This window comes from Sebastes umbrosus, chromosome 3, assembly GCF_015220745.1.
Source record: "Sebastes umbrosus isolate fSebUmb1 chromosome 3, fSebUmb1.pri, whole genome shotgun sequence".
Classification (NCBI taxonomy): Eukaryota; Metazoa; Chordata; class Actinopteri; order Perciformes; family Sebastidae; genus Sebastes; species Sebastes umbrosus.
The window spans coordinates 38,620,253-38,763,140 of NC_051271.1; the positions used below are offsets into that span (position 1 = coordinate 38,620,253).

Below are 142,888 nucleotides of genomic sequence, written 5' to 3' on the forward strand. Positions count from 1 at the left end.
GATCAAATATGAATCAATATTCTGTTACTGTAATGTCTATTTCACTTCTCAAATGTTTTCAGAGACATCTTATAGTGTACTGTTTAGCTGTAAAATGAGAAAGTTTGTGACCTGGCTGCCATGTTGAGATCTGCTGAGGAAATACCAAACACCGCCCACCAGCTGGAGCACAGCCAATAAGAACGCTCTCTCTCTCTCTGAAATGACCTGTGATTGGTCAAAGTCTCCCACCACGGGCTAGATGTTCTAAAGCCTTAAAACAGAGCCATGAGGAGCAGAAGTCTAGTTTTCTCTCAGAACACTTGAATTACAATATGCTGAAAGGTTATTATGGGATTTTAGCCCGATGATGCCAGAAACATCCTGCCTACTGCAGGTTTAAACCTTACACCAAGAGGGAATGAATCCGAATAAAGTCAAATGAAATGTTGAGGCAGTAATATAAACAGGTGTATCATTCACACTGGATGTTTTCCATCTCAGGACACTGGATGGTGAAATAGCTTGTAACTGCTGTTCTGCAGACATCCTGAAGATGGCGCTGTTGAAACAGAATTGCTAGACAGAGAGCAGCCAGCGGTTTTTACAGATTGATCCACATGTTTTTACTAAATCTCATTAATAAAACTGTTCCACAGACCAGCAGCCTTTAGGTGCACTAACCTCACATCGATAAGAATGATAACATGAATGTGAGAGAGTGAGAACAGGCGGTGTAGACGGGCTCCGTGTTCACACTGATAACAATAACTTGCTACCTTTGCTGTGACTTCTTGTGAACCACAGGAGCAGGTCTGAGCATGCGCACTGCATCGCTTCTATGGGGACGGGGAGGACATCACGGAAAAACCGGAGAGGAGGCAGCAGCAGCACGAACACACCACCACGCCGAGATTTCTCTCTACGCGGCGCCAAAAGTGCGCCACGAAAGCGGCCCACGACTATGCCCGGTGCGGCGGTGAAGTGCGGGACGACCACTTGACAGGCCTGGGCGAGGTCTGAGCCGTTACCGGGAGGGCAAACACATTTCTTCGTATGGGAGCAGCATGCGGGAAATGGTTGGAGGTTGCTGCGTGTGTTCAGACGAGCGAGGCTGGGCTGAGAACCCCCTGGTTTACTGTGATGGACACGGCTGCAGCGTCGCCGTCCACCAAGGTAACATTAGCCGCCGCTAGCGCGTCATTACCGGGCTGCTGTGACGGCGAGAGCCGGCGGCTGGAGGCAGCCAGAGGCAGCCAGAGGTGCTGCTGTAGGTCGGTAGGTTTCTAGGTCTACTAGGTCTGCCGCTGTCTACGTGCGAGTGTGTGTGTGGGAGGGGTAGGTAGGCGTGCTGTTTGTTGTTTCCTCTCCGCACACATGATTAAACACACAGGGCCGAGCGGAGTGTGACACCGAGCCTGGATGGCGCCTTGATGCCACTTCAGGTCCGTGTGTGTGTGGTTGTGTGTGTGGTTGTGTGTGTATGTGTGTGTGTGTCTGGCCCGGTTGGATCCACGACACACTGCAAGAGGCGTGTTTTTGCGACAAAACAGCCCCTGCGAGGCCCGCCGGTTTGGACATTATGTTACCTTGTGTCCACTCGCGTTGTTGCTGTAATGAGACAACACGGACAGAGGAGAACTTCTAGGATCATTATATCTCTGATCTGATGATCAGCCCTGTTACTGATTGTTGGAGCAACTCTGGGAGGCTGCTGGAGGTTTCTGCCTGGCTGACTTCATCTGCTCTCCTCTGATCCTGACTTTGTTCCTTAAAGTCAGCGAAAGTGCTCTAAAATGTAATAAAGAAAGATTAGTGAGAAGCTGACACAGCAGGTTGAGCTGAGAGGTGTCAATCTTTAAAGTTCCAAGTGGATTAAAAATGTCTTCTTTTGTTTTTCTCAAATATTATCTGACCAAGATGACAGCAGCACTTAAAGCTTCAGTAGGCAGAATGTTTTGGGCATCATTGGGCAGAGATCCCGTAATAACCTTTCAGCATATTGTAATTCAAGTATTCTGAGAGAAAACTAGACTTCTGCTCCTCCTCATGGCTCTGTTTTCAGACTTTAGAAAATCTAGCCTGAGATGAGAGACTTTGACCAATCACAGGTCATTTCAGAGAGAGAGAGAGAGAGCGTTTCCATTGGCTGTTCATTCAACGGAGGCAGCTGTCAATCACTCGCGAATTCCGATCAAACGGTCAAATTAAATAGAAATAGTCATTACAGTAACAGAATATTGATTCGTATTTGATCAGCGCTGCCTAGTTTGACCGTTTGATCAGTGATTGACAGCTGCTCAGAGACGGCAGACTCCAGATCAGCTCTGATTGGTTGTTTTCCAACCAGACACCAGAGGAACATGATTTTTTTTCAGATTACCTGTCTCATGTACTACTGTCAGCATATAGTATAAAAATAACTTTTTTTTAATCATATTTGCTCCATTTCTACCCACCGCAGCTTTAACATTACTGACACCACTATAAGAGATCAGGGTAAAATATGTTGCGTAGAAAATGGTGAAGATAAGAATGTGAAAGAGACTAGATGACAGCAGCACATAATACAGTATGTAACATGTATATGCATTATAATCATTTATTACACAGCTGTGTTGAATACTTGATTCTGATTGGTCAATCACAGCGTTCTGCGGTTTGTAATTTCTTTATAGCAGACTGTTGCTATGTATAACAGACCGTTGCTATGGGTGCAGCTCTGATGTCGGACTCTGGCGGTCCGTTTTTGTGTCAAAATATTGATTTTGTAAGTAGCTGTGTAATAAGCGGGATAATGTACAGCTAGCGGGTCGTTGTTGTGAAAGAATTGTGTCTTTGTTGTCTTCCACAACAATGACCGTCTCGCTGTACATTATCCCTTACATGTGTAGGAAAATCGCTGAGGACCATGTATCAAAAAATAGTAGCCTATCCTTAACCTGTTCTCTCTGTGTGTGTGTGTGTGTGTGTGTGTGTGTGTGTGTGTGTGTCTGTGTGTGTCCGTCCATCCCAGCATGTTATGGCATCGTCCAGGTTCCCACCGGTCCGTGGTTCTGTCGGAAGTGTGAATCACAGGAGAGGGCGGCACGCGTGGTGAGTATGGCCAACACACAGCGTGACACAACACACTCATCCACCCATCCGGATTAATGCCACGCTCACAACAAGCTCTGCTCTCCCCCGTCCTCCCTCAGAGGTGTGAGCTGTGTCCCCACAAAGATGGTGCCCTCAAGAGGACAGACAGTGGAGGTAAATCTCACCCTCTGTCCATCTCACTCTCCTGCTGTTTCTCTCAGTTACAAAATAGTTAAATCCATTTCATTCATAATGAACCTCATCATGTCACTGATCCACTGCCAATCTGTCCGTCAGGTTGGGCCCACGTTGTGTGCGCACTCTACATCCCCGAGGTGCAATTTGCCAACGTCCTCACTATGGAGCCCATCATCCTGCAGTACGTCCCGCATGACAGATACATCAAGGTACTGACACACCACCTGTAACACATTGTGAAGTGAACAACTGTTAAGCCCGGGACACACAGGGAACGTCAGGAGCGTGTGGCGGCTGCGTTACCTGTTGTTTTTTATTTCGGCGTCCGTGTTAACAGGTTAGAGCAGCCCGTCTCACGCGGGCAGTGCTCAGCTGCGTCTCTTCTAGAGAATAGAGGTCTCGCCTATTTTTGACGCGTGACGCGCGCAGTTCACAGCAACAACAGACAGTGAAAGTGATCTATTGACTGTATATTGACATCATACCAGCAAGATTGGTACAGTTTTGATGTCTATCTGTAGAATACTGTATGTTACGGACATGAAAAAAAGTAAAGACTTATTTTTAAATCAACACTTCCTGCTTTCATTTCAAAATAAAAGCCCTCAAGCGTTTTCTCTGTGGACAGAATTCCTTCATTTGTTAACACGGGGCTTTTATTCTGAAATATGTGCAGGACATTGATGTGGAACATGCAGTGACTTGGAGAGCTCCATGAATTAATAGAGTGCAGGGTTTAAATCAACACTTCCTGCTTTCATTTCAAAATAAAGGCCCTCAAACCTTTTTTTCTGTAGACAGAATTCCTTCATTTGTTCACACGAGGCTTTTATTCTGAAATACTGTATGTGCTGGACAGTGTTGTAGAACATGCAGTGATTTGGAGAGCTCCATGATAGTACCGGGTTGTAATTGTGGATTATTACTATCATTTACAAATACACACACACACACATGTTTCTTAACCCTTCTCTGTTGAAGATAAATATAAATGACATTTATAATGATATGAAATTGCCATTATGAAAGACAAACTCTATGTAGAAAGAAAGAGCTTACAATAGCAGCTGCAGCAGCAGAAACATAGCAGAGACGCAGCTGAAATGCAGCTGGCGTGAACATCCGACAAGTGAATCACGCATCCGCCACACGCTCCTGACGTTCCCAGTGTGGATCAGGCGTTGGTCTGCTGCACTTCATCAGGTTGCAGAGCTCTGTCTCAAAACTTAAATTAAAGGGGCTGGATGTAAGAATCAGAAATAGCTTGTTAACAGCGACACCTGTGGCCGTTAAGTCAACGACAGTCAGCGTCCTGTTGCTCGCGCTTGTGCTCGCACTACGTAGACGCGAGCGAGCATCGCTGACTGAACGTGATTGACAGGCATCATGTTGATTAACGTTAGCAACATTAGCAGCTAAAAGCACAATATCACTCTATATTTCACATGCTGAGCAGTAATGTTAGCTGACCAAATGAAGGGCGCTCCATGAATTGAAGGTCCGGCTGATGTTGATCGTTTAAAAAACGTTTATACGTGTAACGTTGATATCAACATGACGTGCTGATATGAAGAGCATCATTCTTTTCATCCTGGAGTGGCTGAAACACACATAAAAACATTCTTTATCAGAGATGATAAGGCACCAAGGGTCAGGTATCAAATATCAATATTTTCCAACCGAGTGTATGTCTGTAGCATAAGTTTTGAAAAGCGTCACATATTAAAAATTGCGTCAAATGATTGGTCAGATTCATATTACCTACCTACCCGTACCTGTTGTCTCTTTCATTATTTTTATGCAATGTTCTTGTAAGGTTGTTTGTGTTTGGACAACTTGGAAATCTTATGCATTGTAATTTTGTACCTTGTGACTTTTCTTTAGCATATGTTTAGAAGTAAGGTATTGGGGGAAAGTATAGTTTTGGTATCTGTACTCAAGCTCATGTATTACATGGGCTCTTGTATTTCAAACAGTGAGGTGCCCAGCCCCATTGGTTTCACACAACTAATTCAAGAGCATTACAACAAACCTTTGTAGCTGTAAATTCTTCACTTAAAGTTCAATTGGAACTATAATTGAAAACATCAGCTTTGGTGTCAGCCACTAAATAAAAACCCCGAGCAGGGCCTTTGTTTTAGGAAAACACTTTTTTCATCAGCGTCAACAATCCCACAGAGAGAAATCCATCATAAAAGAAAAAAGCATTTGCAATTTCTCTGCCAGCGACAGTAGTTTCAACAAACCATGATGCAACGCAGCTTTAAGACATCTGGGAAACAGCACAACTCTTGTTTCTCCCTTAAAGGGAAAAACTGTTTAGCTCCACCACATCACCATCGCTCTCTCCACCTACACATCCCGTACAAGCCCAGAGCTGAATGTGGCAAGGTCGCGCCTGCTCTCTGGAGGCTGTTACAAGTCATTCTGGGAAACGTGGGAGATTTCCAGCTTAAGTAGAAAATGGATGAATCAGGTCGAGGGAACAACAAAAAAAAGTACATTTACCACAGTTCATCACAAAATACACTAGGGCTGCACCGAATGACATTTTTTTACATTCAAAGCTTCTATTGAGGTTCTCAAATGAAACTTTGAATGTCTGTTGTCATATTTTATGACGTCAACACCCTAAAAAAACAGAAATGATTTAATTTTTCGTAGGACTGTTAAACGAATTAAAATATTTAATCGTGATTAATGGATGATTGTCCTTAATTAATTGTGATTAATCGTAAATTAATTGAACCTTTTTTATCTGTTATAAAATGTACCTTAAAGGATGACTTGTCAAGTATTTAATACTCTTATCAACATGGGAGTGGGAAAATATGCTGCTTTATGCAAATGTTTATATATATATATATATATATATATATATATTTATTATTGTAAATCAATCAACAACACAAAACAATGACAGATATCGTCCAGAAACCCTCACAGATACTGCATTTAGTATAAAACAATATGCTCAAATCATAACATGGCAAACTGCAGCCCAACAGGCAACAACAGCTGTCAGTGTGCTGACTTGACTATGACTTGCCCCCAAACTGTATGTGATTATCATAAAGTGGGCATGTCTGTAAAGGGGAGACTCGTGGGTACCCATAGAACCCGTTTACATTCACATATCTGGAGGTCAGAGGTCAAGGGACCCCTTTGAAAATGGCCATGCCAGCTTTTCCTAGCGAAAATTTAGTGTAAGTTTGGAGCGTTATTTAACCTCCTTCATGATAAGCTAGTATGACATGGTTGGTACCGATGGATTCTTTAGGTTTTCTAGTTTCGTATAATGTCAGTATCTTCACTGTAGTTTTAAAAACGTTGAGCCCGCTACAACCTCAAAAAGATTGATTGCGTTAATGCGTTAAAGAAATTAGTGGGGTTAAAACAAATTTGCATTAACACGTAATTATCGCGTTAACTTTGACAGCACTCATTTTGTGTTATTGTGGTTAAATAAATTGTAAGTTATGCTGCTAGACCGCCCCGTTAATACAGACTGTGCCTCCCTTTGTGTGTGGCGTGCAGGAGAGCAAACAGCTTTTTGACTGATAAAAACATGTTGTGAATTTTTGAAATGATTACATCTGTCATTTTTCAATAACTGTTGATTTTTGAACTTTAAAATGCTCCGAAATAATTGGAAATGTTTGGATCACACGAGTCAGAAACAACCCCGCACAGTCGCCACTGGAATCTAATTCTACAAGTAGTATAGTACTGATGATATTAGTGGAGCCTGATCTGTATCTGCAACTGTGCAGAAATACCGAGTTTAAACCGAATGAATAGACATGCAAAAAATGCGCAGCATTCGACTGTTGATTTAGAATCTGAATGTTAAAGGCAGGGTTGACGATGTTCTCCAGTATTCACTATTTGTTCTATTGGTTGAAATGGTCTTTACCCCCCGACAGCGATCCATTACTGATGAGCTCTGAAAAAGGACCGGAAAAGAGCCGTCATCTGTAGCTGCTGTAATCCTGTAAAAACGTCTACCAATCAACTGCCTCTCGGTCCGCTCGGAAAGAACCAATCAGATGCCTCCCTGCCTCCCTGCTCGTACTCTAACCTTGGCGTGCACCAGCCTGAACTCAAAGCGCGTCGCCGCCGCAAGTTTCCTGGAGAATGGAAGAGAAAAGTCAGCACTGCAGTAGCACTGCCGCGGTTACTTGTCATGAGGTAGCGTTGTTGAGTTGAGGTCCTCTCTCCGCTCTGTGTCTGTGAAGTAGTTACAATGCGGCGGTGCTCGTGCATGTGTGTGTGTGGTGTGGGGGGGGCGTTGCCTTGGAAGGAGCCCAGAGGGGAGGGGGGGGGTTTAGACGGAGCTCCTGAGGCGATGCTACTTTCAAATTATGCTAGCTTTCCAACATCGTCAACCCTATCTTTAACGTTATGAATGAAGCTTCGGACTATTTGGTACAGCCATAAAATACACATCGTGTGCTGAAGTGATTAGTTTAAAGTCAATTATCATGCAAAATGCCAAACTGTCACTGGTAGCAGCTTCTTCAGTTAAAACTTCCTGAATTTGTTCAAGTTAATATCATCAAGAACTGAATGGGTTTGGGTTCTGGTCTGCAGAAGATGTCACCTTGGGCTCTGGGATTTTTTTACATTTTATAGATAAAATGTTTAATTAACTGATAAAAAAAAAAATCCGATAATGAAAATAATCATTAGTTTAGTAGTACAAAGCATCATGAATTGATAATATCCAACAGGGAAGTATCTTCAAGTCTGTTCCTGTATAATAGATGGAACACTGGCTAATGACTAGTTGACATAATGAAAGAGTTCCATGCTGCATACTGACTGACAGAACACAACGACAGCGGGACCTCACACAGAGTCCTGACATGCAAAGTAAGGCCACTTATGGAAAACAGACCGAACATATCCTTCATCACATAAACAGTCGTGCTTACACGTTCAGAGGGGCTTCTGAAGTATTCCGCTAACGTCTATTTATTTCACTTTTTAAAGCAAACCATTTAACCACAAACTAGTTTTCAGGCCATTCAAGCTTTATCACACGTCTGCTGCTGTAACTTTATCCATTTGTACCTTTTTTTCTTGTCTGTGTAGTCTTTGATAGTTGGCAGACTGTGTATAGCAGAAGTAGTGCGTGCCAGTGTGTCCAGCATGCACCAGAGCACGCCTTTTCAGAGCAATGAATGCACATTACAAAGAAATCAATATTTGACGCATGGACTCATTAGATTGAGCAGCCAGTGGCTGACGTGCAGTGTGTGTGTGTGTGTGTGTGTGTGTGCGTGTGTGCGTGTGCGTGTGCGTGTGTGCGTGTCTCTGTGTGCATGCCTGCATATAAATGTACACATGTGAGTGTTTGAGTGCCTGGTTTCATATTACTGTGTCAGCTACAGTAAATTGCATGCAGCTTTCCCCGTCGGAGCCATTCATCCAGATTATGCCGCCTGCATTCCTAGACAGCGTTACAATGGACAGTGAAAACTTGAGAAGCCACTCTTCCTTTTTACACGCTTTGGTGTGTAGTTATGTCTCCGGCCTTTCATTACATAGCCGACATCCTCTGAGGGGAACAGGGAGCAGAGTGAGGATGTGGGGAGCAGAGGAAAGACAGAGGAAAAGGGGAGAGAAAAGGCAGAACAGGGGAGGGCCGAAGCGAAAAGGTAAAGAGTCCGCTGTTCCTTTGTCCTGCACCTGTTGCTAGGCCTCTTCTGCCCCCCCACCAGCAGTCTGCCCCGCTCGCTGGGGAGAAGCTAAGGACGAAGTACAAAAGCTCCGTGCGTGCGTTTGTCTGCGATCACATGTGAATGCTTACATGTATTTTGCGTGCACATTTTCAAGTCGGTGAAGACTGATGCCGCCATGGCGTAGGAGGCCAGGATTCCAGCCTTGAGCTCTAAAATCAATTATTTCCAAAATCTGGGCTACACATGATGAATTTTTCAATGCGAGTGCCCCACAGTTTATCATGAAACCATTCTTCACCTATTCTATAAGGAAACAGAAGGAAATGATGAGGAATATTTATGAAAAAAGATGGGAAATGCATTTTAGGTGTTAGTAGCATCCGGATACAAAAAACTCAAAGCTCTCTTTTGAAAACAAATACCAGCCACAAGCTCTTGAGTGATTTTTTTTCCACAACATTCCCAAACATCTGGTCAACAGTTTTGCTGTGCAAAGCGGCGAGCACGGAGCAAACGGTCTCCTGTTTGAAAGCTGCATCTGTTGTCTTGATATGCAAAACATCCTAATCTTTTACAGTATGGCTGTGGCTGGACTCAAACTAAGGAGCGTTTAACTTCCCAATCACAATGGTTCTCTTCTCTAATGTTTGAGTTTGCCCTGTCAACACTTAAAGTGCTTCAAAACGTTACTCAGCTTTCCACATTAATCAGCATTTTTTTTGAACCAGCAAGGGCTTAGTTTCTGTTTATCTACAGGGCAACGTAGCACCTGTTAATAATACTAATAACTTGATGTGTCTCTCTCCCTTCATCTCCTATTCTCTCCATCTCTGCTGCTTCACCAGACCTGCTATATCTGTGAGGACCACGGGAGGGAGAGCAAGGCTGCCTGCGGAGCCTGCATGACCTGCAACAGACAGGGCTGCAGACAAGCTTTCCATGTCACCTGGTGAGTCCTAAAGCTGTGTGTGTGTGTGTGTGTGTGTGTGTGTGTGTGTGTGTGTGTGTGTGTGTGTATTGTTGAATGGAAATGTGTTGTCCACATGTATGGTGATTATTTATTCAAAGACTTCCAGCGAGAAATAACTAAGATGTTGATGGTGATGAAAGAGCTGCAGCAAAGATCTAGCAGAAATACTTTCTGAAATGAATAGTTAACATTGTTAAATCTGGCGCCCCATGTACCAAGGCTCAGTCCTTACCGCAGCGGCCCGGGGTTCGACTCTGACCTGCGGCCCTTTGCTGCCTGTCATCCCCTCTCTCTCCCCCTTTAATAACTATCTCTGTGACTATCTAATAAAGGCAGAAAAAAACAAAAATAATCTTTAAAATAAAAAAGCTAAAGACCACTTAAAGCTACGACGAGAAACTTTAATTTTGTGTTGATTTCGGCGGGCACTATGGACAAAAGTGATAGTGTTTCCGAGCACCAGAGTCCCTTTAGAAAACCTCTCATTTCAGTGCAGTGGGGTCTGACAGTCTGCCCTGCGCAGTCCTGGTTCTGGTTCTCCTGTGCCTCCCCTCCCTCAAGCGGGCCCAGCAATACGGCCTGGGCCTCCAGCAGCCTGGTGTCGGTGTTGGCAGCGAGGCGAAGCCCTGCTCCTGGCCGGAGGAAGACCTGTCAGTTGCGGAGCCCTCCACCCCCCACGCTGGAGCTCCAACTGCAGGTCGAAGGCGGCAACGAAGCCGGATCTGGGTCTGTCCGCGCTGGGCCGGTTGCTACCGGAGGCCCCGCTGGAGTCTAACGAAATTATGCAGATTCACCAGAAACTCTAGCTCAGATTCTGCGCCGAATCCGGCCCAATTGCACTGGTGACAAGCATTAAGAATGACAATATAGAAATAGCCAATCTTCTTGCTGATGATCTCGTTTTACCGGTATGGAGGTCATATAGAGGCATCAGTATTAAACTGAGACTGTTCATAACCCGTTAAAAGTTCCTCACAGTAACTTTAAGAATCACATTGACTTATGAACGTATCGACAAATGATCTGTTTTTTGTGCATGTAAAAGGTCTGCAAAGTTACAAAGTCTACGCCAAAGGGAGTTACTTCTCCCCCACAGAAACACTGCTCCTGAAACGCCTCACTTGAAGTCCTGCCTTTTCTTCCGTAACGTGGTGATGTCACCAAGTAACACATTTGCATAACGGCTAGTTTGGCACGCCCTAAAACAAAAGCTAGTTAGAGTGGAGCTGGAGCGGAGTCCGAAGAGTTTGGCCAACTGACCAATCAGAGCAGACTACTTTTTGGCAAGGGGAATTGGGGGGGTCAGGAGCTCAGACAGAGCGAGAAAAGAGGTGCTGCACAGCTGGTATGAGAAAACTAAAGTGTTTTTTGAGCATTAAAGCATGTAAACATGTTCTAGTAGAAGTATGCACCTGAAAGTTAGCATAATAAGTCCTCTTTATAAGTTGTTAAAACAAATACCCAAGCAGGACGATGTGCCATAACCAAGGTATGACATTTTTTTGGAACAATTGTCGAGCTGTAATCCGATTTTAGATACACATGATTGATTTTACTTGTTGACTGATGCAATTAGTCAATTAGTCACCCATCTTCAGAGTGAAAGGTGTGTTACAGTCCACAGTTGGCCTCAAAATGCTGATATGCATTTCCCATAGCTGTATTTGTTTCACTGTCTACACTACATTTCCCAGAGTACCTCCCTATCTATTTACAGTTTTAGTCCTTTGCTTTGTGCCTGTGAAAGCTGCAACTGATTCCTATCACAATGCAGAAGTTGACAACTCAAGCCTAAAATCAAGCCTGGAAGATTGTAGGGCACAGATTTCTGTGCGTGTGCGCGTGTGCGCGTGTGCGCGTGTGCGCGTGTGCGCGTGTGCGCGTGTGTGTGTGTGTGTGTGTGTGTGTGTGTGTGTGTGTGTGTGTGTGTGTGTGTGTGTGTGTGTGTGTGTGTGTGTGTGTGTGTGTGTGTGTCTGTCTGACCCTATGACACCCTGTGTTCAGTGCTCAGATGGCAGGTCTGCTGTGTGAGGAGGAAGGCCCCGAAGCTGACAACGTGAAATATTGTGGCTACTGCAAGCACCACTACAACAAGTTGGTAAGATGGACAACAGTCTAGAGGATGCAAACCAATATTCCTGACATTTAAGTATTAAAATGTCATCTTAAACTCCACATTGATGAAACTGGTAGCAGCTACAAGCATCAGAGATGAATGTTCTTACCCAGAATCCTCCCTTAAATGCACTGTGTGAAGTGTTAACAGTAAACATAATGTTAAACTTATTACCACCTCCTCAAACGTGTAGTTTATTCGTACCTTTGATTCTCGGTATCCTCAGTTGCACATTTTTTATCTGTTCAAAATGTACCTTAAAGGGAGATTTGTCAAGTATTTAATACTCTTATCAACATGGGAGTGGACAAATATGCTGCTTTATGGAAATGTACGTATATATTTATGATTGGAAATCAATTAACGACACAAAACAATGACAAATATTGTCCAGAAACCCTCACAGGTACTGCATTTAGCATAAATAATATGCTCAAATAGTAACATGACAAACAAATTAGTGTTGATGCGTTATTACGGTGTTAACTTTGACAGCCATAACTGATCAAACTGAGTTGGCATCTTGTGTTTTATTATTCAGTCTGGCTTGTGACTGACGTATCCGCCCGTCATTTTTATTTGACACAGAAGTTAAGGTAGTTGTTGCTAGGATCATTCAACCAGAGAGCGTTCAGAAAGGAGACGGTGCGCTTTACAGTCATTTCCTGTATCTGTGTCACGTGGGCTTCACCACTGCCTCTCCCCTTTAGGATATTAGCGGCAGGTCCAGAGTCTGTTCACTCTATAGAACTCTATTCACATATTATCACTGATTCTTTCGCACCATAGTCACCAAATGCACATCGATATCATGACGGGGAAAGGAAAGTCATTTCTGTGAATGAAAAACCGACAGCGCACGGGGAAGCACCTGTGGGTGGAATCTGCCCTCGTCAACCGGATTTCTAGGGCCTGAAACTCTCCTCTTCACCGCAGCGCCGTAGCTCAGACCGGTGCCCATCTCCCTCCATGCCGTCACCGGGTGAGAGAGAGGAGAGAGGAGTCCAGTGCGGCGTTCGTCTGCATGCAGGCCATGGATGCGTGCTCACGCTGCAGAGGGCAGAGCTTGCGCATGTCTGGAGAGTGAACCGGAGGAACGTTTAACATTTCTTTACCAATAAAAGTGCTAAAAAACACTTTCATATAACGTTTGTCGTCCTTAAATACAAGGTGCAAATCCTTAGTATCCATACAATCGTTTTTTTGCGTTTCAAAACGATTTTATATCGATATACGTCTCCCGTGAAGGACAACTTGCAGAGTACCTATCGATGTACTTGGATCGTAGGAATATAAATCGATACATCGATGTAGTAGATGAATTGTTACACCCCTACTACACAGACACCTCTTCTCTCTGTTGGTGCAGAGGGGGGGGATGACATGCAGCAAAGGGCCACAGGTACGGATTCGAACCCCGGGCCGATGTGGTAAGGACTCAGCCTTTTCGCTGTGTGAATATCTAATGTTAGCAAAAGAAGATCTAACTACATTAGACAACCCCATTCAGGAGACCGGAGGTGTATATATATGTATATGTTTAGTCCATTTCATTCATGCTTTACCACATTTTTCTGGCTCTGGCACAAGAAGACGACAACCCCGCAACTTAAGTCCTGGTTGTCGGTAGAGATGTTCTGATACGATTTATACAGATTGTGATACCTGAACTTACCGATCCGATACCAGCGTGATATAAAACAATATATAGTTATTATTATTATTATAATAATAATTATTATTATTATTATTGTTTAACAGCTGTTTACTACTGACCATGTATGGATGTGATATGATTACTATCTGTTGTATGGCCTGTCTCAGGTTAAACCCTCTATAAAACATGAACAAATACAGAGAATGAATGTAATAGAACTTTCTTTTGTTATTCAGTTTGTCAGTTACAAAGAACATAAATAATGAAGCTAGGAATAAATAAACAATTCCGTATTATCTTAGCTGTCCTCGTCAGTGGAACATCCTGGGTGCTAATTTGTCCTGCAGGGTGCAACATTCAGCCCCCCCCCCCCACTAGGGTGCTGCCACCCTCCAAACAGAAGCCTTACATACTGGACATATCGCCGTATTACTTGTTGGATTTTCCACTGTGGAATATTGCCACATGGCTGACATTTTCCTCGCTCTGGACCACCGTTACACTCTCCACTAGCACCGGCTCTGCCTGTTGTTTGCTGTCGTTTTTTGTCACAAACTAGATGCAATCAGTTCTTCTTCGCTGCTCTAAAACAGTAGTTTCAGCCATGATCCCTCCAGGGCAACAGCACAGTGAAGGCTACTGTTTTGGAGCGATGAAGAAGAACTGATTTACAGTTCAACAAGTTGATTAGGTATTGGTATCTGAACAACTGTAGTTGTCGGTTGGGGAAACAGAAATCAATGAGATAACCCCAGACCTGTTTTACTTACTGAGATGTAGCGCTGAGGGCTGTCTTAGTCTAGCACCGACACTAGAAGCTTGACTGCTCCTGCCTATCTAAAGGCGCACATCATGAAATGAGCTTTGGTTTTCCATTTTGATTGCACCTTTAAGGCATTATTTGAAAATCAAACCCCCCCCCCCTCACAGCTTTTAAGGTTTTATTTAACACTCACTTTTTCCTTTGGTTTTCTACAGCAAAAGAAGTTGCGCTCCAGTGAAAATACAAGTACCTCCTTCACTCATCCCAGGGGACGCTCAAGCTCTCCACCACTAGACAAACATCACCACCACAGACAGAGGAAGGTAAGCACTGCTGTTCACGGGTGTAACTGTCAGTGCTGGGTAATGTACCAAAAGGTTGCCATTGAATACCTGCTCAGATTTGTAGTCGTGTTTACATATTCCTTGATCAGAAAGCTTCTGACTAAATGAGACATTTGCCAATTTTCAACAGCTCTACTGAGGCAGTTTCTTGTCTGTGGCTTGTGTTTAAACAACATTTACCATTTGAGGACTTTGGCTTCGTCTGTTAAAGCAGTCTTTCCCAAAGACTGGGTTGGGACAAAAGCCCCTGAGGAAGATCGCCGGGCTTTGAAGCAAATTTGACAGTAGTGGCCAAACAGTGGAATTACAAGTTCCGTGTCCGTCACGTGATGCCATTGTGAGGCCAAAAATACTTTTTCCCATAGACTTACATTGAGAAAGAGACGTCTGTAACTCAGCGGATAATTTTTTTTTATTTAGGTGAATCAACTAGCCCAGTTTTAAACACTCTAATAGTTCTTATTTAAATCACAAGGTCCTAAAAGTTGTAAAAACGCATTAATAGCTGAAACCAGAGTTATTTCTCTTCCTCCGTTCATGTGAATGAGACCCAGACCGAGGGCTGGGAGGAGGAGTTAAAGGAAACGAAGATCCAGGTCATTTTAAACTCGGAAGTCAAGCTTTATTTGTTTCATGCACCACTGAACAACTTTCATAAGAATGAACCGGGCCCCGCCCCCAACGCTGGATCCAGTTCTCTTCATACAGCCATGCGGTCCACAGACCCATTTATTTGGTCTCATTTATAAACTATTTAACATGTGTATGTGTTTTCAATAAGTCATGCGTAAAACAAAGTTGTGATTTATCAAACATATATCTCTACGACATGGCTGGTTTACCTATTCAAGAGAATATAAGGTGATGCAGAAATGGCAGTATAAATGGTCACAAATGTTCATTTATGCACAAATTCTGCTCTTCTCACAATTTCTAAATAATTTATTGATAAGACCTATTGTGAATTTGGTCGCAGTGGTTTGTCATTTTTACAAAGTGGGTCCCCGGAAAAAAACTTTGAGAAACACTGTGTTAAAGGAACAGTGTGTAGCATTTTGAGTGATCTACTGTATTAGCAGAAATTGAATATAATATTCATTTCTATGTTTTCATCAGTGTATAATCAGCTGAAACTGAGAATCGTTGTGTTTTCGTTAGCTTGGAGTCCTCCATGTTGCTCCGCCATGTTTTCTACAGTAGCCCAGAATGGACAAACCAAACTCTGGCTCTTGAAGAGAGACTTTCACGTTTTACATTGAAGTGGGCAGCTTGAATTTGGAAGGCCGCATAGGTTCTACACGCTTGGAAAGGGGAAGGGGGTATTCAGTTGGTTGCAATCTGCAACCTCACCACTAGATACTGCTATATCCTACACACTGGTCCTTTAAAGGGGAAAAAACAGGTTTTGTGGTTTTAAATTTCAAGGTATTTAAAATAGAGATTTGGTAATGGTACTAGGGCTGTCAATTGATTCAAATATTTAACCAAATTAATCGCATGATTGTCCACAGTTAATTGCAATTAATCTCAAATTAATCACTAGGGATGCAACCGATACCGATACCAGTATCGGGTCCGATACTGTGCTCATGTACTCGTACTCGCAAAACACCTCCGATACAACGGTACCAATACCATTTTACGGCAGCGTGACATTAACCTCTCGTCACCATCTTTCGGGTCCTCATGCTCCACCCTGCCCGACGGTGCGGGGCCGAGACGGGCCGGTGGATCCTTACCCCGCTGTGCCGGGATCCCACCTCAGTCGGCGCGCTCCGGCCCTCACTTTCATTGCGCCACGGGGTTTTTCTCGCACCCTCTGACTCACGTGTTAGACTCCTTGGTCCGTATTTTCAAGACGGGTCGGGTGTGGGTCGCCACAGACCCCTGGCACCTTTACGCGGGTCGCAGAACGACGCGGTTGACAGTCGCACCGGGAACAGGTGAGGTCCGGGCGGGGAGCGCTGTAAAGCTGCGGCCGCGAGCCACCTTCACTCCGAGCCTTTCCAAGCCGACCTAGAGCCGGTTGCGGCGCAAAGCCTCGTATGCGGGACTCCCCAGCCTGCCATGTGTCGCTCACACCCTCCAGCTGGCTGTTTAACGAGGGTCTTTTGGCACAGAGAAGTACTCGTATCGGTACTCGGTACCCCAAATGTAAGTCTACTCGGTCTGAAAAAAGTGGTATCGGTGCATCCATATTAATCACTTAGTACTCAGTGGACAAATATGCTGCGTTTATGCAAATGTATGTATATATTTATTATTGTAAATCAATTAACAACACAAAACAATGATGGATATTGTCCAGAAACCCTCACAGGTACTGCATTTAGCATAAAGAACATGCTTCAATCATGCAGCCCAACAGGCAACAACAGCTGTCAGTGTGTCAGTGTGCTGACTTGACTATGACACTCCCCCAAACTGCATGTCATTATCATAAAGTGGGCATGTCTGTAAAGGGGAGACTCGTGGGTACCCATAGAACCCATTTACATTCACTGATCTGGAGGTTCAGAGGTCAAGGGACCCCTTTGAAAATGGCCATGACAGTTTTTCCTCACCAAAATTTAACGCAAGTTTGGAGCGTTATTTAGCCTCCTTCCCGACAAGCTAGTATGACACGGTTGGTACCGATGGATTCCTTGTGTTTTTTAGTTTCATATGATGCCAGTCAGGGTTGGAAATTAGCACAACCACCAGTCAAATGCTGGTAAAATATGCAAGTGGCTGATAGATTTGCTTCACTCACCAGCCAAAAAAAAACAATGGTAATCTATTGAGTGGCTGCTAGATTTTGGAATCCACCGGCCACAGTGGCAGGGACACAGCAACACCTGTGGCCGTGAAATCAACGAAAATCAGCGTCGGGCTCGCGCTTGCTCGCTCTCAATATACTGAACGAGCATCACTCAAAACAGTGAGGCGACACAAGTCAGCTAAAACCACAATATCACTCTATATTTCAGCTGCTTGGCAGTAATGTTAGCTGACAGACGAAGGTCTCTCCATGAATCAATGCTGATCCTAGTGTTGGCTTTTCCTGCCTCAGTGCAGGCTGAGGCAGCAGGGCTCTGCAGCATGTCTCCTCTGCGGAAACGAGGAAGACAACGTAAATCTCTGTAGAGCTCCGTCACTTCACAAGACACGGGAAACCTCTGTTGGTCTGGAGGAGCTGCAGCAGTTATTTCTGCACAAACGTCCCCTGTACATTCACTAGATATTCTCAGAGCTAAACTAACTCTTCTGCAGTGTGGAGTGAGCGCGCGTTCACGTCTAGAGGTGGAGCGAGCTGAGCTGTCTGAGTGAAGGCGAGCAGGCAGAGGAGGAGGGTACAGCAGCTACACGCGAACGCGCATATGCGAGCGCGCATGTGGGACGACCCGCTACATTTATGCGCGTAACAAAGTTACAAATAGTCCCTTTAAAGGGACTATTTGTAACTTTCAGAAATTGCTTGTTAACAGCAACACCTGTGGGCCGTTAAGTCAATGAAAGTCAGCGTCGGGCTCACGCTTGCTTGCTCTACATAGACATGAAACGAGCATCGCTCAAAACAGGGAGGTGACACACGTCAAGCTAAAAGCACAATATCACTCTATATTTCAGCTGCTTGGCAGTATGTTAGCTACCAGATGAAGGTCACTCCATGAAATCACTGCTGATTCCTAGTTGTTGGCTTTTTCCTGCCTCAGCGTCGGGGCTCTGAGGCAGGAAAAGCGGGGTCGGTGCCCAGGGCTGAAGCAGGTAGAGAAACGTTATCGTCTCCCGACTGCGCCTGCAGGGAGACAAAGGAGTTTTTGTGGTCGGAGACGATAACATTACTCGCTGCGGAGCCCCGTCACTTCACAAGACACGTGAAACCTCTGTTGGTCTGGAGGAGCTGCAGCAGTTTATTTCTGCACAAACGTCCACTGAACGTCCACATTCACTAGATATTCTCAGAGCTACTAACTCTTCTACAGTGTTTAGTGAGCGCGCATGCACGTCTGGAGGTGGAGCGAGACAGCGAGAACGCGCGCGGTGTCAGTGAAGGCAGGCAGAGGAGTGGGGACTTCAGACGAGCACGCATGTTGTCCCGACCCGGTACATTTATACGCTTACAAAGTTACAAAACAGTCCCCTTTAACACATCATTATCGCTTTAACTTTGACAGCCCTGGTTGGTGCCAAAATGGCATCATATTGGCACAAGTATAAAAACATTTCATCCCTTGTAATTGTGTGTGTGCATGCTTGTTTGTGTCTTTGTGTGTGTGGTTAGTGCATGCTTCGTAGGACCTGGTTTGACTCTTAACATACCTGAGCCCTGTGTATTCCTGTCTGTTCAGAGTCATAAGGACAAGATGCGGCAAAAAGAGCGCCACAAGAAGTCCTCTGACAGCCTGGGCTCTTCAGTGACGACCAGCAGTATAGAAAAAGGTATGAAGAGCCAACCCGCAGGATGACTTGTGGCACGCTGGAGACACTTTGACAAGCAGTCAGACTAATGTTTATTATGACACCTGTGTGTTTTGGGCACAGATATTCCACTCGCAGTCACCACAGCAGCAGCAAGGACAGCGAGGGAAAGCCCAAGAAGCTGAGCTCACACAGTCACGGCATCGCAGCAAGAAGACGGGAAGCACCGGCAAGAGCTGCTGCCTCGTCCTCCTGTTCCTCCAGTCCATTCAACAACAGGTACCATGAGAAGAGGGAAACAGGAGCCAGGGTGAAATGTTGACAGGTGACATAAAGACTGTTAATAACAGTGAGTTTAATTGAGTTTCGACTTTGTGTTTCTCTTGGAGGGTGCTCCCTGTCTTCCGCTCAGGATTTCCATCAGTTCTCATCATCCTCCCGCCTGGAGCGGGACCACGACCAGGGGGGTGACGACCACAGCGGCGAGGAGCGTAAGGAGCGCCACAGGAGGCCAGCGGTCCAGGAGGAGGAGCACAAAGAGGACGATGAAAAGGAGGAGGACAAAGACGAGGAGGAGGAGGAGGAGGAGGAGGAGGAGGACAATAAATACCACAAGCCACCAGCTTTGACCCCTGCTGATGGCCCACTGGCAGGGTCACAGGGTCAACGACAGGTCGGAGGGCAACTCCAGCCCTTTCGAGAACAAGGTCACTATCTCCACCTTTGGGTCCATCATGCGCATCACCTCTTCGACGGGGCTGGGCAGCAGTAGCAAGACTCCGGAAGATCTCCTCCTCCGGGGACTACAAGCACTCCAAGTCTCTTTGTAAGCCGTCTCAACTGAGCACGCCGCCCATCCTGGAGGAGGCGGCCCTGGAGGACAAAGCCACGCCTCCGCCGCTGCCCAGGGAGAGGAGGCACCGGGGCAACAAGAAGAGCAGCCACGGTCCGGGGCGGCCACGGGGCAGCAGAACCGAGAGAGGAGGGAGGAGGAGCACACCACCACCATCACCACACAGCGCCTCCTCCTCCTCCTCCTCTTCCTCCTCCTCCTCCTCCTCCTCTTCCTCCTCCAGCCTTAACCTCCTCGCTCTACCCGAGCACGTCCTCCATCCCCCACCCGCCTTCCCCTCCACGCTGCCTCCACAGCCGTCTCCTCTTCCTCTTCTTCCTCTTCTTTCATCCTCCTCCTCTGCCTGCAGTTTTTCCACAAGCCGCGGCAACTCTCTACTCAGCTCCGGTGAGTCTCAGTGAGTGGGTGTGTGTGTGGTAGCCCTCGAGCTTTCCTGTGTGTGTGTGTGTTAGTGCGTGTGTGTGAGAGTAACACTTTGGTGTGTTCATTTTGCAGCTCGATTCTAAAAGTGTTGAAATGTTTCCATTACACATGTGTCATGTCAGCACCACAGCAGCAGCTTATCTGTATCTCACGACCTCAGACTGTTTCATGATAAGCCATTGGATACTGATACTGTCACTGTTCTTCATACACGGCTTTTAAAATCCAGAATATTGTCCTAGATAGTGGTTTGTGTGTGTGTGCTGCACACGAGTGCTAGATTTCCTGCCCTACTTACAGATTGATCCTCTCGTGAACACCAACGCCCGGGCGCCATGTGTTGTTGTGTTTTGGGGCCTTACAACTTCTGAGATGAAAAATAGTAATAATATCTTTATCTCTCCGATCCCCTCAGGTATCTATTCCAGTCTCAAGGACCCGCTAACACTGGGCGGGGTATCTGCAGTAACCCCTCTCTCCCTGGGCGGGGGCAATGTGTAGCATCCCCTCTCTCCTCAGGACTCCTCACATCCCACGTCTCTCGCTCTCACTTCCATCAGTCAACGTTGTACTCAAACACACAGGTATGTCAGAGGAGAGAGAGGTTTAAGGTCACTGTAGATCAGTCAGCATGAAGGGTCTCAGGTTGAATTAGAGTGCTGCAGGGATGATGTATTTTTGTAGGCCAAACAGGAAGTTAGCATCGCCCTGGGTTCCCTCAACAAAAAGCCAACGGGATTTTTCCATTGGATTCTGGATTACTGCAGAAAATCAGCTCTGTGGCCAAACACACAATTTATGATACTTACACGTTTTGTTCAGCAAGATAATCCCCACAAATGAACACCACTTTATGGTTTTTGAAGCGTGAATGCAATCACCAGAAGTGACAAGCTAACGCTAGGCTATAAACCAACTACACCACGGTCACATGACTTCTCGTCACCACCACTAAGTTAAAGTTGGAATAGTGTCAAGTGTGATGACGTTTAGTAGTCTCATTTAGCCACTTGTTAGCAACCAGCTTTTTACCTCCGCCAAGGCCGAAGGTCATGTTTTCACCGGCGTTGGTTTTATGGTTTGTCTGTTAGCAGGATTACTCCAAAAGTCTGCAATGTATTTAAATTAAATTTTGTGGAGGGGTGGGGTGTGGGACAATGAACAATCCAATAGATTTTGGTGGCAATTCGGATCATTATCTGGATTCAGGAATTCTTTTAAGAGTTCCGATCAGCCTGAGCATTAAGACCACAGGGTATAACACATGTGCAGTGTAACTGATGACGCGTTGATGACGCGTTGATGACGCGTGACCTCGCCTCCTTCTGAGAGCAGAGAGATACGTGTGTGGATGTGTGTGCGGGAGCTGCTGGCCGTCCGCGGTGAAAAAGAAAAAAGAGGTAGATGACGGGATGAGAGACAACGTAGTGTAACCGCCGATACGTTACACGGAAACACACCGTGGTAATAACAAGCCGACCACCTCAACGTACCACCAGCTGTGAGCTGTGATCTGTTTTTAAAGTCAGGCACCTTGGCGGAGGTCTGCGCTCTCCGAGTGCCATTCTAGTATTTCACATGCAGTTCTCTTGTGCATTCAAGGCTCATTTTCAAGGTTTTTACAATTGTGCATGTGTCATTAGAAAATAAAATAAAATAAAAGGCACAAAGGTTCAGCTGCCTTTTTTAAGACATGTAAAAGCTTCAAAATCCACAACTGGGGTATTTACTGATGTATTTTTATGTCATAGGATCGAACTAAAAACCCACTGACTTCCAGACGAGTGAACCGGAAGTGCTAAAATGCTAACTCATTTCCGGGTTTTAGGACTCATTCCTGCAGCACTCTATGCTGTGCACCCCATATCTTCATTTGAGCTGCTCCTGTGAAATCAAGAAAACGTCACCCGTTCTTGTCTCCGCCCTTCTCTCCTGCAGCCTGAAAACACAATCACACGCACCACGTTTAAAACTGTGACCTGATAGAATCATAATGTGAAATCCTGCAACAGTACTACTCACCCCGGGCTTGTGAAGTGCATTGTCCTGCAGGCCAAAGAGGCTGCCTCCTTGGCCGCCCTGCAGGGGTGAGGCTGTGGCGGAGGACAGCAGGTTGGGTGACTGGGCGATCAGGGGGGAGTTCGGGGTGGAGGCGAGGGCTCCCGTCAGCGTGAGGCGCTGCAGTTCCCTCTGCCTCTGCTGCTGCAGCATCTGGCACACCATCACCTGCTGCTCCTGGTGGATGGAGGGGGGGGACAAATCAGTTTATGGGAACATTCAGGAAACCTGGGAACTGGGAAAGGTTTCACATTAACATGAATACATCTGGATGCTTAAAGCTGCAGTAGGCAGAATGTTTTGGGCATCATTGGGCAAAAATCCCATAATAACCTTTCAGCATATTGTAGTTCAAGTGTTCTGAGAGAAAACTAGACTTCTGCTCCTCCTCATGGCTCTGTTTTCAGGCTTTAGAACATCTAGCCCCTGACGGGAGACTTTGACCAATCACAGGTCATTTCAGAGAGAGAGAGAGCGTTCCTATTGGCTGTGCTCCGGTCATGTTCCTTTGTTCCTTCACCAGATTTCACAATGGCAGTGGCGTCACAAACTTTCTCACTGTACAGCTAAACAGTACACTACAAGATGATTCTGAAAACATCTGAGGAGAGAAATAGACATTAACGTAATAGAATAGTGATTCATATTTGATCAGCGCTGCCTAGTTTGACCGCTTGATCGGAATTCGCAAGTGATTGACAGCCGGCTCTCGTAGACAGCAGCTGGACAGCAGACCTCAGATCAGCTCTTACTGCTTGTTTTCCTCCAGTCTGTGAAATCTTGCAGATGCCGTTAGGAGCACCGGAGGACACAGAGGAACATGATTTTTTTCAGGTTACCTGTTTCATGTACTACTGTCACGATATAGTGACCATTATATAAATATCCATATTCATCATAATCATATTCATATTTGCTCTAATCTTGCATACTTCAGCTTTAAAGGTCTGAGTGTCTGTATTTTTGGCTACACTGTTTATTATAGATTTACTATAGGCGCTGAGGTTGAACTGAAAAAAACTCACACCATTGCCAAAACGTATTCCATATGCGTTACCACAGCCAATATGATCTCAAAATTCAAAAGCCCCAAATCTAAAGGTGATGAAGGGATCCGTCCTAGACCCTGTCAACATTAAACTACTTGAAAAGAGTAGGTGGGCTAGTCATGCTTTATGATGATGCCGATCCCCCCCACAGAAGTCTCTGAGGGCCAAGCTAGGCGGCAGGGCCCACTCATGCAAGGCATTTTTTTTACTAGCATCTTTTCCAGATTTCAGTGTCATCCAGATGTTGATGTTGACTGTCTCGTAGGTCCATCCATGTTCCAGCACCTCCTATAGCCTGACCTCAACTCAGCCGTTCGCCAGCTGTCTCTCCACAGCCCCGACACTGCCGCCACTACTGACCCAAGCCCAGACCTCACTGCCAGGTGAGAGTTCAGACATCAATCATCAGGATGTATTTGCATTTGTTGAGAAGCTGAAGCTAGTTTCAGATAAGCTTCTACATGAAATGCTCTTCTGACGCAGATCTTCTTCCCTCCTACGTTAAATCTCTTCATATTGCACCACCTTTTATTAAAAAGAAGTACCAGTAACGTTGATGACTCTTTGTCCCCGTTCTCAGAGTCCGACCTCGATGACTGTCGCTTCCCGTGTCAGGGGAACTCACCGAGAGAGAGTCTTTCTTCACAGTACGTCTCATTTCGTCTTTATTGGTATTTTTTATGTTAAATCTTGGACACTAGATGATTTTACGCTCCTCCAGGGCTGCTGAAAATGAGTGAGCATGTAGTAAAACACAAACGTCTCTTTCATCCATCAAATGAAACATCATGTGGATAAAGTTTCCCTGTACTGCAGCTGTAGTCAGATCATCTATTTCCGTAACCATCAACAGGAAGCAAGAGGGAAATAGCAGCAGCTTAACTATCAAAGTGACTGCGTGGAGTAGAAAATACATGCTAACCACAGCCACAGGGTCGGGTTGGTAGTTTCACAGCTCGGCTGCAGCGATGACTTCTTACTTCTTCCTGACTCCTTTTCTTCTCCTCCACACCCAGGTCTCCTATGAGCTGTCTTCCTCTTCTGTTTGACCAGAGGGACGGGTTGGGTGGAGGAGTCCGAGCCCGTCCTGAGAACGTCCCTCCGGCCAGCGCCCACATTGAGCTCCTGCTGGAGAAGCATGGCAACGGAGAGATGGGAGTTAACAGTGAGTGAAAACATACACCAGTGGTTCCCACGTGGTTTTAAGAAACAACAGAAGGTCATAAGATGATTGATTTTTTGGTCAAACACCGGATCCTTTCACTTTCTCAGGTCTTCTAAGAATCCTTTAAATTTAAACAACCTGAAAAGGAGAAATCACCTCACAGCCAGAGGTCACACTAAGCTTGGATGAGGCCTCACAAGAACCTTCATTTAAAGGGATAGTTTCGGGTGTTTTGAAGTGGGGTTGTATGTAGGTGTATTACTTAGAGTGGATGATGGTTGGTGCGCCCCCAGCATGGAGAAACCGACAGGAGCACCGGCACCGGAGCAAAGCAATACAGTGCTGTGGACGGGGACAGGGACGGCAGAAAAACGTATTTTAGCCACTTGAAAGAAAGGCTCACCTAAAAAAATATAAATTGATATCCGTTTAAGTGTTCGCTATATTTAGAATATTTTCACAGCTTTATCTTGCCATCAGACAGCCCGTTCCTTCTCCTTTCCAACGGGGAACTGAACTGAGCATGGATAAGTACTCCTGTCTGTTTCTCCATGTTCGGGGCGTGCTGACCGTCATCTACTGTAGGTAGGTAATACAGCTACTATGGATAAGTACCTCATACAACCCCACTTCAAAACACCCCAAACTATCCCTTGTACTATCATTTGTAATCTGTACATGATTATGTTCTCTCTGTGAGAACATGACTATTTAGCAGGGCTGTACTGAATAGTTTGAAGCTTCATTCACAATGTTAACATTCAAATGCTGCAGAGCTTCTTTTTTATTTTTTTGCATGTCTATCCATTGTCTTTGAACCCGGTATAGTATTATACTGTTTGTAGTGTGGTGGCTGTGCAGTAGTGATGGGCAGGTCGGACGGGTTCGGGTAAGCCTACTAGAAAATATCCCAGGTTCAGGATGGCGGTGACAAAGTAGCATTCCAAGTAAGTTATTAATAACATACACGTGGTTCCCATGGGTCCTTGAAATCCTTGGAAGTTTGAGGGGAAAAAATCAAGGCCGTGAAAGTAATTGACATGGGTCATTGAAAGTGATTGAATTAATATATTTTGTGCAAGAATATAAATTGAAGTTCTTTTGGTGTTTTTTTTACTTCAAGGGACTGTTTGTAACTTTCAGAAATGCTTGTTAACAGAAACACCTGTGGCCGTTAAGTCAATGAAAGTCAGCGTCGGGCTCGCGCTTGCTCGTTCTACATAGTAATGAACGAGCATCGCTCAAAACAGTGAGGAGATACACGTCAGCTAAAATCACAATATCACTCTATATTTCAGCTGCTTGGCAGTAATGTTAGCTGACCAGACCAAGGTCTCTCCATGAATCACTGCTGATCCTAGTGTTGGCTTTTCCTCCCTCAGCCTCCCGACCGCGGTCGGAGGGAACAGGGGAGACACCGAAGTTTTAGTCGGAGACGATAACGTTTCTCTCTGCGGAGCCCCGTCACTTCACAAGACACGGGAAACCTCTGTTGGTCTGGAGGAGCTGCAGCAGTTATTTCTGCACAAACATCCACTGTACATTCACTAGATATCCTCAGAGCTAAACTAACTCTTCTGCAGTGTGGAGTGTGCGCGCATGCACGTGAGAGTAGAGCGAAAGAGTGAGAACGAGCGTGGTGTGTGAGAGAAGGCAGGCAGGCAGTGGAGCAGAGTACAGCAGAGGCTCCGGCCCTGGAGACCCAAAGCTACGGTCTCCCCCGCGTCCTCGGACCGCGGCCAACACTGTTTAACAGACGGGCTTCACTAGATACAACCAAGAGGTTTTGGTGCTTCCGTGTAGTTTGTGTTGGAGTCTAAGTCTGATCAGCGTAGCCACACGCGAGCACGCATGGGACACCGACCTGGATTGATTTATACGTGTAAGAAGTTACAAACAGTCCCTTTTAAAAAAAAAAAAAAAAAAAGTAATTTAATCTGATGAATCACTTTACTCAAATTTAGAATAAAAAAAAAATGTTTAGGGTGATGACATCATAAAGTATGACAACAGGACATTCGAAGCTTCATTCGAAAACCTCAATAGAAGCTTTGAATGTAAAGAAAAAGGCATTTAGTACAGCCCTACTATTAGAGATGATGAATGTGCGCTTAGGGACAGAAAAAATAGCACAGCAAGAGATAGCATGCTGCTGCGACGATGTTAAAAGCAGCTTCCTCCAGCTTTGTTTCTCATGTTTCTTCTCTACATTGAGTTTCTGCCGTGCTCTCTCCTGAACCAGGTTTCTCACTGCCTCTTTCTCTGACTCACTTTAACTCTGGGGACATCATCAGCTGACTCGCTTTCTAACCTATTCTTTGTTCCTTTTTCTTTCTCCACCCAAGGCTGTCACACTCCTTTTATTTTGCCTCATACTTCTTTCACTCTTTTTATTTTTTCTACCATTACCATTGTCTTTCTGTCTACCTTTATTGCCTCTCCTAAACTCTGACTTGGACCCTTCTTTCTTCCCCAGCCCCCTAATATCTCTTCACTATGTATACGTGTAGGCTCCCATCCTCTGTAAACAGAAAAGCCCCGCAGTCTCCACCTTAAATATATCTCTCTGTGCCCCAGGGAGAGCTCACTTCAGACTAATGAGCGTTAACTGCTGTTCCACTCTGCAGACATGAGAGAGAAACGTGTTTGTTCTCCCGGTCTGTGATGCAGGGCACGCTGCGCCTCGACCACTCCATAGAAAATCAATTAGAAAGCATTTAGAGGATGGTCTTGAATTCCTAGTTGAGAGCTGATGGCGCTGCTGTAAAATAAAGTCCAGGACTCACCACACTAATGCCAGCACTTTATTCCAGATTAAAGTGTAATTTGTCAATTGTACATCTTTGACAGTCTTTTATAGAAGAATGTGATGTTTGTTTCAGAACTATTTTATTTAGGGTAGTTATAACAGTATTTTTAAAATGAACTCCAGAAGCAGCGACCGTAAAACCTCGTCCACACTGGGAACGTCAAGAGCGTGTGGCGGCTGCGTTACCTGTTGTTTTTTATTTAACAGGTAACGCAGCAGCAGGCAGTGAAAGTGATCTATTGACTGTATATTAACATCATACCAGCAACATTACTACAGTTTACATGTCTATATCTGTAAAAAATGTTACGGAGATGAAAAAAAGTAAAGACTAATTTTAAAATCAACACTTCCTGCTTTCATTTCAAAATAAAAGCCCTCAAGTATTTTTTTTTCTGTGGACAGAATTCCTTCATTTGTTAACACGAGGCTTTTATTCTGAAATATGTGCTGGACAGTGTTCTAGAACATGCAGTGACTTGGAGGGCTCCATGAATGAATATAGTACGGAGTTTTAATTGTGGATTATTACTATTATTTACAAATGACCACAGGTTTCTTAACCTTTCTCTGTCTAAAATAAATATAAATGAGATTTATAATGAAATGAAATGGCCATTATGAAAGGCAAACTATGTAGAAAGAAAGGGCTGACAGCAGCAGACATGCAGCTGAAACACAGCTGGTGTGAACACCCGACGCGTGAATCACGCAGCCGCCACGCAGCCGCCACGCACCCCTGACATTCCCACAAAGCGTCAGTGGGTAATAATGTTGTTGTATTGAACCTGCCAACCTTTAACGCAGCGTTCATTTTTATATATATTTATATATTTGGCTAGTATAGATTGACAAACCACCTACAGTAGATCTCGTCACGCCCCCACTTTGGAGAAGCAGACAGGAGTACCAGCACGGGAGCAAAGCAATGTACTGCAATGTACAGAAAAACAGATCTTAGACACCGAAAAGATAGGCCCACCTAAAAATATCTACATCAGTGTACACTATATTTAGAATATTTTCACCACTCTTGCCATCAGACAGCCCTTTCCTATGGGATACTGAACCGAAACTGAAACTTATCTATGCTCTCTTCAAAGCCACCAGACTCTGTTGACAAAAACAGTATAGATACGTTTCACTTTCAGGTCAGTTCCCCAATAAGAAAATGTTGTAAATATAGCGTACACTTAAACTGATATAGATCTTTTTTTAGGTTGGCCAGTTCCTTTAGTTTGTACATTAAAAAGAGTTGGTGAATCTGAACGAACCCTCTAAAACACAGAAGTTGCACAAAAACACAAACAAACTAACCGATGGAGGCAGCGGTAGACCAGCAAACTTCTGTGTTCTGCGAGGTAAAATGACTGCTTTTGTCAAAGGAGTCTGGTGGCTTTAAAGAGAGCATTGAAAACGGCTTCAGTTCCCCGTCAGAAAGGGCTGTCTGACAGCAAGATAAAGGGGGGAAAATGTTCTAAATACAGCGTGCACTTAAACTGATGTAGATTTTTGTTTAGGTGGCTAAATCTGTTTTCCTGCTGCCCCCGCCCACAGCAGTACATTGCTTTGGTTCTGTTTGGTCTGTTTCTCCAAACTGGGGGGTGTGCCGACCGCCATCTACTGTAGGTAATACACTGACTATGGAGAAGTACCTCATACAACCCCACTTCAAAAAATCCAAACTATCCCTTAAAGTGGATATTTCATAATGTGCCAGTGTGGTAACAGAATTATTCCAGTCATCACTACTGGTTAAAATCTGCTATACAATACATTTTAAAATACATTTGTGTCAATATGATTCATAGATGCATCATGTATAGACGAGTAAGTATAGTAGAGTTTAAATCCTGATGGCTGTATCTATTTATTTGTTGTTTTTTAAACTGTGACAGCATCTCACACTGCTACATGTAGTAGTCGTAGTCCAACTCATTTCTTCTCTGCATCACATCCCACCCCAAAATCCAGTGAAATAATGGAAGCTGAGATGCCGTTTCTGTGTGATGACCCATCTATCCTCCCTGCCTCTTGTAGTTGTGGAGATGCTCCAGTCGCTCCACTCCCTGCAGCAGGAGAACCAGCGCCTCCAGGATCAGATCCTCAGCCTGACGGCCAAGAAGGAGCGGCCTGCAGCTGCTCAACACGGAGCTGGCCATTTCTTTCCCTCCACACATGCATTCTGCCCACGGCTCCATGCACACCTCTGCCCAGATTCACTTCCTGTCATCCAGCCAAGGTCAGACTCTTCATCTCGTCTACGCACTTTCATATCGACACCTTCAGACTCGCAACAGTCCACCTGCATGAAGCATTTTAAACCGATCAGTGCATTACCGTCAGGTGACAGTAAACTCATTAGACCATAGGTGAGATGATCGATAGCACCTGTCTCACACCGTGTACTGTTAGTTTTATCTTTCTTTCCACTGACAAAACAACTTCCTGTAAACTCAAAGTGGTAGTTCCTGCTTGTCCTTTCTGCACCTGGGAATCAGCAACTCTCTCCTGGTTTTGTTAAGTAAAGCACCATCCCTCAGTGCCATAAATCAATGCTGCAGATTTCACATGAAATCATGCCTGGCAGCACAAAATGTATTAAAGCTGAAGTAGGCGATGTTGGAGCAAATATGATTTAAAAAAGTTATTTTTATAAAACGGTCGCTATATTGTGACAGTAGTTCATGAAACAGGTAACATGAAAAAAATCATGTTGCTCTGTGTCCTCCGGTGCTCTTAACGGCATCTACAAGATTTCACAGACCGGAGGAAAACAAGCAGTCAGAGCTGATCTGAGGTCCGCTGTCCATCTGCTGCTGTTTTCAGAATCATCTTGTAGTGTACTGTTTAGCTGTAAAATGAGAAAGTTTGTGACGCCGCCGCCATTGTTGAATCTGTTGAAGGAACACCAAGTTCCAGTCACATGACCGGAGCACAGCCAATAGGAACGCTCTCTCTCTGAAATGACCTGTGATTGGTCAAAGTCTCCCGTCACAGGGCTAGATTTTCTAAAGCCTGAAAACAGCCATGAGGAGGAGAAGTCTAGTTTTCTTTCAGAACACTTGAATTACAATATGCTGAAAGGTTATTATGGGATTTTTGTCCAATGATGCCAAAAATATACTGCCTACTGCAGCTTTAATACATGCTCAAAGTGCAGTGTAGAGGCTGCAGGTTATTATGACAATTGCTACGTAGTACATAAGCAGATATGATACGAACAGAAAATACAATGATTTGTTGATGTGTAAATGCTATATGTAGGGCATTTTAACATCAGTGATAACCACGGTGGTTAGTGTAAACCTTTGATTTTGTAGTTTTCATCCTATCTTTGTGCCTCTCTTCTCCTTAGACCCCCTGAGCACCAATAAGAGTCCCCTGTCCAAAAGCTGCTTCCTGAATGACACCTCTTTTGTTACCTCGTCTGAGGTGAGAACGTGTAGACCTTCTCCTACCTTTAACACACCGTACAAAACAGAACCGGGTCAAACAATTACATTTCTGCCTTTTATACCTCTTTGTAACAGAGATGTTCCGATGCCATTTTTTCCTTCCCGATTCCGATACCTGAACTTGCGGTATCAACCGATACCGAGTACTGATCCGACACCATGATTTAAAAATATACACCGATCAGCCATAACATTAGGACCACTGACAGGTGAGGTGAATAACATGGATTATCTCGTTACCATGGTACCTGGCAGTGGGGGGGATATATTAGACAGCAAGTGAACATTTTGAACTTTGAACTTTGTGTTGGAAGCAGAATAAATGGGCCAGCATAAGGATGTGAGCGACTTTGACGAGGGCTAAATAGTGCTGGCTACACAACTGGGTCAGAGCATCTCCAGAACTGCAGCTCTTGTGGGATGTTCCCGGTCTACAGTAGTCAGGACCTACCAAAAGTGATCGAGGAAGGAAAACCGGTAAACTGGCGACAGGGTCAGACCCGAAGCTCATAGATGCACGTGGGGAGCGAAGGCTGGCCCGTGTTGTCTGATCCAATAGAAGAGCTACTGGAGCTCAAACTGCTGGAAAAGTTAATGCTGGTTCTGATAGAAAGGTGTCAGAACACACAGTGAGGAGCAGTTTGTTGCGTATGGGGACCGGTCAGTGTGCCCATGCTGACCTAATGTTATGGCTGATTGGGGTATATTGGAGGAGATATTGTATATTGGAGCGGTGAAGAAGAATTGATTTCCGTTTTAAACAAGCTGAGGTTAATAAATCATGGTATCGGATCGGTGCATAGACTTATACACATTTACCCTGACTGCGTGCTTGAGTAGGGCTGGGTATCCTTCATTCGATCCCATCGTGTGAATGGAAGCTGTGTGTGTGCTCCACTGGCCAGTTAGACGCTGCCGCTTTGCACTGCACATTTAATCAAAGAACCACCTGCAGTGATTCATTGGCTGCAAGCAAAACCACACAGAATGCAGGTATCGTCTGACTGGAGAAGTTTTGATACTACTTGGTACTGAGTTATTTCACAGCGTACAGATACCCAGCCCTAAAACTACAGTGCACTGAATACACATCAAAGGCAAGCTGAGAGCCAAATAGCTCCAATGATTTTCCGTGTGTTCGTTCCAGGAGCTCCACTCTGGTAGTCCGTCCCGCAGTAGCTCCTCCCTCTCCTTCCAGAGCACTCCTCCTCCTCAACAGAGCCCCGCCTCCTTCGGCCAGCCCCTGCTGAACGGCCTGGCTCGAGGTCTGAGCGACGGCGGCTTGGGGACCATCGGTCAGCCCGTGGTGGGCGGGCTCATGTCGTCCCTGGCAGGAAGTCCTCAGCTGAATATGAACGGCATGCTGGGCAGTCTGAACGGCGTGATCCAGTCTCCCGCGCAGAACGCCCCTCAGCCCACACTCCCCGCTTTGCGCCCCCAGCCTCCACCGCTCAACCCCCAGGCACTGGCACAGGGCTTCCAGCTTCCCAAGAGTGTGAGCCCGTATGTACCCAGAATGTCTTCATCATCAGCTGAACAATAAATCCACTTTAAAATGAAATGTCAGGGATGAGTCTGAAAGAGCTCGGACTGATCAGCCTGAGTGTTGCGTAGTCTGGTGTGTAACGTGGCTGTGTGTGTCGTTGCTTGTGTTCCAGGTCTTCTCTCCTGTCGGAGCAGCAGAAGCAGCTTCTTCTCGAGCAGCAGCAGCAACAGCAGCAGCTCCAGCAGTTCCTCACCTCACAGAACTTCACTCCCGTAATGACTCACACTTTATCCTACCCTCATCTGTATGTTCACAATGTACATTTTCTCATAGGATCTCCAAGATTTCTTTCTTTTGATCACAAACACGATACATTGGTGATTTAGAGCAGTGTTTCCCAAACCTCTTTTTTTCTGGGGACACACTTTTTAAAAATGACAAACCATCCCAACCCAATTCACAACCAGGGATGCACCGATACCACTTTATTTCAGACCGAGTACAAGTACAAGTACTTAAATTTGGGTACTCGCCGATACCGAGTACCGATACGAGTACTTCTCTATGCCCAAAGACCCTCGTTAACAGCCAGCTGGAGGGTGTGAGCGACACACGGCAGGCTGGGGAGTCCCGCATACGAGGCGGTGCGCCGCAAAAATTCTCCGAGGAAAGGCTCGGAGCGAAGGTGGCGCACCGGGGTGAATCTCGCCGCACCGTGACGGGGCTCCCTGCTCCCGGTGCGACTGTCAACCGTGTCGTGCCGCGGCCCACATAAAAGCGCCAGGGGTCTGTGGTGTTGTCAGAGGGTGCAAGCAAAACCCCGTGGCGCATTGAAAGTGAGGGCCGGCGCGCGCTGACTGAGGTGGGATCCCGGCTCAGCGGGGCCGGCGCGCGCTGACTGAAGTGGGATCCCGGCTCAGCGGAGTCGGCGCACCACCGGCCCGTCTCGCCCGCACAGTCGGGGAGGTGGAGCATGAAGACCCGAAAGATGGTGACGAGAGGTAAACGTCGCACTGCTGTAAAGTGGTATCGGTGGCATTGTATCGGAGCCGTTTTGCGAGTACGAGTACATGAGCACAGTATCGGAACCGATACCCGATACTGGTATCGGTATTGGTGCATCCCTATTCACAACAGGCCGTTTCCACATCTGCTTATATTATCTTGAATAGGTTAACCAGCCATGTCGAAGAGATATACGTTTGATAAATCAAAACTTTGTTTTATGCATCTTAATGAAAACACATACACATACACACACACACACACATACACATACTTTATAAATAAGCCCAAATGAATACATTCAGGCAGAGTTAACAGGCTCTCATTTTTGTCCTCTCATCAGTAAAACAAACAGAATGTAAACCAGCCTTTCATAGATTCAGTGTTCAGTGCTCCCTCATGTGGCTCAAAGGTGAACTGCACATATAAATCTTAAATAAATGACGATGGAAGAAATTCAGCAAATATATTTGGCGACCCTAATATAATCTCCTGCGACCCACCCGTGGGTCCCGAGCCAGTCTATGGGAATGACGGATTTATAATATTTTGGCCATATGGAGTGCTGCAGAGATGACATTTTTTGTAGGCCAACCCGACAAACAAACGTTCATCATACTTAAACCATTTGTTCAGCAAGATCATCTCCACAAATAAACACCACTTTTATGATTTTTGAAGCGTAAATGCAATCGGCAGAAGTAAAACGCTAACGTTAGGCTATAAACCAACTACACCACGGACACATGACTTCACCACCACTAAGCTAACGGTGGACTGGTGTTCAGCGTGATGACGTTTAGTAGTCTCATTTAGATACTTGTTAGCAACCAGCTTTATTAAGACACATAGAAGACAAAACTCACAAGTGGGATATTTACTGACATATTTTATATCGTAGAACAAAACGTTAAAATCTCATCAGCTTGTGTTACCTTAGTTCAGGCATCTAACTAAAAACCGACTTCCAGATGAAGGAACCAGAAGTGCTAAAATGCTAACTCATTTCTGGGTTTTAGGACTCACTCCTGCAGCACTCTATTGTGGCCATATTTGATTACATACTACACGGGAAGAAAAAATGGCGGTAGGCGGATTTTGTTACCTTTGGACAGAGCCAGGCTAGCTGTTTTCCCTTCTTTCCATATGCTAAGCTAACTGTATACCGGCTCTAGCTTCAAATTTAACATAGAGAGTTGTATTGATCTTCTCATCTAATGATCAGCAAGAGAGCGATTCAGTGTATTTCCCAAAATGTCAAACAGTCCCTTTAAAGGGACTCTATGTAAGAATCAGAAATGCTTGTTAACAGAAACACCTGTGGCTGTTAAGTCAACGAAAGTCAGCGTCGGGCTCATGCTTGTGCTCGCTCTACATAGACATGAACAAGCATCGCTCAAAACAGTGAGGAGATACACGTCAGCTAAAAGCACAATATCACTCTATATTTCAGCTGCTTGGCAGTAATGTTAGCTGACCAGACGAAGGTCTCTCCATGAATCAATGCTGATCCTAGTGTTGGCTTTTGACGTTTGTGCAGAAATAACTGCTGCAGCTCCTCCAGACCAACAGAGGTTTTCCGTGTCTTGTGGAGTGACAGACCTCCGCAGCGAGTAACTTGTCATCTCCACCCGCAGCTGGAGGGAGACACCGGCACCCGGTCGGTAACGAGACGACAACGTGCGGAGCCCCGTCACTTCACAAGACACGGGAAACCTCTGTTGGTCTGGAGGAGCTGCAGCAGTTATTTCTGCACAAACGTCCACAGCTAAACTAACTCTTCTGCAGTGTGGAGTGAGCGCGTGTTCACGTCTAGAGGTGGAGGGAGAACGCGCGCTCTGTCTGAGTGAAGGCAAGCAGGCAGAAGATGAGAGTACAGCGGCCACACGCGAGCGCGCATATGTGAGCGCGCATGTGTTCTGACCCAGTACATTTATACACTAAAAAAGTTACAAACAGTCCCTTTAAAGGGACTCTATGTAAGAATCAGAAATTGCTTGTTAACAGCGACACCTGTGGCCGTTAAGTCAACGAAAGTCAGCGTCCTGGTGCTCGCTCTACATAGACAGGAACAAGAATCAGTCAAAGCAGTGAGGCGACACACGTCAGCTAAAAACACAATACCACTCTATATTTCAGCTGCTTGGCAGTAATGTTGACCAAAGCTACGGTCTCCTCTGTGTCTTCTGTCCACGGTCGGGGGGGCGAAGAAGGAAGAGTTGACACTGTTTAACAGACAGGCTTCACTAGATATAACTTTGCAGTTTTGGTGCTTCCGTGTAGTTTGTGTTGGAGTCTTGTCTGAACAGCGTAGACACACGCGCATGGGACACCGACCCGCAATGATTTATAACTGTAAGAAGTTACAAACAATCCCTTTAAGAATCATAATGCTTGAATATTAACTACACAAAAGAGTAAGATGTGAAATATTGTCCATTCATAGCAGTTCCACTTTAAATATTACTAATGGGGCAACAATCTACAGCAGCTTGTTGTTAACTAGTCAGTTATGAGTCACTGTGTGTCTCCTTTTCAACAACAGGAAACCAGCCACACCATGAGAGTTCCTATTTGACTTGCAAACTGGTGGAAGTGTGGTGCAGCTCGGAGTCAATCACTGTGGACATCTGGTGGATGTAGAACGACGTAGGGTTTATTTATGATTGTGTTCTGGTACATTTAAGACTAGGGACGGGTATCGATAGGATTTTATCAATACTACTACTCTAATAGATACTCCTTATTGGTTCGGTTCTTTATTGATACTCTTATCAGTTCTTTTTCATAACTAAACAATAGCTTTTTAATACACTATTTTAAAAAAGAATAAATTCAGTACTTATTTATATTTTGAATATAACTAAATGAGCAGCAACAGTAATGTTTACAAAAGCAAAGTCACTACATAAACTCATTCATATCTCACTGGAAACAAATCTAAAATAAATGTAATAATATTCCTGAGTGAAGATTATAAAGAATGAAGAACACAGACATCAGTCAGTATCAGTCCTTCCTCTTGTCCTCTGTCCTCTGTCCTCTGTCCTCTGTCCTGTGTCCTGTGTCCTCTGTCCTCCTTCCTCTGCTGATGTGAATCCCTGCCTGCAGGTACCCCTGGTAGAGGGAGGGGGGGCTGCTTTGTCTCAGCCACCATCTAAGTTTCCTAGAATTTGAAGAAACGTGGCCAACTGAGCTAAACACTTTGACTACATACAGACTGCTTTTGTTCTAGCTTGTTTGTAACAATGTGTTATCAGCTGAGCTAGCGCGCTGTGCCTGTGTAAACACAGCAGCAGTGGGTGAGAGACAGCGGACAGAGCAGATTGAAATATCTCTTATCTAGACGTTTACATCATGTTCATGCTCCTTGAACGGGTGTATTGATAAAGTTTTGGCTTTTTATTTGCTCCGCGTGTGCGTGTGCGTGTGCGTGTGTGGAGGAGCTCAGCCCCGACACAGATAACAGAGGAGATGCGTGTTGCAGAATGATAATAAATTACACCAAAATGTTAAAGAGTGCTGATAAAAGAACCGCTAACATCAGAGCTTATCAATACTCCGGTCTTTAATCATTTAGCACCGGTGCCCGTTTAATACCGGGTTTTGGTAGACATCCCTTTTCAAGACACCAGCGCCAATACCAACTTAACATTTCCACTTTCAGTGTAGAAATAATTGAGCAGGGAAAAACACAGTTGACCCAAGGAAAGTTGACCCTGTTCAGCTGCTCTCAGAGCAGAGCTGTGGGCCAGTTAGAGTTGGTCTCCCATCAACATGAAACACGTCGGGAAGAAGAAACACCTGAAAGGCTGATTTTTAGTAGTTAACATTACTTAAAGCTGAAGTGGGCGAGATTAGAGCAAATATGATTAAGAAAAGTTCTTTTTACAAAACAGTCGCTATATCCTGACAATAGTACATGAAACAGGTAACCTGAAAAAAATCATGTCCCTCTGTGTCCTCCCATGTCCTCCGGTGCTCCTAACGGCATCTACAAGATTTCACAGACTGGAGGAAAACAAGCAGTCAGAGCTGATCTTAGGTCTGCTGTCCAGCTGCCTTCTATGAGAGCCGGCTGTCAATCACTCGCGAATCCTGATCAAATGGTCAAACTAGGCAGCGCTGATCAAATATGAATCAATATTCTGTTACTGTAATGTCTATTTCTCTCCTCACATGTTTTCAGAATCATCTTGTAGTGCACGGTTTAGCTGTAAAATGAGAACGTTTGTGACGCCGCCGCCATTGTTGAATCTGTTGAAGGAACGCCACGTTCCGGTCACATGACCGGAGCACAGCCAATAGGAACGCTCTCTCTCTCTCTGAAATGACCTGTGATTGGTCAAAGTCTCCCGTCAGGGGCTAGATGTTCTAAAGCCTGAAAACAGAGCCATGAGGAGGAGCAGAAGTCTAGTTTTCTCTCAGAACACTTGAACTACAATATGCTGAAAGGTTATTATGGGATTTTTGCCCAATGATGCCCAAAACATTCTGCCTACTGCAGCTTTAAGCATCCAGATGTATTCATGTTAATGTGAAACCTTTCCCAGTTCCCAGGTTTCCTGAATGTTCCCATAAACTGATTTGTCCCCCCCCTCCATCCACCAGGAGCAGCAGGTGATGGTGTGCCAGATGCTGCAGCAGCAGAGGCAGAGGGAACTGCAGCGCCTCACGCTGACGGGAGCCCTCGCCTCCACCCCGAACTCCCCCCTGATCGCCCAGTCACCCAACCTGCTGTCCTCCGCCACAGCCTCACCCCTGCAGGGCGGCCAAGGAGGCAGCCTCTTTGGCCTGCAGGACAATGCACTTCACAAGCCCGGGGTGAGTAGTACTGTTGCAGGATTTCACATTATGATTCTATCAGGTCACAGTTTTAAACATGGTGCGTGTGATTGTGTTTTCAGGCTGCAGGAGAGAAGGGCGGAGACAAGAACGGGTGACGTTTTCTTGATTTCACAGGAGCAGCTCAAATGAAGATATGGGGCGCCGCAGCCCGCTTGAAGAACTGAGGTCAACTTACGAGACCTCCGAACGTCTTTCCTTCTCTGTCATCTTTATCCTACACCCTCTTTTATGAATGTATAACAGGATGGACTTTTTTCGTGTTTTTGAAATTCTTTCTATCAGAGGTTCTTCTCATAGGTTTTTGTGTAGGCAGCTTTCAGAGAGCATGAATACAGTGGTCTCTTCTTAAATTGCACTAATTTGTTAGCTAGACCAATGGGGCTGCTTGTGAAGGCAGAGCCAGAGTCCCTGCTCACCCCCCCCCCTGCGGGTGCTGTGTAGGCTTTTTGGGTCGAAGTGTGAACTCGAGGTTCAGAGCGATCTCTTTTCTGACCATTCATGATTCCCCTCCTCAGAGTTTTCCATTCAGATCGGTGAGAATCACAGACGTCTGCCACTTCTTTGCAACCTCAACTGTCTTCCTTGATATTTTGTCTTCCCTTTGTGTTCACCCCCCCCACCCAAATTGTCATCCAGATCTTCTATATGTTGCAGGCACTTATTACGTATAAAGGGTTAAATATGCTGTCATTTCCGACATGTGGTCAGTGGCACTTCAACATTAAGCTAGTTATTACCTCAGATCTTTCTGCCACCTATTCTCCATTGTTGAAATTTTGTGCTGACTCATTACCGCAATAGCCTTCACTGGATATATAAATACCCACCAAAAATCTTGATGTTAACTCTTAAGGTATTAACTCTTGTAAATGTCAAAATGGCAATGAGCCCACGTGTCCAAAAAATGGCGCCTATCGTCCACTAGAGACCGGCATCAACGGGCCAGATTTTATTCTAAAAAAGTATCACGAGACTTTCTAAAGACTTTTATATCCTCCCAGTTGCTGTCGAGATTAAGCAGACAAAACCAAACATTTGGAAAATGTAAGTAAGAAATTAATTGTTTTGACCTAAACAAGTGTGCACTTTGCATGTTAGCAGCTAACAGAGCAAAATTTAGTCATGGACACAGTACCTTTCTAAAGGATGCTCGGTACTTCTAGGCCACTAGGGACTGACAGGTTTTTGATTTATGTGAGTATTTTTGCACTCCTCCTCCTGAAGTGTCACTTTTTTATGTTACTTCCACACAGGTATTCCTTTCATGTTCACCAACTAGTTGTTCTTTTAGCAATACTGGATAGATGATGCCTTAATGATGCTAGATTTACAGAGGAAACCACGAGCCCGAAGGCTCACTCTCTTGTCGTCTTTCTTTGATAGTGTTTTTTTATCTCGGGGGCACACGGAGGGGTACATTAGTAAAGCACTCTTCCTAAAACCCATTTATACTTTTGATAGCTGACTGATGATTTCAAAAGTCGAAACCGTGTGAATAACCGTATAGTGGTAACTGAAGTGTCAAATCATTTTCTATTGTACTTTTTTTGTGTTCAGATGCAATGTTCTTTAGTTGTTTGTGCTTCAGAGAACTGAGAAACAACAGTGAAGGCTGCACGGCGGCGTCATAGGAGAGATGTAAACTATTATTAAAGTGCCGTCGCAGCAGTGTGTGTGTGAGATGCATAGCGTAGCTGTTATCGGACGGCGAGTTGCCAGTGTGGTTACTGTCGGCCGTCACCGCAGGGCCGTTTGAGCCCAGGTCTAACTTAAGCCAATGTAGAGATAAGCTCGTCTTTCCTTCCACTCCACTTTATCTTAGTGACGGCTCAGTTTTACTAACACGCAGAGTAAGGGATTCTTTTCTCATATTTTATCCTGTGTTCTTTAACAATATTGTCATAGGCAGTTTAAAACTATTTTCTCACTTCTGTTTTGCAATCTTGAACATGATCTCCCATACATGTGATATCTTGAGTGCTAGATTATTTTGTTAGCAGCTAATGTAGACGTCGGAAAGGAACTGAATACTGTAGCAATGACAGAAGGAGAATGTTGATTATGTTGATGAAGACATGAGCCAACAACGCGTTGACATGACTCCGAGTGGGAGGTCTGCAATTTACCAAGTTTTGTCCTTTGGAGTGGCCTCTCAGTCTCAGACACACAACCCTGTTTCCAGGAGGTTGACCGAGGAGCGGTGCGAAGGATTTCTGAAGCGGTTTCTTTCTCATGTTGCACTGGGGCGCTTTGGGCCCAATTGTAAATCGTTTTTTTTTTTTTAGTACCTTTCAATTTTGTTGGAATACGAGTTGTATACTTTAATATGTTTGTGCAAAAAACACATTCATTCTTTTAAGCTTTGAAGTTTGGGTAACCAAGATAATCCATGTTCTGAATGTCGTACTGTGTATCTTTTATGTATTACAACATTTAAGCACCTGGCTCTGAATGAGGTTTGACGGAGAGCGAGTTACCTATCGGGATATGAATTGCATGAAATGCAGTGACGTCTCTCAGAAGTGTTGCTAAATACCAAGTAATAACTATGCATCATTTGAAATGCATTGTTCCCTGAAATGAAAAAAAAAAAAAGAAGAAATTAAATGAAATGAGCACTGAATTTTAAAAAGGACAAGCATGTTGTCATTGTACAGTGTATTTGTTTGAGAGAATTGATCAAAACAAATTTGACAATATTCAGATTAAAAGCCCTGTAAAGTATTTTGATATTTTTGTGTGTAAAATTAAAAGGACTGATTAAGACAACTTTTTTTTGTCAATAAATGTATTTTACTGAGTTGTTTTACATTTTCTCTCTGGTGTTGAATGACTTTATCTGTTATTAGTTTTTGTGTACTTGAAGAGAAGAAAAAGAGAATGAGTTCATATCTTTTCATACACGACTGACTGACGTAGCGCAGCTCTGTCCTGGCTCGGTTTCAGGTCAACTCAGAGAGATAGAACTCACACAGTCGCTGATATTAGAAGCTAATACTCTGTTACAGCAGTTCAAGAAGTTGACTCTGTCAGACTGAAGACGGTGGTCATGTGTTTATTTGTTTATTTATTTTGCACAATTTAAGACTACACAACATAACAAAACATAAATGATGAGTGGGAAAAAAAGTATAAAAACAGATACATGGACAACATGGGGGAAAGCAATTAAATGACCCTTTAAGCGACTTTTGAAACATTTGATAGATGAACAGTTTTTTGATAGATGTGAAAAGCTAGTCCATAATTTGGTTCCCCTAAATCAGGGGTCTGCAACCTGCGGCTCTTTAGCTCCTCTCCAGTGGCTCCCTGTGGATTTTTTAGGTATTAGGGCCACATTGAGGAAAAACATTTTTTTTTTCGAGAATAAAGTCATAGGTTTACAAGAAAAGAGTTGTAATATTATGAGAAAAAAGTCGTAATATTATGAGAATAAAGTCATAAGTTTACGAGAAAAAAAAGTCTTAATATTATGAGAATAAAGTCAGAAGTTTACGAGAAAAAAAAGTCGTAATATGAGAATAAAGTCATAGTATAATAAGAATAAAGTCATAATATTATAAAGTAGTAATTTTACGTGTTATTTTCTTTTTTTCTCATAATATTATGACTTTATTCTGGAAATATCAGATTTGTTTCCGTCAATGTGGCCCTAATACTCCGTAGTACACTTGCTCTTTGGCCCTCACTACATTAGACTTATATACTATATAATTAGACTATAAACTGTGTTACCTTCATCACAATGCTCACATGTTTTGTGGCTCCAGACAGATTTTTTTTTTTTCTTTTCTTTTTTTTGCCTAAAACGTCTCTTTTGATAGTAAAGGTTGCTGACCTCTGAACTAAATCTGATCAAAAATGTCCTCTACTGGTGAGGAATTTAGGAGGATGAAGATCTAGAGATTGACGGGTTGAGTAAGAATAGACCTGAGAATTAGTTTTAAAACAGGTCTTGAATTGCTCAGGAATATTCCCACCAGAAAGTATCTTATAAATAAAAACACATATTTGAGAAATATTGATATCATAAATAGTAAGAATGTGGAGTTTGACTCTGATTGGTGGATGTGGTTTTAGCTACCATGTGCCTCCAGTGTCTGGGTACCTGGATGTAGGATTTTAAATCTCAAACTTTCTGGTCACATATACAGTGTGTCTGAGCAACTTGTTCCCATCATCATGTTACAATATTTTCCTGAATTCTGTATTAAGAGTATATTCTAGCTCAGTGGTTGCCAACCTATTTTTCTCCCCCCCTGCTTGTATCTAAGAAATGCTGAGTGAATGATTTTTTTTTATTAAATCAACGTTCTTTAATTAATATAACTCGTCGACTAAACGCCAACAAATGTGAATTTTTCGTTAGATAAAAACGGAAATTTTGGAAATGATTACATCCATCTTTTTCCAATAAGTTTTGACTCCTGGACTTTAAAACACTCATCTTTTTCTGCATTATTTTAGTTATACATGAGCAAATCTGATTTTGCCAATCTCAGAGCAGACTAATCCTGGGGCACCCCATGTGATCTTTGGCGCCCTCTAAGGGGGGCCCAGTCCCCAGGTTGGAAACCAGCTGTTCCAGCTGTTTTCCAACCAACTGTGGTGTGAACAGAGTTGACAGCAGGCTATACACAATGTGTTTGGTAACACCCTCTAACAAAGTTAATGAGTAGTAACAGCTTTATTAATGGTGAATAATCCCAGAGGCTCTATATCAGTGAGGGCCAGTACTCAAACAAACTTCGGGTTGCCAAGTTATGAAAAATCCTTTTAGCTGGTATGAACCCTTTTAGTACAACTTTCAGATAAGGTTTATAAGTTGTAACTAATTTATTCCTCAATAGTTAATAAAGCATTCACCGTGGAGAATGGAACCTGCCAAAATCAAAATAAATTAATAAATATATATATATGACTCAATAAATAAATATGTCATTAAATGTAGCAAAGATAATATAAAAAATATATGTAGCCATTAATTAATAAAATGTGACATAAATTGATATTTCTGTTTGAATTTGCTCCTTTATTTAGTCATCTTTGTATGAATTCCTTAATTTATTTACTCTTCAGTTTAATTTTTCAACAGACATTTAAAAATAAATCTAAAATACAAAAAAATAAAATAAAGGCAAATATAAATAAAACTAAATGCAAATATAAATAATTACATTTAAAAATTAATACAAATAAATAAATACATAAATAATTTAAAGGGAAAATTAAACAGAATAATATATAAATAAGGGAATAATTAATACAAAGATAAATATAAATAAATAAATAAGCAAATTAAAACCGAAATATCAATTTATGTCACGTTATCAATTAATCAATGGCAACGTTTATTTTTTATATTTTTGCTACATTTAATAACACATTAATTTATTTACTGGGTCATTTATTTTGGATTTTCGCAGGTTCTGTCCTTCATAGTTCACTAATGATTTGTGACTCATGCGAGAGTGAGAAACCAGTTGTGTTCACAAAGAATGAATTATCAGCATGTATAAGTGCAGATCTTCTTATGAATACCACACCCACTAGTGCAGATAGGATTGTTTATTACTGTGGATGAAGTCAGGAGCATTTTTCAATGTGCCAACAAAAAAAAGCTCTTGGCCCTGACTCGAGCAGTGCTCTTGTTTTGAAATCTTTTGCCAGGAATTGGCCCCCGTCTGGCAGCCTATATCTTTCAACTCTCTGTCGACACCCAGAGCTCTATCCTGGATTTCTCCTCAGCATTTAATACAACCCAGCCTGATGTGCTTTTGTCCAAAATGATTAAGTTACAGTTCAACCCAAACCTCATTCATTGGTACAACTCATTTCTTACAAACAGAATACAGCGAGTAAAAGTAAATGACACTTTCTCTTCCTCCATCAGGACTGATGTTGGAGCATGTGAAGGATGCATTAGTTCACCTGTGTTATTTACTTTGTACACTGCTGATTGCACCACCAGTCTGCCCAACCAACTTCTTTTAAAGTACTCTGAGGATTCCACCTTAATTTCTCTGCTGACTGAGAGCGATGACCTCAGTTTGCATCAGTGTAATGTCGACTGGTTAATTGAATGGTGTGACACAAATGCTCTTTTCATTAACACTAGTAAGACAGAAGAAATTATTTTTAGCCTTCCTCCTGACTGTCAGCTGCCTCCAGTTACGATTCCCGATGTAGAAATCAAACAGGTCTCTTCATACAGATACCTGATTCCACCATATCATGGACACGTCACATTGAATTTACCTGTAAGAATTTACAGCAGTACATTTACTTCCTTCGCAGACTCAGATCTTTTGGAGCCAGTAGCCAGATTATTTTTCTATTTTTCAGTTTAGTGATTCAGAGTGTCCTGTTGTACTGCAGCACAGCCTGGCTCAGTAGTATTCTGTGAAACTTAAAACTAAACTTTATAGCCAATTTGTGTGAAGCTCATTGGCCAACCTGTGACAGCCTCCTTTCAAGCAGCTCACAACAACAGCATGCTCAGACGGGTCAACAGCATCTCTTCTGATCCATTGCATGTTTTGAATGGGGAATATCAACTTCTGCCCTCCAAGAGGCGATTCAGAGTCTCTCCATTTAACCGCATCAGGCTGAAGAACGCTTTTGTTCATCAGTCCATCTTGTTGCTAAATAATAACAAATCACACACCCACACCATCATCTGTTGGAGCCTCTACCATCCGGCAGGCGCTACAGGGCCTTCTCCGCCCGCACCTCCAGGTTGAGGAACAGCTTCATCCCCAGCCATAGTTGCTCTGAACCAGTCCTACATGGACTAGATACACTGCAATTGCACTTTGAACTGCATTATATGTTTTATGATATTGCACATGCGGACTGACTATATCTATTTATTATGCATTTAATTATTTTTTTATAATCATTGTCTTTTATATTGGTTTAGATTGTCTAGTTACTTTTACTGCCCTTAAGACAGTTTGCACACACGACACTGGTCACTAACCTTTAGCTGTTGCTTGTATAGTACCCTATATTTATATTTAAAGACCGTCTTTTAATGCATCGGGTATGTGATGGGGAGTTGCAAACTCAATTTCGTTGTACCTGTAAAATGACAATTAAGGAAATGTAATCTAATCTGATCTAATGTGCTGCTAAGGACATGTAAATCCAGAGGACAGAAGGTCATGTGTTAGTGGGTTATGTATGGTTAGTTGTGATGTGTTTTGGTTTTTGTCTGATGTGTCTTACTTGTCTGTTTATTTATGGTAACAGTATGTCTATTGGATGTCTACTTTTTCTCAAACTGAGCTGCCAGGGGATGCAAAATGAATTTCAATGCAAACTGACAATAAAATTGTATCGTATCGTATCGTATCGTATCATATAATTGTATATTATCAAATAGAAACCAAAATGACCTGGCAACCCAGCATTTGTTCTTATTCATGGCTTCTAGCTGATAGAATATATAGCATTACTAAATGATTCATCAACCATGAGTAAAGCTATTAGTCTTAGCTTTATTAGGGAAGTTTTCTTGTCTTTTTAAAACAGTTTCACACCGTGGATTATAGCTTTAATAATAATAATAATAATAATAATATAACTTGGATTTATATAGCAGTATATATATAACATATATATATGTATATATATGTATATGTATAACATAACAGTAGCTAGAGGCCATAGGCCTGGTTGAAGAGGTGGGTTTAAGGAGTGTTTTGAAGCTGTCTAGAGATGAGTTGGGGCGTTGTGGAGCTCTGTGGGGAGAACGGGGGGGGGTCTCTGTCACACTGAAAGCTCTGTAACTAAAGGTGTGCAGGTTTGTGTGTGTGGGGTGGGGGGATGGAGAGCTGCCCGGCCTGATGAGGATCTCTGCTTACACAGCACACTGTGTATTTGGGTGGAGGAGGTCAGAGAGGTACTGAGGAGGAGACAGCTGGGCATTGAGGGATTTAAATATAATGAATGAATCCGGAGTGTGTGAGAAGGAAGAGGAGGAAGAGAAGGAAGAGGAGGAAGAAATAATGAAGGAGTGGCTTCTGCACCCGAGCTTTGTTTACAGTCATCAACCAATCAGCTGGCCGGTAGAGAGTAGGAGCCATATTGTAACTTTGACCTGAGTTTAGTGAAGCGGAAGCAGCTGCAGCAGCTGTGTGTGTGATAGAACTCCTGAGGTTATGAGAACTCCTCTCCTCCTTCTCCTCTGGTCTGAGTGAGTTTACAATATTCCGACTCGTACTGTTGAACCTGACATGAACACCAGCAGCTTCCTGGTGTTGGTGCGGAGAGGACACACGCACACGCACACCTTCAGACGAGCTGTTCTCTCATCGACGGTGAGTCTTCATCAGTCTTCATTATGTCTTCATCATGTCTTCATCATGTGTTCATCATGTGTTCATCATGTCTTCATCATGTCGACACACTAAAGGTCTGATTATGATGTTTCCGGTCCTCTTTACTGCTGCATCACACATTCAGCGGGTTTGGTGTTTTCTATTCAAACATTAAACCCGACACACCTTCATTAACCTTCATCACCGGAGCGTTGTATGGAAGCCCAGAGACGCGAGTGAGTAATGGAATCTGTGATCCATTTCTTAATTCTGATATCAACAGTTTTCTCTCCTGTGTATATGAATTAAGAAGAGGTGAAAAGGAGGTTTTGCCAGGATAATTTTTCTAAGTTCCTCAATTTTTGATCATCTGTGAAACAGGAGGGAAAAAGGTGTATTTTGTTGTAATACTCATTTAGGCCACAAGAGGCTGAAGTGCATCACTACCCCATGTTCTAAATAAATAGGACTAAAAATATTCATGTTTTCTTCCAGTTGTTTGGGGGTTTTTTGCACTCAGGCGCAGTTTGAACTTTAAGGATGGGGGTTCACAAAAAAACATCTAGAGGAAATGTAATGTGTTCAACAGAGGCTTAGTTTACATAAAAACTAATAATCAGGCACCAGCGGGTGCATTTTTATATCTCGACTAATATGCCCACTGAGTGATGGAATATTGCAAGAATTACCAGAGAAACCGAACTCGCACAAACCGCAAAACCCGACCGTAAACCAGAGATGAGCCTTGCAGGCTTGTTTACAGATCTACAGTCTACCCGCCTATGTTTTGTTACACTTTGTTTAGCTCTTTTTTTTTACTGTGTTAGCTGATGCTTCTTGTTTTTTGCACTATCCTCTTTGCTGCGGGACTAATAAAGGAATATCTTATCTTATCTTGGCTTTTCAATCAGATGAATTTTAGTCTTTTGTATGCTTGTGTGCTGATGTGTATATATGTGCATATGTAACTGTATGAATATGTATATGCTTGTTTCTTAATTTTTCCATTCTTTTGTTTTTATTTAATTATTTATGTTTCAGTGTATTCTGTTGTACATTATGTGAATTTCCTTGGAAAGCACTTTGTGCTTTGTGCTTGAAAAGTGCTCTACAAATAAACTTATTATTATTATTATTATTATCTTATCTTATCTTATCTTCTCTAATAGTAGCCTATATAAGTTGAAAGGCAGGGTTGACGATGTTCTCCAGTATCCACTATTTGTTATATTGGTTGAATTGGTCTTTACACCCCGATAGCGATCCATTACTGATGAGCTCTGAAAAAGCTGTTTCACAGATGAGAAAAAAAAATGAAGGCATTTAGAAAGATTATCCTGACAAAAGTTTTTTTTTTCCACATGTTCTTAAATCATTAACACAGGAGAGATAACTATTAAGATCAAAATGGATCACCTGAATTTGTTTAGTTTTTTTCTCCCTTGCCTCTCAGGGCTTCTGTAGTTTTGCCAAAACGCCTGCAGGTACAATACAACTGCACTTTATATCAGGTGATCAGTGCAAAGTCATAAGATATATCTCTCAGAAAGTAACTATTTATGGGTAGCTGGTGTTACAAAATGTGTTTTTGTATCAATTGTCAATTATTTTCCATCAGTGAATCTGTAACCTACTGGTTAGCTGTCTTGTTTCTGTCCATGAAACTGTGTATTCTGATATTTAAATAAAAGAAGAGTGGATCACCTGGTGCTCTGTGTGATGGTTGATTCTGTGTGCAGGTTCAGTGCCGCCTGCAGTCCACACAGCCGGTCGCTGCAGCCCGGCTGCCCTACAGAGTGAAGGTATCTGCTGGGAAACGCTACGCCTGGTGTGCTTGTGGACACAGTAAGAAGCAGGTGAGTAGGCCTGTGTATGGGGCGTGTTGGGGTTCAACTTACGGAAGCACCTGGGCTGCCAGTCATTTGAGTCACGGCTCATTTACTGCTGTCTATGTCCTGTTTACATTCCCAGCGGTTTGAAAGATGCCTTCTGAGAGGCAGGTCGCTGGTGGGGACTTGGATGTCCTTCTGTGACTGACAGTCAAGAACATGCACAAACTGATAGCTGAGGTCATTTTTTAGGTTTTCATACTTTATGTCATCAAACTAGGCTGATGTGTGCAGAGATCTCCAGTAATGTAAAGGAGAGGGCCCAACTGGATTAACTTCAAACATAAAAAATAAATATTAAATTAGACAATTATCTCTCAACAGCAAGAGATAACAGATTGGATTTGACTTCATTACCCAGAAATCCTGGTTAATACAACACATAAGATCAGTCTGGACAGACAACAGGGTTGTTAAAGCTGCAGTAGTCAGTATATTTTTTGCATCATTGGGCAAAAATTCCATAATAACCTTTCAGCATATTGTAATTCAAGTGTTCTGAGAGAAAACTAGACTTCTGCTCCTCCTCATGGCTCTGTTTTCAGGCTTTAGAACATCTAGCCGTGACGGGAGACTTTGACCAATCACACGCCATTTCAGAGAGAGAGAGCGTTCCTATTGGCTGTGCTCCGGTCATGTGACCGGTACTTGGCGTTCCTTCAAGCCATCTAAACCTGATCTCAACATGGCTGCTGGGTCACAAACTTTCTCATTTTACAGCTAAACAGTACACTACAAGATGATTCTGAGAACATCTGAGGAGAGAAATAGGCATTACAGTAACAGAATATGATTGATTGACAGCTGGCTCTCATAGACAGCAGATTGACAGCAGACCTCAGATCAGCTCTTCTGCTTGTTTTTCTCTGGTATGTGAAATCTTGCAGATGCCGTTAGGAGCACCGGAGGACACAGAGGAACATGATTTTTTTTCAGGTTACCTGTCTCATGTACTACTGTCAGGATATAGTGACTGTTTTATGAAAATAACTTTTTTTAATCATATTTGCTCCAATCTCACCTACTTCAGCTTTAAGTGGCTTTTTTGTGTTTGACTTGTCATAGCAGGAAAACCACAGGTCCAAACCAATCACATTATGAATGGCCATGTCCTGTTAAAATGGAACACAGCATTATCCATAGTCCGTGTGTTACCTACAGTAGATAGGGTACAGTTTAAAGGGACTGTTTGTAACTTCTTACACGTATAAATCATTGCAAATAGTGTTGGCCGCGGTCGGAGGACGCGGGGGAGACCGTAGCTTTGGTCTCCAGGGCCGGAGTCTCTGCTGTACTCTGCTCCTCTGCCTGCTTGCCTTCACTCACACACCGCGCTCGTTCTCGCTCTTTCGCTCCACTCTCACGTGCATGCGCGCACACTCCACACTGCAGAAGAGTTAGTTTAGCTCTGAGAATATCTAGTGAATGTACAGTGGACGTTTGTGCAGAAATAACTACTGCAGCTCCTCCAGACCAACAGAGGTTTCCCGTGTCTTGTGAAGTGACGGGGCTCCGCTGAGAGAAACGTTGTCGTCTCCGACCAAAACTCCGGTGTCTCCCCTGTTCCCTCCGGCCGCGGTCGGGAGGCTGAAGCAGGAAAAGCCAACACTGGGATCAGCATTGATTCATGGAGAGACCTTCGTCTGGTCAGCTAACATTACTGCCAAGCAGCTGAAATATAGAGTGATATTGTGCTTTTAGCTGACGTGTGTCGCCTCACTGTGTTGAGCGATGCTCGTTCATGTCTATGTAGAGTGAGCACAAGTGCGAGCAACAGGACGCTGACTTTCGTTGCCTTAACGGCCACAGGTGTCGCTGTTAACAAGACATTTCTGATTCTTACAAACAGTCCCTTTAAGTGTACGCTATATTTAGAATATTTTCACCGCTTTACCTCGCCATGACAAAAATATTTTACCTCGCAGAACACAGGAGTTGCTGGTCTACCGATTGATTGGTTTTACTTTAAATTAAAATATGGTGTTATTAAGACCACTATCTATATGTTATCAACATGTGTCCAAACTTTTCCTGTACTAATGTGAGTGCACAGACTGAAGCATAAATAAGAAAAAACGTGAGTGTGTTACGGACGTTTACATCCTCAAGATGTATTCAATCTCTCCTCGGATGTTTTTGCTGATGTAGCATGTGAAAGAGTGGTAAAGAGAAATTCAAGAAATAAGATTCAAATGCCTTTGTTGTCGTCTCTTGGGGATATAAAATCACATCAGATTAACCCAAAAAGTTAATCCAAAAATATCCTAAACTTACTTTAAAGAACCATATTGTTTCTGTGATCTGAAGATGATTTTATAGTGCGTGTCCTCACACCTTTTTCTCTCTCTCTCTCTCTCTCGCCGTCAGCCTTTCTGTGATGGAGCTCACAAGTCTAAAGCTCCGAGTATCAATCCTCTACGCTTCACCCCCGAGAAAGACAGGACGGTGATGCTGTGTGCCTGCAAGCAAACCAAAAACGCACCGTACTGCGACGGCTCACACCTCAGGGTCATCTTCCAGGATTTAGTGAAGTCGGTGAAAGGCGTCTTTAAATGAACAGCATTCAAGATGTCTGCCCTGGGAGGCCACGGAGCAGTAACTGTAATAGAAATGAAAACAATGACTTACTAGTATCTTTGTCTTGTCTCAACAAAGATACAGACGCTGTGGAGAAGTGATATGTAATTTTGTTCCTCTTCATATTTGTCAGACTGATATTTTGTCTGTATAAATGACATTGTTTTTTTATATACATATACGATTTCGATGTTATATACAAATGCATAACCCATTAAAACATGCTTTAAAAACAAATTTGTGTTGTGTCAAAGACATGTGTACAGTGATCTGCAAAACACTGAGCACCCCCTACCAAAATGCCTTTTACAATGAATATTTAAAGGTCCCATATTATAAAAAGGGACATTTTCATGTCTTTTATATTATGAAGCAGGTTTAAGTGATATATAAATACTGGGAAAGTATCGAAACGCTGAATCCACAGAGAAATACACAGCCCGTATTCAGAAACTGCGTTTGAGACGAGCTGTTAGGATTTCTGTCCATTTGTGATGTCACAAATTTACAATATTTAGACCATTTCAAAGTTCTAAACATAATAATTCTAAATGGGTCCCAGTTTATTTCCCGTTGCAGTGTATGTGAATGACATCAGCTAACAGGAAGTAAACATGGCCCCAAGCTGTTGCCTAGCAACGCAATTCCGTTGCAATTCCATTGAAATATATTAAAATGGAGTGTTTCAGACAGAGGGTAAATACAGGTATATTCAAGCAGACAGTATGAGGAAAATAAAGGTTTTTTAAAACATTAATGTATGTAAACATGTTCTAGTAGAAACACAAAATACAAGTATAAAGCTGAAAATGAGCACGATATGGGACCTTTAAGTGAAGAGAAGCCAACCTGACCTCTAACTGGTACAAGGACAGGTACAGGATTGCTTTTTTGTAATTGTTGTTTTTTTACAGTTTCAAAATAAAAGGAAAAAGGTCCTGTGCAAAAGTTTGGGAACCCTTTTGGATTATTCTTTTTTACTTGTGATGACAATGATTAGGTCCAGACTCAGGTGATTTACTCATTAGGGCTTCAATGAGTCAGGAGAATATAATTCCAAGTATAACTGCATGCCTTCTGAAGTATCCGGCTGCAGCAGCCGTTCTGTCTGGTGTTAACAATGGGTTCCTCTGAACAGTTGTCCAAGGATGTCAGAATCAAGGTAGTTCACTTCCACCAGCAAGTAAAAATGCTACAAAAAACTCAACATTTCAAACTACCTAGGCTATTTCAACTGTCAGATACATTAGCAGAAATGAACTGGAACAGTTGAAGTTGAGCCAAGATGTGGAAGACCAAGAAAAAATGTCAGCTACAATGGCCCGAGACCCAAATATCACTGCAAATCAGCTGCAAAAAAGAGCAGCATACACATGTCTAGTTGTTCACAGGACAATACAATATAGGCTACTTTAAATAATTAAGACCTACATGGCAGAGTTGCAAGAAAAAAGCCTATCCTACGACCTCAACACAGAATGAAGTGTCTGAAGTGTAACTTCAAATAAATAAATTATAAACTGGAACTTTTTTTGTCACAACCAAAGAAGGTATGTTTGTTAGATAAATGTATCCCATGGAGGAAAGTATGTGCATTTATTTACTTCTTTTCATGTCTCCATTAGAATTTTACAACTAAAACTAATCTACAAATTCTTGCCTACTAAGAGAATGCTAAAACAATGGGGCATCCAACAATGTGACTTCTGTAGATTGTGTGAGGAGGAAGAGGAGGAAGAGGAGTCAGACATTCATTTATCTTGGTATTGTAAGGAAGTTGCATTATTTTGGATTAAAGTTGAAAAGTGGATCTCAGTTTGCAAATCAAATTTTATAGTTGTCCTTTACCTATTATGTTTGGTGATTTAAGGGATGATGAAGAAGGAAACTACCTGAACAACATCATCATTATGATGATGGGGAAAGCATATATATATATATATATATATATATAAAGCTATAAAAAGACAGCAATTAAACACTGAACGTTTCAAAATGTTTTTGAAACATCAGTGGGTTCTTGGGAAAGATGTTAATAGAAATAAAGAACAGAATATCATTTTTGAGCGTGGGTGGGATACTTTGAGTCAGGGTAAAGATTGGAGTTAAACAACAAATAATAAATGAATAATGTCCATAAAGGTCAACTAAAGGGATGTAAATATGTCCTTTTTTGTCTGTCTAATAGAATAGATGATTGTGTAAGCGAATGTGTTTAAGTGGATGTGTATATGAATGCGTGTGTAGATATAGACATATGTATATACTGTATATGTATCATATATGAGGTTGGTTGTATGTATATGAATAATAAACTTACCTCTTGACACTGCACTATTACAAAGGGTAGCACTTTTTTTTTCTTTTCTTTTTTTTTTTTAATGTTTTTTTTGTTGTTGTTGCTGTCTGTATGTCCCTTTACAAGATGTGTATGTATTCCTTTAACCTTAAATCAAAATAAATAAATAAATACATTTTTAAAAAAAGGTATGTTTGGATAAAAAAGCATTTCTAGAGAAAACACCTCGTCAACTGTTAAGCACAGAGGTGGATCTATTATGCTTTGGGGTTGTGTGGCAGCTGAGGCTTTGGGAAATACTGTGCACCTGGAGGGAAGAATGGATTTAAGAAATCCATTGAAGAGCTTGGGTATTTCAGCAGGACAATGATCCAAAGCATGCCTCAAACTCAACCATGAAGTGCCTCTAGGAAGATGGGTGAAGGTTTTTGGAATGGCCACTACAGTCTCTCCAACTTGAATGTATGAACATCTGTGGAAAGATCTCAAAATATGCCTTGCATGCAAGGAGCCCAAAGACTGTTTCAGAGCTAGATGTGTTCTGCCAAGAAAAAAATTCCAAAAGCAAGAATGAAAAGACTCTTAGCTGGCAACAGGAAGCGTTTGCAAAGCTGTTATAGTTTCCTGAGGAGGTTTTACAAAGTACTAACTGACAGGGTTCTCAAACTTTTGCACAGGCCTTTTCCCTTTTCTAAAATTATATTGACACTGTAACATTTTTTTTTACTATAAAGTATTCTTGCTTTAAAATGTGAAGAAATGTGTCATGTTTAACTTTGTACCTTTTTAGAAGTCAGTTTAGTTTCTGCTCACTTAAATATTTATTGTAAAAGGTGGTGTCCACATGTTTGCACACCACTGTAGTAAGTATAGTAAGTGACAGTTATCAAAGTGACTTGTTCCAAAGCAGAGCAGTGGCAGCTGGACTGTTATATCTTTTGGTGATTTCTATTTATTGATTTAAATCATATGTTAGTATAGTCATACGTCCAGAGTTCCGCTACATGATGATCTGGGAAACTGAGTTTTCTCTCAGATTTGTTTAATAGTAGTATTTATTTGTATTATATTCTCTCAACTTGTCACATTTCAGGACACTGCATCTCAAAAATATTGGTATCCTGCCCCTTAAAATAGCTATTAAGTGTTACTTTAAATATAAATGGAAACTATACAGGGACCCAAATTCCCCAGAAATATATACAGTAGCGGGGCAGTTAAGCACAACAAACTATGTATTTTGCAATAAAGCAACACATTTGGCAAATATGTAGGTGTATATGTTATGAGAAGATATAGATATCGGGGGCACTACTAATTTGGGGTCTGAGGGCCGTGGCAGCCATTTTTCAAATGGTCGCCAAATAGGCACTTAATATTCCAATGTGTTGCAGAAAACTGATTTTTATGACTCTTGGTGATTTCCAAGGTGTGTTTCAAGCTGATTAGATCAGATGTCAGAAGATCACACTCGTTTTCTTTTTCCCTTTTATTTTTTAAGGGTGTTTTTTAAAAAGCTTTTAACCTGAGAAAATCGTGAAAACCAAATAAAAGGAGCATGGTCACTTCAGGGTCAAACTTCACCTCCTTGCCTTCATGATAGAATGACAAACAACTATAGAACGGCAAGATCTTCAGCTTTCCCATCTGTACATTATCTTTTCATTATCAGTAAAATTGACAGAGATATCGCTGGACAAAGTTTGGGTCGCCAGTAAACCTCTAATCACAGTTAAAGCGATACTGAACTTTGGTAGAACTTGGGGTGATAACTAAAGGAGAATATCACTCATCAATTGCTCCTGTGCTCCCCTGATCGCATTACAGTTTGTTGTTATGATGCTTTAATATGTGTTGCTATGAAGCTAAATGGTTGTTATGTGTTTTCATTTAAGCTATGTGTTGTTATGAAGCTATACGTAATGTGTTTTTATTACCTTGAAAGTCTTGAAGGTCTTGAAGGCTTTATAAATCCAGAGCTTTTGGGGGACTCTAAATCAATTCAGTCAGTCTGCAGCTGACTGACAGTCCGCCTCCTGATTGGTTCAGCTTCGTACACGTGACTCTACAGGAAGTGATTTCTCCAATCACCTCGCTCCGTCATATCTATAGCTGCACTATTCCCAAACCACTTTGATATTTATTTTATTATTACAGTGTCCTCCTCCCATGGTCTTCCTCTGTCCGACTGACCGTTTCTATTTCCCTTAGCTGTGTTCGTAGTAGTTAGTTGTCGTTGTTTCAGCTCCTGAGCAGCAGCTCTCTGAGGTTGTAGTGAAGTTCATCTGTCAGCGTCTAGTGAAACATGAACACGTTGGTGACCAGATTAGACCACATATGGATCCGTTTAACCTCGAGGCAGCTCTGGATAACAGCTGCTGTCTTCCAAGGTAAATCAAGTCTAATATTTTTAATATTAACACCTGCCTTCTGTACATGTGACAGCTGGACTGGCTCTTTATTCAGTAGTTACATCTCTGAAATAACTGTTACATCATATCTCCTATTGGTTTGATCTCTGTTTGTCGACCAACGCAGTAGCCTGTTATTATTTAGGCTATTATTAACTATATACCTGAGTACAATTCTGAGGTATTTAACTGCTACTTTAGACTGACTGGCAGTTTTCATTGAAACATAAAACAGGACTCTCATAATAGTCAGCTAGCAGTAGTTTATAGGATGTGAAGAAGCTAGCTGGTGATCCACTGTATTACATCTCAGCTCCTGCCACAGCTGTTAGTATCATAGACTGATCACACCTTTCTAAGACTGTCTGGGCTGATCCCAGCCCTCATGTTAGTTTACATACAGCTGCTGGACAGAGTTAACCTACAGCTGAGACTCTCTGGACATTATGGAGTTTGGTGACCAGCAAATATTGAGCAGTGCTCAGCTTCTCTTCACTGTGAAAAGAGGTCAAATAAAGACAAATCCACCTGAGTGGGTTGACCACTCTGCTGCACACTCACGCAGGTGTTTCCACCTCCAGTTAATGAGATCTCAGGTTGATGATTACCAAACTTCATGAAACAATAAGAGCCGTTTACAACTGACTAGATGTCAGTTCAGGACAGTCTGTGCACGCCCACACTGTCCTGAAGAGAGAAAACACCTGTGAAGGTGTATTATGGATATGTAAGGGCTGTAATGCTATCATCATGATTGAACTCTGACCATTACTCACAACGAGTATTGATAATTAAATATATTTTAGAGTTAATATGTATTACTTAAGCCAACTTTACAATGCAGAGCCTGCAGCTTCAGTGCAGTATTTGTACCTTACAGTATTACTACTGATCTTAACCCTCTGAGACCCACAATAGACGTGTTTTTGTCCTTTTTATGGGATACGGGGGGTGTTTAGGGGGAGATAGCAGGTCAACAGTAGATGTCACATAGAAGTGGGTGTACATCATCTGAAAACTGGGAAGCTGGAGATGAATTTGAGTGTGTGCCCAAGTTGTTCTATAGTCATGAATCAGAAATAAACACAAAATAATTAATTAAAATAAATTGTGAAAGTGTATGATGGCTGAGAACATTATGATGGAAGTATACTGTATGAAACTGAACCTGCTACTGCCCTCTGAAAACAGTAAAGTGGGTTGGGATTGCCCACGATCCTGTGGGTCTCATGGGGTTAAACAACTGAGTACTCTTATGTACCTCTGTTGGGAACGTATCTATGTTCTACAGCTTAATAGCCTCTTAATATGACACATTAACGAAAAATTTCAAGGAGTTTTAAGTTCTCAGCAATGTATGTTTCCAGGGTCAATATGTTGAAATCACCCACCTACAGCTTATAGCCTACTGATGTTATAGTCATTGAAACCTACGTCCTCACATTTGCAGGCAAGACCGTTTTCTTTTTCCTTTAAGGTCCCATATCATAAAAAAGTGAGATTTTCATGTTTTTTTTTATTATAAAGCAGGCTTAAGTCCTATATAAATACTGTGAAAGTATCGAAACGCTGAATTCACAGAGAAGAAATACACACAGCTCGTATTCAGAAACTCTGCATTTCAAAGGATTTCTGTCCATTTGTGATGTCACAAATATGCAATATTTAGACCCTTTACACAGATTTAATGTAAACATTCTAAATGTGTCCCAGTTTATTTCTGGTTGCAATGTATGTGAATGTCATCAGCTGACATGAAGTACACATGGACCCAAACTGTTGCCCTAGCAACGCAATTCTGTTGCAATTTCGTCGCAATTCTGTCGAAATGCGCTAAAACAGAGCGTTTCCAGACAGAGGGTAAATACAGGCATATTCAGGCCGACAGTATGAGGAAAATAAAGTTGTTTTTTTAACATGACAGCATTGTAAACACGTTCTAGTAAAAACACAAAATACAAGTATGATCCTGAACATGAGCATAATATGGGAACCTTTAAACTTTGATATCTCCAGAGTGGTCTGAATGGATTTTTACCTTTCAAGCTGCCTTTGAAACGTCTATCTTCCTTCATTTGTTTGTAATTTGAAACTGCGAAAATGGCACTTATCAATCTCTTATAATGTTAGTTTATATCAAGAACACAAGACCCAGGGAACACAGTGATGACCCCCCTCTGTCCACAGGTCCAGTTCTCCACACTTCCTCCAAAACCTGTCATCCCCTCTAAGAAGCCTTTCAAAGTGGAGCTGGTTGGTGGAAAGCGTTACTCATGGGCACCTGTGGACACAGCAAGAAACAGGTAAAACCACTTCATCTTGTATCACTCCTGTTTGAAGTACACGTCCTGTATATTCCCTGATCACGCCTTTCATCTTTCAGCCTTTCTGCGACGGATCCACAAAACCAAAGCCCAAGGGCCTGTTCCCGCTACGCTTTGTCCCCGAGAAAGACGCCACAGTTTGGTTGTGCGGTTGCAAGCACACAAACAACCCACCGTACTGTGACCGGGCACACACAAGCAGGACTTCATCGTATGCGCCCCGCTACATGAAGAACCGACACTTGAAAATGACAGCAGAGATGCCTTTCAACTGAGCATTAATCACATTATTTTGTGCAATCAGTGCACTCACTCAAATCAGCACGCGTAAACTGATCGATCATGACAAGTGTTTGAATCTTGTGTCAGTATTTCTCTCCATGCTTGACGGAGAAGAGAGTGGCGATGAAAGGTTAACACCACAACCCTTAACTTCATTTGTCCTTTGTCTTTTCTATGGGAGGGACCAATGTTGCATTAACAACAGGGTTGGACGATATGATTATATACTGTGATATAATAAATGATTGGTATGGAGAGAGAGAGGTTTTATCATACTGGGTGCACTGAGGTGGGCTGAAAGATCTTGGATGTATTAGGCCATAGTGGGCAATGTTGCAAATAAACAGTATGGACGTCCATATAACAAGAGTTTAGAGATGGGATGTACTAGCATTACGGCTAAGATCTAAAGAATGGTTTTACGGAGAAAAACCGTCCATGTAGAAGTTTTTACACGGTGAAGTGTGGTCATGAAGCAATGTATAATTCCATCCCATAGTCAGTGTGAAGGTGTAATAGTGCAGAAACAACAACTACAAGCCTCTTCTCCATTTATAAAACGCCACCCTCGTCTTCCCTTTCATTCTTTTATGATATGTATATATATGCTTTTTTTGTTGATTAAATTAAGAAATAAACAGTATATACACTTGAGTTGCCAATTGGGGTTGATGTAATTATCTAAAATAATGCTATCAATAAAAACAAACACAAAAACTGATTGACCTGGCTGGGAAATCTGTTGAAAGAAACAGACAGACTACAGACAAAAATAACATTTTGCTAACAAGCTTACTGTTGTGGAGCTCTAGGTAGGATCTAGAGAGAAGACTGTTCTACTGTATGGATCATCCACCAGGTCACTGTGCTCCTGTACATTAGGGCTGCACAATTAATCCAAATTTATCAAAATCACAGTATGGCCTACTGTAATTTTCATACCGCAGTATTTGTTAAAATTGCAATATTTGTTAAAGGTGAAATGTGTGTCAAAATAGCATTTTAAATTAAATATTGTGGTGCTGCAGGATATGTCTTGAACTACACATCATGTTCTACAGGCTTAAGAAAACATCTTTGTTTGGTACAGATCGCCGCAAAAATCACACTATAATCATTTTAATGTTTTTCAATGAAAATTATGTAAAAAACTAGAAGTGCACTTAGAGAGCGCAGACCTCCGCCAAGGCAGGTTTCATGTACGTCGCTGCCTCTCTCTGCTGTGTGTGTGTGATGAGCTGCAGGGTGAGCTCGGCCGATTGGCTGAGCGGTTGATTGATTGTGCGTGAGCGTGTGGGTGGTTCCATGGAGCTGATTGGTGCAGCTCTTCAAAACAAGTGGTTATAAGGCCTGCTTCCCTCTGCCTTTGCAGGGCTCTGCTCTCTCTACTTCCAGACAGACTGCACCGTGTGGATGTATCGACAGTTTTTAATTTATATTTATATAAATATATATATTCTGACAGTTTGGTCAGAAACATTCACACCAGTAGCCTGCTGGAGGTCATTTTGTAGGGCTCTGGCAGTGCTCCTCCTGTTCCTCCTCGCACATAGGAGCAGATACCGGTCCTGCTGCTGGGTCCATGCCCCTTCTACAATACAATAATACAATAAAAAAGTAAATATTTACACATTGCAAAAAGACTGATTAACTGGGAAGCTTCCAGTGTCCAGCCCTCCTTGTGTAACGGCCGTCTCCTGGTATCTCCTCCGTGATCTTGAGACTGCTGGGAGACACAGCAAACCTTCTTGCGACCGCATATATGGATGTGTCATCCTGGAGGAGCTGGACTACCTGTGCAACCTGATTGAGCTGCAGGTACCGCCTCATGCTATAAATAGTGACAAGGACACTAGCGGAACACAAAACTAGAGAAGAACCAGTCAGGAAGGATGAGGAGTGAGCAATTGTCTTTGGCCACCACATGTAAACCATTCCCTTTTTGGGGGTTGTCTTGCTGTTGCCTCTCCATTCACCTGTTGTCACTTTCATTTGCACCAAAGCAGCTGAAAGTGATTCACAATCACTGGTGCTTCCTAAAAGGACAGATTGATATCCCTGAAGTATAACTGATGACGGTGTTATACTGGGATGATTAAGTGTTCCCTTCATTTTTTGAGCAGTGTATATATACTGTATATATTTACACACTTGGTGTCCACTTTATTAGGTACACTGTACAGTCTAATACAATCCAATCTGCTATTAAGTCTACTTTTATGATGCCTATAATGTTTTGATTGACACTGTCATAAAGGTGTTCATTCAACTATATGTTTTAGCACTGAGGTCATAGATAGTGGTGCTGTTGCACTGGTCTGCATTATACTCAGAGGTGGTTCTAATATCTGCTCCCCTCATGGATGTAAATGGGAAGGACTAAAAAATAGAAACACCATTTCTGACATTGCACCAAATACTGAACATCAGGAGCTTTGTAAGATAGATGTTATGGTGTTGAGTTACATTAGATCGTGCAGGTGTACCTAATAAAGTGGCCACTTAGTGTATATACTGTATATGTCAGTGGTTCCCAACCTGGGAGTTGGGCCCCATAAAGGGTCGCAACATGATTAACAAGAAAGAACAAAAACATATCTGCTACACAAAATTCAGATTATTTTTCAGACTTTCCTCAATCTTTCTGTAGGTGTTTGTGGTTTGATATTTTGAATGCATAAATATAAAAATTGAAAGGAAGAATAGATTCAAACCTCTCCTATTGTTAGAGAATTATGCCAAGATGATGGAACGACCTTTAAGGTCACTCCATTGCACACACACATTACAGCTCAACTGTAAGAAACTGCCACAGAAAAAAGAGCTGTTGACATTAAAGGTCCATATTATGCTCATTTTCAGGTTCATACTTGTATTTGTGTTTGTACTAGAACATGTTTACATGCTGTAATGTTAAAAAAAACAACACTTTATTTTATTCTATTTCATTCTGAATATACCTGTAGTCACCCTGTCTGAAACGCTCCGTTTTTAGTGCATTGCAAAGGAATTGCATTGCTAGAGAACAGTTTGGGTCCATGTTTACTTCCCGTCAGTTGATGTTATTCACATACACTGCAACAGGAAATAAACTGGGACACATTTAGAATGTTTACGTTTAAAACCATGTAAAGGGTCCTAAATATTGTATATTTGTGACATCACAAATGGACAGAAATCCTAACGGCTTGTTTCAAACGCACAATATCTGAATACGGGGCTGTGTGTATTTCTCCCATATATTCGAGTGTTTTGATAGTTAAACAGTATTTATATAGCACTTAAACCTGCTTTATAATATAAAGACATGAAAATCTCATTCTTTACAATATGGGACCTTTAAATGTTGAACAAGCTTTTGGGTTCCCCATTCTTGCCACATGCACAACAGCATGCTTTACAACCGATCACATTCAGAGAATCATAAACAAGACAGTCAGGTCAGAAAAACCTAGTAAGTAAACATTTTATTGACCTAAAACATGCACATATGGCTGATAAAAAAAAAAAAAAAGTATCATTGTTTGTTGAAAAGAAACAAAAGGAATGTTGAACTTCATGAAACTACGACATACATGGCAAAATATTCAAATCCCTTTTGAGTTCTTCGACTGCCATGAGAGAGAGAGAGAGAGAGCGCGGTCTGCTGACAAACATCTGCCTGCGAGCGCGGTAGTGCTTGACATTTTGTAAATATAAATGCTTCTCCTGCTGGAAATACTCGTCGGTTTGGGTTGTGTGATCTGACCTTAACAAAGTGCATCAACAGTTTATTGTACCTGTGTTACCTGATGAGCAGTTGCTTATACTGGACACTTACAGCAGTTATTAACATGACTGTTCAAAAGGCAAGGATTAGCTTCTTTTTTTTCTTCTTTACATCCAACTTCTGCAGTGATGAACACTGCAATGCCCTTCAGCATTTAGTCCCAAGTGTTATGGAGCCAAATCAATGATGATGGATCTACAGTATGGAAATGAAACGGACCCACTGCATATACAATACAAAACGATTACAATATCTTGTATAAAAGATAAGTTTATACATATGTATGCACACATGCTCACATTTGATACATCCTGTACAGTTTGTATGTGTGCACTGTTCTAGTCTAACACACATAAACACACACACACACACACGCACATACATACAAGTGTCTATTTGGCTGCACTTTCAGTGTCTCCCGCTGAAAGATGAGAACAGTAACCTGCCTCCTGTCTGTCCAGAAGGCTCCAGCTCGTCTTTTTGCTCTGTAGAAAGAAAGAAGGGAGCAATTCAAACACTGTCCTCCCCTGCTGCTCCGGCGTGCACGTTAGGTCGTCGGAGGCAAACCGCTTTTGTCGCCTCCCCTCGCCTCTTCCTTTGCCGGCCCAGAGCTCGTGCCGTTGACAGTCACCTTCCGAGCGTTGGCACCCTGTTTGGAGGCGAGGCTGTGTCGCTGAGTGTTATTGGGCGCGGGTGGTGCCGTTGGAGCTTTGGATGGCGGGAGAGAGGTTGTGGGACGTGGGGCTGGACTGCGAGGAGGCTCGAGGCCGGCTGGGCTGCAGCAGGACTGTGGACTTTGTCGCTCTGGGAGTCGCTCTCCGATGTCGGGGCTGGTGTTGACGCCGTCAGAGTGGCCCTGGGCGGCAGACTGGGACGGCCTCCTGCGCTTCCGGGTGGGCTTGACCAGATACTGCAGCGGGATGGGTCCAGTCTGCACAGAGGTACACACATGGTTAGAGCGGGGTGGATCGGAGCTCAGGTTTTATTATTCATCAGTATATGGGAACATTTACAGACTGGACTTTCTGTCTGTAAAGGTTGAATGATAAGACTTGTGAAAAATGTTCTTATTGTCATAAATCCCATGAAAAGTCCAGAACGGTCAATGATAGATGTTACATCCTCTTAACACTCCGCCGGTGGGGCCCGGCCGCTATTCTGTCTTCAGAGATTGTAGCGGCTACAGTTTTTAAGCTAGAGTGAAGATACTACTATCATATGAAACTAGAAAAACCTATTAATCATTGGTACCAACCATGCTATCTTGTAGGGAAGAAACGCTAAATAACGTCACAAAATTACGCGAAAACTGGCATGGCCATTTTCAAAGGAGTCCTTTGACCTTCAACCTCCAGATCAGTGAATGAAAATGGGTTCCATGGGTACCCACGAGTCTCCCCTTTACAGACATGCCCACTTTATGATAATCACATGCAGTTTTGAATGCAGTACAACTGCGTTATTTTCGCTGGTGTATGTGAATATTTCTGCATACTGGGGTCTCTAAACAATCTGGAATTACATAAACCGGGTATCACTGTAAAGCTGAGACTCTTGTGGATCCAATGAGCCCAACTGTATTCATGTGTGATGATGTTAGTCCCCATAGTAGAGGATGTATGGCTTCCCTCAGTACTTTGACAATAAGGGGGTTTGTGAGCAGTTTACACAACACAAGTGCTCGCCATCCAATCGCTGAAAAATGCAATTCTAGCAGAAATCTCCAAATGTAAAAAGTTTTTGAAACCAAATCACAGCATGGCTTTAACTATGGTGTTCCTCAAGGTCTTGACGTGTTAATGTGGTATTTTGGAGGGATTATTGAACTTTTTTTATTAATTCTTGATTGGTAAAAAAAAAATATGGTTAAATTTAGCACCAAATGTGTGGAACAAATGGTATCAACACAAAAACTGCTGCAACAACTTATGAGACATAACAGCGCATGAGGATGAACATCATATACTTCTATCACAATGTTCTAATCCCTTCTACACTTTCACAATTTATTTTAATTATTAATTTATGAATGAATTGTTATTTCTGATTGATGACTTGAACAACTTGACACACAGTGCTGAGCTGAATCTCAAATTAATCCTCAGCTTCCCAGCTTTCAGATGATGTACACCACTTCTATGTGACATCTATTGTTGTTTTTCTTTAGCCCTGAACATCCCCTGTCCCCCCACCCCTCTAAACTAAATGGTATGGGGTTAACATGTGTTATGTCTGTGTAGTCAAAGCCTGATACATATCATCCCTCTGTGCCATAGAGCTCCTTATTGTCTAAAAACAGATCAGTGAGCCACACTGTTTCACTGGGTGACATGTTCCTTCATTACCATTAACATGGGCACGGTAGTTTATTCTGACTCAATCCCACATCCACCGTCCTGCTGCCACTAATACTAATACTAATAACTAATACTAATACTCACTAGAGCACCACATGTGGATTCATTTGATGCAGAAAATAGACCCCAACAAATGCGCCATTTACTCCAGTTTGAATAATATTTGCCAAAAACTATAGTGCTCACTTGTTTGTGTGAAATTACTGAGCCTGAATTTAAAACAATAAACATATAAATGAAATATATTTTGAACAGTTTTCAAAGAATCACATACTCAGTCCGAACCAACGGGCCGGGGCTGAGAGACACAGAGAGGGAAGGATGGAAAGGTTGCAGAGTATTTTTGGTCTTTTCATGGATTTGTTGACAAGAGTAAAAAACATAATTTAATATACCCTAATCCAAATATCACAGTTGTTTCTATAACCAAGGGATAACTGACACAGAGGGAGATTAACATTAGCAGGAATTGCTCGTTTCATGACATCAATCTCAATTAATTAACACCTCACAGTCCACCCAGGATCTTCCAATCTAGCTACGAACACGTCCACATAAAAAGGGAGTTTCTAACAAATGGTCAACCACACAACTCCAAAGCAACATACTCAATAAGATGAATGACTGATGATGAGTTTTGTGGATGGTCATGCTAGTAGTATCCTCTAAACATACAACTAAAACAAAAATAAACAAACAGCAGAAATGAAAAAAGCTAACTAGACTAAAAATGATGTGTGATCATGTAAACATACTGTATGTATATATTGTATGTCAGAATGATGAAGGACCACCTTGTGTTTTCACCGGTTTAACCCATTGATACAAAATGTGTGTGTTAGAGCATCTCCTTCTAAAACCAGTGACCAAGACGTCCTCCCATCCATCCATACACAGCTCCCATTGGCTGCCTCAGCCTGTTACATCATCAATTTAAGAACATATAGCATGCGCAAAAAGTTGTCAGCACTAAGGACAAGTGATTTTTAGCATGTGGAAGCCCAGAGAAAGTCAGGAAACATGATATAATCGTATATTTGTGGTCCAGAGTAAAAAGGTGTGAAAGCTGCCACTCACTCGTCTCCACTCATAGAAGTAGGCGATATCCATTAGTGTGTAGTAGTCCTTCAAGGGCTCATCTCCGTACAACACCTCCACCTGTAATACACAGTCCAAAAACCACTTAACACAATGTGACCAGCAGGAAACAGCCATCTGCCAAATGTTCACTTTAAAAGGTCCCATATTGTAAAAAGTGAGATTTTCATGTCTTTTATATTATAAAGCAGGTTTAAGTTCTATATAAATACTGTGAAAGTATCAAAACACTCAATATACGGAGAAATACACACAGCCCGTATTCAGAAACTGTGCGTTTGAAACAAGCCGTTAGGATTTCTGTCCATTTGTGATGTCATAAAGCTACAATATTTAGACCATTTCGCGGTTTTAAACATAAACATACTAATGTGTTCCAGTTTATTTCCTGTTGCAGTGTATGTTAATGACATCAGCTGACAGGAAGTAAACATGGACCCAAGCTGTTTCCTAGCAACGCAATTCCGTTGCCCTTCCGTTGAAATGCACTAAAACGGAGCGTTTCTGACAGAGCGTGGAATCAGGTATATTCAGACAGACAGGATGAGAAAAATAATGTGTTTTTTGAACATTAAAGGGACTCTATGTAAGAATCAGAAATGTCTTGTTAACAGCGACACCTGTGGTCGTTAAGTTAACGAAAGTCAGCGTCCTGTTGCTCGCGCTTGTGCTCGCTCTACATAGAAATGAACAAGCATCGCTCAAAACAGTGGACGGAAGTTTTTTACCGACTGACCCCTTATTGGGATATCAGTTACTGATTGGACGCTGCTGCTGATTGGACTGATTGATACACGTCAACATCACTGGAGTTTCATACCGAAGTGAAGACAGATCAGAGATTAACAGTTTTATAGTTAGTTGTCTTCTGTTCACCGTCTAGTTATAATCTGTGTTAACTGTAGGTGTGAACAACAAACGGACCATGTTGATGGTGAAGTGTTCCAGCAGCAGAAGGACCTGCAGGATCTCTGCTCACACACCGCAGCTGAAGGAGTCTGTTACTGAAAGAGCTTTATAAAACCTGACAACGAACAGACCTCAATCAACTTTCTTCATTTATTAGAAAGAGTTTTCTTTTCATGATCTGTTATTTTCCCCGTTAACTTTTATTAAGGATCCAGTTTAAAGTCAGAGAGAGAAGGAGGGTCTGTCTTTTACACCTTTTACATCATTTATCCTCATTTCCATTCAGTCACAAGTGGCTGATAATACCAGAGCGTCGGGTTTGATATGAGTTACATCATTTACATTTTCCCTGAAACATTCAGCCTAATACATAACTTCTACTGTCAGAATATCAATAAATACAGACGCTAATAATGAATAAATAATATAAAGGCATTGTGCCCCATTGTGCATTATGCCTGAAATGGTTCCTGGTCCTCTAAGCAGGACTCAGTCCACAGTAGAAATACAGACTGCAGCTGTTATTCATGTGCAGGTGTTTGTTAAACAGGTAACAGGCTACAGAGAGGAAACACTGCTGCTCTGCCACTGAGAAGAACTGTGTTTTTATTAGTATTAGTACAGTTCAGACACAAACAGCTGTTAAAGCCATCTGACAGCTGATCCAGCTGCGATCAGCTGCTGCTGTCATCAGAAACGGACATCTCTTCCTCGCCCCGATCCGCTCGCATCTCCCGTGGGCGGGACAAAGACGTGAGGAGAGGAATCGAGCCGTATAAAATCAGAAATGGGAAAGGCCTAGAGACTTCTTCCATTCTGGTTAGATATTGACCCAGTAGTGCCAAACCTACTGCTGACGTCCCATCCTGCTTCCAGGTCAGCTTTTGTTCCATTGGCCTCAATTACATTTGCATAAAAAAAAATTAGGTTTCCACCAAAAGTGGACTTTTAGTCCCTGGAACTACTTTTTAAAAAGGAACTAAAAAGTTCCTCCAGCCCACTGTTGTCTGCGTTTCCACCGCGGCCTGAAGACCTGTGAAGATTAGATGCATGTTGGATGTAATGAATGAAATGCAGAAGAGGAAAATGAAACTGAGAGCGTCTGTCTCCACAGTAAAACATCTGTTGAGTGTTCGATGGTTATTTACGTCTCTCTCTCTCTCTCTCTTCTACCGTTCGCCCTCTGAGCTCGCTGGCACGATCTCTCTTTCTCTGTCTTTTTTTAAATGAGTCGGGAGGCCGACAGCAGAGCCTAACTTCACTTTTAATGTTATCAAACAGAGAAATGCTCTCCCCTCGTCCTGAAATGCTCCTAAATGGATACTAGGGAGCTTCCTTGTTTTATGAATGAAGCGGTACACGAGTTGAAGCAGCGGCGCTGTGTGTGTGTTTCACCAATCAGTGATGTCAACGCTGAAAACTCCACCAGGAAAGTTCCGGTACTTTCAGAAAGTACTACCCCCCCGACCAGGGCCTTCTGGGGGGTAAAATGTCCGTAGAACATCATTTAGACCCTGGTCCCTGCAGTCCAAACGCAATGAGTTTGAGGCAACATTTGTTTTAGTTTTAACACTGAACAACAACATCTGAAGAGAATCGTGTGAGCAGTTGTTGAATGCTAACAAATTAGTAAAAAGGTGGGTCCGTTATGGACCGTTTTCATTTTGACTTGAAAGTACAGGTTAATAAAATGGGATACTTAATGGAACAGAGTAGGGGTGTAACAATTTATCTACTACATCGATGTATCCATTTATATTCCTACGATCCAACTTCATCGATAGGTACTCTGCAAGTTGTCCTTCACGGGAGATTATATCCATATAAAATCAATTTGAAACGCAAAAAAAACGATTGTATGGATACTAAGGATTTGCACCTTGTATTTAAGGATGATAAACGTTATATGAAAGTATTTTTTTAGCACTTTTAATAAGTAAAGAAATGTTCAACGTGACTCCAGTTCACTCTCCAGACATGCGGCAGCTTGCCAGCTCTGCCCTCTGCAGCGCATGCACGCATCCATGGTGTGCATGCAGACGAACGGCGCAGTGGACTCCTCCCTCTCTCGCCTGGTAGCGGCGTGGAGGGAGACGGGAATCGGTCTGCATGAGCTGCTGGCGGTGGGCAGAGTTTCAGGCACTATCAATCCACTGGATGTGGGCGGTTTCACCCACAGGAGTTTTCCCCATGCGCTGTCGTTTTTTCATTCAGAAAAAAATGACTTTCCTTTCCCTGTCATGATATCAATGTGCATCACGCAGCATCAGCTCACGTTTCCAGCCGCAGAGCAGACGGTCCGCGAGGCAAATTATCACGACAGGAGTAAAGTACATAACAAAACAGAAATTCAACTAAAATGTTGTTCCGTATGTTTTCATTTATGAAAAGAGCCCAAATGAACACTGTAGATGGACTACTGGATTACTATAAGCAGATTATTTAAACCGCGTTTGTATAGGAATGATTCTGTCCCAAGCTGTTTGATCACTATCAGCTGTTTGATCACGATCAGCTGTTTGATCTCTATCAGCTGTTTGATCTCTATCAGCTGTTTGATCACTATCAGCTGTTTGATCACTATCAGCTGTGTGATCACTATCAGCTGTTTGATCACTATCAGCTGTTTGATCACTCTCAGCTGTTTGATCTCTATCAGCTGTTTGATCACTATCAGCTGTATGATTACTATCAGCTGTTTGATCACTATCAGCTGTTTGATCACTATCAGCTGTTTGATTACCATCAGCTGTTTAATCACTATCAGCGGTTGATCTCTGTATTATTGATCTACCGTTTATACTGAAAACGAGGACAGAAGCAGCAGGTTAAACCACTGTTCATTTAACTTGAATAGAAGTTGGTTTATTATATTCTGTGTTAAATATTACACTGCCTTGTATCTTGAGAACTGAATCAGCAGGTCCTGCAGTTGCACTTTTCATTATTTTAAAATAAAAGCTGTATGTATTTGCCATAAATCGTTGTTTACTTGTTTATATCCATAATTAATTTATCCCTGATTCCCTTACAGGAAAGACTTTGAGGAATCCTGACCTGCTCTGTCCAGTATCACATATTTATTTCACAGTCACACTGACTGAATTTTTGGCAAAAAAAAAAAACTGTATCGATTTCAAATCATTGAATCGTATCGTAACGCTCTAGATGAGCCAGATATCGTCCTTGAATCATATCAGAACCATGGAAATCGTATCGTTACACCTCTAGAACAGAGACATCGTTTTTAGTCACACCTGTGCTTTTCCTTCTATGACCCATCAAAATCTCTCTCTCTCTCTCTCTCTCTCTCTCTCTCGCTCTCTCTCTCTCTCTCTCTCTCTCGACATATTTAAAGCAGTAATAATAGGGTTGTTTTTGGGGGGGGCGGGGAGGCTTATGGGTAGTGGAACGAGCTGTAAACACAACAATGACATATCATCATCTTACAGTTGTTATGATGAACATAAGTCCAATATTTACCCTCTAGCTCTGTTTTGATCTCCACCAACTCCTGAGAATAACATCTGGCTCTTTAGCGGCTAAGTGCTCCGCTACATTCACCAGCTAGTAGCTAACGTTGTCGTCCGTACAATGCTGGGAAGGTACGGTGAGTTTATCAGAGCCTGTTCACTAAGAACAGCAGCCTGCTACGGCTGAAAACCACATTAATGGGAGCAGTAAAAGTGAACCAAAACAGTGAAGTTATGGGCTGAAATGAGTGCAGCTTCGAGGATTTTGCAGTTTTTGCAGCAATGATTTGGTCACTTTGGAGCTCTGTTAGTTATCACGTTGCACTGACAGCTCACATATCAAAGTACTGATTTCCAGAGCTCTTTAAAACCAAACATGACAACCTAATAAGTCCTTTTACACAAGCCATTTATATTATTGTGACTAAACCCTGAAGTCTGCCACACAATCAATACAGCACGAGCTGCTGCGTACGGGTACAAAGTGTTTAATTACCCGATAGTTGTTGGGAATATCCATCTTGCTTCGGAGGAACTTTGCTAAGTGCATGACGGACATGGCTGCTGGGCACTGCAGGAAGCGTTTACCGTTGGACTGAGAACAAAGTAAAGAGCAGCGAGGGTTCACATAAATCCAGGGTGAAGACCAGAAAACCACATTAAACTTGAAGTGTGTCCGCCTCAACTACTGCTGCTTTACCCAACTGTGCTTTTTATCTGAAATAAGGCTTTACCTTGTCTCCTTCCATCTCTGAATGCTGCCTCTCATTATTTCTGCAAGCAAATATTAAACACAAAGAAAAGGTGTTAAACATGAATTAACAATTCTTTCCACATCAAACGTCACTCTGATGAACACTTAATCAGTCATACACCGTCAATAAGCCTCTAACACCAAGTATCCACCGCTGACGTTACAGGTTATAATTCACTTTAAAGGTCCCATATCGTGCTCATTTTCAGGTTCATACTTGTATTTTGTGTTTCTACTAGAACATGTTTACATGCTGTAATCTTCAAAAAAACACATTATTTTCCTCATACTGTCTGCCTGAATATACCTGTATTTACACTCTGTCTGAGACGCTCCGTTTTAGTGCATTTCAACAGAATTGCATTGCTAGGCAAAAGCTTGGGTCCATGTTTACTTCCTGTCAGCTGATGTTATTTACCTTCACTGCAACAGGAAATAAACTGGGAGGCATTTAGAATGTTTATGTTTAAAACCGTGTAATGGTCTAAATATTGTATATTTGTGACATCACACATGGACAGAAATCCTAACGGCTTGTTTCAAACACGCAATTTCTGCGTATATTTCTCTGTATATTGAGCGTTTTGATAGTTTAACAGTATTTATAAAGCACTTAAACCTGCTTTATAATGTAAAATACCTGAAAATCTCACTTTATACAATATGGGACCTTTAATGCACATTTTTAGATTATGATTTACAGTTTTTAATGCACATTTTTTGTAATATGCACGTATCATCTGTCACTTTATGTACATATTGTAATATGTACATATCTGTCACTGTTAATATAAATCCAAAACGCTGTAAATACAGTATATAAACATCTTCACATGTACATACAGTGCATGTATATTCATAATTTTTGTTGCACTATTTCTATTGTTTAAAACTTCCAGAACACTTGACTTGTATATATATATATATATATATATATATATATATATATATATATATATATATATATATCTTATTTTCATTATTGTATTCTTATTTTTTTTTGTTGGTCATTGTTGTTCCTAGCAGTTATTTCTATTCTGTGTTAGTACACAGAGCGCTGCATAAAACCAGAGTCACATTCTATATATACATGGCAAAATAAACCTGATTCGGATTCTGAGAAAGCCACATTCAGTGAGACATACTGCAGGTGTGAATGGAACCACTACCTATTTCTTAGTTGTATAATTGTATCGTTTGCTTTGTGAATGATCAGATAATTACATTTCATGCCTAAAAATTCCCACTGCTGTTTTTGTAAAAATGAGAAACGACCGACTCACTTGTTCCTCTCGTAGAACTGTATGGACAGACTGATGATTTCATCCTCCGCGATGTTAAACGTCTCCACCACTTCCCCCGGTTCCAGCACGCGATTCTCTGCGTAGAAGTCCCGCCTCCGTTTCATCTCATCTGGGTTCAGAAATATATACGTGTCCGTTGGCAAAGAAATGCATCATAAAATGGGAACTTATGAGAAGAGCTCGCTTCAAAGACAGTTTGCTGCGGTGGCCTCACCTTTGAATAACCCCGGAACAAGCTTATAGACGATATCTTGTAGAGTTTTGTCTGCTCTGTAAAAGAAAAAAGAAAACAATGATGATAAGCATGATACTCAAAATACACCTGATATAAACAGGGTTCCTACACATTTTCCACTTCAAAATTCCAGACTTCTTGGTAGATTTTTCAGACCATATTTGACTTTTGTCACCTCGTGACTCCGGGTGCAGAGGATGCTGGGACAAGACTACGGTCCTTAGGCGCCTCCCCCACGGTGGAGATGTCAAACAATTTCACACCAAGTTTGCATCCAGCTCTCTTTTCCCATTTGGAATTGTTACCCAACCAGGCTTGGTGTTTGGGATTGTCAAGCCAGACCTCAGAAAACCTGCATTTATCCATTTGTGGCCGTTCAGTCCACAGCTTTACGCAGAAAGTTGGACGACATTCTACTGTCAAACATCTTGTACTTGGGGCAATGCCGCTTTAGGTGAAAAACAATTATGCCGTCCCTCTACTAGCAACAGGGACAGACTGGGACAGAAATCCATCCCGGGACTTTGAGACGGAGAGGCCTTGTATGCGAGCGCCCGTCGGGTGTGGGACGAAACATTTTGGGCAGTCATTTTACCACTAATACAGTTTTTGTGGTATAAAGAGAATCTGATGATGATGATGATGATGATGATGAAGACCTTCAAGACTCTTCATAGTGGATGACACCTCCTCAGTTTGTATCAGCACGTCACCACTGCATGTTGGGGGGGGGGGGCTGGAACACTGGTCACAGTTCGTCATGTTCACCATGAAAATAACTGAGCCCATCAGATTTCAACAAAAACAAGGATCTGGCAAGCAGCTTTCAACTCTGTGCTGTCTGCCTGCACTTTTTGGTGACTTGTTATTATTACATTATAATTGTTATTTTGCTCATAATGAATAGTTAGCCCACATTTCGCCGCCCTTGTGAATATGGACGCGCTGGCCCTGGCCGTGACGTACAGGGCATTCCATTCCCGACTTCTTGCCTCTTGCTTTCTGCGACATCAAGCTCGTTTTGGCCCGCGCTCACTCACACAGTAGTAAACATTTGGGCTGCACTGGTTGCTCCAAATGGCACGAAAACACTCTGCGGCTTGTGTGATCAATTGATTTTTTAGAAATTCTGAATTTCATATTTTAGAAAACAGAAAAGGGAATATAGTCTGGAAACAGAAATGTTTTTCCATACTATTTTCATCATATAAACCATCATAACTTACCTGATGCTGAGCTGTGGACATGTCTTGTGAACCTGAACGTCACATCGAGGGCAGAACTTATTTGTCTCCAGGAAGGCAACGATGCAAGTTTTACAAACTGTACACACACACACAGAGAGAGAGAGAGAGAGAGAGAGACAGAGAGAGAGGGAGAGAGAGAGAGTCAGTGCATGTCACAGCCACAGAGAAAACCACAACACATAACAGCTAAAAACACTCTTCCTATTATTTACTCCTCTACTTCATGGGTTGTTGTTTTGTTTTTGTTTTTTTACATTAGGCATTTGATATTGCAATATATTGTTGTTAATTGTTTTTTTTGTTTGTTTGTTTTATTGACACAACAAACATGAATTATTTCTGTATTGTTTTCTACCAAATCCATGTTCTTTTTAAATATCTACACATTGTAATTTGCTTAATGAATTGTATATATGTGTATATATATGTTTTTGTATTTATTTTGTTCTTCTTTTTCTCATTATTGAATTGACGCTTTGGCAATATTGTTCACCTAACAGTCATGCCAATAAAGCATGTTGAATTGAAATAGAAATAGAGAGAGAGATGCTAAACCACTGCTCTGTATCACCAACAGTGTTACAGTGACGTCCATGGAGTGGACTCAGTATCATGGACTCTTGCAATTCAGTGTAATAAAATGATACAATACTAGATTTGATTCTACAATAGAGATGAATCTAAATCTCATACAGTGTCAACACAAATCTAAATGTTTCACATGCATTACATTGTTATTGTGCACAGTGACAAACAACATACAGGTGTGCGGAGGGGGAGGAGGTGGGCACAGTAACATCACCTCCTCACAACCACAACATGAGCAGGAGCTCTGCACAATCTGCGTGCAGTGTGCAGCTCTGTGCAGCTCTGTGCTAACTCCATGCTGGGGTTAATGAACACACTATGCATGCATGCATGCATGAAGAGGCGATGTGTGGAACTTACAGGAGTGCAGGCACTCTACGATGGTTGTAGCATCAATTAAGTAGCCAGCACACAGCGGGCATGTGAGGTGTGGATTCAGATCTGTGATTTTAATCCGGTTGGGCTGCATTTTATCCATCTGGACAGATCTGCAGAGGAAACACAAGAACACAGTTGGGCACAGGAGCCTATGTAAATGTGCTTATTATTAACACTATTAGGTCTCTCCATATGGTGGTATTGAGTGGCTGCCACAGTGCCCCCCCTCAGACAATGTCTGCAGCTCGTCCTTGGGACAGCAGCTTGTGAAACCACAACAAAGAGAGCTGCTGGCCTGTAGATCCACTCGTCACGACATGTTGGAGCCGTAAATACGGCTCTGAGAGCGGGGAGCCGTGCAGCTCCATGCAGGCTACATGCAGGCTGAGTGCAGGCTGTGAGCTGCTGCTGAACACAACCCAGCAGAGCAGCCAGCAGACTACTGATCGCCCTGCTACTGGCCTCATCTAGTGCATCAGCTCCGCTCCGCTCCTCGACCAGCGGAGCAACAAAGAGCGTCTCCATTAGTCCGGAGCTCCTCCGATCGACCGGCCAGCACCACACAACACAGCCCGACTAAACACCTCCACTGATGGGGGTGCAGAGCCACAGAAAAGCTCTACTGGTACACAAAGCAGCCATCTTAAATTCACTGACAGGGCTGTATCAGGAGGCGAACAAGAGAGGCTCAAAATGTGACACCGTGCACGGAGTGTGCGCCTCCGCAAACAGCGGCGCGACGAGCCGATCAAGCGGCTCCGCGACGCCTCGGTCACCTTACCTGATCAGACATCAACGATTCCTCTCCTCACAGCGAGGATCCGGACAGATTAGACGGACTCGGACACAATTTGCAGCAGCGCCAGAAAATGGCTTTTTTCAGCACCGTCAGAGGACTGCCCATTTTAGATCACGTGATATTATTTTGTCGCCTCGTTCACGGGGCATACAGGGTATCCTCTATCCTCTCTCCTCTCTCCTATATCGTATATCCTCTATCCTCTATCCTATATCCTATATCCTATATCCTCTCTCCTATATCCTCTCTCCTCTGTCCTCTGTCCTCTCTCCTATATCCTCTCTCCTATATCCTCTATCCTCTCTCCTCTCTCCTATATCGTATATCCTCTATCCTCTATCCTATATCCTATATCCTATATCCTATATCCTATATCCTCTCTCCTCTGTCCTCTGTCCTCTCTCCTATATCCTCTCTCCTATATCCTCTATCCTCTCTTCTCTCTCCTCTCTCCTCTCTCCTTCTATCCTATATCCTCTCTCCTCTCTTCTCTCTCCTCTCTCCTCTCTCCTTCTATCCTATATCCTCTCTCCTCTCTCCTCTATTCTCTCTCCTCTTCTCTATCCTCTCTCCTCTCTCCTCTCTCCTCTTCTCTATCCTCTATCCTCTCTCCTCTCTCCTATATCGTATATCCTCTATCCTATATCCTATATCCTATATCCTCTCTCCTCTCTCCTCTGTCCTCTGTCCTCTCTCCTATATCCTCTCTTCTATATCCTCTATCCTCTCTCCTCTCTCCTCTCTCCTCTTCTCGATCCTCGATCCTCTTTCCTCTCTCCTCTCTCCTCTATCCTCTCTTTTCTCTCCTCTATCCTCTATCCTCGATCCTCTCTCCTCTCTCCTCTGCAGGCCCTGCTCTCTGTTTACACATCCATCTACCCTGCATTGGCCCGCCGTTACATTATTATTACCATTTAATTATCTACATTTGTTCATTAATTTATTAGAATAAGTTGCACAGTTGAGGGATCAGCCACCCCCCCCCCCCCCCCTCCCCTCCTGTGAGTCTCACTCAGATTGGAGGTGATTTGGTCTGAGAGGCCCTGCAGGCCTCATGTCCCAGGGCCGAGCTCTGGCTTCTCCCATAAACACATGTGCAATTTAATTAGAAATGTGCAGGTCTTGCTTCATTTAAAAAAATGTTTAAATAAAATATATATTTTATTTATACCATATATTAATATTAGAAAGAAAAAAAATTATATATATAAACTGGAAAAACAAAGTTCGGAAACTTGTGTTTGGTGGATTATTTCTCTTTTGTTACAATGCTAATTGGCATTGTATTTTACATCGTTGGAAAGCCTGTTTATTTACCTTCGCAATGATGTCCAACTTGTAAGGATCATGCATTTGTGGGATGAGCAGCACAGCTGATTATGTGGGTAGCGCCCAAGAAAAATTTGCCAAAATGCTCTAAACAGTGTATTCTCATAAGGCTACCAGGAAGCCTGCAATGACTGCCCTTCACCTTCAGGCCCGTTTGCGCTGGTGTCGTCAACACAGACAATGGAACCTGAACATGTGGGGGAATGTCATGTTCAGTGATGAGTCCAGGTTCTGTCTGCCAAAGTTGGACGGCAGGGTCAAAGTATGGAGACGACGTGGAGAACGCTATGCTGATTGTAGCACCGATGGAGTAACAGCTTTTGGTGAGGGCAGTGTCATGATGTGGGGCGGCATCTCCCTCACTGGCAAAACAAGGCTTGTCATCATTGAAGGCCATCTCAATGCAGTGAGATATCGGGATGAGATTCTGCAGCCAGTCACGATCCCATATCTCCACAATCTGGGACCTAACTTCATCCTCCAAGATGACAACGCTCGCCCCCACAGAGCCAGGGTTATCACAGACTACCTCCACAATGTGGGAGTAGAGAGAATGGAACGGCCTGCCAAGAGTCCACACCTCAACCCAATTCAACACTTGTGAGATCAGCTTGGGCGTGCTGTACGTGTTAGAGTGACCAACACAGCTACGCTGGCTGACCTGCAACCAATCCTGGTTGAGGAATGGAACGCCATCCCACAGCAACGTGTGACCAGGTTAGTGACCAGCATGAGGAGGAGGTGCCAGGCTGTTGTGGCTGCGTATGGATCTTCCACCGCTACTGAGGCTCCTGACGGTGTATTAAATGAATAAAGTGTAAAATTGCCAGTATGTCATGTTTGTTCCTTGTTACTGATAGAGAGTTCAATCATCCAATCCACCAAACAACTCAAAACAAGAGTCAGTACCAACAGGAGAATACACTGTTTACCATTTGCGGAGCATTTTGGCAATTTTGGGCGCTCCCCACATAATCAGCTGTGCTGCTCATCCCACAAATGCATGATCCTTACAAGTTGGACATCATTGTGAAGGTAAATAAACAGGCTTTCCAATGATGTAAAATACAATGACCATTAGCATTGTAACAACAGAGAAATAATCCACCAAACACAAGTTTCCAAACTTTCTTTTCCCAGTATATATATTATTTTTTCTTTATATTTCATTCTAGAATTTTGAGTGGTTTTGTTAATAATTAGTCCGATTTCTTTTCCACCGAGATATGATCTTAGTACCTTGTCAGCAAATATGACAGCATTTGTTTTACTTACATTATAGTCACAGTGCCTTTATGTGGTGTGTTGAAGTTTGCCTTTTTTGTGCAATATGAAGTGTATGTTCTTTATGTTATGTGAAAAATTTCAATAAACATATTTGCAAAAAAGTAAAAGTACAGAGGCAAAGTAGAAGTAGGCTAACATTGTGTTGCCTAGAGGCTCATTGTAAGTAGAGTGGTATCACTGATGAGTTTACTGAAGTCAGATTCTGACTGCGGTACTTTTACTAAAGAGTCTCAGTAGGCTACCTCTGATAAAGCCATATGAAGGATATAAGGAGGTTTTGTGGTGTGAATAGTCTACATCATGTCTGATATTGCACACTTTCCTTTTCCTCCATAAAGCCCAGATACAGTAGTACAATTATCCAATCCACCAAACAACTCAAAACAAGAGTCAATACCAACAGGAGAATACACTGTTTCCCATTGGCAGAGCATTTTGGCAAATTTTACTTGGGCGCTACCCACATAATCAGCTGTGCTGCTCATCCCACAAATGCATGATCCTTACAAGTTGGACATCATTGTGAAGGTAAATAAACAGGCTTTCCAACCATTTAAAATACAATGACAATTAGCATTGTAACAACAGAGAAATAATCCACCAAACACAAGTTTCCAAACTTTTTTTCCCGATTTTATATATATATGTTTGTGAATTAATTTTTTTAAATGTTGGCGGGTCCAAAATGAATGTTTTGTTTATCTCTGTGGAAGATATCTGACTTTTGGTTCACACTTCTAACAAGGCTCGTGAGCCAATCGTAAAATGACGTTTGTATCACGTGGTATCTCTGGGTCATCAGTTAGTGTGGAAAAAAGGGATAAATGGCTGAGACTGACGGTAAGTGTCCGGCAACGACTTGTTGTGAAGTGAATGCAATGGAATGAGGGAGGGAGAATGCGGCATCTAGTGGCTCAATGTTATCAATGTTATGAACAGCACCTTTATATGATTTTTATTTATATCATGTATCAAATTAATGTTTAATAATTTAAATCTGATTGGAAATCTCCTTTTCCAGGTAACCCAGCTCATAATAAAAGCAGCACACACGGCAAAAATAAATCTACAATATAAAAGGGTAGCCTAATACTAACTATACTGTAAACTAATGGAGAGTCAGCAGTACCCTTATGTAATGTAATGTATGTATGTAACCGACAGAGATCATCAAAGCTTTCTTCTCCAACCCTGTGAGAGCTCTGGGGTCAGCTTACAAAATACTGTTACTGCAAACTATACTGACTTCCATATTAGCGAGGGATGTTAACATATTGTATATGAAGACTCAGTCACTCAGTCAGATTTCCACCCCATCACTAGTATTCTGACTGGACAGTCGACAGGGCAAATACAGGGTTGCACAGGGGTAAATGGTGATTGCATGCTAGCAGTACAAGGAACACACACATTATGTTGTTACAGAATAGTTCTTTGAGAATTAGGAAATGTAAGAAAAAAAATATTTTCATTAAGGGGAAGAAAAAAAAATCATTCTAAAGGGAATTTCATTCCTTTGGTTTTGGACGGTGCATTCTTGAACATGAGGTCTCCTAAAAGAAAACAACAAAAACGATTGCAACTGATGCATCTTTTAGTGTAGTTGTACATTTCTTAACGTCTTTAAAGGGCTACTCCAGTAATTTAATATTTCACTTCCATAAAGCTGGGGGACTCACAAGAGACAGATTCAAAAAAGAAAAGGTCAAATTCCAACTAATAAAGGCCAGGATATCCTGACTTATAGTCCCTAAAATGGGTCCAGTTCCAAAAACACGGATCCTACATTTCCCATAATGCAACTCAATAGCATCTGTTTGTAAGGCCCAATTCCAAACCACCCCCTACATCCTATCCCTACCCACTTCCACTCCGATTGCGCGTTCGCATGGAGGGTTCGCCATATTAAGTGCCATTCCAAACCAATTCACGGGGAGTGGAAGTGGGTTATAAACCCTCCAACAGCGAGTCTACATCGATGACGACTCATCCAGCTGCCCTTACTGACAACGTGCTACGCCGTTTTGTGTTCGTCATGGAACATGATGTAATATAAGTTCTGTGCGACCACCTGTACAAACATTTACTGTAATCTGCTCAAACTGACATTTAATTTATTCTACTTTATTGTCATACAGACGTCAACAACATAAAGTAAACATATCGTATTTAAGATCAAACATACTCCTGTCTAGTCTAGAAAACGTTAGACATGTTCATTAGATTGTAAATTGTTGTATATATATATATATATGTATATATATATATATATATATACACAACATATGTTTATTATTTTTAACTCCTTTCATGAGCTATAACTTATTACATAATTATATTATATATTCAACAATATACTTAGCAGTACAATAATTGAATGCAATAATTCAGCTGTGCAATAATCTGGTTTACTCTGGCATTAACACTGCATTTATTTATACAGAACATTTCAACTTATATTCTTATTTTACACTATTCTTGCATTTTTGTAAATACATGTATTTACAGTATATTATTTGCATAGATCTTATTTTTCAGCATTATTATTTGCACTGTTTTTATATATATGTCTTATTCATATTTTCTTATGATTTCTCTATTTTTATATATCTATATTTATATTCTAGAACGGGAGCAAAACGTAACTCAATTTCCCCCACAGGGATCAATAAAGTATTTAAGATTCTGATATGTATTTCCTTGCTGGAGAGAAGGAAGTTCGTCCCAAAGTGTCCGCTGCATTGATCCCCTCCACCTTAAAGAAGGAGCTTCATTGAGCTGTGAGTGTGACGACAAACAGAGTGCCAGGCCGCAGCTGAGATAACCCTGATGACATCATCAGCCCCTGTTGAGGTCATCAGGGTTATTTTGTCAGGTTATTGTCTGACTGCACAGCTTCACATAGAAAATTATACAACTGTAGTACTAACAATGACAAGTAAAATTAGCTGTATGTATAAAATTGATTGAAGGCCCCTTTAAAGTTGGTATTTTAATTAAAATTTGAATTGCATGATGTCTGTTGTGGAACCATTAACATTCAGTTAGTGGAGAATAGAAGACTAATCAGACTTTACACTTATTTTGTAATGTTTCCTCTTTGAAGGATCACATGAGAAAGTTTGTAACGAACACAGTTTTTCTATCTGTTTTGTATCTTTTCACCACATCACCTGGTTGATTTTTATCCTGAAAACATCTTAATATCATCAGATCTAACCCTTTGAAATTGGTTTAATTCTGCAGAATATTTCTGTTGATGTAGTGCATGCGTGAACGTACCCCGTGGCCTCTACACATGGTTGTCAGACCTGAATCTGTGGTGGGTTGCCCTGGGGAATTACATTGTGTGGGTCCTGTATCCTTCTGTGTTAAGCTATTTTACCTGAATGAAGACATAACTCATTGAAATTAGAATAATGTCACACATTTATTTCTCATTTATTTGTCTGCAAATCTGTGAAGGATTCTTGTGATCCATCAGATTCTGTGACCTGATGAAGAATTTCTGCTACTTTTCCAACAGTTTATGGCCACATCATTTATTGTGATCCGTTATCAAACAGACAAACAAAATAGATGTATGACCTTATCTAAGTATATACTACAGATAGAAACAGGAGCTTGGTAGTGCATAAATTATATTTGTCTTTAAAGCACTCACACCTCTCACCTCACCTGTCAACCTTTGGCCAACCCAGTAGTCCTTTTACATAGCTGAATATTTAGTGACACAGAATCTGACAGGTCACAGATTTCCGATGTCACCGAGCCATCAAACTATACAACACCTGTCTGGGGAGGAGGGGGACAAAAGAGGACGGTCTGCAGGACGGTCTGCAGGACAGATAATACACAGTGCACTTTAATAGACTGAGCTACTTTTTAATTCTGCACACCACCAACAGCTCTACTCTGCACCTTTATAGACTGGTTTTACTCTATTCTACAAACAATGTACAGCTTTATTTTGCACTTTAGTCTATTTAAAAAATAAAAAAAATTCTACCTCAGTTCTTACCCCGCATTATATTCCATATTTGACATTTCTTAATATCTATATCTCCTATATTTTATTATCCAGCACTATATCACTTTCTGCACTATATTCACTTTTTTATTAGTCCCGTATCTCAGTTGATACCCTGCACCTGTTCATTTTTAACAGTTTCTTCATCTCCTGTTATTTTAATATCTGGGATATTTTTCTTATACTCTGTATTACTTACTTGTGTCTTTTTACTAATATGTTAGCACTATGGAACTGTGATGCTGGAAACTTGAATTTCCCTCGGGATCAATAAAGTGACTATCTATCCATCTATCTATCTATCTATCTATCTATCTATCTATCTATCTATCCATCTATCTATCTATCTATCTATCTATTTCAGTGCATCAGCTGTTACAACCAGGGCAATACCTACCATTGATAACACCAAGGTCATGTCTGCTGTATCTTTTTTTCAGGGAGTTTGGGCATTTAAGCCACCTGGGGGGAGTTAACACACTACAAAGTTATCATTAGTATTGTTCATTTATTTATTTATATAAATTAAAAAAAAAAAAATCAACACCTGCTGAGTTCTTTTTCAGACACAGGCTATTAAACATTTTTTTTTAAATATATTTAAAGACAGTATTTCCCCACTAGAAATGTGTTCCTAGTGGTGTGTACAAGGCTTTCAAATAGCATTCACACCTTCATGCTGGTAATTGACTTTGATAAAAAAAATATATAAAAAATAGTATACAGGTGGGCGCCTGGGTTAGCTCAGTTGGTAGAGCGGGCGTCCATGTATCAAGGCTTGGTCCTGACCGCGGCGGCCCGGGTTCGAATCCGGCCTGTGGCCCTTTCCGCATTCACTCTCTCTCTCCCCCTTTCCAAGACTCTATCCACTGTCCTCTGAATAAAAAATGGAAAATGCCCCCAAAAAAATAACTTTGAAAAAAAAATCAAACTTCTAACATTTAACAGATGGGTGCGTTTGTCAGACCTGGTCCCAGTATTTTAGTCCTCAGTCCTGACTGCTGCTACTACCCATCTCCCCTCCTCGCCCTGCGGGTCGTCCAGGTGTGGGGACCATCTGTTTGTTAGCTTACTTTACCTTTTTTATTTTACTTATCTTATCTTATTTACTAATTTTACTGAATGTATCTTACTTAATTGTTATTCTTTTAGGCACTGGTGCTAGAAATAGTACTTTTTTATTTTATAAACTTGTATTTTATACACTTGAACTTGTTGTAATTTTGTTGTATTTTTGAGCAATCTCTGGCACAAGAATTTCCTTCGGGATTAATAAAGTTCTATCTTATCTTATCTTATCTTATCCATGGATGGTTCCCACCATGGTGGAACCCCTGTAGTCGTCCCTGTGGCCTGCTGGGAGCGCTGTTGACTGTAAAGTGTAACACAGACGCCATCTTGAGGAGACCCTGAACGCAGCGCTGGTTGGTGATTGACAACAATCTGAGGCGCATCATGATCATGATGGGATTACTGACTGACAAGTGAAGCAGCTTCACATCAGCTCTGTGTTCCACCTGCTGAAGGGAGAGGAGAGGAAGTGTTCTTCTCTCCAGGTGGTTGTAGTGTTTAGAGGAGAGAGAGAGAGAGAGAGAGGCTGATCTGTGCAGCCTGATGGCCGGCTAGCTGCTCTCAGTCTGGACTCCACCGCGGCCTGCTCTGCTCGGGAGGAGGAAGGGTGGTGACGGAGCACAATGCTCCACCGCTGACTCCAACCAGAGACACTGAGACACTGATCCTCTACCAGAGACCCGCTGCGAGCTGGACGACGAGCACCATGCACTTCTAGATATTACTAAAAGCTCTTAACTCTCCGCATTGTGTCGTTGTGTGTGTCGGGGCTGAGACCGACAGTGAGAGCCGTCTCTCGTCTCTCGTCTCCTCAATCCAGCCGGAGACCCGGAGACATCCGGAGACATGTCCTCCAACTGCACCAGCGCAGCGCCTGTCAGCGCCAGCAAAACCAAGACGAAAAAGAAGCATTTTATAGGACAGAAAGTGAAACTATTCCGTGCAAGTGAGCCCATTCTCAGCGTGTTAATGTGGGGAGTGAACCACACGGTGAGTCTGTGTTCATGTTCATGTTCCATGTTGTCTCCAGTGAGCGAGCGGTGTGTTTATGATGCTGCTGGGATTCAGTCTGCTAGCCTGCTAGCTGTTAGCCAGCTGCCTTCATCTGTCAGCCCGCTCTGATGCTCTCAATCGGCCATGTAGTCAGTCTGTTTCATGGATATTAGCTCAGTGTTTAGCGGTATGTTTGGACAGAGATGTGCTGCTCGTTGTCCTACAGTGTGTGCAGCTAGCTGCTGCTGATGGGAGCTACATGTAGCCGCGGCTCGCGGTGCCTGCAGCGTGCGTTCTGCAGGGATCTGAAGTGTGTCTGATCAACTCTCTGCAGCTGTGGGATGATTATCAGAAAATCAGCATGTCTGTGTATTTTCACCTCAAATTGTCGCGTTAACAATGCGCCATCATTAATGATGGATGGTGAAGTGTTTTAGAGCCAGAGTCGTGCGCTGCGGCTGATGTAGTGCAGGCATGGAGGAGTGGGAGTGGGAGTGGGAGGGGTGTGACAGGCAGGCAGCCAGAGCAGGCAGCCGAGGCAGGCAGCCGGAGCAGCCAGGCAGCCGGAGCAGAGCAGCAGGTTACTCTGATTTCAGCCCCACAGCTGCAGACAGCAGCAGCAGCAGCCTCCCTGCTGGTTCAATACACCTGCTCTGAGCGTGCATGTGCAGCCCCAGTGCTCGGTGCATGCATCCAACTGCTGCAGTTTATTCCATCACATCATTCCCCTATAAATAGAGCAGAAAAATATATCACATTCAATTTTGGCCCGAGACTGCCCTATGGCTACGAAGAGCCCAGCGAGAGGCAGATTGGACACCAGTGATGGATGGGTGGATTGGGGTTTGGACCAACAACTTGCCCCTTACCTAATGTGCAGTACACCTGGTAACTGTTTGGTCAGACAGCCATTGTGGACTGGCACCGTGTGATTGATGCTTGAGAAGTATCAGGTATGAGGATTGTGTTCAGGGTGGAAACTTTTTGATCTGCTCTGAATAACCTGATAACATTGTGTGAGTTCATTGTCACAGTCAGGTGTCATTTATTTCCCCACATCCTTTATTGTTGGTTCCCTCACGTCAGTTAAAGTACATTGGTGCTGTTGTGATGAAATGACAGTATTGGGTGGTAAACTGACTCTTCTCTCATACATGAATGTTATCAGTAATTGGCAGTAACTCAAAAGTATTTAACTGCCAAAACAGCAGATAGTGACAACAACAGCCACAGCAGATTTGACACTGTGACACTGGGGATACGTGTGTGTGTGTATCTGTATCAAACCACGCTGGTTTCTGCAAGACATAACATAAGAAACACAAACACTAGCTGGCCTGTTCAATGAAATTACAATAGAATGCATACAACCAAGGCATTAAGGGAACAGCTAATGATATGGTTATCACTGCAGCATCTCCACTATTCAGTGGGTGATCTTTGGCAGTGGGCGTGTGGGTGCAGGCAGCACACAGGCCTGGTGATTTGAGGTGTAGGTGGGAAGCCGATTCAAGACATCAAACGGACTTCTCATCAAAGCCCTCTTCTTCCAGTCAGGAGTTGGATGCATTTTTAATAGTGCCCCCCCCCAAGCTGCGATGCTGCAGGAATTCACTTCCACACAGTGTCAGATAGTGTTTAGATGATGTACCGCACCACCTGTTTGATGCTGTTAATCCCTCGCTTTTTGTTTTATGTCACGTCCGCAAATAATTGCCCACTCGGGAGTGGGCTCCGAGCTTCAAGTTAAGGGAGTGTTTGTATTTTACTGACTGAGCCCATTCAGCATTATCAAACGACACCTTTACAGTTAGGGATGCATCAATCTGACTTTTTCAGTCCAGACACTGATAGCGATACCTGGGCTTTGGGTATCGGCCGATACAGAGTACTGATCCGATACCAGTGTATTATGTGTAAGGCAACATCAGGCTTGACTTAAACATTGTTTTTCTAACTTTGGAAAACAAAATGTAACAAATGCATGCATTTATATACATTTACTGAATTGTTATTTATTATCAAAATGATAAATCCTGCAGCAACAAATTGGTCAAAACTTAAACAGGACAAATTCCAGGGTATAATGTATATAGTATATAAATTTAGAATTGAATTGAATAGATCGGCCACATTGTCACCGATATCTGATCCAGCTATTTGAGTCAGAATCGGCCCGATATCCGATCCGGTATCGGTGCATTCCTATTTACAATAACAGAGTGTGATGTTTATAAATGACACAGTGTGTTCATACAGAAACTTTCTGTTAAAAGTTCAATAACTGCGCAATGTCATACTTCTTCAAGTTATACCTCACTTTCTGATATGTTTAGTTTTACTGCAAATATCTGAATTTCCTATAATGAACAGGCCTCCCTCCACTAGGAAGCTACCTGACTAGACTGTTTTCTTTTTGAAAACTTGATTATGAACTTGAATCTGGCGATTACAATATGTATCATGATACAGGGGTAACGATTCAATATATTGCGATATACTGTAAGCAAGGCAGTATATTTTGATTTTTTTTAAAATCTAAATTTAGGAAAAATGACAAAGTATAAAGAACACATCAGAAATGCACCATTTTTTAGAATGGGCATAAATAACACATTTATACTGCAAGCAAAAACTGCGTAGTGTTTGCCCCAAACTGCATGTGATTATCATAAAATGGGCATGTCTGTAAAGGGGAGACTCGTGGGTACCCATAGAACCCATTTACATTCACATATCTGGAGGTCAGAGGTCAAGGGACCCCTTTGAAAATGGCCATGACAGTTTTTCCTTGCCAAAATGTAGCATAACTTTGGAGCGTTATTTAGCCTCCTTCCCCACAAGCTAGTATGACATGGTTGTTACCAGTGGATTCCTTAGTTTTTCTAGTTTCATATGATATCTTCACTCTTGCTCTGGAACTGAACCTGCTACTGCCTCTGAAAGACAGTAAAGTCGGTTGGGGTTGCCCGCGATCCTGCCGGTCTCATAGGGTTAAAAACAACTGAGTACCCTTATGTACCTCTGTCGGGAGCATATCCTTCCTGACAAGCTAGTATGACCTGGTTGGTACCAATGGATTCCTTAATTCTTTTAGTTTCATATGATGCCAGTAACTTCATTCTAGCTTTAAAACTGAGCCCACTACGACCTCCAAGATATTGAATAGCGGCCAGGCTCGATGGCGGGCTGTCAGATTTTCAAGAGATTAATTAATTAGTGTTTTGGAGAATTGATATAATATCACAACACATAATATTGTGATACCCATGTGTATCCATATTGTCTCACACCCCTGTTTGTATGTGTGTGCGCTTACTAAATATTGTACCAAGCAGCTGTTACACTGGTATAACAGCAGCATATTTTCACTGCATTAACATTAATGCACCATCAGGTGTTTGAGTTGACTTCTCAAAATGAGAAGAACATAATAACAAACAGCACTGCCAGGACTGTTACTGCCGCTTTGCTGCCCTTTTGAATTTACCCGTCTGTTCTTACTGAATGCTGTTTGACTCTACTCTCTCCCTGACGTATTGGTATCTCTTCAATCTTTCCCCCCAGTTTCTCTTGTATGGTTGTTTACTTGATAATCTACAAGAAGTTTTTTCTGAAGTCTATCAGTGTGAGCTTTTGTCCTGGATGTGTTTCAGCAGATAAGATCAGAGTTGGGGGGTGGGATGAGGGGGTGGCATTAGCAGCAGTAGCAAGAGAAACGGCCAGCCTGCTCTTTGGTCCCAGAGTTAATGATTGGTGCTGGTAAACACTCGCTGAGATTTGGCAGAATGTGTTTGGGTCACATGAAAATGGCAAAACATATTGTTTTTGAATACTGATTGACTGAATACTGATATTATGTTTGCACAACAGGAGTACTTTCTGGAGGAGTCTGTTTTTAACCATCATTTTCAAACTGTGTCTGTATTGAAATTGCAAAATGTCAATATTGCTGCTGTGATTTCTTAATGATACAGTCTGTCAGTGTGTATATCAGCCTCAGGCTCTTGTCTGATCTCTCTCTCTTTGTCACTTCTCTCCCTCAGATTAACGAGTTAAGTAATGTGCCTGTACCAGTAATGCTGATGCCAGATGACTTTAAAGCCTACAGTAAGATCAAAGTGGACAACCACCTATTTAACAAGTAGGTACATCACGGCTTATACACCGTCAGTGCAGTCTGTTAAGGCCCAGACGCACTAAATCAACATCAAAGAACTAGCGGCGATGAAGGCCGACTGTTGCGTCGCCTCACGTCGCCTTTGTCTTGGCCGACGAGTTGCATTTGAACACACCTCACAGAGTACAGCCGACGGCTAGTTAGCACGTACGTTCTGCTCCTGCGTGAGAGGAAATAACTCTGTAACTGTATTTATCATTCAAAAAGGGGAAACTGGAAGAGCGAGGACGGCGGATATACAAGCCGTTGTTATGATACGTTCATGAAACAAAGCGGCGTTTGTCGACCATTTTCACACCACTCTCACTCACCACTTAGCTTCATTCCAGATGTTCATGTCGCTGTGAAGATAGCCGTGTGTTGGAATGATCAGATGAGATGAAGATGAAACATGAGAAGAGCCTTCTGTGATTTTCCTCTTGACTTTACTCGTTGGTTTGCTTTCTTCACTTCCGTTTCTCTTCTTCTCCTGCGCTGATTCGTATAAGCTGATCAGCCGATCAGAGTGATATCTCTCACCGACGGGCTCCGACTCCGATTCAACACACTGAATCATCTGAAAAACCTCCAACACGGGCGGTGTAGAGCCGACGGTGCGGGACACACCGAAAAAACTAGACTGACGGACGCTCTCCGACTAAACTGGCCGACGCCAGTTGTAGCATGTGATCATCATCTCCCACAGTCAGAGAAATTAAATTTGGTCTTGTATACAGGAGTGGACAAAATAATGTCAACACTCAATAAACATCACTTTGAGTCTGAAGTAGCTGGGTCACCACAGCAGTCTCTACCATAAAGGTGGGTCCTATTAAGGCCCTGACACACCAACCCGACGGTCAGACGTCGGCCTAGTTTTTTCGGTGTGTCCTGCATCGTCGGCTCTAGTGCAGCCTGTGTTTATTCGGCCGATTCAGCATCATGAATCAGCGGTGGAGCCCGTCGGTGAGAGATATCACTCTGATTGGCTGTCCAGCTTAAACGAATCAGTGCAGGAGAAGAGAAACAGAAGTGAGGAAAGCAAACCAACGAGTAAAGTCGAGAGGAAAATCACAGAAGGCTCTTCTCATGTTTCATCTTCATCTCATCTGATCATTCCAACACACGGCTATCTTCACAGTGACATGAACATCTGGAATCAAGCTAAGTGGTGAGTGAGAGTGGTGTGAAAATGGTCGGCAAACGCCGCTTTGTTTCACGTACGTATCATAACAACGGCTTGTATATCCGCCGTTCTCGGTCTTCCTGTTTCCCGTCTTTGAATGATGAGTACAGATTACCGCCGCCTGCTGGTGTGGAGAGCTATTTCCTCTCACGCAGGAGCAGAACGTACATGCTAACTGGCCGTCGGCTGTCGTCTTTGCGGTGTGTTCAAGTGCAGCTTTTTGGCCAAGACAAAGGAGACGTGAGGCGACGCAACTGGTGGCCTTCGTTGACGCTAGTTCTTTGATGTCAGGTTGGTGTGTCTGGGCCTTAAGGTTGCATGACATTTAGTGGTAATTGTCAAGCACCAATATAGTGTTCATCACAACACTGTTGGCTATTTTTTAACTGTGGACTTTGTTCCTTGTTGTTGATGGAGTGTATCTGTGCTTAGAAAACTGCTATCCTGTACACATTTGATAATCTTGTAGCTTCTTTGAGTGATGCACCTACAGTATATGCACATGTGGTTTGGTCTGTTTGTTGCTCATTTACAGTTCCCAGAAGCCTCACGTTGCTGTGAGAACTTGCATATCAAAGTGCTACCAACCAGACACAAACCAACCAACAATAACAGCAACCCAAATCTGTTCTCATGACAAAATATGATAAAGGCTGAAATGTGAAATGCAAATAGATTGAAAATGACTATTTAACCATAAAGCAAGTGATATAGCCACACTGGAGTTGTGATTTTAGCTGCAATTCCGATTTATTTTTAGGGCTGTCAATTAAAATGGTTTAACATTTGATTTATCACATTTTTTATCTGTTCTAAATGTACCTTAAAGGGAGATTTTTCAAGTATTTAATACTCTTATCAACATGGGAGTGGGAAAATATGCTGCTTTATGCTAAATGTATGTATATATTTATTATTGTAAATCAATTAACAACACAAAACAATGACAGATATTGATCCAGAAACCCTCACAGGTACTGCATTTAGCATAAAACAATATGCTCAAATCATAACATGGCAAACTGCAGCCCAACAGGCAACAACAGCTGTCAGTGTGTCAGTGTGCTGACTTGACTATGACTTGCCCCAAACTGCATGTGATTATCATAAAGTGGGCATGTCTGTAAAGGGGAGACTCGTGGGTACCCATAGAACCCATTTACTCATTCACATATCTGGAGGTCAGAGGTCAAGGGACCCCTTTGAAAATGGCCATGTCACTTTTTAGCGTAAGTTCGAAACGATATTTAACCTCCTTTTACTTGAAGCCAGTATCTTCACTCTAGCTTTAAAACTGAGCCCGCTACAGCTTAAAAATTGCAAGTTGTGTTAGTAGGTTAAAGAAATTAGTGGTGTTGAAACAAATTTGCATCAACATGTTATTATCACGTTAACTTTGACAGCCCTCATTTCTTTGCATTTCAGATTCTACCTTCTATCATATTTAGTTGTGATAAAGGTTTTCGGTCGGTGGTATTGTTCACTAGTTTGCGATCATACATCTCTTTGCATTTCTTTAATTGAACAAAATCAAATCTATATGTTAACTACCAATAGGAATACAGATTTAACCACTAGTTCCATCTGTTTACTGTTTTTGATTTGTACAAATCTGGCCTTAGAAGTGAATGGAAATGATGTCGGTGCTTTAGCTCACGTCATGAAACTTGTTTTGTTTGCAATACTAAATGGAAATGAGGTGTTGATTAAAAAGGCTGATGTTAGGGTTGACTTTGCTATTTGATGCACTTTAAAATGTTCTCATCCTGCAAACAGAGCAGCATCTAAAGTTAAGCTCTCAAGTAGAACAAATAGATTTGGAAAAGGAGCTAAAAGCTGTAAATGTCAACTGTGAATTGTAGAACTGTCTGTGCAGGATCCACACACAAAAGCAGAAATAAATCTAACAAGCAAATATCAGTCAGTCTTCTTCCTCATTGTCAGTAATTAGCCTCTGAGCTCCTGTCTGTTGACTGAGTGTGACTCTCTGTCTCTTCCTTGTCAGAGAAAACCTGCCTAGTCGCTTTAAGTTCAAAGAGTACTGTCCCATGGTGTTCAGAAACCTGAGGGAGAGGTTCTGCATCGATGACCAGGACTACCAGGTGAGTCACTTCTGGTCAGAGGATACAAACAAACGTTGATGAATGAAATGAAAATGATTTTAAAGAGGTCTTAGGAAGTTTAAAATGTCTACTTCGATGTAGGAATAGAAATGGATGTCTCCTTTTTGCTTTTTTTTGGCAGAACTCTCTGACGAGGAGCGCCCCACTTAACAGCGACTCCCAAGGTCGTTTCGGCAACCGCTTCCTGTCCAGCTACGACCACCGCTTTGTAATTAAAACCGTGTCCAGTGAGGACATCGCCGAGATGCACAACATCCTAAAGAAATATCACCAGGTAGAAGGCCCTCGTAGCTCCACATGGGACATACAGAGACAGAATCAAATAGCCCAGCATTTCTGACTCAGTACTTCAATATGTGTAATACATGTTGGGTATGAGTATTGTTGCTTTCATACACTATCTAATCTAAATGTTCACTGTTGATATGGATGGATTGTAGGAAAGAAATTTAGGAAGCATCAGTCCGTGAAAATAACTTAAGATGTGCTTCCTTCATTTGAAACCTAGAGTCAGTGTCAGTGATGCATGTAAATGATGCAGAAATGATCCGACTGTAGAGCAGCGCCGTGTCCAGTTTTAATCAGTTTTCATACAGTATATTTGATTCCTTACTCCCACACTTTCCGTTCCACTCTCTGCTCTCCTCCCCTGATTGTCTCCAGTTTATAGTGGAGTGTCATGGCAACACGCTGCTCCCTCAGTTCCTGGGCATGTACAGGCTAACAGTGGACGGCGTGGAGACGTACATGGTGGTGACCCGGAATGTATTCAGCCATCGCCTCACGGTACACCGCAAGTACGACCTGAAGGTAAAAACACGTTGGTTTACAACACTACACCACGATCACACACACACACACACACACACACACACACATATCTTTCTTAGGATAAATCACGTACACACACACAACTGAATACTGAGCACAGACTTCAATCACACATTTGTGCAACACCGTCCATCTCTCTCATTAGACCAGTGGTTCTCAAACCTTTTTCAATAATGTACCCCATTTGAAATATATATTTATCAGCCAAATATCCCCTGACCAGCGCAAAACATTTTTGGTAGAAAAAGAAAGCCTATATAAAAACGTACGAATACAGCGCTGCGACATCAGCGTCTGATTTACCCAACAACAACCCTGTAACTGAAAAACACTTAAAGGTCCCACATTATGTTCATTTTCAGGATCATACTTGTATTTTGTGTTTCTACTAGAACATGTTTACATGCTGTAATGTTAAAAAAAACTTTATTTTCCTCATACTGTTGGCCTGAATATATACCTGTATTTACCCTCTGTCTTAAACGCTCTGTTTTAGTGCATTTCGACGGAATTGCGACCAAATTGCTACAGAATTGCGTTGCTAGGCAACAGCTTGAGTCCATGTGTACTTCCTGTCAGCTGATGACATTCACATACACTGCAACCAGGAATAAACTGGGACACATTTAGAATGTTTACGTTTAAATCTGTGTAAAGGGTCTAAATATTGTATATTTGTGACATCACAAATGGACAGACAGAGTTTCTGAATACGGGCTGTGTGTATTTCCCTGTGGATTGAGAGTTTCGATACTTTCACAGTATTTATATAGCAATGAAGCCTGCTTTATAATAAAAAACATGAAAATCTCACTTTTTTATAATATGGGACCTTTAAATGCTCCATTTCAAATGTTTAGTATCTATCACTCAATTCATGGCAACCCATTTTTTTGTCGTCATGCATTAACACCAAGACGGCATTGTAGTTGCATTGAACTGCATGTACAGTTCAGTGAGAAACAAAAGCTCGTGCTTCACTGAGGATCTTTGTCATTCTTCGGTGGCAGGGAGGCAGCTGCACTGATTACACTCTTTTCCAGGCACAGCCTGTTTTTTTGCCTTTGCTGTTGTATTGCTGCCTCGTTTCAACCACAAAGACATTCTCTTGATTTTTTGTCTGTCATTCAATATCGAAACTGGCTTCCCAGTCACACTGAACAGAGTTGACAGTTTATGGCAGTTAACGATTGCACTGGAAATAGGAATATTATATTATATAATAATATAACTTACATTTCCATTTTTTATTATATCTTATCATAGTATAATTATTTTAGGAATTATGCATGGCTGATATTTTTTAAATTAACAGTTTAAAGAAATCTCACGTACCCCCTGCAGTACTCCAAAGTATTGATTTCTGATGGACTGACCCCACTGTTAGATCAAAGTAAAACTTCAAATTCATTTTAACCATGTCATACTAGCTCATCGCGAAGGAGGTTAACTAACGCTCCAAAGTTACACTACATTTTGGCGAGGAAAAGCTGGCATGGCCATTTTCAAAGGGGTCCCTTGACCTCTGACCTCCAGATCAGTGAATGTAAATGGGTTCTATGGGTACCCACAAGTCTCCCCTTTACAGACATGCCCACTTTATGATAATCACATGCAGTTTGGGGCAAGTCATAGTCAAGTCAGCACACTGACACACTGACAGCTGTTGTTGCCTGTTGGGCTGCAGTTTGCCATGTTATGATTGGAGCATATTGTTTTATGCTAAATGCAGTACCTGTGAGGGTTTCTGGACAATATCTGACATTGTTTTGTGTTGTTAATTAATTTACAATAATAAATATACACATACATTTGCATAAAGCAGCATATTTGTCCACTCCCATGTTGATTAGACTATTAAATACTTGACAAATCTCCCTTTAAGGTTCATTTTGAACAGGTAAAAAAAATGTGCGATTAATTTGTGATTAATTGTGATTAACTAGGGACAATCATTAATCGCGATTAAATATTTGAATTGATTGACAGCCCTAGTAATAATAAAAAATACTTTAATAATTCAAATCATTCTGTGTATATTTTTACCACTTTTAATATCTGAGCAGTAGCTTAAGATAAATATATATCGTCCAGCAAAGTAACAATGAAGAAAATGGGCATGTCTATGAATTTAAATAGCGGATAGTTCATACTCTCCTGGTATCATTTGTAGGAGATTACAAATCCAGCTCATCAATAAAGAATTCTGGGTTTGTGTTGAATGTTACTGTGCAACCTAAAACAATCCTTCCTAGCACAAGCCTGTTCTCCTGCCAAACATTCTCTGAAGAAAACAACCTTACTGCTACAATATTGACAGTTAAAAGACGCTGTCTGAGTCAAAATGGGTAATATGCTAACAATGCCTCTGATGTATCTCGAGCTTCTTTCAGTGAATTCTATTTTTATTCTCATTCTTAGGGTTCTACAGTCTCAAGGGAAGCCAGCGACAAGGAGAAGGTACGTTTTATTTCTGTGCAGTGACGGCTGCTGACATGATGGGACCAAAATAAACGCCCTGAGCTCACCCCACGGGGAAACTTGTCAAGTGACAGCTAAATTAAGTACGTTTTAAGTAAACAGATGTATTGTAGTGGTGCGTTTTGCACTGGCCTCATGTGGTCAGTGTGTAATACTGTGTTGAACTTGTTTTGTTTGTTAGTATGTACTACTGACACTTTAATAGACAATCACTTTGAGTTGTTGGAATGGGACTTTCTCTGTCCCATGAAACCAGAAATCACGGAAAGACTATCGATTTTGACTTTATCTCTATGTATCAGGGCTGGGAAATATATCAATATTATATCGATATCGTGATATAAGACTAGATATTGTCTTAGATTTTGGATATCGTGACATCGTGATATTGCATAGTGTTGTTTTTTTCCTGGTTTTAAAGACTACATTACAATAAAGTGATGCAATTTTCTGAACTTACCAGATTGTTCTAGCTGTTTTATTATTTTTCTTTTACACTTAGTCATTATATCTACATTACTGAAGAATAGTTATAAAAAATAATCATCGAAAAATATGTAAATATTTTTTGATGTAATATGACATTTATGACAGTGTTAATTGTAACAGTTATCAGTATTATCTGTATGATGCAGGTGACTTCTAATCATCCTCATTACCAACATGTCTGCTACTGTTTGATACCAAAACACTTCCCCTCTCCTCAGGCTAAAGAACTACCCACGTTTAAAGACAACGACTTCCTGAATGAAGGCCAGAAGCTGCAAATAGGAGACGACAACAAGAAGTACTTTTTGGAGAAGCTAAAACGGGACGTAGAGGTAAGAAACACATCCGGGTTTTAGAATTGATCGGCTTTAAAAACCTAGTGCGGGGCCTTTGCTTTGTTTAGACTCTTCTGACTGTCCTTCGATGTTCACACAAAACAAGTGCTGTGATTGTGCTTTTTACCACAGTGGAATAATCCATATGAGCAACTCAGAATCAGTTTTTCACGTCACACCTCACCATCTTTGAATTGCTTTTACACAATTTAGATTTTAAGTCATTTTAATCTTGTTATTTTTGATCTATTATTTGATTAGTTTGGGTGTCAAACCTAAATACTTTTGTTTCGGTGGCATCGTGTACTTAAAATCGTCAAATACCAAAAGCTGGTATTGGTGTACTTCAATACTTGTTCTTTGATGAGAGTTTCTCATTTACAATATAACCTTATACTGTACTAACTAGACCAATTTTAATCTATTTCATTAGGGTATTTATATTCCTCCAAGTAAAGTATAAAAGGGTATAAGTATTGAAAGAGTTTGTATAAATGATAGTGTGGTTGTATTTCAGTGAAATCATGCTGAGGTTGTACTCTAGTGCACAGTTCTATTGTTCTATCGTAGTAAAAAGCTCAGTCTGACAATTCTGACAATAATGTGCTATCACACATTAAAGTGGTATGAATTGATTTCTTTGGGGACTATGATCCTATAAACACATTACGTATTATCACAGCTTTAAAGTTGTTTTGGCAAACAGTTGTCTATTTACACATCCAGCTAACGCAAAGCAACACTAACATTCATTTTGAGTCTTGTTTCTGGCCACCTGGCCAATGTAAGTCCAGTATTCTCTCTCCTTTTAAGCTCTGGTGTTGGTCTCCACCAACTCCTGAGGGAAATATCTGGCTCTTCTGCAGCTAAAAGCTCCTCTGTGTTCACCATTTAATCACCAACTCGTCTGTTGTTTGGTGATGGGCAGGTAGCGGGCAGTGGGTTTATCAGGGGAGACTAATACAAAACAATAAAGAGCTGAAAGAAAGTGAAATGAGAGATATGATACCCATCATTACAAGTGATTTGTTTCTTTAAAATTCACTTACTTTGAACACATATTGTATGGAATTTCAGTCTCATTTCATTTATTAATTAATTTGATTGGGACAGAGCACGTTAATGAACATCAGTGTAAAATACAGGATGTAAACATGTAGGAGTTCCAGGGATGTTAAGAGTTTCTTTTTCTTTCTTTTTTTTTTTTTTTACATTTGAAACTTCTATTGAGGTTTCCAAATGAAGCTTCGAATGTCAGTCATCTTACTTTATGACGCTATCACCCTAAAGGAATTGGAAAAACAAATAGATTTAGTGTTGTTGTGGTTATATAAATGTAATTTATGGTGCTGTTAGTTTGCTGCTAGACCGCCCCGTTAATACAGGCCATGCCTCCCTTTGTGTGCAGCGAGCCAGAGAGCAAACAGCTTTTTGACTGCAGTGAAAATGTTGTTTTTGAAAGGCTTAACACCGACAAATATGGATTGAGGCAGAATACTTCGTTATGTAAAAACATGTTGTGAAGTTTGGAAATGATTACATCTATCTTTTTTCAATAAATTCTGACTTTTGGACTATACAACTTATAGTTAGTTATTGGAAATGTTTGGATCACACATCTAATTCTAAAAATGGTATAATACGAATAATATTTAGTATTATAATATGAGTGTAGCCTAATCATTATCTGCAACTGTGCAGAAGTACCGGTTAGTGAGTGTGGACACTCAAAGGAGACTGGACAGGTTAGAGAGTGACCCGCAGTCAGATGGATGGGTTGAGGTTTTTTTAATGGTTGGTTTGGTTTTGACAACCGGGTTTAAACACAAGATATAGACATGCAAGAAAAAATTAAAGCTGCGCAGCATTCAAAAGTTGATTTAAAATTTGAACGTCAACGTTCTGAATGAAGCATGGAACTATTCGGTACAGCCCTACAGTATGTCAATCCTAAAAAAAGGTCCTTCTGACCCGTATGACTGAGAAACCCCTGAAGTGCAGATGTGACACCAAGGCATTACATTGAATGTTTTCTGTGTGTATTGTATGTGTGTGTCAGTTCCTGGCAACCCTAAAGATCATGGACTACAGTCTCCTGGTGGGAATCCATGATGTGGATCGGGCAGAGCAGGAGGAGATGGACGTGGAGGGCGTGGGAGAGGAGGAGGAGTACGAGAACGACGGGATGGGCGGAGGCGTGCTCACCGGCTCCTTCGGCACGCCTCCCGACAGCCCCGGGAACCCTCTCAACTGCGGAGGATTCTTCGGCCCCGGGGAGTTTGACCCCTCTGTGGACGTTTACGCAATCAAGAGCCACGACAGTGAGGGTCTTTGACATCCATCTGACTTACTGAACTTAGCTGTAGAACGGTCAAAGCTACAGTTCTCATGCAATAGTAGTAGAAATGTGTGTCCCACAGAGCCACAGCAGCCTTTATCACTTATCTTCAGTTGAAAGTAAAAACCTTGTGATGTGTTGTTCTTGTGCTAGGTGCTGTGAAGAAGGAAGTATACTTCATGGCTATCATCGACATCCTCACGCACTATGACGCTAAGAAAAAAGCTGCACATGCTGCCAAAACTGTGAAACACGGGGTGAGTGTCAAATACTCCATCATGATCCATCAGTCTATGGCTACACATTACAAAGGGCAGATTATATAGAATATTTAAAGGGACTGATGTAAGAATCAGAAATTGCTTGTTAACAGCGACACCTGTGGCCGTTAAGTCAACGAAAGTCAGCGTCCTCGCGCTTGTGCTCGCTCTACATAGACATAAACGAGCATCACTCAAAACAGTGAGGAGACACACGTCAGCTAAACCACAATATCACTCTATATTTCAGCTGCTTGGCAGTAATGTTAGCTGACCAGACGAAGGTCTCTCCATGAATCACTGCTTATCCTAGTGTTGGCTTTTCCTGCCTCAGCCCCCCGACCGCGGCCGGAGGGAACAGGGGAGACACCAGAGTTTTGGTCGGAGACGATAACGTTTCTCTCTGCGGAGCCCCGTCACTTCACAAGACACGGGAAACCTCTGTTGGTCTGGAGGAGCTGCAGCAGTTATTTCTGCACAAACGTCCACTGTACATTCACTAGATATTCTCAGAGCTAAACTAACTCTTCTGCAGTGTGGAGTGTGCACGCATGCACGTGAGAGTAGAGCAAAAGAGAGAGAAAGAGCACGGTGTGTGAGTGAAGGCAAGCAGGCAGAGGAGCAGAGTACAGCAGAGACTCCGGCCCTGGAGACCAAAGCTACGGTCTCCCCCGCGTCCTCCGACCGCGGCCAACACTGTTTAACAGACGGGCTTCACTAGATACAACCAAGAGGTTTTGGTGCTTCCGTGTAGTTTGTGTTGGAGTCTGAGTCTGAACTGTGTAGCCACACACGAGCGCGCATGGGACACCGACCCAAAATGTGATATCTCAGGAACGCCTGGAGGTAATCCACTTGGATGAGTCCTTACCCCAAGTGAAGGAGTTCAAGTACCTCGGGGTCTTGTTCGCGAGTGAGGGGACTATGGAACGTGAGATTGACCGGAGAATCGGAGCAGCGGGGGGGGCGGTATTGAATTCGCTTTACCGCACCGTTGTGACGAAAAGAGAGCTGAGCCGGAAGGCAAAGCTCTCGATCTACCGGTCAATCTTCGTTCCTACTCTCACCTATGGTCATGAGGGTCATCAGGACCGAAAGAACTGGATCGCGGGTACAAGCGGCCGAAATGGGTTTCCTCAGGAGGGTGGCTGGCGTCTCCCTTAGAGATAGGGTGAGAAGCTCAGTCATCCGTGAGGGACTCGGAGTAGAGCCGCTGCTCCTTTGCGTTGAAAGGAGCCAGCGGAGGTGGTTCGGGCATCTGGTAAGGATGCCCCCTGGACGCCTCCCTAGGGAGGTGTTCCAGGCACGACCAGCTGGGCGGAGGCCACGGGGAAGACCCAGGACTAGATGGAGAGATTATATCTCCCCACTGGCCTGGGAACGCCTCGGGATCCCCCAGTCAGAGCTGGTTAATGTGGCCCGTGAAAGGGAAGTTTGGGGTCCCCTGCTGGAGCTGTTGCCCCCCGCGACCTGACCCCGGATAAGAGGTTGAAGATGACATGACATGAGAGACATCCACTTAGACTCAAGGATGATTAGATTTTGGTGGTCAAAGGTCACTGCAACCTCACAAAACACATTTTTTGGCCATAACTCAATTCATATGCTGATTATGACAATTTCACACAAATGTCTAGCAGGTTAAAATGATGAAGTGTTGACGTTTTGGACAGTTGTGTTTAAATGTCTGTGGTTCCGGAGCTTGTTCAGAGAGACTGGGATTATGTGATTGGCTGACTAGTGAGACACAAATGAACATTTCCATAATGAAGTAAAAATAAATCACATCTCATAAGAATAAGTGTAGTTTTCACAATGATGAATTAATGCAGCAGTGGGTAGAAATGTATTAGTTATTTAAAGTTATTTTTATAAAAGGGTCACTATATCCTGACAGTAGTGCATGAGACAGGTAATCTGAAAAAAAAATCATGTTCCTCTGGTGTCCTCCGGTGCTCCCAACGGCATTTGCAAGATTTCACAGACCGGAGGAGAACAACCAATCAGAGCTGATTTGGAGTCTGCCGTCCAGCTGCAGTCTATGAGAGCCGGCTGTCAATCCCTCGCAAACTCCGATCAAACGGTCAAACTAGGCAGCGCTGATCAAATATGAATCATTATTCTGTTACTGTAATGACTATTTCTCTCCTCAAATGTTTTCAGAAACATCTTGTAGTGCACGGTTTAGCTGTAAAATGAGAAAGTTTGTGACCCGGCAGCCATGTTGAGATCTGCTGAGGAAATACCAGGCACCGCCCGCCAGCCGGAGCACAGCCAATAGGAACGCTCTCTCTCTCTCAAATGACCTGTGATTGGTCAAAGTCTCCCGTCACGGGCTAGATTTTCTAAAGCCTGAAAACAGAGTCATGAGGAGGAGCAGAAGTCTAGTTTTCTCTCAGAACACTTGAATTACAATATGCTGAAAGGTTATTATGGGATTTTTGCCCAATGATGCCAAAAATATACTGCCTACTGCAGCTTTAAGTTTTAATAATTTATTCTAATTATTATGAGGTCATAGGGCTTCTGGAAGTGCATTTTACTCCATGAAAAAAATAATGGAAATCGAAAGTATTAATGTTCTTATATTGCATTTGCGTTGCTACATCTATCTAATTTTCTGCCTTTTTTGTGTGTGTGTTTCTCAGGCCGGGGCCGAGATCTCGACAGTGAACCCAGAGCAGTACTCCAAACGATTCTACGAGTTCATGTCCAACATCTTATCATAGACTCATCTCCCAGTCCAGCCACTCACTTCCTGTCATAGATCTGTCAAATGCCACACACTTATTTCTCTTGTCCTTCACCCAGGTGTAGGTCCATCCCCCCTTCCCCCCGCCTCTCTACGACCATAAGAAAAAACCTACCAGTATCCTCCCACAGCCAGCAGCAGTCTGGCAGAAAGGATGCACCGAGCCTGTTACACTGTCCCACCCAAACACACACCACCACCACCTCCTCCTCCTCCTCCCCGGCTCCCTCATCCACTGCAAGGAAAACTCGTGAAACCGCTCACTGAATTCGGAACGACATCCCGATAATCTCCCTGTTCTTTTTTTAAATTTTCTGCCTCCCAGTCCTCCTCAGCCTCCTTGTTACTCCTCACGCCAGCACGGAAACTGTCTCACTAATGCCTTGAACGAGCGTGTCAGCTTCAGCAGTTACCAGTCCGTTAGTACAGTCTCTTTGGTTTCTGTTCACGTCGTTGTTGTTCTTATGATTTCTATTAGACACACACACACACACACACACACACATACACAGATGTAAACAACCTGCACAGATGCTGAATGGTCGGATTGCATGACAAACTCTTTGACAGTCGCCATCGGGCTTCTCTCTTAGCAACAACAAAAGAATTAAAAAGTACAGCTGACAAATTGGACCGAGGGGATAAACACGTTCATATATAATGGTGTATTAAGTAAATGAATGCAATATCAAAAAATGCATGGCTGATGTGTACATGAGACTCCACCAGTAAGTTGAAACATCAAACCACTGAACTTAGCATCTGAGTGTTATGACTAAAAACGAAAAAAAAAGAAAAAAAAAAGAAAATATTGGTGTTTGAATGTTCCGTTGCCATATTGTTTTTTTGAATATTTTTCAAATTTTAACCGTGAGCTTGGTGGAGGTTGGTCTAAGAAAAAAAATTTCACATAAAAAGGGGAATTCTGCAGCAAATACTTGTTTTATTACCATAAGGATCATTTTTATATCTTGTTTACATTAATGTAGCAATTTTGTGTTTGTATACAGTATTGTTTTGTTACCAACAGACATTAGAAAAAAAGGTTACTTGAAAATGATTCATTGCATATTAAAGGGAGTTTTATCTTGTTTTCGCTGTTTGGCTATGATTATTTCTTCAGTGACTGTCCCTCAAATGCTTGTCAAACTGTTGTTTAACAAAACATGTTTTTACAGTCGAGCTATCTCCATGGCAACTGACCAAACTCCATCTACGAAGGCAGTGAAGACTCAGATGCGGTTGAAAAATCAAGAAAAAGCTAGCAAGTGGACCCTGAGTTAGGATTTTTCCTTTTTGTTAAAACACCATAAAATATCTAATTAAGCTGTAATATTTCACTAAACAGATTTATGTTATTGTGGCAAGTTAAATTAAAGGGGAACTCAAGCAATTTTGTATCATACATCCATTGACTTTGGGGTCTTTTAAAAAGAAGGATCAAAATTGAAGCAGCAGAGGCCGCTTTTTGGGTCAAACTCCAAAAATGCCATATACTACACTTCCCATAATGCAACTTGTTAGCCTATTTTTGTTAGACCAAAGCATTTTCATCCTCTGCGCGGTCCGTGAGGGTTAAGAATTGACATCGGGACCGGCTCCTTTCACGCTTTTCTCTGACAAAATGTGAGATCATAGCGTGCATCGTTTTTAACCCTTTAATGTTGCGCTGGACTGTTTGGTACAGCTAGAGCACATTTTGAGTCACTATATCTTATTGAACAGTGTTGAACTCAACTCAACCTGATAGAGCCGTCTCTACCACTTGGTTTAGGTATGTTGCTAAAGAAGATCCACTAGATGTCGCTGTGTCTTTAAATAGCATGCCTTTTCAGTCTGCCTCTTTCCAGGAGGTTAGCAACAAAAACGTCCCACCAGACATGAGGACTCGATTTGGTCCAATTTTCAAAGGTAGGCATATTTTTCGACATAGTACTGAACAGGATTATGCAACTTGATACTAAAATAGAAAGTCTAATGAGGGTCAAATAATTTTCTGAAAACATGCTCTAACAAATAGTTCAATTGTCCTTTGATGGTAAAAGTAATAACGCTAATGATGTAATTAAAATAGACTCTGCTACGAAATAAACCTCTAATCATTCATCGTTAATAGGATACATTTAATGTTATTCCATTACATTTATGCTGAAATTAATAAGTATAATTTTTTACTTTCTAAAAACATGCTCTACCAAACAGTTGAATTTTCGTTTACTGGTAAAGTGGTGCTAAGATAATACATTTACAATTTTTATGAAATAAAAACGTGTGAAAATTCAGTTTATATATTCAAATGTTATCCCATTATATATTTGATGAAAAAGTTATCAATATGATTTTTTTTAACATTTCTGAGATGTTTTCAAAGTAGCTTACTGTAAATATGGTCAATATCTAGAATAAATACATGAAAATAACATTAGTACTTGTAATATTAATTCCATGGTAACAAATTGGCATGTGTTGGTATATTAACCAATAACAAGCATAATAACAGTACATGATTTGTATTTTTCTTTTACCATGATTATTATTGACCTAAGGACATTATGAAAGAGAAAATGTGTCCATTGCTTAGTGAGGACATTAAAGGGTTAAGACGAGTGTCTGGGAACATCTCTCTGCAGTGTGTCATTAGTCTGATGCTACCTGCAGTGTGACACGCTAAAAAACTGCAAACTGTTTGTGTAATCTCACTATGCTGAATTTATTTTTTTAAACTGGTGCATAGTCCAAGCTAGCGGTTATATGAGATATTTTCAGGTCAGCCGACCCTGCTCGCATCGTCTTCCTTTTATTTTGATTTCAGTTGCCAAGTATGTTGTGGTTTGGTGAAGAACCTGTGAATTTAGTTCACACAATATGCAACATGAAACAAAGAGATCTGAAAAGTAGTGTCACTGTAGAGGAAGTTCTTCCATCAATAACACCAGTCAAGTTCATTGTTTGAACCGATGTTCATTCATTTATTGAAGGAAGAAAAAAAGACAGTACAAGCATTGTTTATTATTTTTATACAAAACATCTGTTGGTGAAGTGTGAAGGGGGGGGGGACACAGAAGCTCTAGTCCATCCTGGCTTTCAAGGTTCGTGTGGTGACCTTGTCTTTCTCACTGCAACAGAAAAGAAAAGGCTGTCAATCACTGCAAACCTGTCATTCCACCTAACCCTGACCTGTTCATACTGTACTTCATCACTGTACTTACATGACATGTACGACGACTCCCATACCAGACACTGCATCTCTATCAACTGCATTCAGCATCGCTTGGGAGATGGTCTCAAACAGGTCCTCTGGTTCCTGTACGGTCCAACACATTTCTCAAATAAACACTTGTGAACTTTTAACTTAAGAATTCCTGTTGTGGCCAAAATGACTGAACCTTTGGTAGAAATCACATACCGTCGCTAAAAACTAGCCTCTATGCTACAAATGGCCTAAACAGACAACAGAAATCCCAGTTAGCAAAAGTGGCGGATTTATACTCCAAAAGTTGAACACTGTTGTAACGGTCAGTTGTGTAAAGAGACAGCTCAGTAACCAAACATTAACTGCATTTACATGCACAAAAATGCACACGCAAGTTTCCTCATTATCATGTAGGATCCTGCAAACATCATATACTTGCAAAATTAGGGAACTACTCGTTTGCACATAAGTAAACTGGTAGTAACTGTCTTTTAGCGTCCAGCAAGCAACCTACAGGCATAAGAGTGACTTCACACACTACTTACCATGTCTGGCTCCCACAAAGATTCACACATGCCGTACATCTGCTCTGAGCAGGTGCCGCTCACGACAAAGTCGTCTGTGACCATGGGGCAGCCAATCAGATCCAAGGAGCAGATGAATGGCTCTGAGGTTTTGGGATCTAGTCCGGCAATCACAGGCTCGATGTAGTATGGCCCAAACCTAATGAGATCATCACATATTAACCAGATAGTCTTTTACCTTCCATGCAAGTATTTATGCCTACAGTACACCGTCAGTCTGCAGCTTTTAAGTTGGACGTCGGTCTTGTTTATACTAAAAATGGGTCTGCATAGAAATATAAGTTCAGTGCACTCACCTCCTTTCATACAACAGGTTGGATACCATGCTCATGAAGGTCTTGGGCTTGATCTGGCGACCCTCCTTCAGCTCATACAGGTTCAGTCTGAATTTAAGCCTCTGGGATCTACACACAAGGCAAAGACATCCATCAAACCAGAGACATTTTACATGTGATGATACTTAAAACAAAAAATTCACAGAGAATGAAAATGTAACTTACATCCTAGCTGTGTCTAACAGCAATACCAATACCACAGTTCCCACTAAATAGTTAGAAATTAATAGTAAAAACAACTACAACACATGGTCGTTGTAAGGGATAAATATTGTAAATGTAGTATTGAACTTGAGACTGACTCCAGGCATTCTCTATATACCAAAACATAAGATCTGATAGTTGTCAAAGTCATATCATAGAGCTTCAAAGAAAACCTGTCATCATGCCCTGGTGTAGGTTAAACCCACTCACACTGTCTGAACGTCAGTGGCCAGCCCAGCCAGCCCGATGTACAGCTTCTCTCCCATGGGGAAGATCTTCTGGAAATCTGTGGTGACCATCTGAGCCTGAATGCCAAATCTGCGGTCTGCTGCTATCGCCACACAGTTCTTCCCCCGCATGGCCATGACGGCCCCTCCATTATAGGACATAATAGACTGGAAGAAGAATGAGAAAGGTAAGTCAGTCAGAGGTCAAACAATTAATAGATCAAGTGGTTAGTCTATTGACAGAAAATGCATCAGCAACCATTCCATTAATCAATTCATTGTTATGGTGATTTTAGGCAAAAAGACAAAACAAACTATTTAAATGTCAATTTCGGCTCTGAGACATTTTGATGAGCATTTTTCACTTGTGCTGATATTTTATTGACCAAACAATCAATTGTTTGATTGAGAAAATAATGGACAAATTCATTGACATTAAAAAAGTTATTGTAAGTTTACTCTTAAGCATAAAGAGGATTAACAATATGAGAATCAAAAGACAGAAATAAGAGGCTCAACCAAATGACTGGGATACATGTAGGAATACTGCACAGATGCAGGATGTGCAACATACAAATAATATGCGAAATATCTGTCTACAAAATAGATTATGACTGAAATCTGTTTCATCATATGTTAAAAAGTCCATTTAATTTAACACATGTGTGAACATGGAGCAGTCATTTCAAATAACTCTAACTGAGTTATTGTTATATTATTGTTATAGGACCAACAGTCGACCAATGTCGGAAATATCACAAGCGATACATTTATTGATATATATATATATATATATATATATATATATATATATATATATATATAGTTGTCACTGTTGTGACAGTAGCTTTAGCTTGGTAGCTAGCTACCGGTAGATTAGGTTGAAGCTTCCGCTAACCAAGCTGACAATGTCTCATCAAACGTTAGCTGACGCTGACAAAAACGGAGTTACAGCTGTTTACCTCAGTTACAGAATCAACATACCATTGAAGTGAATTCAGGTAACACTGAGGACAGTAAGTCACCGTCAACAATCCACAGCTAGCTCATGTAGCTCATGTAGCTCATGTGCAGCTAGTTGAGCTAGCTGTAGTTAGCTCTGGCTAACATGTCTCTCTCCGGATGCTATCACTGTTCTCTTCTCTATTGTTGGCTGAAACAATTACATTAAGTTATCTGAGGAAAGCAGCGTTGAATTCGTTTCCAGAGAATCTTGGCGTTCTGTTCTTAACGTTAATATGAGTGAGCAGGAGATGGAGCGTTATATGGGCTAGCTGTTAGCTGCCTATTAGCTAGCAACACTAGCTCAGCAGAGCTCTTGTAACTGTTAGTCTTATTAACGAGCTCATTCTGACATTTCACCTAAAACAACCATCCGCATATGATATGTGTGGTGCTCTTACCATCGTGAAGATGTTGCGGTGTTTTCCTAAAGACTAAATACTTGTTCTTCGCTCTGCTGAGACACTGTTGATGAGAGACTGTTGGTGAGTTTCTCAGAGTGACTACACGATTTAGAAACACAAAGGATCACACTACCTTGAATCTACTACGTCATCGCTTGCGCGGAAGTCATTGGCTGGATGAACGGGCCTCGGTGCAAAGCACCGCTGTGATTGGATAATATGGGTAAGGGGCGTGTACGGTACGTGCATAGTTTGTTCGAGGCGTGTTAAAGTGAAATGAAAACCGGGAGGTTTCTTTCAAAGTTTGACGAGATGCTGTTAAACCTGGACTGTCTCTGTCTCTGTCTCTGTCTCTGTCAAGTCCAGGTCTGAGGGGGACGACTGTTGTTGTTGTTGCTACTAAACTGAATGACAATGAGAACATTAGTAGAATAAGTCCAGAACTGTCTTCAAATAGTTTGACCAACAGATAAAAAACTCAACAGAGCCTAGTCAGTAAAGACTACCTGTCCCCATTAAGACCACCTGTGTCCACATTAAGACCACCTGTGACCCCATTAAGACCACCTGTGTGTCCACATTAAGACCATCTGTCCCCATTAAGACCACCTGTGTCCACATTAAGACCACCTGTGACCCCATTAAGACCACCTGTGTGTCCACATTAAGACCACCTGTGTGTCCACATTAAGACCACCTGTCCCCATTAAGACCACCTGTGTCCACATTAAGACCACCTGTGTGTCCACATTAAGACCACCTGTCCCCATTAAGACCACCTGTGTGTCCACATTAAGACTACCTGTCCCCATTAAGACCACCTGTGTGTCCACATTAAGACCACCTGTGACCCCATTAAGACCACCTGTGTGTCCACATTAAGACCATCTGTCCCCATTAAGACCACCTGTGTCCACATTAAGACCACCTGTGACCCCATTAAGACCACCTGTGTGTCCACATTAAGACCACCTGTGTGTCCACATTAAGACCACCTGTCCCCATTAAGACCACCTGTGTCCACATTAAGACCACCTGTGTGTCCACATTAAGACCACCTGTCCCCATTAAGACCACCTGTGTGTCCACATTAAGACTACCTGTCCCCATTAAGACCACCTGTGTGTCCACATTAAGACCACCTGTCCCCATTAAGACCACCTGTGTCCACATTAAGACCACCTGTGACCCCATTAAGACCACCTGTGTGTCCACATTAAGACCATCTGTCCCCATTAAGACCACCTGTGTCCACATTAAGACCACCTGTGACCCCATTAAGACCACCTGTGTGTCCACATTAAGACCACCTGTGTGTCCACATTAAGACCACCTGTCCCCATTAAGACCACCTGTGTCCACATTAAGACCACCTGTGTGTCCACATTAAGACCACCTGTCCCCATTAAGACCACCTGTGTGTCCACATTAAGACTACCTGTCCCCATTAAGACCACCTGTGTGTCCACATTAAGACCACCTGTGACCCCATTAAGACCACCTGTGTGTCCACATTAAGACCATCTGTCCCCATTAAGACCACCTGTGTCCACATTAAGACCACCTGTGACCCCATTAAGACCACCTGTGTGTCCACATTAAGACCACCTGTGTGTCCACATTAAGACCACCTGTCCCCATTAAGACCACCTGTGTCCACATTAAGACCACCTGTGTGTCCACATTAAGACCACCTGTCCCCATTAAGACCACCTGTGTGTCCACATTAAGACTACCTGTCCCCATTAAGACCACCTGTGTGTCCACATTAAGACCACCTGTCCCCATTAAGACCACCTGTGGGTCCACATTAAGACTACCTGTCCCCATTAAGACCACCTGTGTGTCCACATTAAGACCATCTGTCCCCATTAAGACCACCTGTGTCCACATTAAGACCACCTGTCCCCATTAAGACCACCTGTGTGTCCACATTAAGACCATCTGTCCCCATTAAGACCACCTGTGTGTCCACATTAAGACCATCTGTCCCCATTAAGACCACGTGTGTGTCCACATTAAGACCACCTGTCCCCATTAAGACCACCTGTGTGTCCACATTAAGACCACCTGTCCCCATTAAGACCACCTGTGTGTCCACATTAAGACCACCTGTCTCCATTAAGACCACCTGTGTGTCCACATTAAGACCACCTGTCCCCATTAAGACCACCTGTCCACATTAAGACCGCCTGTCCACATTAAGACTACCTGTCCACATTAAGACCGCCTGTCCACATTAAGACTACCTGTCCACATTAAGACTATCTGTCCACATTAAGACCGCCTGTCCACATTAAGACTACCTGTCCACATTAAGACTCTGTCCACATTAAGACAACCTGTCCACATTAAGACTATCTGTCCACATTAAGACCGCCTGTCCACATTAAGACTACCTGTCCACATTAAGACTATCTGTCCACATTAAGACAACCTGTCCACATTAAGACAACCTGTCCACATTAAGACTACCTGTCCACATTAAGACAACCTGTCCACATTAAGACTATCTGTCCACATTAAGACAACCTGTCCACATTAAGACTACCTGTCCACATTAAGACAACCTGTCCACATTAGCACTATCTGTCCACATTAAGACCACCTGTCCACATTAAGACTACCTGTCCACATTAGCACTATCTGTCCACATTAAGACTACCTGTCCAAATTAAGACAACCTGTCCACATTAGCACTATCTGTCCACATTAAGACTACCTGTCCACATTAAGACTATCTGTCCACATTAAAACCGCCTGTCCACATTAAGACTACCTGTCCACATTAAGACTATCTGTCCACATTAAGACCACCTGTCCACATTAAGACTACCTGTCCACATTAGCACTATCTGTCCAAATTAAGACTACCTGTCCACATTAAGACAACCTGTCCACATTAGCACTATCTGTCCACATTAAGACTACCTGTCCAAATTAAGACTACCTGTCCACATTAAGACTATCTGTCCACATTAAGACCACCTGTCCACATTAAGACAACCTGTCCACATTAGCACTATCTGTCCACATTAAGACTACCTGTCCAAATTAAGACAACCTGTCCACATTAGCACTATCTGTCCACATTAAGACTACCTGTCCAAATTAAGACTACCTGTCCACATTAAAACTATATGTCCACATTAAGACAACCTGTCCACATTAAGACTATCTGTCCACATTAAGACAACCTGTCCACATTAAGACTATCTGTCCACATTAAGACCGCCTGTCCACATTAAGACTACCTGTCCACATTAAGACTATCTGTCCACATTAAGACCACCTGTCCACATTAAGACTACCTGTCCACATTAAGACAACCTGTCCACATTAAGACTATCTGTCCACATTAAGACCGCCTGTCCACATTAAGACTACCTGTCCACATTAAGACCATCTGTCCCCATTAAGACCACCTGTGTCCACATTAAGACCACCTGTCCCCATTAAGACCACGTGTGTCCACATTAAGACCATCTGTCCCCATTAAGACCACCTGTGTGTCCACATTAAGACCATCTGTCCCCATTAAGACCACGTGTGTGTCCACATTAAGACCACCTGTCCCCATTAAGACCACCTGTGTGTCCACATTAAGACCACCTGTCCCCATTAAGACCACCTGTGTGTCCACATTAAGACCACCTGTCTCCATTAAGACCACCTGTGTGTCCACATTAAGACCACCTGTCCCCATTAAGACCACCTGTCCACATTAAGACCGCCTGTCCACATTAAGACTACCTGTCCACATTAAGACTATCTGTCCACATTAAGACCGCCTGTCCACATTAAGACTACCTGTCCACATTAAGACTATCTGTCCACATTAAGACCACCTGTCCACATTAAGACTACCTGTCCACATTAAGACAACCTGTCCACATTAAGACCACCTATCACCATTTACCTTCTGACCACTGAATGTCCTGTCAGTTGATGAAGGAATTCCCTAAATGAGTGTTGTATATATTCATAGCCAGTTGTTCCACTGGGAACAAATCAAGTTATTGATTGATTTATTAGCACCACAATGTTGAATGAGGTTTTGAGCAATATAAATCCTACTACTGAGGATTTTTACAAAGGTAAATTCAATTCACACTATACATCCTAATAAAGCAGGTGCTGTGCTCAAAATCAGGTGAGCTCTGTCGTTGGTTTAGGCTCAGACAATAAAACTGAGTTATTGTGCGTGACCAGGAACTGTTCCATTGATAAAGGAGGTGTTGATGTGATTATTAGGCCAGGTTTATGTTTGAAGGTGTGTTTTATCTAGCTGTATCTGAACAACACAGTATCTCCATCTACAACATCATTTTATTTTAAAAAGCAAAAACAAATAATGGAGCTCTGGAACTGTTTATTCCATTTGCCACTCACAGGAGTACACTGATGGGTAATAAACAAACATTTATTACAAAAACGTATTAGATAAAAACAGGATCTATTATACTGTAAAAACTACAACAATATACTGTACAAGTTCAGATCACATGAACATATTGGCTTTTAAAGAGTAACTAGAACAAATCAGCCACGATAGTCTGAAATATAAATGATGTTACCATTGTGGAAACATTTTTTCAAAATAAAAGCCATGTGGATTGGCATAGAGCCATGTGGAACTCATGACAGATTCCCACCACACCATCCATCCTCAATGCATTACTACATACACACCTGCTTCAATACATTAAAGAGACAGATAAAGGAGTGGGTGGCTTGTCAAGCCTTTTCAATCAGTTCGGTTCGTCTGTATGATAAATATGTTGGTGTCTTCATCTCTTCATGAAGTTGTCTAGGGAGGCTGCCGTCCTCTGAATGCAGTGGATGTTCCTCTTCACTCTGTCCTCTAAGGAAGAGCTGGCAGCGCTCTCCAGCTTCATGTTACTGCAAGAGGGAAAGGTGAGTGTTACTGGAGCTAAAACTTAAGCATGCAAGAAAAATGACGAGACATCAGGAAGACATTATCTGTGAATTTAAGACAAAATAATAATAAAAAAAGGGCTGTCAATCACACATTCTTTATCTGTTCAAAATGTACCTTAAAAGGGAGATTTGTCAAGTATTTAATTCTCTTATCAACATGGGAGTGGGTAAATATGCTTCTTTATGCAAATGTATGTATATATGTATTACTGCAAAATCAATTAACAACACAAAACAATGACAGATATCGTCCAGAAACCCTCACAGGTACTGCATTTAGCATAAAACAATATGCTCAAATCATAACATGGCAAACTGCAGCCCAACAGGCAACAACAGCTGTCAGTGTGTCAGTGTGCTGACTTGACTATGACTTGCCCCAAACTGCATGTGATTATCATAAAGTTGGCATGTCTGTAAAGGGGAGACTCGTGGGTACCCATAGAACCCATTTACATTCACTGATCTGGAGGTCAGAGGTCAAGGGACCCCTTTGAAAATGGCCATGCCAGCTTTTCCTCACCAAAATTTAGTGTAACTTTGGAGCGTTATTTAGCCTCCTTCACGATGTATGACATGGTTAAAACGAATTTGAAGTTTTACTTTGATCTAACAGTGGGGTCAGTCTATCAGAAATCAATCCAAATCAATTCTTTGGAGTACTGCATGGGGTACGTGAGATTTCTTTAAACTGTTAATTTAAAAAATATCAGCAATGCATAATTCCTAAAATAATTATACTATGATAAAATATAATAAAAAATGTAAATGTAAGTTCGATAAACCATGTGATTATCATAAAGTGGGCATGTCTGTAGAGGGGAGACTCATGGGTACCCACAGAACCCATTTATATTCACATATCTGGAGGTCAGAGGTCAAGGGACCCCTTTGAAAATGGACATGACAGTTAGTGATTTGTTATTTTTTAGGCTAAACAAAAAATAAATTCACTTGACTTTTTCCTCGCCAAAATTTAGCGTACATTTAGAGTGTTATTTAGCCTCCTATGTGGCAAGATAGTATGACATGGTTGGTACCAATGGATTCTGAATATTCATTCTAGCTTTAAAACTGAGTCTATTACAACCTCTGAAAGATCGATTGCGTTAATGCGTTAAAGAAATTGGTGCCGTTTAAACAAATTTGCGTAAACACGTTATTGTCGCGTTAAATTTGACATCCCTAATAATAATAATAATGTCACACCCTCTGATTATCTCCATGTCAGTGTTGCTCAGAAACTTACTGAATGAATCCAGCATGGCGGTCACGCTTGGTGTTTTGCTCCCGCAGCTTTTCCTGCTCGTCCTGCTTCCTGTATCTCTTCACATTATTCTCCCTGTCCTCCTCCCTCTGCTTGGCCTGGTCCATCATCTCACTCCTCTTGCGCTCCAGCTCTTCTGCAGAGAGCTTCCTACATCAGACAGAAAAAAAACATGACCAAAAATGAGTGGAATCCATTCAGCGTGGGACAGTGTTCTTCAGAGGAGAACAGATTATTATTTAAAAAAACACTTTCTGATTTCCTTAACCCAGAATTTTATTCTGCTTACTCTGACTAACCCATAGTTAGAGTAAGCATAGTCTAATTATAAGTGGAGTAAGAGACTGAAATGGTAAAGCTAGCCAACTGTTGTTTAGACGGAATAACAGAAAGTTTACGAGCAGGCCGTCATGTTATTTCCTGTTTGAAACGGCGAGCAGAAAACCAGTGACCAATCAGGTGCATTCAACGATAGGTTACGTCACCGCTTGAAACGGCCAGTTGAGTAGAGCAGCGTGTCCCCTTGTAGACATGACCACTGACCATTTGTGTAACAATTTAGCCACAAATTCACAGACTGACCGAACACGGTCCAGACATATACTCGGTTTGGACCGAGTCTTGTTGGATTTTTGATGTTCCGTACAGTTTTGATATAGCCGGCCCGAAAAATTTAGCTCAAGATGCGGTGGGCAGGGCTTATGTTCCAAAACATGTCATGTCTTCTGAACGCTTAGTGCTATTGAGACCACATTTGGTGGACATGTGTAGATATGATGTCTGAGTGACCATGACACATTTTGTGCCATTTGGCCAATAGGTTGCGCTGTAGCAGCATCATCTATCTATAAAGGAAGTATTCTCTGTCTGTCTGTCTGTGTATGTATGTATGTATGTATGTATGTATGTATGTATGTACAGTATGTACAGTATGTATGTATGACTGCATTCGTATATCTCGAAAACCGCTCATCCAATCAACTTCACACATGGCGGGTACAAGCAGCCATACTGAGGTTATGGACAATGTTGCAAACAGAACTTCTGGGGGCAATCAGCCCATTCCAGATGGGCATGCCATCCGAACGGGCACAGCACTGGTTGTAATCTAATGAAGAATGGCTGACTTCAGTCATTGTCAGCACAACATTGAAAGATGAATGGCATACTTCTATAAGCAAGCAGGTAATAAATCTTATAATCTAAATTGGAATAATGTCAGCATTTGGATTACAGCCATCCTTTACATCACTTTGTGGAGCCCTGTGAAGTCTTACTTGGACACAGGGTGCCTCTGTCTGTGGTTACGCTCTCTCTGTGGGCTGGAAGCTCTGGGCTCAACCTTCCTGTCGCTTCTGTGTGAGGAAGACGAGCTGGAGTGATTCTCCCTGTTGTTCCTAGGAGGCGATCGGGAGCGACTTCTGTCGCGCCGCCCCAAGTTATTGGAGGGAGCTGAGGACTGGTGATGTCTGCCAGCATGGAGCTGAGAGGGAAGAATTAGGTGTTAGGACTTCTTCTGGTTCTGGTCCAGAGCGAGATTAATAACTGAAGCTGATCAGAATACCAGTGGTATAAAACATACTGTTTTGCTGCTTACTGACCTGTAGACCATAGCCGGGAATATGATGGGAACGAGATTTGGTGTCTCCTGAAGATTCATTTCGTGAATGTGACCTAAAAACAGATCAAAGACAATGATGTAAACAGTTTGCACTAATTGATTAAATTGAAACAAGGTATTTTACTGTTTTTGCATTATACGTCATGTGCCTTGCTGGCTGAGCACACATAAATCACATGTATAGGAAGTTCCAATGATTTCTTAAACAATCTCCTTTACATACCTGTGTTTTTTCTCGTCTTCCTCATCTGAGCTCGATCTTGAACTCCTTCTCTTATGCTTCTTCTCCTTTCTTCTCTCCTTGTCTCCTTTCTTCTCCTTTTTTTCCTTCTTCCTCTTCTTCTTCTTCTTGTCTTTCTTGTCGAGATTCTGGCGCAGCTGTGAGAGAACCGACTAATGTTTTAGCAATAAATAAAAAATACTTCACAATCTCCCCCCTCCTGACCCGGTACCGCTGGTCTAACAGAACCGCAGTAGTCTTATCTTAATAAAGTTAGTGGAAACATCATTGAAAGGAAAATATGTGTAAATGTCAGACATGAGTGAGTTGGTTATTTACAGTCAAATAACCAAAATCTTAGTCAGTTAGCATGTTAGTCAAATGCCCAAACAACATCTTAAGAGGTGAATCCATTACAATGAAGACATTAAAACAGTTATTTTACCATTTCTTTGATTTTCTTCATCTTCACTGGATTACTCAAGACTTCCCTCTTCTTTTCTTCCTCACGTTTCCTTCAGAAAACAACAACAATAAATAACTTAAACAATTTACAACTTTTAGCATATTTTCAGAGCAAATTTCAAGAGATATAAGGGGCTTACTAACCTGATTTCAAACAGGGGATCTTCCCTGATCTTGGCAGCCAAATCGAGGTTGGAGGCAGGAGTGGTGGGGTTGAAAATGGACCCAGGCAGGAGGCCGGTCTCAGCCGACGGACCGCTCTCGGGCTCCTCGTACTGGTCGGTGATCTGCTTGTCAATGGAACGTCCCAGCAGATACTCATCTCTGGACACCTGACCAGCAGGGCCCTGGTACATCCAGTCCAGGCGATCATCCTTCTTTCTGTCATCATAAAAAGAGATATAAAATGACTCAGACACTACTTATTTGTCTTAAACCACAGAAAAGCTTTCATGATAATATCAGAGAACTAACTTGATGGAACCGGCTTCCTGTGCAAATCTTGTTATTTCTTCTCGGGCTCGTTCCTCTTTCAGTTCTTTCTGGAGCTCCTCAATCTTCTTGACTTCAGCCTCGTGTTTCTGTTCAGCTTTCCAAACACGCTCAATATTTTTCATAGTCTGGGGATGCCAGCTCTTTTTCAAGTTCTGGCAGAAAACAAGATTGACGGCATTTAGCAGCTGTAACTGTGAAAACTGACTTGAAAAGGTTTAACAGTATTACCCCGTCAACCAAAATGATCCACAAAGACAGAATGAGGAGAAAAATCTGACAGCAAACATACAAATACACACAATGAAAAATCATGATCTACCAGGAATAAATAACATCTTCAGGTATATTCGGCAAGTAAATAATTTATTGTGAAGAATATTTCAACAGAAATCTCAACTTTTACAGTGGACTCACTCTCTTACCTAACCTGCTTGCTTACCTCCTGTCTATACTTTTTTCAGAATGCACTACACACAAATCGTCTTTGAGTTCCTGAAAAGTGCTATGTAAGTTGAATTTATTATTATTATTATTAAATCCTCTCTTTGATTTATGTATATAGTGCAATATTTAATATATTTAATTGTATTTATTTATTTACTTGTTTGTTCTTTTTTTATTTATGTATCTCCCTCCTTTCTATTATGTCCAATAATTAATTCGTATTTCCCATACAATTGTGCAATACTGTAATACAAACTTGTCACTTACTTACACTCTTTATATATATATATATATGTACTTGTATACTGTATAGTTCTGTACCTTACTTATGTCATCCCATCTTATCTTAGCCTACATACAGTCGACCTTCAGCTAACGCAAACTAGCTTTTACGTTACTAGCTAGTTTATGAAAGTATGAGAATAAGATGAGACCAAAGTTAAAGTGAGTATTGCTGAACTGAACTGTGAGTCGTAACACTTCACAGTGAGTATTAGATCCTGTGTGAGCAGCTGTATAGACCCCAGTAAGCACAACAACATCTTTAATCACTCATATTCTGGATGGAGTTTGGTATCTACGGTCTGTTCTGGATCAGACAGCTCTCTATAGTTCATACTTACCAGATCTCCACCCCCCATCTTGAAAATGTGTCGTTTCGGTCCAACAAAATGAAATAAATCTGTCCTAACAACTATATAATGAACAACAACTAAAGTTCAACGCTAGCTAGAAAATGGAGCCACCAGGCTGGTGGCTTGTGATGCGCTTTGTTCATTTCCTGTTTTGTATGATTCCTTTTCCGGTTCCAACTCATGGTGCCTTCATGCACCCGTCGTAAGGTCCGGACATTACAGACCTGCCGTCGTAAACAAACAGTCAACAATATGGATATGACTCAATATGACTATCAAGTTTTGGTTGCAGTTAATACAAATTAACGTTGTGTCATTGTACGAGTTTCGGTGGTTGTTGATTATTTTCAATTTGGAATTCTAACAGCAACAGTTTAATAATAATAAGCAAAATATTGACTACTTTCACCTCTTCAAATTCCTTCAAAGGAAACTACAGAGAACAAACCAATCTGTGTTTAAATAACTTGTGTCCAAATGAATTTAAACCATTTTAGCATGAGGCTGCAACATGACAAGACGTGATAAAAGTGAAGCGGTCTTAATACTTTCTGAATGCAATATATAGTACAGCATTTATGTAAAAATAAAAATACATCGATATCTCGATTAAATTGAATATTTAATCAAAATTAATTTCATGATTGTCCATAGTTAATCGTGATAAATCGCAAATTAATCATACATTTTCTATCTGTTCTAAATGTACCTTAAAGGGAGATTTGTCAAGTATTTAATACTCTTATCAACATGTGAGTGGGCAAATGTGCTTGCTTTATGGAAATGTATGTATATATTTATTATTGGAAATTAATTAACAACACAAAACAATGATACATATTGTCCAGAAACCCTCACAGGTACTGCATTTAGCATAAAACAATATGCTCAAATCATAACATGGTAAACTGCAGCCTTTACAGGTGGATTTCTGTAAAAATAAATGTAGTACTTTTAAGGATCTGGAGTTTTGAATTTGGAGTTATAAGACAAATACACTGATCTTTCAGATGTGCATATAAACTTAAAATATTTTGCTGACTGCCCAAATGATCAACTTTACATTATTATTAGGGCTGTCTATCGATTAAAATATTTAATAGCGATTAATCACATGATTGTCCATAGTTAATTGCTATTAATCACACAGTATTTTTATCTGTTCAAAATGTCCCTTAAAGGGAGATTTGTCAAGTATTTAATTCTCTTATCAACATGGGAGTGGGCAAATATGCTGTTTTATACAAATGTATTTATATATCTATTATACAACACAAAGCAATGACAGATATTGTTCAGAAACCCTCACAGGTACTGCATTTAGCATAAAACAATATGCTCCAATCATAACATGGCAAACTGCAGCCCAACAGGCAACAACAGCTGTCAGTGTGTCAGTGTGCTGACTTGACTATGACTTGCCCCAAACTGCATGTGATGATCATAAAGTGTGCATGTCTGTAAAGGGGAGACTCGTGGGTACCCATAGAACCCATTTTCATTCACACATCTGGAGGTCAGAGGTCAAGGGACCCCTTTGAAAATGGCCATGCCACTTTTTCCTTGCCAAAATTTAGCCTAAGTTTGGAGCGTTATATAACCTCCTTCATGACGAGCTAGTATGACATGGTTGGTACAGATGGATTCATTAGGTTCTAGTTTCATATTACCCCAATATCTTCACTCTAGCTTTAAAACTGAGCCCGCTATAACCTCTGAAAGATCGATAGCGTTAATGCGTTAAAAAAATTGTGGCGTTAATACTGTATACTTATATATACTCTATTTTCTTAATAAATGCTGTAATATATATTGCATTCAGAAAGTATTCAGACGCCTTCACTTTATTCGTTTAAATTCATTTTTTACCTCATCAATCTACACTGATAAACTGATAAAAAATAATAGATTGAAACATCACATTGACATAAGTGTTCAGACCTCTTGCTATGACACTTGAAATTATACTGTAATATCTGATATATGATACAAACATTTACAGGCTCTAAAAACATCCAACTTGCTTCTTCTACTTCTGGTACTATTACTACTGCCAATACTACTACTACTACTACTACTACTACTAATTATAATAATAATAATAATAATAATAATAATAATAATAATAATAATAATAATAATAATAATAATTAATTTGTCTGCTGTTGTATTTCAGTGAAAATTAAACTGCACAGAATAATAAACAACTAAAACATCTTTGGTAAATAAAGGTTCAACATGGACACAGAATATAGTTTTTTATTTTAAGGACAATAATAGATTAAATACAAGTTATTACACCATGATACTTAACTTATCAAAAGTCTTAGAAATTATTTTATTACAGTCAACTAAACATTTACTACAGCAACCAAATAAACAGAAGTTGTCCATCTTGTTCTACTGACCAACATAAGAGAAGACTATCAAAAATATCATCAACAAAAAAATAATAATAGTCAATACACAATAATTGACTAATGTTTATGCACGGTCTTCCATTTCTTATCTTCTATAGATATACAGCAATCGTGAGCCTCCGATAATGCAAGCTCCCTAATATATCGAGATCTCAGCCTAATGTCTGTGATGGGTTACATACATCCTAAGAGTGTTTAAACTGTAAAGCTGCTCACACTGCTTCCTACAGAACTATTGATCACTTAATATTGATTATGAAAGTTAACTACTCCAAACAAGTTACCTAAACAAATTCTGACTGATTGATGATTAGTGTTGTTCAACTACATTTTATTTCATTAACTAGGCTGCTAACACAGTCTTTTCTCTGTGTGCTAATTCAGACTCAAAAAAGTGTTTTGTTAGATGAGTTGTCGTATTAGTGAACATGAAACCTGCCGACACACCAACAGCTCTTAATAAAATGTGTTGACAGATAAGCCCTTCACACATTCACACGTTGTTTGTTGATGATCGGGACTATAGCTTGATCCGACATGCAAATGGTTGGCTGATGATATTTGGAAGAACTGTATAAACCCATTAATGAGGTACACCTGGATAATATTGGAAGGACAACCTTCTGCTTCCACCACCGCCTGACCTTTTAATTCAAGGTACGTTCTTTAAAGTAGGGATGCACCGATTCCGATACTGGATCAGGTATTGGTGACAATGGGGCTGATCCATTCAATTCAATTCTATGTTTATATACCATATACTTTATACACTGGTTTTCTAATTCCTGTTTTGACCAATTTGTTGCTGCATTAAAAAGTTATACACCTGAATTGTAATTCCTGATAATATTGAAGATTTTTTACCAAGTTGCTATGTATTTATCTATGTATTTATTTGTCACATTTTAGGAAAGCAATGTTTTAGTCCAGCCTGATGTTGCCTTACACATAAAGAAACATAGCGTACTCAGTAGAGCTGCAGATCTGTAGTTATAATCCATTGTTAATATCAAAATATTGATTAGTGCAGCTTTAAATCTTGTGACTGCAGAGGATACTGTAGTAAACTATCCAACTTAGTTTTATTCAGCACCAGCAGCCTGTAGCGTTGACAGGATGGACCTGTGGAGTTGGGTTTATGCCAGATATGATCAGCTGTCATCAGCAAACAGATTAATTTGACCAGGCAGCATTTTCTCTCCATGTCCAGCGTTGGTGATCATGATGCTCAGCTCGATCTTCTTGTTCTTACCTGCCAGTAGTGCAGGGTGTTACATCGTGTCCTCAGCGGCTCTGACCACTTTTAATTTTTCAGGTTCAATTAGTTGTGATTTGTGAATTTAACTTTTTCACATCATTGCCACACTTAATGATGCGTTTGCATGGTTCCATCTGGTAACCTGAAACAGTGTTCACATTCTCCTACTGTGTCTCATTAAAGCTGAAGTAGGCGAGATTGGAGCAAATATGATTAAAAAAAGTTATTTCTATAAAACGGTCGCTATATCCTGACAGTAGTACATGAAACAGGTAACCTGAAATAAATCATGTTCCTCTGTGTCTTCCGGTGCTCCTAAGGGCATCTGCAAGATTTCACAGACCGGAGGAAAACAAGCAGTCAGAGCTGATCTGAGGTCTGCTGTCCATCTGCCGTCTATGAGAGCGGGCTTTCAATCACTCACAAACTCTGATCAAACGGTCAAACTAGGCAGCGCTGATCAAATATGAATCAATATTCTGTTACTGTAATGCCTATTTCTCTCCTCAAATGTTTTCAGAATCATCTTGTAGTGCACGGTTTAGCCGTAAAATGAGAAAGTTTGTGTCGCAGTAGCCATTGTGAATTTTCTTGAAGGAATGCCCAACTACTGGTCACATGACCGGTAGCTGCCACCGTTGAATGAACGGCCAATAGGAACGCTCTCTCTCTGAAATGACCTGTGATTGGTCAAAGTCTACCCTCACAGGCTAGATTTTCTAAAGCCTGAAAACAGAGCCATGATGAGGAACAGAAGTCTAGTTTTCTCTCAGAACACTTGAATTACAATATGCTGAAAGGTGATTATGGGATTTTTGCTTGATGATGCCAAAAATATACTGCCTACTGCCGCTGTAATAAGTGTTTTGCCATCATAACTACGCTGGCAACAGAAACACACAATTCTTTGGTAAATACGAGCCTTCGTAGTGCATGGAATTCCCATTTTTTATATTATGTTATATATTATATTATCAACATTTTAGAATGCTGCCACAGTACAGCATTATTGTCTGTTGTACTTTCATTTTGTTTATCCACTTTAATTACTTACATACCAACATTCACCCACACCTAGTTTGTGGCATGAACTTTCACCATCCAAATGGCTACTGACATTTTTAAAATGACAAAATGTTGTATTATATTCCAGTGTCTTATCACAACTTGAACAGTAGGCTACACACACATATAGTGACAGGCTGAGACCAAAACAAAGTATCGCTGTCTCTTTTCTCCGTTCAAAAGCATGCTGCCTTTGAAAGTGGTATATTAAAATGTGTTGTAGACAAATATTTCTCCAACACTTCCAGTAACACATTTGATTCATTTCATTGTAAACATGTTAACAAGCCACCTTCAGTTAATCTCATCCCAGTCTCTTGGTCTACTGCTGGTAGTAGCTCTAGCAGCAATGGAAGTCCAGCAACAAGCCGCGGCTTCAGCTTGGTCGCCTCCGTAGCCAACTTTCACTTCTAGTGAACAGAGGAAAGCTGCATCCACAGCTTCAGTATAATTCCTGTTTTGTGTGTTTTTTTTGCTGTGTGCTATAACATTTAGATTATCACTGAGTTAGCCCAGTTGATAAATTCACAGGACCACAGACACTTTCTGTTCCATCCAACTTTCATCAGTGAAAGTTTGTCCAAACCTTTTTTTCTATTCTCTATTCTATCGTAAAACTATGACACTTCAATGACAAAGAGGGGAACAAAACCTTTAACTGCAAAAAAAAATCTTGTGAAAGTGATGAAATTAGCCGGACTGCCCTGTCACGCTGGAGACCGAGGGGTCTGTCTCACATTTCAGCTTCAGCGGAGGCTCTGTGGTGTCAGACGCAGACACATTTGAGGAGGACTGAGGAGGTGTCGGTGTATCAAAGCCCTTATCCATCTTCCCGTCTCCGTTTACCCTCTCCTCCCCATGTCCTGGCGGGGATTCGTGTGTGCGCATGTGCTTGGCCAGGTGGTCATTGCGCATAAACACTCTAGGGCATAATGCACAGCTGAACTTCTTAGCACCGGTGTGCGTCTGAAGGTGGCGCTGCAGTTCATCAGAGCGCGTGAATCTCTTGCCGCAGAAGAGCCAGTTGCAGACGAACGGCCGGTCACCGCTGTGCCATCGTAGGTGAGCCTTCAGATGGGATGTCTTGGCGTAAGCTTTGCCACAGCCGGGGATGTGGCAGTTGTGCATGTGCTTCCTCCTGCTGTCGTCGGTGCTCTGGCCCATCTGTTCAGCGTGGACGCAGTTAGGGCAGCGACACGCGGCCTGGCCGGCGCCCCTGGAAGAGGAGCGACGCTGGGGCTTGGGGCGGGCTGACACAGCGTTCTCCTGTGGTTCCTCCAGGGAGAACGATTCTTGCTGCAGCATTTCAGGGGCCATTGGCTCCATCTTGAAGCCATCCTGGGGGAAGAGGTGAGATGAGTGTGAGCCCGGAGCGAGTTGAGCTGGAGGCAGGCTGCACAGCTGCGGGTCAGATCCGTAGGGCCCTAAAGAGTGCTGCAAACCCATGGAGCTCCCTGGATTCACTGAAGGCAAGCCGACTCCCTGCCCCGTCTGCAGGTCTATCCAGCTCCCTGGTTGGACGTCCCTGTGGAGGTCCCACCAGGAGGGGATGTTCATGTCTTCTGAGCTGCCACTTGATGGTGCTGTCCGTAACCAAGGCTCGTAAGGGTGGGCCATGAGAGAGGCTGGTGCAGGTGCAAGACTGTCGATGAGGTCGGCCGCTCAAAGTGTTGCTCACTATCTTTCGGGTAACTCTGAGAAGATTAGCACATGGTGGGATGGCGATGCATAAAAAAAAACCTGCAGAAAGAAAGAAAAGAAAAACTGTCATCTCTTCAAATCTTAGTCTTTCTCACTCAGTTGCATTTTCTCAATGACTTCACTGAACCGCATGCAATGACTTTGAAGCCTTGAGGTCATTCTTTTTGCTGTCTGAAAGGCTTTGAAATTACTCAGCTTGTGCTGATCTAACGTTTCTGAACTTCAGATTGCAGACATTCAGGCCTAAATCCTCCCGTCTACAACATTTAAACCCCGAGCACACCTCCTTCATCGCCATGGATACTGCAGTTCTCACGCTGCGTGGCCGAGGAGACAGAAGAGAGGGGGAGACAGACGTGTCCAGGCAGAAGCCTGCCACATGCATCCGCTGCCAGGTACTTCCCATGGAGGACAGTCAAAGACAAGCGCAAAGAAAACAACATCATTGGCCCTGTGCAGAGGCAAATGCAGGGGAGGGAGTGGGGGGGGATAAATGCTAGCGAGATGGGGGGAGGGACCAGAGTGAAGGGGAGTGTTGACAGGAGAGCAGTTTGGTAAAGGAAGAAGTTCCAGGGAGGTATGGCTGCAGGCCAAAGTCTATTTGTACGTCTCTGAGGTTTGTGGAGATGAAACCTGGCAGACAGGAGAACCTGTTTTATGAATCACACATGATTTACAACAACAGCCCTCCAGGCAAGTTACAAAAGGAGCCCCGTAAAACGGCCCGCCTCTTACACGCTGGCGGCAGAAAGCATCAACAGTTGCAGACTGACGGCATTCAGGAGCCTGAGAATGGAAGTCCAACAATGACACGGGAACAATTACTTTATGTGTATAATTACGGGCACACGCTCTAAAACAACAGCATCCTGTCCCCAACACACTCCAGTACCCTTCATCAGCGTCAGTCAGCGAGAGGAGGGGGCTTTGATTTACAAAGGTGACACAAAGCTTGTTAAAGTTGGACAAGTCTGTGGAAATCTATGACAAGAAGCGACCAGCCTGTAAGACCTGTGCTCGGCTCCAAACATGTCCTGGCCCCAAACAGTCTTGTTGACTTCCACCACACCCCCATCCTTGAACATCTACAATTATCTTTACAGCAGGAAACAGTAAAGAACGCTGAAGCTTTACAGGTTGGCGTCTTAGTCTCGAGATCACTTGTTGTGAAATCTGATATAGCAAACTGCACAAGGTTGTCAAGACACAAGAGGTCAAGCTCCAGTGGATGACATCCATCCTGTCTGATACTCGATGTAGATCCATCAGAGGCAGGTGGAGCGGTTCAGCACACAGCTGGTGTCACTCCGACTGACAGTGAAGGATCCCCTCAGTAGATCTCAATTTGTTGAGTCAATACGGCCTAACTAAGAGGATTACATGTCCCTCTCGAAGGTTCAGTCAAACCAACCCAGAGATGCTTTCTAGTTGCAATGAAATCGTAAAGCAATTAGTTTGGAATTCCCTAATGAAAGGTCTGGTGTTAAAGGTCAAGCTGATTTATTTCATGTCGGCCCGGAGCCAGAGCTACTGCTCTGTAATTTTTTGGGAATGCGACTCAGACGCACGGCGGAATGACCAGCTCCGCTCTTACTGACAGAACCGTAAACAAACGAAGACAGCAGCATCCTCCTCCATTCGCCAAAGTGCTGGGAGCGCTATGGGCTCCTGAGGGAAACAGCTGGCACCAGGGGGGCCCCCAGGGGGACGGCAGCCTGGGAGGAGGAGGAGGAGGAGGAGGAGGAGGATGGTATAGAGCAATGACAGAGCTGTGGTCATAAAACCTGCCCGACCAAGACCCAGCACAGCCCCCCGGTTTACGAGGCTGCCATCGGGAAGAGGCACAGAGAGGGAGCAAGCTTTTCTCTTTTAAAATGAAAACGCTGCAACGAGAGAACAATTTTCCCGACTTTTAACATGATCATTACGTTAACACTTTTACACTTTTGGTCTTGAATTGAGAGCCTAATGATGAGGCGATTCCAACATATGATGCCCTTTTTTTCAGACTGCTGAAACTGCTGTTTAAACTTTTGCATTAATACATTTTGCGGTCCATTTTCCAGAATAATTTACACAGGCCCGGTTTAATCCTCATTCTACCTGCCACAAGTCTCCCATCCATCCCAGACATAAAACAACACAATTAAAATGGTGAGGCCGACTGTCTGTGGACACTCCAAACAAACCAGTTTGGGTCAAATGGTATTTACAAGTAGTTTGTTTTAACCTGCTTGGAGGATGGAGAACAGATGTCAGGTCAGTTGTCAGAAGAGGGTACCACAATGAACTCCAAACACTTTTCTATTAAAATCCAAAGTTTCTGACCTTTGCGCAGTGCGCATGTGTGGGGAAAATGCTTGACATCTAGGGCTGCATGATTATGGCCAAAATGATAATCACGATTATTTTGATCAATATTGAGATCATTTATTAGTCATTGATTGTAGGGACAAAATCCTTTTATAGCATTTTATTGCATATATATAAGAGCGCTGCTTTCACTTCCATGTTGTGCTACGTTCCATCACCACAAAAACTTTAAACATAGCCTAATAAAACAAACGCAAAGTACCGGTGTAAAGTCTGACGCCACACCGGTAACAAATCTGGTGGGTGTAATAATAAGGACAATGAAACTGACTTTATATTAGAATTTATAAAATGCTATGACTGGATTTCAAATTAAAATGTCATTTGGAGACGCAAGTTAATGGTTGAGTTAACGAAGTACAGAGCTGGAGATGGAAAGCTGATCTCTGCTTGTCTGCACTTTAACTCTATGATTAAGTGCAGACTAGAGATAATCTAGATATGGATGACAGCTTTACATCCTCAGTGATTTAGGAGCGCGTGTGTGACACTTACTGTATTCATACACACTTGTGTAAAATGCATTTTATGCTACATATTTTACTGCAGTATATACTGCAGTTAGCTTTTATTAAGAGCGTTTTTCTTCCCGTCTCTCTCTTCTGAGTGGACAACCAGAAAAACTGTCTCACATCTGGTTTACAGATGTTCAACCCACTGTACATTGAGTGTATTTTATATAAAGTTTGACGCAAAAATTGTTTTCAAAAACAGTTTTGTTCCTCCAAAGCTGACAGTCACACACTATCCTGCAACAGGAATCTCTTTGAATATGATTTAATGTGCTTGTTTATGTTGTTTCAGTATGTACATGTTAATGCACACAGAGATTAAATACAGACAGGATTTTATTTAAAATGTGACACCTGTTCTGGTTTGCATAGAAGTTAAAATCTGATTTACTAATTGTCAAGGTAAGTATATATACGGTGGAGGAGAGTTACTAAGAAACATCTACTCAATACTACTGTGTTTAAGTAAACTTGAGTGCTTCCTTTTTAATACTACTTTATACGGTATAATATACTTCTCTTTTCTAGAGAACTTCTTTACTACAATTACAATTGTACATACAAAACAAATAATCAGTTCGTAAGAAGTCTGCATTGTTTTACAGTAAATTACCCAACATAATATAAAGTAGTTAAAATTAGCTTTGCCTCGACCAATTACTACATTAGTACCATACATATTAAATCATCAAAAATAATGATCCAATAATGTGATAATATAACACTGACATGGGCCATTCTGCATATTGGAACTGTATTTATTATTATTATTATTTATTTACTTTCATACTTTAAGTACTTTTTGTTGCTAATATTTTTTTTTGAATGCATGACTAGTATTTTACTTTGCGGTACTGCTATTTTACTGAAGTACATGACTTGAATACTTCTTCCACCACTGCATAATCTTAATTAAGTAAGACTTGCACTTGATCAAACACCACAGTAAAGTTATGTCATCTTTGAATAAAACCCTCTCTTTACAAAGACAATTAATTAAAACTCCAATCAGACAGATGAGCAAACACACTACATTAATTGATATTATTAAATCCCATCATGTGCACTTTTTAATAACTGTTTACTCTAAATAGTCCATCTTAATTCAAAATCTTTTCCCTCTGTTGCATTTACAAAATATTTGTCTTTTATTGTATATTCCAGGAAACCTTTCTTTATTCTCCAGTTTTAATCAGTTTCACAGGGTCCCTGTGGGAGTATTCCTATACATAGGGAATATGAAATATTATAGCAGTCTACTTTACAGGAAGGGAGCAATAATGACATTAGATCAGAATTTACAATAAACAGCAACGAGTGTTGGCAAATGTTCTCAACAGCATAAATGTACACATTTGATTCCTGTTTCATAAAAGAAATATACAGGTGTGATTCCCCATCATTTGTTAATGATTTGTTTGTGAAACATGACAGTTTATAAGACATTATTATTTGCATCTGAGTAAAGGATAGATTTGGCTACATGCCATTGAAAGGGACCCTCCACACCTACTGTACAGGTCAGGCTGGTGACCTTTTGCTGCAGAAAATTGTCAGTTAAATATCATCCATGTTGATGTTATTATACCTGAAAACCTGGACTTTATATTTTACACATATTAATATTTGATCTGCTAACATTGGACAGTCTTAACCAAATGCTTTAACTACATTCTCCCAAAATACAGCAAACAAAAACAAGAATTAAAACTTAACTTGTTCAAAAATATATATATTTTAGGTTTGATTGCAGCTCTAATGGTCTCTTTGTATGTATTTTTAATTTCTGTTTCCAAGTCAAATGAGTTTTAGTTCGTATGTTGTATCTATGTTCTTTGTGTTTTTTCTTTTATTTGCTTTCAATATGAAAAGACTTTGATTTTCCCTCATCCGTGCAGTTCCCTATAGATAACTATAGGCCGTGCCTTCAGTTTAATACATGATTAATATAGCAATTTCTGGTGATGTTTATGAAGATCAGTTCATTCATAATCCTCCGTAGTAAACAGATATAGTGTAGTAAAGCTTAATGTAGGTCGCAGTGAAATCCCGAGTTACCTGTTTGTCCTCGGAGCTGCTGCTGTTATTCTCTTTATGGAATAAATGCACTCAGGTTGGAGAAACTTTGTCTCAGATCAGCTCTGCTGCTTCTTCCCTTCGTCGAAAAACGTGCACAGAAAAATAATAATATCCTCATCATATTTCATCTGGTCTGCTCCATCGCGGACGGTCCGAGTGAGTCAATATGTGCGTTTTGGCGCACAGGTAAGCAGCTCTCAGTAGACACGAACTTTATGAGTCGCTCCAGGCTCCGCCCCCTGCTGGCGCGCTCTCTGCCCCTCTGAAGATGCGCCCTCCTTGGCTGGAGGTGAGCAGACGGCTCGCTGGAGAAAACACGAGGCTCGGTGGACAGGCTGCCAGAGCTGCCAGATGTCCAGTCGTTTTCTGAAGTGTGATCTGTGTTCCTATCTAAAGAGGTTTTCAATTTTAGGCTTCTATTATTAGTTTATTCTACTATTATACATAAAATATTACAAATGTACTCAAATACTAAAGTAGGCTACAGTTTTGGGGTACTCATTTCACTATATACCTCTACTCCAGGTTTGGAGAGATATTGTAGGCTATTTTTTATTTCACCTCATTTATTTAACAGCTGTAGTTACTTTTCAGATTAAGGTTAAGTTAAAACACATGATCAACTCAGAACATATCCTAGGTAATAACATTGTTATAGATTAAACTAACCAACAGTAGCCTATGACACATTTCAAATTAGATCCACCTTGACCAACTACACCAGGTAGTTAGTCTACACACTTAAATGTTACTTAAAGGTGCTGAATGCCAGATTGGAAGCATTTTTAGTTGCCTACGCAAGGCTCTCAACATGGTGACGGCTGAGCCGCCGGCTCGCAGCTAACGATGCTAACGGCACTAACCGTGAAAACAACGGCAACATTGCTGACAGAGTTAACATTGTTAACCTGAGGGGGGAACCGGAGAGTGGATGCTATGCTTCTGCAGCGGTGACATTGGTCAGGTGGACGGTATTATCAGCTGTAACCGCTGTATGAGAGCAGTGCAGAGCGGCGGCCGTGAGCTAGTTGGTGGGGCACGCTAACATCAGTGAAGGCAATACGGAAGTGCCTTAAACTTGCATTCTTTCTAACAGCCAGCAGGGGGCGACTCCTCTGGTTGCCATAAGAAGTCTGATTGTATGGAAGTCTATAAGAAAATGAGCCTACTTTTCACTTGATTTATTACCTCAGTTAACATCGTAAACATGAGTTTATAGTCTCGGTCGCTAGTTTCAAGTCTTCAATACAGCATGATGTTCATTTAGTAAATTATGGTCCCATTTAGAGTCAAATAGACCATAAAGCAGGGGATGCTTTATGGTTGCGATAATAATCGCAATTAATCACATGATTTTTTCTATAGTTAATCGCGATTAATAGCAAATTAATCGCACATTTTTTTTATTTGTTCAAACTGTACCTTAGAGGGAGTTGTCCAGTATTTAATACTCTTATCTACATGGGAGTGGACAAATATGCTGCTTTATGCAAATTTATGTATATATTTATTATTGGAAATCAATAACAACAAAAAACGATGACAAATATTGTCCAGAAACCCTCACAGGTACTGCATTTAGCATAAAACAATATGCTCAAATCATAACATGGCAAACTGCAGCCCAACAGGCAACAACAGCTGTCAGTGTGTCAGTGTGCTGACTTGACTATGACTTGCCCCAAACTGCATGTGATTATCATGAAGTGAGCATGTCTGTAAAGGGGAGACTCGTGGGTACCATGGATGTATTAAGAGAACTGGATACAGTGTTGGAGGCGGTGCCCCGTTCATTCCTATGAAAGTTGCTCAGTGGCGCATGAAGCCTAAATGGCTCGACTTCCGTCTGGAAAAGGACCCGGATCTTGGGCAAATGGACTATGGATGGGGCATGCGCAGTAGCGTCCGCTCGGTCACATGACTCGGTCACGGGGGTCCCAACGTCACGCTGTCGTCGCGGCTTGCGCTCCAGCCTCGGTCTAGGTCTCATTCACAGGAACGGAGTGCATTTTATAACTTTTAGGACCTAGTAATTTAAATAAGGGCTATTAGAGTGTTCGTACAGGGAGGTTGATTCACCCCCCAAAAGAAATTATCCGCTGAGTTACAGACGTCTTTTTCCAATATAAGTCTATGAGAAAAAGTATTTTTGGGCCCAATACATCAGGTGACTGACACGGAAGTTGCAGTACCGCCGTTTGGCCACTACGAAAGTCCGGATCGACGACCGGTGCTCTTCCTGGGGGCTTGGTGGGTACCCATAGAACCCATTTTCATCCACATATCTGGAGGTCAGAGGTCAAGACACCCCTTTGAAAATGGCCATGACAGTTTTTCCTCCCCAAATTTGGAGCGTTATTTAAACTCCTTCTCAACAAGCTAGTATGACATGGTTGATACTAATGGATCTTCCCTACTTCACTTCTAGCTTTAAACTGAACCCGCTACAACCTAAAAATCGCAAGTTGAGTTAATGCGTTAAAGAAATTAGTGGCATTAAAAAATTTGCTTTAACGCTTTATTATTGCTTTAACTTTGACAGCCTTATTTTGGTTACAACTAGTGCACTTACTAGCTTTTTCCAGTTAAATTACAATTGTTTTTGTCAAATTACAACTTTTGTTTTTACTAGTTATTCCTAGTCGACATGAGGAAATGAGATCTGGTCTAAGAAATTAATGACATAATCATAAGTATTTTACTTTATTTCTATAGCATTTCCTTTCAAAACTACAATTTATTTAATACCAAACATAAGTAAAGACAAACTTAAGAGATTTGGTACATCATCGTAATGTCTTACGTGATACTGTCATAGTTACAGTGATGTACCAGATCAAGATCAACCTTTACACACTGTACAGCAGTAGTGCAGTAACCTGGTCAGTGTAGTGAATGCAGCCTGTGAATCAGAGTTGAGACCTGGAAATCCTTTGATTGCGGACACTCCCGATTGGTGGTTTGGCTCGGGCCAAAACACAGGCGCAATACACAAATCCGGAGATCTTACTTTGCAGAAAACAGTGCACCAGTTGTGTTTATCGGACCACCTGAAGAAACAGCGTGCGTCTCACATTAGTATGAACTGTGTTAAATATGACGATTGAACGGCCTCAAAAGGCTTCTGGTACTTGCCAAATGTTGGATAATATGTCAGAGTTTAATTGGCTACAGTGACTTTGAATGTGCATCACACATTTAATAGTTTTTAACATCATCTTCCTTTGAGGGATTTTTTTTTTATTTTGTCTCCTCGCTGAGTTAATTCCTTTCCTGTCACAGCATGTTGGTGGAGCAGCTTCAAATCAACTGACAAACACAGACCACAGACAGGCCGGCGGGAAGTGACTTCCTACCCTCTCGGCTCCTCTTTCTCTGGAGCAGCGCTCTACAAGTGCCGAGTCTGAACTGATTACACGACAGTCATGTAATGGAACCACGGGGCGATCGGCAAATATTGACAAAGTCTTGATTCGGCACTCGCCGTGATAGATTTATACACACCTTCGAGCCATACAGAGTGAGCACACTAAACAGGAAATGTTGTTTCCATGAGCACGTTACCTGAGCCAGCGACAATAGGCAACCAGACCTCCGCTTAGATTTTAGCACATCAATGATCATTCTGATATAACTGCAGATATTCAGACATAGAAAATTTAAACATGATAAATTTGTTGCTGACATGTGTAAAACAACTTAGTCAAAATTAAATTGTCTTGGTATCTGATATCTTTCAGTACACATAGAGGAGATCAGGCCACCAAATAGAAGACCACACACCACGTCTAAATGGTGTTTACAGACATCTTTAAATAGTCAAGCATATTTCCTCATGAATACAATGCAGCACAATCAGAAAGAGACTGCCTAACATTTAATTACAGTGCAAATTCAAGTAGGGGCTTACAAATTCTCCTAATGATTTAGATATGTTTAGATAGCTTGTTTGACAGTTTTTTATATCTGTCACTGCTTACATATTTTTTTGTAAAAGAGATTTTGCTGTGTGTACATGAAAATGTTTGTGGTTCTTTAAACACTCTTGCAGGGAGGCTTTTCCTGATGTACTGACATTTACTCTTGTCATCAATCCAGCAAAAGCCCTGTGACTTTCAGTGTGGTGAAGTAACATCTATTTATATAACTGCAGCACCTTTGAACTGTACGTGTTAAGGCAGTTGTTGTTTTTAGGCCAAACCCTTCCACCTACACAGGTTTCATCTCGTTAATAGAAAGCACACACAATGTACTAATAAATCAATGTCAAAGTCAATGCTTGACACTCAGTGTAAAGACTTAAATGCTCGATACATTTTTGTACTAAGAATGAATAATACAGGGTGTGTACTTACAGATCTGGTTGCAGCTTTTGGAACAAATTCAATTATGAAAACATCATAAATGCCAGTGGAAATGTTTTTGCCAGGGATTTATTTATTACTTATGCTGCTCAAGTCTAACCTGACGCACCAGATGGTTTGTTTCACAGAACCATCTGAGAAGCCATGAAGCCTAAACAGCTCGACTTCCGTCTGGAAAAGTACCCGTATCTTGTGCACATGGAACCGGCGCAGTAGTGTCCGCTCGGTCACATGACTCAGTCATGGGGTCCCAACGTCTCGCCGTCGTCACGGCTTGCGCTCCAGCCTCGGTCTGGGTCTCACTCACATCAACAGAGGAAGGGAAATAACTCTGGATTCAGCTTTTAGTGCATTTTACAACTTTAAAAATTTTTTTTTTTTCAATAAGGGCTATTTAGGTGTTCAAACTGGGAAGTTGATTCACCTCAAAAACAATTATCTGCCGAGTTACAGACATCACTTTCCCAATGTAAGTCTATTGGAAAAAGTATTTTTGGGCCCAAGTGCATCACGCGACAGACACGGAAGTTGCAGTACCGCCGTTTGGCCACTACGAAAGCTGAGATCGACGACCGGCGCTCTTCCTGGGGCTTGAGCCATCCTGGGAAAATGTTTGGAAAAGGGCAAGCACTTTCAAAAAAATACTGCCAATCAAACTCTTGCCGAAGCCAGTAAGCGAAAACATCTTTGTTCTTTGCTCTTCTTTCAATGAAGAAAATACTCTCCAGCTGTGATATAACTTATGCTATTGCAGCATCTACGCTAACCTCTTTAGAGCCACCATTGTTGTTAAGAACAAACAGTCGCATCTCCGAAACATCCCTGTAGCTGCCAGTAGCTCCACACAGGACGCTGATAGGTCCGTGCTCCTGCTAGCCAGACTCAAACGCATTCCTTGAAGCCTGACAAGATTTTTGTGTGATATGTGAGCGAGAATGAAGCTGCCGTGTAAGGTAAGCTCAAGCCTCCATAAACCCCTTTTTTTGTTTTTCTTGCTGTAAGCAACTATTTTAATTCTGTGAGTTACACTGCGGGACAATTTATCAGTACCAGAGTCAAAAAATGCAAATACAGTATTAGTAGTAGTAACAGCAGATACAGCTTGACCCATCTGATTTAATAATTTAACTAGAGACCATCTTGTGATGGGATCACACCAGCTGCGACGCCAAATCCGGCCAGAGGCGTAAATTGACCCCTTCCCTACTTCCGTCGCTCTTCCTCGGACCACACCCATCTTCGAACCCTTCGTTTTTATCTCAACTATATACACCTGGCTCTAAAATTTCATGATGCCAAATTGGGCCAGGGGTGCAAAGTGTGGGCATTAAATGGGTAGGGGCCTTCTCCCTCTTGCTTGGACCACGCCCATCTTCGAACTCGACCTTCATTTTGATCTCAACTACACATCCTGCAAGTTTCGTGACTGCGTTTTGCATGGTTGCAACGCTATCATGTTCCCACAGACAGACAGAAAACAAAAACCTGGAAAACTTTAAAACTGCCTCTGTGCACATTTTGCCACAATGTCACACACACAGACTCACAAGGTGAGAACAAGCGGCATCCTCCGGTGCTGAGGTGAAGCCAATGTGGAAGTGCCAAAAACTGTAGTTCTTAAAATGGCTCCAAACGCGCGTCAGTCTCAATAGACCCTCATGTTAAACTGCCAAACTTTACAGCAGACATACACATGATTACAGCCTTTTGGTCTCTATAGCTTATATCTCCATTCATGACAACTGTACAGGGGGGGGGATTTTTAAATAACTCACCCGTTTAACTTATATTAAGGCTTAAAGTTAGGCATTATGAGGGCGTTGCCGCTTTGAGTGACAAGTGGGTGCCATACCAGGTCGCTAGTTGCTAGCTGTCTGCTCTGCTGCATCACTCGGGCCGGCCTCAGCTCCACCGACGATTAACCTCTTTGCCCATTTTTGGATTAGCCAGACCCGGGAGTTAGGCTGTGTTGTCACTGCCAAGATGGTGATGGTCAGTGCCTCCCACTTTGAGCTTCACAACGGTTGTGTCTACAAGGTAACCTGCAGAAAATTGCAAAAACTTACAAAGACTCTTGCAAGACTCGCTGCCCAATGACCTATCCTAACCTTAACCATTTAAGGTCAATGGCTAACCTTAACATTCAAAGTCAATAATTAACCTTAAACATTTCAGGTCAATGCCTAACCTTAATCATCTCGTGAGAGTTTTGCAATTTTCGTGTTGCCTTGTAGACACAACCCGTCACAATGTCTCTTCAGAAACCGATGGGTCACGTCACAGAAACTACATCCCTATTTTATACAGTCAATGGATGGAAACTATAGGGCACCAACATTGCTGTCACGGATGGTAATGACAACTAAACTATATCCACACAACTGAGCAAACTTCATCTGCTAAGGAAGACCATGAGATGTGGCTGAAAAGGCAAGTGAGGTTTTTTTCTGTCTCCTACTGTTTCCAAGGTCCTGAATTAACCTTTACACTCATTCATTAAAATCAATAGTTGAACATTTTGGGAATTATGCTTATTCACATTTCTGCTGAGAGTTCGAAGAGAAGATTGATCTCATGTTTGTCTGTTAAATATGACAAACCGTTAGCTAAGCTTAGCATGAAGACTGGAAACGGTGAATAGAGCTAGTCTGGTTCTGTCCAAAGGAAGCAAAATCTGCCAATTCATGTTGTATGTTGTTTGTTTAATTCATACAAAAAAAATTAAGTGTAAAAAAAGACAATTTGTGGTTTTACAGGGGTTAGTAGGAAGTCACTGCGACCAGCCAAAAAATAGTTAAGCATGTAACACAATGTGTCATTTTTACACTTTGTACAGATCAAAACAAGATATTATGTATTAATTAATGAGCTTTAGTACAGCAGGGAGCTTTCTGTTACCGTTGGACAGAGCCAGGCTAGCTTTTTCCCCTTTGTTTCCTGTCTTTTGGCTAAGCTAAGTTAACCGGCTGCCAGCGGTGGCTTCAGTTAACGTCAGCTACAGACATGAGAGTGGTATCAATCTTTTGGAGTCGTGTCTAGAAGGTAATTCATGAGTTGGGGAACTCTTATGAGATGGTTGAGGTTAGCCATTCACCCCGAATGGTTATGGTAAGGATAGGTCATCAGACAGCGAGTATTGTGAGAGTTTTTGCCAGATTATGCAATTTGTGGGTTCTTCTAGACATGACCATCTTTTGGCAAGAAAGCACATAAATGTCTTTCCAGAAATGTAAAACTATTCATTTATTTTGTATGACTAGCTATTGAAGGAATAGTTCAACACAGTTCAAAAAAATGTGCTCATGTCTTACACACCCTAAACACATTGTATCGTGTATCTATTGTGTTTTTAATGACAGTAATTAGTCGGGACATCAGTCTGTATGCTCCAGCTCACAGTTTGTGTGTGATTGTATTTCCGTGTGTACAACTTGGGACTTTCCTTAAAGGACGTGTGTTTTGTATACAACATTCCCACCATATAAAGTTGGTTCTGATTCTGATTCACTGGCCTTTGGCTGGTTTGACTTGTCTCTAGTCCCACGGGAACCACACGGCTGTCCCAGACAAATCCTTCTGCCAACACGCCAGCCTCCAGAGAGCTAGGCCGGCTAAAGCCTCACTTCCCCTCCAGAGGCAGAAAAAAATCCAACAAAGTAAACAGTAAGCACCTAGTAGTCAACTTCCTTATCCTTGTTAATTATTCAAAATCCCGGAGGAGAGACCGGCCCACAGTTGTCTTCTGAGTCACTTTTTTTTCTTTTTTCTTTTTTTCACATACAGGCACTCACTCACCACAACGTCCCCCCCTCTCCTCCTGCCTCCCCTTTCAACTTCAAACCCAGTCATTTCTGCAAGCTGCGCTTTTGATTGTACCAAACACCTGTATTTTTCGAGGAGAGAGACTTCCTTGCGAGCCCCCGCCTCCCATCTTTGATTGTTAAACAGCAGTGGCGCCGTCATTACTGTCTGTGCGACTGATGCTGCCCCGCTTCCCCTCCCATCTTCCACCTCTGCCTTTCAACCGGAACTTTAATTGCTCAGAGAAAATTTGAATTGCTTTATTTTATCTAATTTTCAAAAACCCCTTCTTGTGTGTGAAGGGTTGTAAAACTTGAAATGCGCCTCGCTGGATTTATCGGATGAACTTGAGATGATCACAGATTTCCTAACAGCTACAAACAGAGAACCCAGAATGTCCTTTTTAAGTTCAGAGCTTAAAGTCTGGTAGTAGCCAGATGGACACAGACTCCCTACATTTTTTTCTAGCTCGCCAGTAATCCTCCAGGAAGACAGACAGACTGACACTTACACACACACACACACACCTTTGCAGCAATAATACCATGCTTTATTAGACGGCCTCTCCTGCCATCCTGTCTCCCCCCTCAGATTAATATCCTCTGGGCTTCTCACCAGCTGTTTCCGTCCCATAACACCCCTCATCTTCCTCCGGCCGGCCCTCCGCTTCACATGGCAGGGCTTACAAACTGGGCCAGCGTGGCTCTAGGAGAGGTCTTTGGCTTAGCACTGTGTGTGTGTGTGTGTATGTGTGTGTTTGTGTGTGTGTGCGTGGATATGTGAGTTCACCAAGCGAGCTGAATGCCGGATCTCTTGTCCACGCAACTGAAAACAGCCTCTTAAAGAAGGACAAACACAGAAGACTTAATTCTAGAAGGTAGATGGTACATCCACTTCTCCACACTGGAACTGACTCTAAATGTCAAAAAATATAAGGATTTTACAGGACAAGCAAAGACCAAAAAAAATACAAAGCCAATCTTACTCTGGCTTTAATTGATTGAGTCTGTGTTCTAAATCATTTTTTAAGTTCATCATTCAACACAACTGTTTGTTGTCACCGTGATTTGATGCATTGGTGCATTTACAAGCTCTTTTTCACTAGTCTGTTTAGTTTCTCTCTGTCTGTGCATGTTTCTGTGCCCGAGCGTGTGTGTGTGTGTGTGTGTGTGCGCGAACTGTATATGTGTGCAAAGTCTCGCTTGGGTGTGTCTGCCTTTGGCTCAGGTGGGTGTTTACTTCTCATGGTGTTTTTACTGTTTGTGTGCAAGGGCAGACAGGATGTGCGGTGCTTGTCAGCATTCTCCAGGAGATGAAAGGCCGGAGAGGGTGTGGAAGTAGCCGAGTGCCGTTCAGGTAACAGGTTGTCTTCTTGGAAATCTCTCAAGAATTCAGTCCTGTTGCCTTCAGCATTCCTAGTGAGCCACGAGTGAGCACCACTCACCACCGGGCTGCTTCAAAAAAGAACTCAACACCTCCTACAAATCTGGCCATAACTGAACGCCAATAAGGGTCCAGGTGCTCGATCTCAAAACACAACCATTAGTGGAGCTGCTCGGTCGGCGCTCCTTGTTTCCTATGCGTTCAGGTGTGCGTGTTAGCTGTTATTACACTACTGCCATAAAACTGATTGCATCACCAAAAGACACAACATGAGTCAGTTTTAAGAATGGGGCCTACCGGCATGCATATTGATGAGCAACAGCTACTGACACGACAGCAGTCTGGTTTGGACGTTGACTTAATGTAGTCAGTCACTGCAATGCAGTCGGGCAGGTTTACGTTATTAGAGTTATAACTTACAGCAACCACATCCTTGACATTCTCTATTGTCTCATTTCTTGTTAGCACAGGAGAAGTCATTAGTGTGACTCCATGTTGTCTGTTTACTGTTCACTCAATGGAACTACTGTGAACAACAGCCAACAACAACCAACAACAACCTTCCATGTGAAAATTGGGTTGACCCAATTTACCATAAACCATATTATTTATTACCGGTAGTGATATCTTGCCATGCACCTCCACCCCAATACAGTGAAAGTGAATGGAATATTAACCTAATAATCAGAATTATTTCAGTCATTATTCAGTGTGTCATCATGTTCATGTTAATGCCTATTTCTGTTTGGGTAGGGGTTTTTACCCGAACCAATCAGTACCAGTGCTAGCCGCGAGCTTATGCTACTTTCACACTACGGTACGCTTCCATTGAAATGACTTGTAAAATGATGCAGTGTTGCTCGTAGCGTGAACACAGCTTCAGCTGCCGCCATGTTGATAGCCATGTGGAGGCAAGATATACTCAGAGTTGGAATTTAGCACCTTTAATATATGAATATTGATTAGTGCAGCTTTAACTTGTGTCACACTATTTCTTTAACTGACTTACAACAAGCAGTATAGCTACATCAATCTTGTTGCATTTTTCTATTTTCTGTTTTGACAGAAATCTCGAGACAGATATCTCCTAACCTGGACAATTTAAACCAAAAGTATCTGCATTGCTAAATACCACCAGAGGTAAACTAGAAAATATTTCTGCTCATTATTTGAGTGATCTGACCCTTTAAAATCACCGAAGGATGAAGTGGAGTTTAGATTTGATCGACGCAAAGAGCAGGTGGAACGTGTCTGAGCCCACAGACAGGAAGTGTCAGCGACATCATTCAATGAAATACCGCAGGTGGGAGACACCCACTCAATAAAGCCACTGACATACAGGAATTCACCCAACTTTAATTACACTGATTAGCCAACATGTGATCCAGAGTGGTGGTAATAAGCAGTAGTGTGTGGTTTTCACCGTGCACCAAACTGAATCCTCAGAAAAGACAAGACTCTTTAGACATGCAAGAGAAATATATTTTGCAGTCCGAGTTTGCTTGCTGCAAACTAGCAGGCACATAGCTGGGGGAAAGTTTCATTTATTGAAGATGACAAGTTTAAGTATTAATAAATATCTGGCCATTTTGCAGAATTCTGCTTGGTTCAGTCAACAAACTGATGGAGTGAAATTTGCAGATACATGGTTTTCTTTGGACATTGATAAAGTACATTAAGCTTTACTTTTTCTCTCAGTCTGTGTTACAGTATCAGACTCCTTGATCAGTAGTTGTTATATAAATACATTTACTGTACTATTTTGAGGTGCTTTACTTGAGTATTTCTATTTTATGACATTTTATACTTCCACTATACTACATTTCATAGCAAAGTATTGTGCTTTTCACTCTACACTATATTATTTGACAGCTATAGTAACATTTTTCATCCATAACATATAATCAGTTTACAAATATGATGCATTGTCATAGATTAGAGACAGTATAAAAATTAGGCTAGTTAATTTAACCCCACCACTACCAAATACAACACTAAATGTTGCTTACTTGTTAAAGCAACAGTAATAGTAAGAATCCAATAATATAACATATCGACCTTATTCCTAGCCCCCATGATGCCTTGCGTGAATTATGGGCGCAACTGTCGTGTCGTGTCACTGAATCGTATTCCATGGTAACAGTACGCTATTCGTCTCTCCTAGAGCAATTGTATTAGTAAATCTAGTAAAACATGTGTGAACACCACCTATTACAGCTCAAACAGGATAATGTGATCATAGCTCTGCCTTCTACTGTGGAGGGATGGAGGACGACCTGAAGAAGCGGCCTCAGATAACCTACACTAACAGATTTAGCTACATTATTGACTCTGTTGCTACAGACGGTGAAGCTCTGAGGCAGATCAGGACTTCCACTGTAACAAGGTTTAGTTTTTTTCTACACAGATAACCGTACTTAAACTATTTGTAGTCTAATGCTGCCCTGCACTCCGTGCCATAAACTGCCTTACAATTTAAACTGTACAGAAAATAGTCAAAGTAACTGGCTGTCATTAAACCAACGCTACAATGCTGAGTCCTCCCTACACATGAACTCATACCTGATGTTCTCCTGGCTCTGCTGTCGGTCCTTTTAGGGACCCGACGTTTCTTCTCCGCTGCTGACACTACACTAACTATATTCGATGTTCCGTACAGATGACATTTTCCTGCCGATCGCTGAATAAATACTTCTATATATCGTGCGTGTCATCCCCAGTTCCCCCTCTTTCATTCCTGACCAATCAGAGACCTCCACCATTTGTTCCTGTGAGATTTCAGTCAGTTTGTGAGGTGCGCAACGTGCGCCCACAGCGGCTTAATTTATGCTTCTCACAGTACTGTAGTCTGTATGAAATTAATATTATGCTATCACAAGTTGTTAAATATATTACCCTTTGTTGAATAAATGCTTTAAATGGGCATTTTTAACATCAATGGTGCGCACTGACTGCTTGGCACTGCAGCAGCAACTCTTTCAACACAGACGCTGTTTGCACGTAATTCTGCGCCCAATATTGATGTTACAGCAGTGTTATTTAATAAAAGGTCAATAAAGTTAACGTTTATTATTCAATTGAATATTTTGACATTTAATATTGTCATTAATCGCCGGTGAAATCATGTTCTGCGCTCTGTACTGAACACCGTTAAGCTTAATGATCTTCCGTACACAGGCGGAAGCGTTTCTTTTTTACCACTTTTCTCAAAAACTGTTGGTCCAAAAGACCTCAGTCAAAGTGTAGACGGTCTAATAGATATTCCCCCGGAGAATGAGCACACAAACAAGCTTGTCTGGCTCTCAACAACAGAGGAGTGCTGCCTGGCGTGGTGCTGAAGGGCAAAAAGTGTACAGAACACCGTACCACAGCTCCGCAAGGACATTTTAGAAAATGCTAATTTTAAAGTTAGTTAAATATCTGTTTAAAATAAAGCAGGATTTTGTCAAATTGAAGGTGAATTACTTTTCAAAAGAAGCACCGCTGGTGGTTAGCCGCTATGGTTAGCCTATGGGACTAACTAGCTTACTGCTACTTCCGCCGCCTCACCGGAAGTTAGTCCCACGATCATTTCTATGGTAACACCCCCGAGAATAAGGTGGATAGGAACCACTTTAAGTTTAAAAGTTGTAACGAGGCAAACATTGGTGACATTTTTTTTACTAATGCTTTGTTGATCACTTAAAAACCATTAATAAGAAAAACTTTTGGTTGCCAGGTTATGAAAAATCCTGTTTATCCTCCTCCAGACACAGACCACAAGCTTTGTCTTTTTATTTAGCTCTTTATTTCATCAGGGTAAAGGATTATATACTAATACTTATAATAAGGTATAACGAAAAGTATAAATGAATTGAGTGAGTATAGAGAGACTGTACAAAATGTTATTGAGTAACATAGAAGAAAAAAAAGTACAAACAAAAATACAAAAAATTAACATACCTTAAATACTCTGAGATAGATACTTACATATACATCAATAGATAAACCTAAACACTCATCTCTGACCTGTAACCTAGCCTGATGGAAAAGAGGAGACGTTAAAGGAATTAACATAAATGGAATATGATATTCAGAACTATGTTTTCATCAGTGTATTATCACCTGAAACTAAGAATCGTTGTGTTTTCGTTAGCTTAGAATGAGTCTTTTATGTCAGTGAGCGGGTCCTCTTCACAGAGTCCTCCGTGTTGCTCTGCCATGTTTCTACAGCAACCCTGAACGGACAGACCAAACACTGACTCTAGAAAGACTTTCACGTTTTAACGTTACCTGAAGGCCACCGTAGTTCTCTGACACCTCGAAAGGGAGGGGTGAGCAGAGGGGTGTTACAGTTGGTTGCAATCTGCAACCACACCACTAGATGCCACTAAATCCTCCTCACTGGAACTTTAAAGGGCCGCTCCAGCGATTTAGTAATGTACTACCTGTTAGGGGACTCCCAAGAGACAGATTTGAAAAGGAATGGTCAAAATCTAAGCTTTTAGTCTCTAGTATTGGACAAGCTCCTAAAACACTGGATCCTACATTTCCCATAAAGCAACTCCATACAATCATAATCCTGATGACATCATGATGGGTTATTTTCCCTCCAGATCTACAAAAGACATTTTACAACAGTTTTTCCAGGCTGAGTGGCAGCTACTCTGTCTATGTGACTAGTAAACTGAACTTCATGTATAAAATCACTGCAGTGCCCCTTCAGCTCTGGCAGTTAGTGTTTCTCGTGAAAATGTGAGGTAAGACATTTGTCCAGCTCATCATTTTGAGTCACACAGACATGATAATCAGCCATTGATTATATTGTTGTCTTATACATTCTTATTAGGGCTGTCAAAGTTAACGCAATAATAACGCGTTAAGCAAA

The 142,888-nt window shown here is 41.8% G+C and overlaps 7 protein-coding genes and 3 long non-coding RNA genes across 13 annotated transcripts; 4 read left to right on the top strand and 6 right to left on the bottom strand.

Annotated features, from left to right (window-relative positions):
* The first annotated feature begins 901 nt into the window (after positions 1–901).
* LOC119485300 (protein AF-17-like) lies at positions 902–41,153 on the top strand. The gene is given in 29 exon segments (XM_037764801.1): positions 902–1,155; positions 2,996–3,075; positions 3,177–3,231; positions 3,355–3,464; positions 9,788–9,891; positions 11,917–12,010; positions 14,664–14,771; positions 19,124–19,220; positions 19,328–19,390; positions 19,393–19,433; positions 19,435–19,470; positions 19,582–19,857; positions 19,859–19,969; positions 19,971–20,160; positions 20,163–20,186; positions 20,189–20,314; positions 20,317–20,433; positions 20,885–20,959; positions 20,962–21,053; positions 23,842–23,959; positions 24,157–24,223; positions 24,593–24,741; positions 29,591–29,682; positions 29,684–29,792; positions 30,909–30,985; positions 32,156–32,511; positions 32,667–32,766; positions 38,111–38,323; positions 38,407–41,153. Coding segments are annotated over 29 exon segments (3,225 nt in total). The 5' UTR covers positions 902–1,046; the 3' UTR covers positions 38,443–41,153.
* On the bottom strand, positions 34,105–56,629 carry LOC119485302. The gene is made up of 4 exons (XR_005206245.1): positions 56,620–56,629; positions 49,287–49,292; positions 35,331–35,335; positions 34,105–34,249 (listed from the first exon to the last, which is right to left on the bottom strand). It is a non-coding gene; the product is annotated as an uncharacterized LOC119485302 (long non-coding RNA).
* Positions 46,373–51,374, top strand: LOC119485299 (CDGSH iron-sulfur domain-containing protein 3, mitochondrial-like). Its single transcript, XM_037764799.1, has 3 exons — positions 46,373–46,671; positions 48,411–48,527; positions 50,928–51,374. Exons 1-3 carry the CDS (start codon positions 46,588–46,590, stop codon positions 51,114–51,116), a joined length of 390 nt encoding a protein of 129 aa, XP_037620727.1. The 5' UTR covers positions 46,373–46,587; the 3' UTR covers positions 51,117–51,374.
* LOC119485301 lies at positions 55,408–59,107 on the top strand. Its single transcript, XR_005206244.1, has 3 exons — positions 55,408–55,826; positions 58,035–58,150; positions 58,231–59,107. It is a non-coding gene; the product is annotated as an uncharacterized LOC119485301 (long non-coding RNA).
* A 3,662-nt stretch (positions 59,108–62,769) lies between these two features.
* LOC119484939 (polycomb complex protein BMI-1-like) lies at positions 62,770–75,538 on the bottom strand. The gene is given in 12 exon segments (XM_037764123.1): positions 62,770–62,913; positions 62,915–62,989; positions 62,991–63,050; positions 63,052–63,153; positions 65,657–65,737; positions 70,556–70,654; positions 70,794–70,833; positions 72,097–72,226; positions 72,332–72,387; positions 73,579–73,675; positions 74,548–74,675; positions 75,347–75,538. Coding segments are annotated over 11 exon segments (1,002 nt in total). The 5' UTR covers positions 74,666–74,675; positions 75,347–75,538.
* Positions 73,682–102,121, top strand: LOC119484938 (phosphatidylinositol 5-phosphate 4-kinase type-2 beta). Of its 3 annotated transcripts, none has more exons than XM_037764121.1 (11): positions 73,682–73,740; positions 83,586–84,071; positions 88,121–88,218; positions 91,425–91,521; positions 91,664–91,816; positions 92,206–92,352; positions 94,795–94,833; positions 95,562–95,675; positions 97,738–97,999; positions 98,170–98,273; positions 100,925–102,121. In XM_037764121.1, exons 2-11 carry the CDS (start codon positions 83,928–83,930, stop codon positions 101,003–101,005), a joined length of 1,239 nt encoding a protein of 412 aa, XP_037620049.1. In that variant the 5' UTR covers positions 73,682–73,740; positions 83,586–83,927; the 3' UTR covers positions 101,006–102,121. The 3 variants fall into 3 exon arrangements, with proteins under 3 accessions (XP_037620049.1, XP_037620050.1, XP_037620047.1); XM_037764122.1 differs by having other exon boundaries at positions 73,709–73,740; positions 83,607–84,071; XM_037764119.1 differs by lacking the exon at positions 73,682–73,740 and having other exon boundaries at positions 83,463–84,071.
* On the bottom strand, positions 83,263–98,880 carry LOC119484940. Its single transcript, XR_005206141.1, has 2 exons — positions 98,834–98,880; positions 83,263–83,607 (listed from the first exon to the last, which is right to left on the bottom strand). It is a non-coding gene; the product is annotated as an uncharacterized LOC119484940 (long non-coding RNA).
* Positions 102,122–103,969: 1,848 nt separating the features above from the next.
* Positions 103,970–107,145, bottom strand: psmb3 (proteasome 20S subunit beta 3). Of its 2 annotated transcripts, none has more exons than XM_037765714.1 (6): positions 106,975–107,145; positions 105,555–105,739; positions 105,102–105,209; positions 104,767–104,944; positions 104,238–104,332; positions 103,970–104,144 (listed from the first exon to the last, which is right to left on the bottom strand). In XM_037765714.1, exons 1-6 carry the CDS (start codon positions 106,975–106,977, stop codon positions 104,096–104,098), a joined length of 618 nt encoding a protein of 205 aa, XP_037621642.1. In that variant the 5' UTR covers positions 106,978–107,145; the 3' UTR covers positions 103,970–104,095. The 2 variants fall into 2 exon arrangements, with proteins under 2 accessions (XP_037621642.1, XP_037621643.1); XM_037765715.1 differs by lacking the exon at positions 106,975–107,145 and adding an exon at positions 106,556–106,698.
* A 4,141-nt stretch (positions 107,146–111,286) lies between these two features.
* On the bottom strand, positions 111,287–117,227 carry cwc25 (CWC25 spliceosome associated protein homolog). Its single transcript, XM_037765381.1, has 9 exons — positions 117,054–117,227; positions 115,966–116,138; positions 115,636–115,872; positions 115,472–115,541; positions 115,030–115,184; positions 114,787–114,859; positions 114,463–114,668; positions 113,168–113,335; positions 111,287–111,879 (listed from the first exon to the last, which is right to left on the bottom strand). The coding sequence occupies exons 1-9, from the start codon at positions 117,069–117,071 to the stop codon at positions 111,768–111,770; spliced, it is 1,212 nt and encodes a 403-aa protein (XP_037621309.1). The 5' UTR covers positions 117,072–117,227; the 3' UTR covers positions 111,287–111,767.
* Positions 117,228–121,184: 3,957 nt separating this feature from the next.
* Positions 121,185–128,745, bottom strand: sp6 (Sp6 transcription factor). Its single transcript, XM_037762434.1, has 2 exons — positions 128,453–128,745; positions 121,185–123,548 (listed from the first exon to the last, which is right to left on the bottom strand). The coding sequence occupies exon 2, from the start codon at positions 123,423–123,425 to the stop codon at positions 122,499–122,501; it is 927 nt and encodes a 308-aa protein (XP_037618362.1). The 5' UTR covers positions 123,426–123,548; positions 128,453–128,745; the 3' UTR covers positions 121,185–122,498.
* Between the last annotated feature and the right edge of the window lie 14,143 nt (positions 128,746–142,888).

Excerpts from the sequence above, each read along its gene's own strand:
- LOC119485299 (XM_037764799.1), top strand. The coding sequence starts at position 46,588 with ATGAACACCAGCAGCTTCCTGGTGTTGGTGCGGAGAGGACACACGCAC. Across the intron at positions 46,672-48,410 it reads GAGCTGTTCTCTCATCGACG|GTTCAGTGCCGCCTGCAGTC; the intron begins GTGAGTCTTCAT and ends TTCTGTGTGCAG. Across the intron at positions 48,528-50,927 it reads GTGGACACAGTAAGAAGCAG|CCTTTCTGTGATGGAGCTCA; the intron begins GTGAGTAGGCCT and ends TCTCGCCGTCAG.
- psmb3 (XM_037765714.1), bottom strand. Across the intron at positions 104,945-105,101 it reads AACCTGTTGTATGAAAGGAG|GTTTGGGCCATACTACATCG; the intron begins GTGAGTGCACTG and ends TGATCTCATTAG. Across the intron at positions 104,145-104,237 it reads GGAGTCGTCGTACATGTCAT|TGAGAAAGACAAGGTCACCA; the intron begins GTAAGTACAGTG and ends TTTCTGTTGCAG.
- cwc25 (XM_037765381.1), bottom strand. Across the intron at positions 114,669-114,786 it reads TTCCCGGCTATGGTCTACAG|CTCCATGCTGGCAGACATCA; the intron begins GTCAGTAAGCAG and ends CTTCCCTCTCAG. Across the intron at positions 113,336-114,462 it reads CAGAGGCACCCTGTGTCCAA|GAAGCTCTCTGCAGAAGAGC; the intron begins GTAAGACTTCAC and ends TGTCTGATGTAG.
- sp6 (XM_037762434.1), bottom strand. The coding sequence starts at position 123,425 with ATGGCCCACCCTTACGAGCCTTGGTTACGGACAGCACCATCAAGTGGC.
- LOC119484938 (XM_037764121.1), top strand. The coding sequence starts at position 83,928 with ATGTCCTCCAACTGCACCAGCGCAGCGCCTGTCAGCGCCAGCAAAACC. Across the intron at positions 91,817-92,205 it reads TCCTAAAGAAATATCACCAG|TTTATAGTGGAGTGTCATGG; the intron begins GTAGAAGGCCCT and ends GATTGTCTCCAG. Across the intron at positions 95,676-97,737 it reads AGCTAAAACGGGACGTAGAG|TTCCTGGCAACCCTAAAGAT; the intron begins GTAAGAAACACA and ends TGTGTGTGTCAG.